The sequence below is a fragment of the Pelodiscus sinensis genome, chromosome 29 (assembly GCF_049634645.1).
Source record: "Pelodiscus sinensis isolate JC-2024 chromosome 29, ASM4963464v1, whole genome shotgun sequence".
In the NCBI taxonomy this organism is placed as follows: Eukaryota; Metazoa; Chordata; order Testudines; family Trionychidae; genus Pelodiscus; species Pelodiscus sinensis.
In genome coordinates this window covers 15,184,397-15,319,940 of record NC_134739.1, presented here as the reverse complement: position 1 = coordinate 15,319,940, position 135,544 = coordinate 15,184,397, and the positions used below count along the sequence as shown (strand labels likewise).

Genomic DNA, 135,544 nt, shown 5'->3' with positions numbered 1-135,544 from the left:
GATTTACTGAGCTGCACACAGAGCAATGCTTTAGAGATGGTCCTCATTGCACGTGTGTGTGCGAGGGTCACAAGCCGGGCGTGCGTGCACTCTGGTGGCCTCCTGCATGTTGCTGATGAGAGGTGTGTGAGGGCACGTCCCAGTCCAGGCGTGTGGAATAAAGGCCGGATTTCTGCTAAGATTTTCTGGGCCTTCTGACAAGTGCCGCCCCACATGCTCCTAGTGCAGACCTTCCATCTCAGCCCCAGCCTCCCTCTGCTGCAGCCCCTGCTGGGTCTGACAGTCCCTGGCCTGTGAGCCAAGGGGCGTGGCTGCATGCTTATTGGGGTGCAACAGGGTCACGCATAAGTGTGCAAACGTCTGGATGTGTCAGGGACTAAGTGTGAGAAGGTGCTAATGGCCACGTTTGCACAATGGCCTGTGCATGATCAACTGGAGTGTCTGGTCTCTCCGTCTGTTCAGCCGAATTGTTTGTCTAAGGACCACGGGCCCAGCCCAATAGCTGTGTGTGGGGGGAATGTTATGAGCAGAGGCTGATACATTGTGGAGCAAGCACACGTTGTTCTCAGGCTGCTCCGGGTGTAACTAGCCAATGTCGCGGCTGTGTCCAGACACCCTCCTTCCCTCTGCGCTGCCTTAGGGGCTGGGTGCAGAAAGCCGGGTGGCAATGCTGTGACCCCTCCAATATGCTGGTGAACTCCTCCTGGGCTGGCCCCCCAGGTTGAGCACTTCTGTGTACTTCTACCCCCGGTATAGGAGAAAATCCTCAAAAGCCCCGGGCCACAGGGGACACGAGATTTCAGCGGCCGTGATGCATTTTTCACAGCCACAGATCTGGTAGACCCCGCTTACTGGAGCGGCTCCTCCCCCGCCCGCAGTGTCTGAGCACTGGGTCTTTCAGGCCTTGGAATCTGGATGCATACTGAGCCACCCTGCTACTGCCAGCCCAAGGCGAGGCCAGAGCCTTGTGTGGGGGGCCTGGGATGCTGGGCACGAGAACGGCTTTTTGCTTGTGTCGTGCCAGTCTCCTGATGCTCTCAGTGTGCCACACGCATTGGGGGGGGAGGCAGCATTGGCTCCATTTCACAGATAGAGAAACTGAGGCACAGAGCAATGTAAGCAACTTGCCCAGGATCGTGTGGAGGGTCCTTGGCAGAGCCGGGAATGCGTCCCAGGAGGCCTGACGCCCCTCCCCCCCACTGGCCCCAACCGCCTCTTTGCGGTGGAGCCTTTCTTCCCTGGAGATGGGGGGCAGGATTCTTGCCAAGTGCTGGGCGTGGGAGATGAGAAAACCTGGAAGGAGAGTGGGTCCCACCTGCTGTCCTGGGCACTGGCCTGTTACTGCTGCTTCCTGACAAGGCAGCGGGGGCCCTGGGGCGGGTCATCAACTCCGCTAGCCCTCCCCCTTCCCCCCAGCTATAGAGCCCCCCCATCCAGTGACTGGCCCCTGCGTTTCTCTCACTGATACAAAATCCAGGAGATCCAGCTCGGGAGCCCTGGGCCGGCAGGAGCCAGGACAGAGGCCGGGCACTTTGCTCTTCCCAGAGGTGAGCTGGCCCCGTGGGGCTTGGCGTGGGGCAGAACGACCAGAGCAAACGGCATCTTGGCCACGGCCCCTCCCTCCGCCCAGTCTCCACGTTCCCCTCGACCTGCCGCCAAGCCGACTCAGCCCCCCGGCGACGCTGCAGCCCCTGTGTCCTTGCGCTCCCCAACGCACCTCTTGTGCCCGTCTCGCTGGAGCCTGGGAGACGGCCCTGCGGGCGCACGAGCGGGACCCTCCGGAGCCAGATGGGTTCCAGGTGGCCCCGACCCCCCGGAGACTGGCTGCATCCTGTAAATCAGCCCCCGGCCCGGCTCGCAGCTCCCTTGCTGGGCGCAGGGCAAAGATTCCTGCTGCGAGCGTGTCATTCCCGCAGCCCCACGGTGCTGGCAGCGCTTGGCCATGCTCTGCCTGTGCCCACCAGGGCAGCCTCTGCATGGAGTTGGCAGTGAAAGGAGCCTTCGGTCAGACTCATGCCAGGGCCTCGGGGGCACTGGGGGTATGTCTACACTACAAAGTTAATTCGAACTAACAGACGTTAGTTTGAATTAACTTTCATAGGCGCTACACTAGCGGAGCGCTTAGTTCGAACTAGGAAAACCTCATTGCACGAGGATTAAGCCTAGTTCGAACTTACTAGTTGGAATTAAGGGGTGTGTAGCCCCTTAATTCGAACTAGTGGGAGGCTAGCCCTCCCCAGGTTTCCCTGGTGGCCACTCTGGCCAACACCAGGGAAACTCTATTGCTCCCCTCCCGGCCCCGGAGCCCTTAAAGGGGCACGGGCTGGCTACAGTGCCCATGCCAGGTGCAAGCCTGCCAGCACCCAGCCAGCAGACCTTGCACCTGGCACGGATCGAGCCACCCACCCGATGCCCCCCAGCCCTTCCCCTCTTCCCGGGACCAGGCTGGCGGCTCCCGGGAGCTTGCCCTGGACCGCAAGAGGCGGGCGCCCGCCTGGGCTAGTGCGGACATCGTGGACCTCGTCCACGATCTCCGCACTAGGCACAGGAAAGTGGCCGGCTAGGGCAGGAGAGCTGCCAGCCTGGCCACCCAGGAGCAGGTTTAAATGAAAATCAAGGGGGTCCACTGAGACCCCCGACCCTGAGCCCTGAGCTTACAACGGCCATACTGGGTCAGCCCAAAGGTCCATCTAGCCCAGTAGCCTGTCTGCCGACAGCGGCCAACCCTAGGGACCCTGGAGGGGATGGACCGAAGACAGTGACCAAGCCATTTGTCTCGTGCCATCCCTTTCCAGCCTTCCACAAACCTTGGGCAGGGACACCACTCCTACCCCCTGGCTAATACCACTCCATGAACCCAACCTCCATCACTTTATCTCACTTCTCTTTAAACTCTGTTCTAGTTTTAGCCTTCACAGCCTCCTGCAGCAAGGAGTTCCACAGGTTGACTCTTTGCTTTGTGAAGAACAACTTTCTGTTACTAGTTTGAAGCCTGCTACCCATTCCTTTCCTTTGGTGTCCTCTAGTCCTTCTTTATGGGAACTAATGAAGAACTTTTCTGTATGCACCCTCTCCACCCCACTCCTGCTTTTAGAGACCTCTATCCTGTCCCCCCTCCGTCTCCTCTTTTCTAAGCTGAAAAGTCCCAGTCTCTTTAGCCTCTCTTCATATGGGACCTGTTCCCAACCCCTGATCATTTTAGTTGCCCTCCCCTCTCCCAGCCTCTCTCTTCCCCTCTCCCACCTCCTTTTCCCAGTCTCCCCCAGTTTTGTTCAATAAAGACAGATTCAATATTGGAAGACACATTATCTTTATTTTGTACATCAAGAAGAGGGGCTAGGGAAGGGTAAGTGGAAGGAGGTGAGGGAGGAATGGGGTACGAGCCCCCGATGGGGAGGACTGGGCTGGCTCTGCGGGCTTCTGGGGGTGGAAGCTCTCCTGCAGCCCCCCAATTGCCCCCTCTCCCCAGATGGCAGCCTGTGGCAAGTGCAGCCGGGCTGATGGCCGAGTGCTGTGATGTGCCCAGTGTGGGTACTCCGGGCACTCCAAGCCAGGACTGCTTTGCAAGTGGGGCACCCCTGAGAACTGTCTGTCCGGGGTGGGGGTCGGGACCCTTTAAGCACAGCCCTCAGCTAACCTGAGACAGCCGCTCCACGCTCTAAGTCCTCCTCTGATGCCCTGCCGGCACTGTTTCCGGCCATCCTTAACCCCGGTTCAGGGTCCACTCAATGTGGACATGCTAGTTCGAATTAGCAAAACACTAATTCGAACTAGTTTTTTAGCCTGGATCTGTTAGTTCGAATTAGCCTAGTGTAGACATACCCTGAGCCACCTGACTCCCGGAGCATCTGGAGGCCGGCTGTGGGTCCTAGGTGTGGGCCAGTGAGTGTGTACGAGTGAGCGTGAGTTGTGCACATTTGTGTGAGTCTGAGGGGGGTGCACGGGAGTGCATTTCTGAGTGCAGTGTGTAATTTCATGTGGGTCTGGGTGTGTGCAAGCGAGTGGACTGACGGGTGTGTGTCCAGGAGTGAATTTGTGTGTGTGTGGGGATGTGTGGGGGGTGTGTGTGTGCATGCATTTTGGTGTATTTACAGGTGTCTGACAGCATTTACGTGCATGAATGCATTTACACGAATGTGCATATGTGCATCTCTGAATAGCCGTGTGCTCGTGTGTGTAAATGTGCATGTGTCTGAGTGTGCAAATGCAGGAAAATGCATGTCCATGCCTAAATCTGTGCAGGTACCAGTGAGAGACCTCAGGCTGCTGTCGCACCAGACAGGGAGGGAGGAAAGATGGGGGGAATCAAGATGGGAATAAGGAGTCCTGGGAGGGGCTGGGTGTGCGCGGGGGGCGTGAAGGCAGGTGGCTACTCCGCCAGCTCTGGTCGATTCCAGCAGGCCTCTGCCCACTGCTCCCCCCTCCCCCCGTGAAGTGCCGTGGGGAGGCGTTTCCTGCACAGGCCCTAGCGCAAGGACGGAGGCAAACTGGCTTTACATGAAAGCGGAAGGTGGGCTGGGGAGCTGCACTGGAACCAGGCCTCTGTGCCCTCCCAGCCCCGCTGTGGTGCATCCAAAGCTGATCTGACTGCTGAAATGCTGGCAGTTCTGCATGGGACTCCTGGGTTCCACAGGTCTGGGAGGGGAGTGTGGTCTAGTGGCTAGATTGGGGGCTGGGAGGCAGGACTCCTGGGTTCCACAGGTCTGGGAGGGGAGTGTGGTCTAGTGGTTAGATTGGGGGCTGGGAGGCAGGACTCCTGGGTTCCACAGGTCTGGGAGGGGAGTGTGGTCTAGTGGTTAGATTGGGGGCTGGGAGGCAGGACTCCTGGGTTCCATAGGTCTGGGAGGGGAGTGTGGTCTAGTGGTTAGATTGGGGGCTGGGAGGCAGGACTCCTGGGTTCCATAGGTCTGGGAGGGGAGTGTGGTCTAGTGGCTAGATTGGGGGCTGGGAGGCAGGACTCCTGGGTTCCACAGGTCTGGGAGGGGAGTGTGGTCTAGTGGTTAGATTGGGGGCTGGGAGGCAGGACTCCTGGGTTCCATAGGTCTGGGAGGGGAGTGTGGTCTAGTGGTTAGATTGGGGGCTGGGAGGCAGGACTCCTGGGTTCCATAGGTCTGGGAGGGGAGTGTGGTCTAGTGGCTAGATTGGGGGCTGGGAGGCAGGACTCCTGGGTTCCATAGGTCTGGGAGGGGAGTGTGGTCTAGTGGCTAGATTGGGGGCTGGGAGGCAGGACTCCTGGGTTCCATAGGTCTGGGAGGCGAGTGTGGTCTAGTGGTTAGATTGGGGGCTGGGAGGCAGGACTCCTGGGTTCCATAGGTCTGGGAGGGGAGTGTGGTCTAGTGGTTAGATTGGGGGCTGGGAGGCAGGACTCCTGGGTTCCATAGGTCTGGGAGGGGAGTGTGGTCTAGTGGCTAGATTGGGGGCTGGGAGGCAGGACTCCTGGGTTCCATAGGTCTGGGAGGGGAGTGTGGTCTAGTGGCTAGATTGGGGGCTGGGAGGCAGGACTCCTGGGTTCCATAGGTCTGGGAGGCGAGTGTGGTCTAGTGGTTAGATTGGGGGCTGGGAGGCAGGACTCCTGGGTTCCATAGGTCTGGGAGGGGAGTGTGGTCTAGTGGTTAGATTGGGGGCTGGGAGGCAGGACTCCTGGGTTCCATAGGTCTGGGAGGGGAGTGTGGTCTAGTGGTTAGATTGGGGGCTGGGAGGCAGGACTCCTGGGTTCCATAGGTCTGGGAGGGGAGTGTGGTCTAGTGGTTAGAACAGGAGCACTGGGAGTCCAGGGCTTTACACCCCATTCTGTCCACACCTCCCTTTGCAAGGAAATCCGAGCAGCCCTGTGGGCTGGGAGGCAGGGGTCAGGGGGGTGGATTTGGTGACAATGAAGGGCTAGTCATTGGGAGCGTCCGTCAGTCACTGGAGGGGCAAATATCCGCGTCCCTGAGACTCTCCGCCTTGGCTGCTGGATTCTGCAGAGCCCTCAGGCCCCAATGCCCCTCCGCTCTGGGGAACCCCCCGCCCCCCATGTCCAGGTGGCTTGGCCCAAGCAGCTCCCAGCCGGTGGCTTTGGGGGGCAGCGGGGCGGGGAAATGGACGCTGTGTCTCTTCTCTGAACCTCTCTCTTTCTTCTCCTGTTCCACCCTCCCCTCCCTCTTTGTCCCCGGCTGGGACTCTGCCCCCCCCTTTGCTTTGTCTTCCCTCCCCTTCTCCATCGCTTCCTCTCTTCCCCTGCTCCGGCCCATTCACTATCTCCTGCTCCCTGCCCGACCTCCCCCGGCTGCATCCCCCCACCAACCCCCACCCCTCCCCCCCGCTGTGTCCCCCTACCCTGCCCCAACGCCTTCTCGCTCTCTCGCTTCCCCTCCTCTGTCCCCCTCCCCCGTTCTCTCCTTCACTCCCAGATTTTAATGATGTGATTCCAGAGACCCAGAGGCTGGACAGCAGTTTGCAGAAGGGCCGTGCCCAGCTGTCGGCCAAGGGCAGGCGGCAGCGCCCCTCCCGGTCCCGCCTGAGGGACAGCGTCAGCTCTGCGGAAGGGGACCCCAGCCTGGAGGGGCAGGTGAGCGTGGGGCAGGCGGTGCGGGCGCGAGTGGCCGGGCGTTCACACTGGAGCCAGCCCCCAGCCCCTGCAGCGGGAATCGCTCCAACGCCCCTGTCTCGGGCACGGATCCTCTGCGGGGGGTGCTCAGCAGCTGCCCTGCAGGACTGGCCCAGCGCCCCGCCGGCTGCAGTGACAGATCCCGTGGGCCTCCTGCCACCGGCTCCGACTCCTCTAGTGCAGGGCGGTGGCCAGTGACTAGCGCTTCCGTGGGGCGACCCGTGGCCCTGCCCGGCCCAGCGCCTGGCAGGGTCGTGGATGGAGGCCACGGTTCAGCAGCGATCCTGGCAGGGGCTGGAAGGGCAGGCGGAGCGGGTCAGGAGGGGGTGGCCCAGAGCCGCCTGCTGCAGGGGGAGGCAGGCGACTGGCTTTGATCAGCCAGAGGCCTGATGCAATGGGGAGGCGAGGGGGATTCCAGACGAGATGGAGCAATGGCCGGATGGAGAGTGGCCGTAGAAGGGGGATACCAGCAATGGCCTGATCCAATGTGGCAGGCAGAGGGGGAGACAAGCAATGGTCTGATCCAATGTAGCAGGCAGAGGGGAGTACCAGCAATGGTCTGATCCAATGTGGCAGGCAGAGGGGGAGACAAGCAATGGTCTGATCCAATGTAGCAGGCAGAGGGGAGTACCAGCAATGGTCTGATCCAATGTGGCAGGCAGAGGGGGAGACAAGCAATGGTCTGATCCAATGTAGCAGGCAGAGGGGAGTACCAGCAATGGTCTGATCCAATGTGGCAGGCAGAGGGGGAGACAAGCAATGGTCTGATCCAATGTAGCAGGCAGAGGGGAGTACCAGTAATGGTCTGATCCAATGTGGCAGGAGGCGGGGGACACCAGTAATGGTCTGATCCACTGGGACAGGCAGAGGGGGCATCAGCATTGGTCCGATCCAATGTGCCAGGCATGGGGGGGGGGGGGGCAGACGAGGTGCTCTGCTCTGTGGTTGCAAGCCCTGTGCACCCTGGTGCTATGGAAGGCTTGGCCGATGGTCCCTGTGGGGCCCTCACCAGTGGGGTGGGGAGCAGCCGGCCATGCCCTGCTCCAGCACTGTAGATACATAGGGGCTGCCCCAGGTAACGAAGCAGCTCCTGGGGCAGGGGGTCGCAGGCTCCTTCCCATTGCTGACCCCCCGTCCCACCCACAGGAGGCCGATAACGTGGGCAGCCCACGGCACCGCCTGAGATCCCCGCTGCACGCCTCCCTGCAGGCCTCGCCCCTCTCCAGCTCCTCCCCCTTCCTCCGCGCCACCGAGTTCTCCTTCGACGCCTCCGTTGTCCGGCGGACGCTGGAGGAGGACGAGCAGCCTTCGTCCCCGCTGACCCGCTACCAGCCCCTGACCAACGCGTCCTCCCAGGAGGCCTTGGGATGCACCCCCACCAGCTCGCCCCCCAAGTCCTGCCACAGCTCGGACAGCTCGCCCATCTACACCCGGAGGGACCGCCGGGCGGAGCGGCACAGCGAAGGTAACAGCGGGAAACCCTCCCCGCAGCGCCTCCTGCTGGGGGAGGCTGGCGCTGTGGGGGCTGGGTTGTGAGCAGCAGGGCCCGAGTCCCAGCTGGTTCCCGGTGGCTTTGCCAGGCTGCACGGAGGTTGGGGGCCTGCCCCTGTCCCGCAGGGCTGGGGGGAGTCAGAGCTGGGCTTCGCCTGTGCTTGGGGGACGAAATCACCTGGCTGAGCAGGCGGACTCCCCCAGGCTTCCCAGCAGACTGTCCTGCCCTGGGGCTGCTGCCAACCTTCCGGGGCCCCCCGGGCCTAGCTCCACCAGACAGGAGCCGTTCTCCCCGGCCCTTTGATCTCTCCCTGCGTGTTCCCTGCTCCAGATGACGCCAGCCCGCCAGAGCCTGCCAGCCCCACCATCGGGCTGGACAAGAAGACCCGCAGGAAGTTCCTGGATTTGGGGTGAGTCCCACGAACGTGGCTCTCTGGGTAGGACCCTTGATACCTTTGGTTCCTCGGCTGCCCTAAGCTCCAGGTCATTGTCCTGAGCAGGCTCCATGAACCCCCAGGGACCACAGGGGCTGGATGGAGAGATAGCGGGTGGGCGTGTATGGGGACGGACACACAGACGAGTGGCTGGCTGGACAGCTAGAAGGGCATGTATGGGGATGGATGGATGGAGGTGTGAGGGGGACAGATGGACGGATAGGCAGAGGTGTGTATAGGGGGATGGATGGATGGATGGATGTGTGGGGATGGACAGAGGGCTGTGTTGGGGACAGGCGGCCGGCCAGAGGGCTGTGTTGGGGACAGGCAGATGGACAGAGGGCTGTGTAGGGGACAGACGGCCAGCCAGAGGGCTTTGTAGGGGACAGGCAGTCGGACAGAGGTGTGTAGGGGACAGACGGCCGGCCAGAGGGCTTTGTAGGGGACAGGCAGATGGACAGAGAGGTGTGTAGGGGACAGACGGCCGGCCAGAGGGCTGTGTAGGGGACAGGCAGTCGGACAGAGGGCTGTGTAGGGGACAGACAGCCGGCCAGAGGGCTGTGTAGGGGACAGACGGCCGGTTAGAGGGCTTTGTAGGGGACAGGCAGATGGACAGAGAGGTGTGTAGGGGACAGGCAGTCGGACAGAGGGCTGTGTAGGGGACAGGCTGTCGGCCAGAGGGCTGTGTAGGGGACAGGCAGTCGGCCAGAGGGCTGTGTAGGGGACAGGCAGTCGGCCAGAGGGCTGTGTAGAGGACAGGCAGGTGGACAGAGAGGTGTGTAGGGGACAGACGGCCGGCCAGAGGGCTTTGTAGGGGACAGGCAGATGGACAGAGAGGTGTGTAGGGGACAGGCAGATGGACAGAGAGGTGTGTAGGGGACAGACGGCCGGCCAGAGGGCTTTGTAGGGGACAGGCAGTCGGACAGAGGGCTGTGTAGGGGACAGACGGCCGGCCAGAGGGCTTTGTAGGGGACAGGCAGTCGGACAGAGGGCTGTGTAGGGGACAGACGGCCGGCCAGAGGGCTGTGTAGGGGACAGATGGCCGGTTAGAGGGCTTTGTAGAGGACAGGCAGATGGACAGAGAGGTGTGTAGGGGACAGGCAGTCGGACAGAGGGCTGTGTAGAGGACAGGCGGTCGGACAGTGGGCTGTGTAGGGGACAGGCAGTCGGACAGAGGGCTGTGTAGGGGACAGGCAGTCGGACAGAGGGCTGTGTAGGGGACAGACGGCCGGCCAGAGGGCTGTGTAGGGGACAGACGGCCAGTTAGAGGGCTTTGTAGAGGACAGGCAGATGGACAGAGAGGTGTGTAGGGGACAGGCAGTCGGACAGAGGGCTGTGTAGAGGACAGGCGGTCGGACAGTGGGCTGTGTAGGGGACAGGCAGTCGGCCAGAGGGCTGTGTAGGGGACAGGCAGTCGGCCAGAGGGCTGTGTAGGGGACAGGCAGATGGACAGAGAGGTGTGTAGGGGACAGGCAGTCGGCCAGAGGGCTGTGTAGGGGACAGGCAGTCGGCCAGAGGGCTGTGTAGGGGACAGGCAGATGGACAGAGAGGTGTGTAGGGGACAGGCAGTCGGCCAGAGGGCTGTGTAGGGGACAGGCAGTCGGCCAGAGGGCTGTGTAGAGGACAGACAGTCGGCCAGAGGGCTGTGTAGGGGACAGGCAGTCGGCCAGGTGTGTGTAGGGATGAAGGGATGGACTTGCTGCAGTTTATATGAATCTTGCTTGTCAGCCCCCACCCGACTGCCCTATGAGTATCGGAGCGCCCGGTGCTGGTCTCCCCCAGCCTGCAGGGGCTCTCGTCCCCCGCGCCTAACGAGCTGCCTCTTGCTCTGCCGCAGGGTGACCCTGAGACGAGCTTCCTCCAGCAAAAGCAGGAAAGAGAAGGGGAGCAGCCGCCTGTCCATGGGTAGCAGGTGAGCGGCCTCCCAAGCCCCTGCCCAGCAACGTCGCCCCGAGCTCCCCGGACTCCCTGCCTCCCTGTGCCCGTCGCCCTCCTGGCTTTTCCATGGCACTTGGGATGCGCCCGCCTTGCCGCTCAGCCTCCTCTCCTGGTGCCTGGTGCAGCGGGGACCCAGAGAGGGGCAGCCAGGAGAGGCAGCGCTGGAGACATGCTCAGTGATGGAGCTGGGGCGCCGGAGCCGTGAGGAGATGTGCAGAGGGGAGGGAGATCAGAGCTCGGGGGATGGTCTGGGTGCCCTGGATGAGCCGGGCCTGGGCCAGGCTGGGTTCAGTGGGGTCAGGGCTGGCCAGGCGGGCCGCTCGGGTGCTCTGGCCGCCTGCTGGGCCTGGGGAGCGAGGGAGCTAACCCGCCTCCGGCTCCTTCCCCAGGGAGCTGGTGGAGGGCGCCAGCCGCTCCGTGTCCCCGTTCATACCCTTCTCCTGGTTCACGGACAGCGGGAAGGGCTCGGCCTCGTCCGGCAGCACCGTCTCCCCAACCCGCTCTCCCCGGAGCGAGGGCTTCAGCCCCAAGAAATCTGCCTCCCAGGTCAGTCCCCGGCCCCGGCCCCCTCTGTACAGCCGGGGCAGCAGCCCTGAGGCAGAGCTGCCCTGGGGGAGGGGCCACGCCATACACAGCGCTGCCCTGGGGGAGGGGCCACGCCGTACACAGCGCTGCCCTGGGGGAGGGGCCACGCCGTACACAGCGCTGCCCTGGGGGAGGGGCCACGCCGTACACAGCGCTGCCCTGGGGGAGGGGCCACGCCATACACCAGCGCTGCCCTGGGGGAGGGGCCACGCCGTACACCAGCGCTGCCCTGGGGGAGGGGCCACGCCGTACACCAGCGCTGCCCTGGGGGAGGGGCCACGCCATACACCAGCGCTGCCCTTGGGGAGGGGCCACGCCATACACCAGCGCTGCCCTTGGGGAGGGGCCACGCCGTACACCAGCGCTGCCCTTGGGGAGGGGCCACGCCATACACAGCGCTGCCCTTGGGGAGGGGCCACGCCATACACAGCGCTTGCCCTTGGGGAGGGGCCACCCCATACACCAACGCTGCTCTGGGGGAGGGGCCACGCCATACACAGCGCTGCCCTGGGGGAGGGGCCACGCCATACACAGCGCTGCCCTTGGGGAGGGGCCACGCCATACACAGCGCTGCCCTGGGGGAGGGGCCACGCCATACACCAGCGCTGCCCTGGGGGAGGGGCCACGCCATACACCAGCGCTGCCCGGGGGGAGGGGCCACGCCGTACACAGCGCTGCCCTGGGGGAGGGGCCACGCCATACACCAGCGCTGCCCTTGGGGAGGGGCCACGCCATACACCAGCGCTGCCCTTGGGGAGGGGCCACGCCATACACCAACGCTGCCCTGGGGGAGGGGCCACGCCGTACACAGCGCTGCCCTGGGGGAGGGGCCACGCCGCACACAGCGCTGTCCTGGGGGAGGGGCCACGCGGTACACAGCGCTGCCCTGGGGGAGGGGCCACGCCGTACACAGCGCTGCCCTGCAGAAGGGGCCACGCCGTACACCAGCGCTGCCCTGGGGGAGGGGCCACGCCGTACACCAGCGCTGCCCTGCGGAAGGGGCCACGCCGTACACAGCGCTGCCCTGGGGGAGGGGCCACGCCGTACACCAGCGCTGCCCTGGGGGAGGGGCCACGCCGTACACAGTGCTGCCCTGGGGGAGGGGCCACGCCGTACACAGAGCTGCCCTGGGGGAGGGGCCACGCCGTACACCAGCGCTGCCCTGGGGGAGGGGCCACGTCGTACACCAGCGCTGCCCTGGGGGAGGGGCCACGCCGTACACAGCGCTGCCCTGGGGGAGGGGCCATGCCGTACACCAGCGCTGCCCTGGGGGAGGGGCCACCCCGTACACCAGCGCTGCCCTGGGGGAGGGGCCACGCCATACACCAGCGCTGCCCTGGGGGAGGGGCCACGCCATACACAGCGCTGCCCTGGGGGAGGGGCCACGCCATACACCAGCGCTGCCCTGGGGGAGGGGCCACGCCGTACACAGCGGTGCCCTGGGGGAGGGGCCACGCCGTACACAGCGCTGCCCTGGGGGAGGGGCCACGCCGTACACAGCGCTGCCCTGGGGGAGGGGCCACGCCATACACCAGCGCTGCTCTGGGGGAGGGGCCACGCCGTACACCAGCGCTGCCCTGGGGGAGGGGCCACGCCGTACACAGCGCTGCCCTGGGGGAGGGGCCACGCCATACACCAGCGCTGCCCTGGGGGAGGGGCCACGTCGTACACCAGCGCTGCCCTGGGGGAGGGGCCACGTCGTACACCAGCGCTGCCCTGGGGGAGGGGCCACGTCGTACACCAGCGCTGCCCTGGGGGAGGGGCCACGCCGTACACAGCGCTGCCCTGGGGGAGGGGCCACGCCATACACCAGCGCTGCCCTGGGGGAGGGGCCACGTCGTACACCAGCGCTGCCCTGGGGGAGGGGCCACGCCGTACACCAGCGCTGCCCTGGGGGAGGGGCCACGCCGTACACAGCGCTGCCCTGGGGGAGGGGCCACGCCATACACCAGCGCTGCCCTGGGGGAGGGGCCACGTCGTACACCAGCGCTGCCCTGGGGGAGGGGCCACGTCGTACACCAGCGCTGCCCTGAGGGAGGGGCCACGCCGTACACAGCACTGCCCTGGGGGAGGGGCCACGCCGTACACAGAGCTGCCCTGGGGGAGGGGCCACGCCGTACACAGCGCTGCCCTGGGGGAGGGGCCACGCCGTACACAGCGCTGCCCTGGGGGAGGGGCCACGCCGTACACAGCGCTGCCCTGGGCGGGGGGTCGTAGCTCTGCCATGGCCCTTCCTTTACACCTTGGGTTATCAGTGTCTGGTTCTGAGCGGCTTTCTTATTGCCAAAATAATAATGGGGAGGGTGCATGACTGTCAATGGCCCCGGGGGGGGGATCATGGGGTGCCTTGGGGGGGTGACTGTCAGTGGTTGTGGGGGGGATCGTGGGGTGCCTTGGGGGGGTGACTGTCAGTAGTTGTGTGGGGAGGATCATGGGGCTGCGTTGGGGGTGCCTTGGGGAGGATGGCTGTCGGGGGGATCATGGGGTGCCTTGGGGGGGTGGCTGTCAGTGGTTGTGGGGGGAGGATCATGGGGCTGCGTTGGGGGGTGCCTTGGGGAGGATGGCTGTCGGGGGGATCGTGGGGTGCCTTGGGGGGGTGACTGTCAGTAGTTGTGGGGGGAGGATCATGGGGCTGCGTTGGGGGTGCCTTGGGGAGGATGGCTGTTGGGGAGATCGTGGGGTGCCTTGGGGGGGTGGCTGTCAGTGGTTGTGGGGGGAGGATCATGGGGCTGCGTTGGGGGGTGCCTTGGGGAGGATGGCTGTCGGGATCGTGGGGTGCCTTGGGGGGGGTGGCTGTCAGTAGTTGTGGGGGAGGATCATGGGGCTGCGTTGGGGGGTGCCTTGGGGAGGATGGCTGTCGGGGGGATCATGGGGTGCCTTGGGGGGGTGGCTGTCTGTGGTTGTGGGGGGAGGATCATGGGGCTGCGTTGGGGGGTGCCTTGGGGAGGATGGCTGTCGGGATCGTGGGGTGCCTTGGGGGGGGTGGCTGTCAGTAGTTGTGGGGGAGGATCATGGGGCTGCGTTGGGGGGTGCCTTGGGGAGGATGGCTGTCGGGGGGATCGTGGGGTGCCTTGGGGGGGTGACTGTCAGTAGTTGTGGGGGGAGGATCATGGGGCTGCGTTGGGGGGTGCCTTGGGGAGGATGGCTGTCAGGGGGATCGTGGGGTGCCTTGGGGGGGTGGCTGTCAGTGGTTGTGGGGGGAGGATCATGGGGCTGCGTTGGGGGGTGCCTTGGGGAGGATGGCTGTCGGGGGGATCGTGGGGTGCCTTGGGGGGGGTGGCTGTCAGTAGTTGTGGGGGGAGGATCATGGGGCTGCGTTGGGGGTGCCTTGGGGAGGATGGCTGTCGGGGGGATCGTGGGGTGCCTTGGGGGGGTGGCTGTCTGTGGTTGTGGGGGGAGGATCATGGGGCTGCGTTGGGGGGTGCCTTGGGGAGGATGGCTGTCGGGATCGTGGGGTGCCTTGGGGGGGGTGGCTGTCAGTAGTTGTGGGGGAGGATCATGGGGCTGCGTTGGGGGGTGCCTTGGGGAGGATGGCTGTCGGGGGGATCATGGGGTGCCTTGGGGGGGTGGCTGTCAGTGGTTGTGGGGGGGATCGTGGGGTGCCTTGGAGGGGTGGCTGTCAGTAGTTGTGGCGGGTCGTGGGGGGGTGTTTAGCCTTTCGAATGTGCTGACCCCCCGGCCTTCCCCGTGGGCAGGACTCCACCCTGAGCGACGACTCCACCCCGCCCAGCACCAGCCCCCGGACGCTGGGCAGCGGCGCCAGCGAGACGAAATGCTCCTACCCCTACCACACCCTGTCGCAGTCCTCCGACGAGGTGAGCCGGCGGGGGCAGGGCCGGCCTGGGGGGGCTGGGTGACCAAGTCCAGGGGGTGGGGGGGGCTTTTCCGTCGGTCCCAGGGCCACAGCCTGCTCAGCTCCCGGGCCCGTGGCAGGGGTGGCTCCGTCTGTGGGCAGGTGGGGGCTGGAGGATCCCTGCCGGGCCCCGCTGCAGCTGCCCCCTTTCCGCCCGGCAGTTCCTGGACGAGCCCCTCAGCGCCGCCACGGGCTGGAGCAGCCAGCAAGTGGGCCAGTGGCTGGGGAGCCTGAACCTGGAGCAGTACGTGGGCGAGTTCGCGGCCCGCGAGGTGGACGGCCAGCAGCTGCTGCACCTGGATGGAGCCAAGCTGAAGGTGCGGGGGGGGGGGGGCGGGGGACAGACCTTGCCCCGGCAGAGCCCCAGCGCCCGCCCCTCAGCACGGTGGACCAGTCCTGATCGGCTTGGCCTGGGGCGGGGGGGGGGCTGGACAGGGCTCCCGATGTGCCAGTGGATTCTGATCCGTTTGGCCCAGCCGGGCATCCCCCCGGGCTGCTCCATGCAGGGGCGGGGGGGGGGTTCATCCCCTTCCCCTTCATCAGGGTCGCCCTTTAGCACGGGCCCCCCAGGGCCTCCCCTGTAGCCCCTCCCCCCAGCTGGGGGCTGCTCCATGCAGGGGCGGGGGGGGGGGTTTCATCCCCTTCCCCTTCATCAGGGTCGCCCTTTAGCACGGGCCCCCCAGGGCCTCCCCTGTAGCCCCTCCCCCCAGCTGGGGGCTGCTCCATGCAGGGGCGGGGGGGGGGTTCATCCCCTTCCCCTTCATCAGGGTCGCCCTTTAGCACGGGCCCCCCAGGGCCTCCCCTGTAGCCCCTCCCCCCAGCTGGGGGCTGCTCTCCGCGTGACCGTGCGCCCCACCCGGCTGCCCCCTCCAGGCGCTCGGCGTGAGCAGCTCCCAGGACCGGGCCCTGCTGAAGCGGCGGCTGAAGGAGCTGGGCGCGGCCGTGGAGAAGGAGCGCAAGGCCCAGGAGAAGCGGGAACGGCAGAAGAAGAAGGAGCAGGAGCGAAGGAGTTAGGGAGGGCGAGTTGGCACGCAGCTCCGCCCAGCCGAGGGGATTCGGGCGCGCAGGGACCACGGCGGAGCCCTGGGCACGGGGCGGCAGAGACACCGGACCCCCGGGGACCAGCCAGTGCGAACGCTGGAGCCGCTGCTGGGCAGCCTTGGTGCCCACCCAGGGGCCGGTCTGTGGGGCGAGGCAGCATCGCCGGGGGGCACGGAGCTGCCAGCAGCCTCCTGGATCCCTGCTGGCGCCCGTAACAAGCAAGCCCCTCTCCTCTCCTGCCCCTCCCCTTCCCCACTCGGGGGCTGCTGGCGCCGCTGGGCCCGGCCCCCGCCTGGCTAGTGGTTGGCCCCGCTGCTGGGCCCGGCCCCCGCCTGGCTAGTGGTTGGCCCCGCCGCTGGGCCCGGCCCCCGCCTGGCTAGTGGTTGGCCCCGCCGCTGGGCCCGGCCCCCGCCTGGCTAGTGGTTGGCCCCGCCGCTGGGCCCGGCCCCCGCCTGGCTAGTGGTTGGCCCCGCCGCTGGGCCCGGCCCCCGCCTGGCTAGTGGTTGGCTCCGCTGCTGGGCCCGGCCCCCGCCTGGCTAGTGGTTGGCCCCCCTGCTGGGCCCGGCCCCCGCCTGGCTAGTGGTTGGCTCCGCTGCTGGGCCCGGCCCCCGCCTGGCTAGTGGTTGGCCCCGCTGCTGGCACATCTTCCCCCTCCCGGCTTCCCTGCTGATCTTCGGCTGCTCCCGATTGGTTCCAGTCACCGAGCTGCTGACCGGCTGGCCTGCCTCACTAACCCCCCTCCCCTCCCCCGCTGAAGGACGGCTCAGCCCCAGTGCGGATGCAGGATGAAGGCAGTGCATGGCAGCACCCCTCCCCCACCCACCACGCCTCCGGGGCCCAGGGTGGCCACAGCCCGGACTCACAGGGCCTGGCCCAGTTGCTGAGAGCACAGACACCGGCCCAGGGAGAGACCAGGAAGGAAATAAAACCAATTGCAACCAGCCCTCCCCCCAGGGTCGCTCTGCGCCATGCCCCCCCCCCCCGCCCCGGCGTGCCAGGCTGGGCCGGAACAGGGGAGGGGTGAGCTGCCCTGGTCCGTCAGGCCCTTGTGTGTGTCTCTAGGGCAGCCTGGGCAGGGGGTGGGGGAGGCCGGAGTCTCAGGGGCAGGCGCAGTCCCTGCCCCTGGGTGTGCTGCCCCGGCGGGGCTCTGCTGGCGGGAAGGTGGGGGGGGGGACGATGCTTGCGCCTGGAATGCACTGGAGCCAAGTCCAGGAAGCCCCAGCAGCTGAGACGGGCTTTCCAGGGCGGCTCTTTGCTCCTGCTGCCCTGCCCTCTAGGGATGCTCACCCCGCACCCTGCGGAGAAAGGCCTTGGGTACCACGGGGGCACTGCTCAGCCCCCCCAGCTCCGGGAGCAGCACTGCTATAGGGGCAGCCCTGCCCTGTCGACCCTTAACCCCCGGCAGTAGCACCCCTCACACCCCGCCCCAGCCAGGAAGCAGCAGCGCCCCGACTCCCCTCCCCCCTCTGGCAGCAGCGCCCCGACTCCCCTCCCCCCTCCGGCAGCAGCGCCCCGACTCCCCTCCCCCCTCCGGCAGCAGCGCCCCGACTCCCCTCCCCCCTCTGGCATCAGCGCTTCAATAGGGGCGGCCCTGCCCTGTCGACCCCCCCCGGCGTGTCAGCTGCTTGCGCGACCAGAGCCCCGCGCTGCCCAGCATGGCCGAGGAGTGCCGGGCCGGGTGCGTGCGGCAGGCTGGGCGCTGGCTGCAGGGCTCGGGGCCCGGGGAGGTGAGGGGGCTGGTGCAGCGTGTGGCACGCTGGGGCTGGATTGACAGTGGCTGGGCAGAGGCAGGGGAGCGAGGGCGAGGCCGTAGGCACAGGGCTGGCGAAGGGGGCGCTGCAGCCAGGCATTGCAGGGGCAGGGAGCTGCTGGGGGAGGGGGTGAGCGTCACCTTGTGCCAGCCCCTCCCATGCAGCGCAGAGTCCTAACTTTCAGCCTCCCCCCCCCCCCCCCGGCGAGGTGGGCCCCTGATGTGGCTTGAGGGGGGGCTAGCCCCCACCCCGTATGACGAGTCCTGGGCCAGCAGGGGGGGTTACAAAGGGCTCCCACCCTGCTTGCCCCTTGGTTGGCCCTGGGGACCCCGCTGCACTTTCCTGGAGCGGGGGGCAGTCCTGGCAGGTTTAATCCTGGCTGGGTGAGAGGGCCATGCCAGAGCTGCCCAGCTGGGTGGGAGGAGGGGGGCTGTGAGCCCGGGGGGAGAGGGGGAGGTCCTGAGCTAGGGGGTGTGTGGGGCAGGGACGAGCCCCTCTGTAGAGCACCCGGAGCCCTGGCTCCTACCAGGGACCTGGCTGGGTTTGCAGGGTGGCCAGCCCTCTAGTCCTGGGCCTGGCACACGCTCGGGTGGGGGGGGGGATGGAGGGCCGGGGCGCTGCATCCAGAGGGCTGCCCGGAGAAGGGCAGAGCGGGCACCCCAGTAGCCTCCCACCCATCTCTGCTGTGGGGGGCCGGGGATCAGCCCTGCAGGGCGTGGCCGTGTGGCAGGCTGGAATAGCGCCCGGCTCGCTAGTGGCCTGCAGTGCCCCCACCCGCCACACGGGGGCAGGGCGCGCTCAGCCACCCAACAGCCCGGTTTCCGGCCATGCACGTGGGAGCTGCCGGGGCCGGACGCCCCCCCAATGGTGCCGGGCGCTGCACGTGCAGCCCAAGGGGCGGCTAGCACCCAGGAAATCAGCTACGCCCCTCCCGCCCCACCACTGCCCGGGGCGGTGTCCTGGCTGGGGGCGGGGCGCAGGGGTCTAAGGGGGGGGCTCTACCGGGCAGGACTCTGGTTTCCTTTGCCGCCGCCTTGCTGTGCACGCGTCCCCCTCCTGGCCAGCGGGCCCCTACTGCCCCAGGTGCGCCCTGCTTGGTGCGCCAGGACCCTGTGGAGGGGCAGGCCTGAGGGCTGAGCGCACGCTGGGTTTCTGGCCACACACCCGCTGACCGGCCATAGCCGGGGGTGGGTGGCTCTTGGCCTTAACCTGCCCGCTGCTCCCCCGGCCTTGCAGCGCCAGGGCTGGCTGGTGCCTCGTGGCAGCTGCACAAAACGTCCCAGGCCAAGCCGGCCCCTTTGCACCCCCTGATGGCCCCCGACAGGAGCAGGCCCTGGCCCTGGAGCCCCAGGTGGCCCGGTGCCAGGCTCCACCGCCCCACGTCTGCTGGGAAATGCTGCCTGGAGATAGCAGGCCCACGCCCTGCCTCGCAAGCAGCCGCCTTCGGCCCAGTGGGCCCTGAGCCAAGCCCCAGCGCCTCGCCCAGCCCAGCCCGTAACCACTGACCCCGGGCAGGGCCACCCCAGACTCAGCCCCCTGCCCAGCCCGGCTTGAAAGGGGGCGGTTAAGTGTTGGAGTGACAATCAGGGCACTGCCCCGCCCCCGCCCCCCACCCGGCAGGCAGCCCAGGCTGCTCCACACACACTGGCACGTCCCCCCCTCCCCGCCTGGCACAGCTCAGCCCTGGCACGGCCGGGACACGCGCTGCTGGGCACGGCCAGCCTGGTCATAGGAACCCCCGCGGGAGCCCAGGGAACCCCAGCATGGCCAATGGGGCTGGGCCCAGGGACGGACTCGCCTTTGCTCCCCCCCAGCAGCTGCCCTGTTGGCTCCTGAGTGAAACCCGACCGGGAGCCTTATTTTTAGAGTTGGAAAAGTCAGCAGGTGGCCTGGGCCTTGTGGCCCCGCCTGCCTTAGCCCGGGGAGGGGGGAGCTAGGCACTGGGGCAGGCAGCTGGGGCCGGGGAGCGACCCAGGGCAGCTCCCTAGTGCAGAGGCCCGATCCAGCGTCCAGGAGGGGCTGGGTTGGGCAGGTCTCTGTCCTCCGCCGCCGCGTGGCCACGGGCCCCTTGTGCTTGATGGCAGGCCCTGGGATAGCAGCTCTCCAGGCCGTGGCTGGGTGGAGCAGCCAGGCTGCAAGGGGGCGGGGGCCACATGCTCCCTGCTGCCCGTGGGCAGGGCTTGACCCCAGGGCCCTGCTGAGGCTGGAGGCGCACAGAGCACGAAGCAGGGGCCAGCACGGGGCTGGCGTGTCCCTGGGGCCTTAGCGCTGGGCAGAGCCCCACCGGTCACGTGCCCTGATCCCGGCCCTGCTGGCGGCCACCCAGTGCCGAGAACCCAGCTCGGGCAGACGCTCCGGCCCCGCCCCCTGGGAGCTCAGGGAAGAGACGAGAAAGCGGCCCAGGCTGGGGGCAGGGCCCTGGGGTGCAGGGACAGGCAGGCCCAGAGCAGCGCCCGCAGCCCTCCTTCGCCCCGGGGCACTGGCCGCTCAAGGACGCAGGAGTCAACAGGGCAGCCGGGCGAGGGGGGCGGGCCCCGAGCGGGAGGGGCTCCGCTGCTCTGGACACAGGCCGGCTCCTGCCCGCTGGGCGCTGCCGGGGCAGGATGAGCACGGCCAGGGAGCGCTGGGCAATCTGACTACAGCTCCCCGGGGAGCAGGACTGCTGCCTTCCAACGCCAGCTCTGCCCCTGGGAACACTGGCCTGGGGATCGCAAAGCACGCTGGGAAGCTGGCATACTGACGGGAAACTGAGGCACAGGTGGGGGCAGAGCTAGGGCCCCAGGACTCCCTCGGAGGCAGGTTTAACACAGCAGCAGGGCGGTGCCGTCGTGCTGAGCTGCAGCCGCGGCCGACGGAGCCTGCTCGGAGGAGCTTCCAGCCACCCTGTGAGGGGACACAGGGCACCAGGCGTGGGCCGGGTTCACCCACCACGCCGAGCGACTCGCCGGACAGGTCTCGGTGGGCTGCAGAGGCTCTTGGGATCGCTCCGAACCCTCCACTTACCAAGCCGCGTGGGCCCGTGCAGGAGGCAGGGCGTGAAATCCAGGGCGGGGTAGTCAGGCCCCGCCCCGCACCACAGGAACGACACCAACGCCCGGCCAGTCTTGGTCAACGGCATCTTTACTGATCAGCAACGCGCTGAACCCTCCGTGTTGGGCAGAAACAGGGCTCTGCCCAGAGCACAAAGCAGTCGCCGGGCAGCCCCTTCCGGAGCACAGACAAGCGTGCCGTGGAAAACAACCACGCGTGGGCGCAGGCAGGCGCGGGGCGGAGACACAGGGGGCAGCAGGTGGGGGGCGAGGGGGCCCCCAGCAAGGACAGAGAAGCTGACGTGTCAGGCAGGGCCGGGAGAGGGGCAGAGGGACCAGGGCCTGCCTGTGCCTTGCAGAGCAAACGGGCCCCGCGGGCGGGGAGGGGACGGGGCCCAAGCTCGGACAGACCCGGCAGCTGCTCTGAGCTAACAGGAGCCACCGGCCCGGCTCGGGCTCCAAACGCAGGGGGAGCGGGGCGGCTGCTGCACCCCGTCGGGGGGACCCCGCTGACACCCCCCGGCAGCAGGGGAGCAGTTCTAATGCCCATCCCCCCCAGCAGGGTAGCGCGGAGGGCAGCCCCCCCTTTCTCTTGGGGCTGTCCCGGGACAGAGACGGGCAGCCAGGGCACCCTCCAGGGTCACACACCTCCCTGCACCGCTCACCACCCACCGACTCCCCCCCGGGGGGCTGGCTCAGGGACCCACTGGGCTATTCCTGTGTCCAAGATGGACCCAGAGACACCCCCTCCTCAGCTCCCAACCCCCTCCGCCACAGGCAGCCTGAGCCCACGGCCTCCTGCCTTTCCAAGCAGGGCCCCATCCAGCCCCCAGCTGCCCCTGCCTCAGTGTCCTCAGGCCTGGGGCTGCTCCCCCAGAACCATAAAAGCGCCTCCCCAGCCTGACTCTCATGGCAAGTGGAGGCCCAGAAGAAAAGGATTGTGGGTAACCCCCCCACCGGGGGCTGCCCAGGGCCCGCCCGGCTCCCCCCAGGGTGCGGCGGGGGGCTCAGCCGACTGCACACTAACACTGTGAAAGGAACGAGCTCCCGCGCCTCCTGGCGGGGCTTAGCCAGACTGGCCAGTGGGGTGGGGTGGTGTGGACAGTCCCTCCCCCACCCCACCTCACCCACTGGCTCCTCCGTCTCTAGGGCGCCCGGTAGGTGGACGTGTTCTTGGGCTCCGTACTGGGCACGCACCAGTCGTCGGCCTCCTGGATGGTCTGGTAGTGGCGCCAGGCCGACTTGTTATACACCGGCAGCCGCTCCACGGACTCTGTCGACAGGGCCTGCCGGACGCAAGGCAGGTCAGCGAACGGGGGCGCCCCCTCCCCAGAGCCCCCGGCCCCCGGCATCCTCAGGGCCCAGCCAGCCTCCAGGAAGTGCCCCGGAGCAGCGTTTCTAGACCAGCCTCTGCCGTCCCCCTCCAGGCCCCGACTCCCGGTAGCTCTCAAGCCAGGCTGGCCTGTGAAGTGCTGGGAGCCCGGGGCGCCTGATGCCTTCCCCCAAGAAACCCAGCGGCCTGGCCCCCAGGGCCCTTCTTGGTATCATCTGCCAGCGAAGCCCCATGGGCCATGTGGAGGGGAAGGGAGGGGCAGGCAGCGGCTGCCGGTCAGACCTTGGCTTGTAACAAGGAATCCGTCCCTGGCCATGGCCACGCGAGAGAGAAAGCGTCAGTGTCTTGTCAAACCGGGACATTGCTCGGGGGGGGGGGGGGGTTCAAAGAAAGAGCCCGTGGGGGGAGGAGAACTGCTCCCCTGCTGGGGGGCGCAGCACCCCATCGGGGGGACCCCACTGACCCCCCCGGCAGCAGGGGAGTGGTTCTAATGCCCTCCCCACCCCCGCAGGGTAGCGCTGAGGGCAGCCCCCCCTTTCTCCTGGGGCCATCCCGCTTGAGGAGTCTGGGGGCGAGCAGGGATGCGAACGCCAGGCCCCCAACCTCCGCCAGATCCCTCCCTCTCCACGGGGTCCCTGCCTCTGGCGGGACAGGTGTCCAGGGCCCGAGCCAGCGGGCTGGAGGAGAGTCACGCACCTTCAGGTAGATGACGGCGTCTGTCCCAAAGCCCTCCATGGAGAAGAGCTGCAGGTCCCCCTGGAAGTACTTGGCATAGAGTCTGGAAATGGGCAGGCCGTAGCCAAAGCCAGCCTGGCGGGCGGGGAGAAGACAGCGGGGGTTCGGTCAAGAGGTCCCTGCCAAGTGCCTGACCAACGAGAGCAGGGCCCGGCTCCCCAACACCCCCCACCCAGCAGGAACCCCCCGGCCCCTCCTCCCCCGCCAGGCCGAGCGGAGCGTGTGCAGGCTGGAGGGGGAGGGTTAGGGAACCCACTCTCCCCCGAAGCCCCCGGCTTGCTCCCGACATACCAGGGGCGTCCCACCCGAGCCGGGCTGGGGGGTCGGCGCCGTGGAGTACATGTAGCTGAAGAGCCGGTCGATCTTCCGCAGCGGAACCCCGCCCCCTCGGTCGCTCATCTGCGCAACGGGAAATCACATCAGCAGCCCCCACGCGCCTGGCTCTCGGCTCCCTGAGCAGCGGCAGGGGAGCCATGCCCACCCGCCACCAACGCGCCCTCTAAGCGTTCCCACCCATGTGCGGGATAATTTTGTTCTATGCACGGAGGCATGGGGGCACGTGCACCACCCAGCTATGGGCGCTCTGCTAATCAGCTGGGTGGCATTGGACTCTCTCCTCGGTGGCCTCCCAAGTGCTCAGCGTACCGGGACCAATGCCCCTCCATGCATTTGGGGAGAAACCCCAGTAGCACCTGCTGCTGGCTGACGTAGAGGAAGCGTCCACAGGCCGTGACGGGGCCTTCTGTGCAGCCTTCCTGGCTGGAGCAAATGCCCTAGTGAGGCCAGGGGGAGCAGGGCGAAAACCCTCAGGGTTCAAGCAAACTCTGGTACGGGCACCCCAGCCAGCCGCAGAGATGAGCCCCATGGGGAAAGGGAAGCCAGACAGCGTGGGGGGGAGGGCAACACGCCTCCCTCCCAGTCCCAGGGTGACGGCAAGTCGGTCAAACAGAATTCAGGCGCGTCCTCCCCTCCCCTAGCGCACACGCCCCCGTGTCCCTGCGGCACTGCCTGGCCCCCAGCATGCAAGCAGCTCTCTGGGCACTTAGCCACGGCCCCTTCTACAGCTGATGCGAAGGGCTCCTTGTTAGCCTCGGGGCCCTCCGCCAGGCCACCTACCTTGATAGAAAGATCCTCTTTACCCAGGGCTACCAGCACTTTGATGGCGGGGAGCCGGAGGCTGGACTCGTGGCTCTCCACAGTGGCTCGCATGGCATTCTACGAGGGAACAGACAGGACGCGGGTCGTGGGGGATTTGGTGATGACAGACCGTCACCCCCTCTGGCCTGGCACCATGCCAGCCGGAATGCCTGAGGACGGCATAAAATCCACCAGTGCACCTCGTTGCAGCAGTATGTGTAAGGGTAGGAAGAGATCTGCAGATGCTCTGAAGCAGAGGCCTGATGGTCGCCTTCTTCCTAACTGGTGCCCCTGGATTTACCATTAGTCAATTCCTTCTCCAAAATGTTTACTAAGCTAGTTCCCTCAGCAAAAAATCCTGCAGAAATGAGTTCCACAGATTAACAATACTGTGGCTGAGAACTGCTTTCCTTTGCCCACCTTGTAACCAGAAGAAAAGACAAGACCAGCCGGGCTCGGTCAGACCACAGGTCCATCTAGCCCAGGATCCCGTCTTCCAACAGTGCCCCAAAGGGAGTGAATAGAAAGGGGATCATCAAGGGATCCCTCCCGTCGCCTATTCCCAGCCTCTGACAAACAGAGACTAGAGACACCCTCCCTACCCAGCCTGGCTCTGTCCTCCATGAATGTCGCTAGCTCTTTTCTGAACCCTGTTAAAATCCTGGCCTTCACAATGTCCTCTGGCAAGGAGTTCCACAGGTTGACTGTGTGCTGTGTGAAGAAATATTTCCTTTTGTTTGTTTTAAACCTGCTGCCCATTAAAAGCTGACACATACTTCCTTGCCTCTACCTCACCCGCCACCAGAGGCAGGAGTGGAAAAGCTACCTCTGGGCAGACCGGACGCCAAATTCCACCATGGCTCCGTCCCCTCCATGCAGAGCAAGGAGTGCTGCAGGGGAAGGCCCCGGGGGCCGGAGCTGTACCTTGAAGAGCTCAAAGAGCATGTGGTAGAGGTGAGACGGGACGTAGACAATGTGGATCGGCTGCTTGAGACTGCCGGCTGCAGGGGAAAGAGCACACGGCGGTAAGTGCCTGACCCCCCAGTCCAAGGGCCGACCCCACAGACCACTGGGGCCCCTCCTGCCTTTGGCCTTCAGCTACCAAGGCCTCAGCAAAGCAGCCGCTGTGCAAAGCGGGCTAGAGGCCCTTCCTCCGCGCCTCTGCCCCGCACTCCAGCCACCCGGAGTCCTGCAGCTGCCTTCCTCAGCCCGGCCCAGGCAGGGCCCGGCTCCCCTTCCAGAGCCAGCTGCCCTGTGACCCGAAAGCTCCTCCGCGGCTGCCGGGTCCCTCTACTCACCGCTGACCTCCTGGATCTCCAGCTCGGGCGAGGCCATGTAGTACTGGTCGCACAGCAGCTTGGCCATGTGGTAGGCGTCTGGAGAAGGGAGGGTGGGGTCAGCCCCGGCTCTGCCCTGGAGAGCAGAGCTCAGCCCTCGGACACGCGCAGGGCTCGGCGAGGGGCAGACCAGCAATTCAGAAGGGGAACTTGCCCCGGGCTGCCCTGCCCGGCAGAGACCTCCCTTAGGGCCCAGAGCTCGGTGTCTGCCTGGCTTCTCTGGCGCCTGCTGGGCGACGATCGTCCATCAGCACCTCAGCCAAGAGCCACCGAACGCCCCACACCAAGGCGTCAGCCCCAGCTGGTCTGGCCCGGAGCAGAACCAGTGACCTGACTGCTGATCCCCTGAGCCAGCTAGCCCCCTCCCCCGAGGCCCCAGTGACACCCCAGGGACCCCACAGACCTTTCACCACCTCCGACACGTCACAGTGGGGGTCGATGCTGCCGATGTGCTTGGGGTGAGCCGGATTGGTGCTGCCGTCGAAGAGCAGGGCTGCATGGAAAGAAACGGAGCAGAAGTCAGTGCTCCCTCTAATTTTTCCCATCCCTGTGTAGAATAGATTTTGTTCTGTGCACAAGGCATGTGCAGCAGTGCACCACCCACAGGAACACAGGCTGCTGGCTATGGGCGCTCTGCTGATCAGCTGGGTGTGAAGGGGAAATCTCGCTCCCCTGGGGTACAGAGACCCCAGAAGGGTCCGAGGCCGGAGGTCAAATCAGTGAGGCAGGAAAGAAACCTAAAAGAGAAAACTTTATGATGCATGCATGCAGGCTGTCACTTCCAAGAGTGAAGCAGCAGCCCTGACAGACAGATTCAGGGAGTCTTTATACAGTATGATCAGATAGCTCAGTTGTGGATTGTTTCTCTTTAACATATCAAAGTCTCAGCAGAAGTACTCTGAGACTTCTGTTCACCCCAGGAGTGCTAGAAGTAAGTTTTTACAGTACACAAAGCCACATGAGAACTTGAGTGGAGGAGTCTACAAGGCAAATTGTGACAAAGATAAGGGTTTACATGACAAATTGTGACAGACTAGGAGTCTCCATGAACTTGAGATGGGAGGCATTGGAAGGGTCTTGATTAGAGCTAATTTGATTTCTCTCTGTTACAGGGAGAGAGGTCTGGAAAACTTTTAACCCTTACAGCAGTTTTCTTTCAGAGAGTTTTGATTTCCTGCACAGCCCCCCCTTTAGACACAATTGGAGTTATTTGATTTTTCTCCCACAGGTGGCACTTGAGTCTCAGCTCCCAGGGAGTGCCGCAGGTGGAGGAGAGGGGAGATGTGCATGGGGGGGGGGTCATCAACCTAGACTGAACTATATGAGTCCAAGGGTGACGGGGACCCCAGGAGGACCAAGAACAGGCATGACAGTTTCGCTTTCTCCTGCCCCATCCGCGGCCCCAGTCCCTTACTGGAATCGCCCGCTCACCGGGTCTGTTCCCCCTCGAGTCCACCCATGTATATCCTCAGTACTGTGCCCATCACCACAGCATCTGACCCCGGCCTCATTCCACAGCCCTGCAGGCCCTCCCTTCCCCGTCTATCCCTGCAGGCTCTCGCCCCTCCCCAGTGCCGGGGCAGCAGGCGGGCGGCCCCTCGCTCACAGTGCTGGTTGATCAGCATGCGGATGGAGATGCGGCTAAGGTAGAAGCGGTCCAGGAAGTACTGGATGTTCTGGTTGGACACGGGGTCGTCCCCGTAGGTCTCCTTGTACTCGATCACCCCCTGTGCCATGGTGGGCACCACGTCATTGTGCCGGTTACGGATGGTGATGAGGGCGTCCGTGAACCTGGCAGGAGGGAGAGCAGGGGGGTTAAGCCACCGGAACGGGGGGAGGGGAGTGAACTTTTTGGCCTGAGGGCCACGTCTCAGTATGGGCGCTGGGTGCAGGCCATGAACGCTCCCCGCATGGGGCGCAGGACGGGAATCGGGGCAGGCTCCAGGCAGCACATGCCCCAGCCGGCTCCTACCCGGTGACAGGGCATTGGCTCCATGTGCCGCCTGTCTGCAGGGGCCGCCCCCGCAGCTCCCAGCCAATGGGAGCTGCAGAGCTGGCCCTTGGGGCGGGGGCTGCACGGAGCCCGATTAAAAGGTCTGATGGGCTGGACACAGCCCGGGGCCCCAGTTCGCCCACCCTGTCCCAGCACGAGCCAAGAGCACAGCCGGCAACCGGAGCCACAGTAAGGGGCACCGAGACCCCCAGTCCATTCCAGGGAGGCACAGGAATCCAGTCCAGGTTCTGGCCCCAATGCTAACCCTAATGCAGCCGGCTGGGAAATCCCGGAGCAGACCCGCTGCACAGCGGACACAGATCTCCAGCATGTAACATCCGAGGTGGGATTCCGCTCTGGACCAATGGAGTTTGTCACTGACATTTTCTCACTCATCTTGAAGATCCAGCTCAGCTCAGCCCAGCCTGGGGCGGGGCTAGAAAAGGGTCCCGCCCCATTCAATGGGGCCATGCAAAAGGACTCCTTGGTCAGGTATCGGCCCGTGGCTAGAGGCAGATGGTAAAATCATCAATAGCGACACAGGGAAGGCAGCAGGGACAGCCCCGCTGTGTGTCTGGAATGGAGCAGGCGCAGGCGCAGGCGCAGGAGCAGGCGCAGGAGCAGGCGCAGGAGCAGGCGCAGGAGCAGGCGCAGGCGCAGGAGCAGGAGCAGGAGCAGGAGCAGGAGCAGGCGCAGGCGCAGGAGCAGGCGCAGGCGCAGGAGCAGGCGCAGGAGCAGGCGCAGGCGCAGGCGCAGGAGCAGGCGCAGGCGCAGGAGCAGGCGCAGGCGCAGGCGCAGGCGCAGGCGCAGGCGCAGGAGCAGGCGCAGGCGCAGGCGCAGGCGCAGGCGCAGGCGCAGGCGCAGGAGCAGGAGCAGGCGCAGGCGCAGGCGCAGGCGCAGGCGCAGGAGCAGGCGCAGGCGCAGGCGCAGGAGCAGGAGCAGGAGCAGGCGCAGGAGCGTGCCTGTCGCACACAGTGTTGTGGATGGAACACAAAGCTCCCATCTGGATGTGAGGGAGCAGCTGGTAAAATGAAACATTTCAAACCAAGAGGCCCACGTCTCTTACACCCAGGGCCTGAACGGAGCCAGCTGAACCACTAACGTTCATTTTTAACCAGCCTTGCAAAGGGGAGACAGTCCAGACTGGAGGCCTGCCACTGCAGCTCCGGTATCGAAAGGGGCGAAGGACCGGTGAGCTGCACAACGCCGTGGCAGACGTGGATTCCAAGGAAAGCCACAGAGACGGTCATCTGAGACTGTCAGATGACTGGAGGCTCACGATGCCCTTCCAGCCACGCAGCGTGGGTTCCTCGGACGTGGGTCTTATCCCACAACCTGTTACCTTTCTGTGACAAGGGTACAGGGCTGGCGGATACACTGCAGGGAGCACACACAGACTTCCCCAAGGCCTTCCCTGAGTGCCCCATGACTAGAGCCCGCACCGATACCCATTTTGTATCTGCAAATCGGCAGGTTCCAGATCCAAAACTTGTCTCTGCATCCATATCTGCAGAAAGGAGCCCGGAGACCTGTGGCTGGAAAGCGGATATCCATGGATCTGCAGGGCTCTACTGATGACACTTTGATTTGAACTTGGGTTTTATGGCGCTGACGCGGCGCCTCAGAGGGACTGCAAGCCTATTCCCACAGCGTCGGTCGTGGGAGGTAGCTCTGGGCCCGGCTGTTTCTAACAGGGCCGCCCAGGGACTGGTGCTTGGTCTGAGGCGATGAGTCGGCCAGCACCGCTCGGGACCCGGGGGACAGCGTCATGCGGGGAGCAAACCGGCGGAGGACACGTTCGTGTTGGGGGGACGCCCGGTTAAACGGCCCCAAGCCCACGAAAGGCAGGAGGCCGTGAACCCAGGTGGGATGGAGAGGGGGCGTGGGAAGCAGCGACTCAGAGGAGCCGGGTTCCCTGGATAACCACCTCAGCGTGGTGCCGTGGCCAGAGCCCGTGTGGCTGGGCCTCACGCCAAGGGACTCTCCAGTGGCTGCGCACAGGCCCGGTGAGGGGCTCCGCGGACCGGGGCGGGGTGAGGGGTGACTCCAGCCGTGGGGCCCGGGCGGTCAGCGGAGAGGGGCCGGCCAGGACCCTGTGCTCCAACCCCGGCAGCCCATGCCCCACTTACTGTCCCAGCGTGGCTTGGTCCTCGGGGTCTTTGTCCAGGAACTCCATAATGTCCAGCAAGCTCTGCACGTACCTGTGGGCGGGAAAGGGACCCTGGCACCGCAGCCACGCGCTCGGAGCCCCGATCCACGCAGAGCGGCCCCTCCCCCCTCCTGGCTCTCGGGACACTGGGAGGGTCATTCCCACCACTGCCCGGGGCCACAGGGCCGAGACGCAGCACGCGGCGCCCAGGCCGGCGGGGGAAGCAGCCGCAGCCCCCCCGGGACCTTCACCAGCCAGGAGCGCCGCTCGGCTCGGCACCTCCAGCAGCACCACCCGCCCGCGTGCGCTGCGGCAGGGCTGGGCTAGCGCTGACCCCCCACAGCTCCCCGCTCAGCTCCCAGCAGCCCCGGGTCTCTCACCCACCCAGCAACCAGCGCGGCCCTGCTTAGCTTCACCTGCCAGGCATTCCCCACCCCCACGGCACGGTCCAGAGGGGCCTGTCGGGGGCCCAGCCCTGCCCCCCCCGGTGCCCAGCCTGACAGGACGTGCTGCGGGCGGACCAGCTGGGGCCAGCGACGCCCTGCCGAGGCCTCAGGACACGCAGCGCCCCGGCTCTCCGCAGCCTGCGCGGCCCAGGCAGCCCCTCAGCACGGTAGCAGCCTGTCCCCTCCCGGGAGGCAGATTCCCTTCAGACACACGGCTCCGTGCCGAGGGCCCTGGCAGGCTGGGCGCAGAACGGTCTCCCAGGCCGGGGCACTGCCCTGGGGATCAGGCTGCAGGGAAGCAGCTGCAAAGGGCCAGCCCTGTGAGCCCAGCAGGGGGACCAGCACCCCGCGGGGACCCAGCGGGCAGGAGGGTGGGCACAGGGGCTGTGCGCCTCGAGATAGGGGCCGCCAGGCAGCTCAGCACGGGGAAGCGAGGCTGCAGTGGCGGGCCCTGGCCAGGCAGACACACGGCTGGTCTGGAACAAGGTTGGGCATCTGGTGCAGAGCGGGGGGAGGGGACGGCTGCAATCGCAGGGGGGCCAGAAGGAAGGACGGACGGACGGACATCCATGGGTCCCAGGGCAGAAACAGCAGGGGAGCCACAGAGCAGGATGGAAGGGGACTGGCACGGCTGCGTGCATGGAGACAGGGCTGGTATAGCCAGAGGGGGGGCGCAGGGAAGCACTGGGGCGCCTGGACAGAGCTGCGCGGGGGCCAGAGCCGGAGGGGGGCGCAGGGAAGCACTGGGGCACCTGGACAGATCTGCGCGGGGGCCAGAGCCAGAGGGGGGTGCAAGGAAGCACTGGGGCACCTGGACAGAGCTGCGCAGGGGCCAGAGCCAGAGGGGGGCGCAGGGAAGCACTGGGGCGCCTGGACAGAGCTGCGCGGGGGCCAGAGCCAGAGGGGGGCGCAGGGAAGCACTGGGGCGCCTGGACAGAGCTGCGCGGGGGCCAGAGCCAGAGGGGGGTGCAAGGAAGCACTGGGGCGCCTGGACAGAGCTGCACGGGGGCCAGAGCCAGAGGGGGGTGCAGGGAAGCACTGGGGCACCTGGACAGAGCTGCGCAGGGGCCAGAGCCAGAGGGGGGCGCAGGGAAGCACTGGGGCGCCTGGACAGAGCTGCGCGGGGGCCAGAGCCAGAGGGGGGTGCAAGGAAGCACTGGGGCGCCTGGACAGAGCTGCGCGGGGGCCAGAGCCGGAGGGGGGTGCAGGGAAGCACTGGGGCGCCTGGACAGGGCTGCGCGGGGGCCAGAGCCAGAGGGGGGCGCAGGGAAGCACTGGGGCGCCTGGACAGAGCTGCGCAGGGGCCAGAGCCAGAGGGGGGCGCAGGGAAGCACTGGGGCGCCTGGACAGAGCTGCACGGGAGCCAGAGCCAGAGGGGGGCGCAGGGAAGCACTGGGGCGCCTGGACAGATCTGCACGGGGGCCAGAGCCAGAGGGGGGTGCAGGGAAGCACTGGGGCGCCTGGACAGATCTGCACGGGGGCCAGAGCCAGAGGGGGGTGCAGGGAAGCACTGGGGCGCCTGGACAGAGCTGCACGGGGGCCAGAGCCAGAGGGGGGTGCAAGGAAGCACTGGGGCGCCTGGACAGATCTGCGCAGGGGCCAGAGCCAGAGGGGGGTGCAGGGAAGCACTGGGGCGCCTGGACAGATCTGCACGGGGGCCAGAGCCAGAGGGGGGTGCAAGGAAGCACTGGGGCGCCTGGACAGATCTGCACGGGGGCCAGAGCCAGAGGGGGGTGCAGGGAAGCACTGGGGCGCCTGGACAGATCTGCACGGGGGCCAGAGCCAGAGGGGGGTGCAGGGAAGCACTGGGGCGCCTGGACAGATCTGCGCAGGGGCCAGAGCCAGAGGGGGGTGCAGGGAAGCACTGGGGCACCTGGACAGAGCTGCGCAGGGGCCAGAGCCAGAGGGGGGGCGCAGGGAAGCACTGGGGCGCCTGGACAGATCTGCACGGGGGCCAGAGCCAGAGGGGGGGCGCAGGGAAGCACTGGGGCACCTGGACAGAGCTGCGCAGGGGCCAGAGCCAGAGGGGGGTGCAAGGAAGCACTGGGGCGCCTGGACAGATCTGCACGGGGGCCAGAGCCAGAGGGGGGTGCAAGGAAGCACTGGGGCGCCTGGACAGATCTGCACGGGGGCCAGAGCCAGAGGGGGGTGCAAGGAAGCACTGGGGCGCCTGGACAGAGCTGCACGGGGGCCAGAGCCAGAGGGGGGTGCAAGGAAGTACTGGGGCGCCTGGACAGATCTGCACGGGGGCCAGAGCCAGAGGGGGGTGCAAGGAAGCACTGGGGCGCCTGGACAGGGCTGCGCGGGGGCCAGAGCCAGAGGGGGGTGCAGGGAAGCACTGGGGCGCCTGGACAGATCTGCGCGGGGGCCAGAGCCAGAGGGGGGTGCAGGGAAGCACTGGGGCGCCTGGACAGAGCTGCGCGGGGGCCAGAGCCAGAGGGGGGGTGCAAGGAAGCACTGGGGCGCCTGGACAGAGCTGCGCGGGGGCCAGAGCCAGAGGGGGGTGCAGGGAAGCACTGGGGCGCCTGGACAGAGCTGCGCGGGGGCCAGAGCCAGAGGGGGGCGCAGGGAAGCACTGGGGCGCCTGGACAGATCTGCGCGGGGGCCAGAGCCAGAGGGGGGCGCAGGGAAGCACTGGGGCGCCTGGACAGATCTGCACGGGGGCCAGAGCCAGAGGGGGGTGCAAGGAAGCACTGGGGCGCCTGGACAGAGCTGCACGGGGGCCAGAGCCAGAGGGGGGCGCAGGGAAGCACTGGGGCGCCTGGACAGATCTGCGCGGGGGCCAGAGCCGGAGGGGGGGCCCAGGGGCCCAGGGCTGGAATAGCTGCTGGGGGCAAGGGCATTGGTGGAGCAATGTGCCTGTCGGGCAAGAGAAGCCGCTCCAGGGCCAACCCCAGCGATGGCTCGAGGGGCACCGTGACGGGGTCTCCCGCGGGCCTCGAGCCACCTGAGCCGACGTGAAGGCTGCGGAGCCTCTCGCTGGACGGGGGGGCAGCCCGGGGACCTGCCAGGGGCTGCGGGGACAGACCTGGGGCAGGGAAGGAGGGAGCAGATGGGAAGGCTGAAGTGGCCCAACCCAGCCCCCCAGCCCTCGCCCCGGGGGTGCTGAGACCCCACAGATTCACCGCACAGGTTACAAGCCCCCCCTTCCTCGCCAGGGGAGCAGGCAGCGCCGGGCTCCCATGTGCACCGGGAGCCGGGGGGGATTGCAGGGGGCAGCCGACCCAGCCGCAGGCAGCCCAGGGCACCGTGAACTCAGGCCCCAGCCCCTCGCGGCGGGTTCAGCTGGTCCGGATGCGGCGGGACGCGGGGGAGGAAATTGCCGCCTGACTGCACAAACAAGCCGTCACGTGGTTCCCAGGCCCAGAAAGTCGGGCAAAGTTCAGCTGCTGCTGCCTGGGGCCTGGTGTGGGGCGGCAGGATCGGAGACAGACGTTCCCCTGCAGGCGGCCTGCCCGTGCCCAGGCTTACAGGGCTCCTGGCTCCCAGCAGCTGGCGCCCAAAGCTTCCGGGGAGCCCACTTAGTCTGTACAGGATAAGAGACTCAGGAACCATGTCGGTGGGGCCATGAGCTTTCGTGGGCACGGCCCCTGCTTCAGACGCCCGGAGTGCTGCCTTCAGGGTGTGCAGACGCAAAATAAACTGGGGAGAAGGGAGTGGGGAGGAGGAGGGGGGGACAAGGAGCCGAGGGCATGGCTATCAGAGGGAACCAGGAGGGCAGAGCTGGGAATCACCTGCAGACTGGGGAGTTACAAATGACCAAGTGAGCCAAGCCAGCACAAGGGGAAGGAAAAATCCACCCGAGGCTTCAGGGCCAGCGGGCTGCCAGGTTAGAGACAGTCGATGCCCCAAACCTGTTGCCTGTGGGGGGCACAGATGCAGCCGCTGGCTTCCCCATGTCCCCCGGCTCCAAGGGCGGCTGGAAATCTCCCTGCCCTTCAGCTGGACCCGGCCGCCTCTGTCCAGGGCAGGTGGAAAAAGCCAAGGGCTGTGAGCTGGGCGGGCCCTCGGCCTGGCTCCCCTGAACGAGCTCCCCGGGGCTGGTCTAGGAAGCCAGGCCACGCTGAGGATCACCAGCTTGCTGGCCTTTCCGGGGCCAAGCCCGGCCTCCTCTGGCGGCCAAGGCCCAAGCTGTGTGCCAGGCCTGCTCTGCACCACGTCGGCTCAGCTAGCCCGAGGGTCGTGGACCAGCCACGGCCGGCCCCACCCTTAAAGGGAGCCACCCCCAGTGCAGAGCGCTAGGGCGAAGGGAGACTTCCTCCCCCGCTTCGCACGGAATATCCACACCGGGGGGGGGGGGACCTCCACGGAAGTGGGACAGCGGCAACTCGGGCCAGTGTAGCATTTCAAGGGTCGACGAGCCCCGGGTCTGGACGTGGGCTCTAGAGACTGAGATGCCTCCCCGCCCCAGCTTTCACTGCAATTTGTCTCCCGCTAGGTGCCTGCACCCGCACGGCCACGGCCAAAGGGATCAGACACGCAAGCCCCCAAAGCACCCAGCACGCCCATTCTAGAGTTCATCTGGCAGGGAACTCGGAGCTGCCACCCTCTTTCTCCTCTCGTGTCTGACAGGTGTAAGCCCAGAGCAGATGAGAGAGAGTTGGTGGGTGCGGTGGGATACAGGGGCACACAGGCAGCCTGGCACACGCCAGCTAGCAGTGCTACCCGCCGCACGCCACTGGCGGTGCCCCCGACTCACCAGCTCTGCACCAGCTGCACCGAGGGCGTGCTGATCACCCGGTCTGGCAGCAGGTTGATCTCCTTCATGATGTTGGCCAGTCGGACGGGCAGCTCCTGACGGAGGAAGGCGAAGGAGGTTTTCTCACAGGCATTGCTGGACCCTAGAGACAGAGGCAGAATCTCAGTGGCCCCCAAGCCTGAGGCATCCATCTCTTCAGGAGACCCCACTTGTCCTGCCCCCGGTATCAGCTCAGCTGGACCCCCAGGTTCTTACTGCTGTGCCCAAGCCAGGGGGTTTACCGGGCTCCTGCAGCCCTCACTGGCTTCTTACCCATGTCCCTTCCACAGCCCCCTCTCAGACATACCCCCTCGCGCCCCGCGGAGTGGAGCTCCCACCAGTCCAACCACAAGGCCACAAGAGGGGACAGCTTTCTGCCCACCCGGCCTTGAGCTGTCCCCCCCCATCGCATCCCATCTGCTGCTCACCCTCTCCCCCTGGAGTCAGCTTAGCCACCTGCTGAGCCCCAGCAGGGTCCAGGGGATGGGAGACCCACCAGGAAGGTCACATGCTGGTAGAGAGCTTCCCCTTCACCCCCTCCCCGGACCTTCTCGTGCAGACCAACAGCAGGAGACCAGGAGGCTGAAGTGCAGGCAACGCACCGTTTATCGGGTTCCTTCCCAGGCAAGCCTATTCCGAAGCCTTTGACACCAGTCAGGCTTAAATCTAAACACCCATCGAGTCTGGTCCCCAGGGGTCTGGTCCCAGCTCCGAGTCCCTGTTCTCCCTCCCTCTTCCTTGTTACCGCCCCCCCCTTAGCAAACATGACGGAAATTTCCTTCCCCTACTTCCCGTCTGACCTCAGCATCTAGCAGCGAGGGGCAACCGAGGCTGGTGCGTGGGCTACATGCGCGGCCTCCATCTCAGTGGGACGCAGGACTGTCGTTACCAAGGCGGGCTCCCGGGCCAGGGCCATTGTGCTCACTGCACTTGCATCCCTACAATGTGGGGGGTGCAGGTCGAACTGGAGCAGCGCTGGGACGGGATGCAGAGGGAGCGCCCGGCTCTCCCCGGCAGTGCTGGGTGCAATTAGCAGACACCCCATTTCACCTGCTCTGGCTTCACGTGTGGGTCACTCTAGCAATACAGCAGGAAACAAACTGAAACCAGCAGAGTCTAGCAACCCCGCACGTGGGAAACAGTAGAGCCACACAGAACCCTGAGGGGCGCAGGCTGCCCACTACTGGCATTTACAGTCCAATGTGAGCTCTGGTCAGCTGTACCCTAACCAATCATTTCACTGAACTGTTACTAACCAATCCGCACATAATTCTCTGGCCAATTATATCCCACCGCCTCAATGACCTGACGCCTTGCAAAATAAATTACACAGCAGGCACAAACAATTCAAAACCAGACAGAGGCCACACAGATCGACAGTAGAGCGAGGGCCATAAAGACAAAACGATAAAGAAAGGAAGGGTTCCTCAGTTGCCGGACAGAGCACTCTCACACTGCGCTCTCTTTCCAGTGCCCGTTATCAGGGGGTGCTAGACTGGATCCCCTTCTCGCCAGCCTGACTCCACCTGATTGCAGTGTGACTGGTGCGGAAGACCAGAGCGGTGGCCACTTCTCAGCGTACGGCCGGCCCTGCTGCTCAGCCAACGAGCAAGGCCTCAGAAGGTCCCAGTGCGAGAAGGCCCGTGCGCAGGCAGACTTGCGAGTTTGGTTATTTTTTATTTCCAGAACTAGCTAAACGATAGGAACGCACCGGAACTCTGAACGTACTGGCCTTCCCGGGCAGGCCTGGCTTGGGGCCGTGAAGGACTAGTCGCAATGCTTCTCGAATAGTCGACACACTAGTCGAGTAGCTGCCCCTCCCCCTCATGCCTCTTTCTGGTTCAGAGGCAGCAGCTAAAAATAGACTGGGGGGCGGGGTACCGGGGTCTGTGGAAATGCGTATAGTCCATAGCATTAACCAAGACGCTTTTGATTATCCGTTAATCGACTCCACTATTACATCCCTAACACTGACCCCAGGCTGCCATGCTGGCTCTGAACAGCCCAACTGCCCGATTTGCCCTGCCCCACGTGGGAGACTGGGAGAATACCCCATCCATTCAAAGGCCTGCACCCGTGAGGAAAGGAGAGGTGGGCTCTGCCACTGAATCACAGAGTGACCTCAAGCATGTCCCCTGACCTCGCTGTGCCTCACATCCCTCCAGCAGCACCCGTCGCTCCAAGGAGGCCTGCCCTGGTGTCTCCCGTCACTGCTTCCCGGGGGATAATCTGCACGTCAGCTGCTTTCCCTGGGCGCAGGAGCCATTTCTCAGGCTCCCTCTGAGAATCAAACCAGGACCCCCCATTACTCGCGGCAGGCCAGAGGTACCATCAGACGGCAGCGTTCCCCGTAAGCTGGGCGCTTGTGCGGCCGCTCAAGAGAGGTTCAAACGCCGCCCAGTTGCTTAGCTGTGGGCGCTCGGCCGGGTTTTCATTGCTGCTGGCGGTGCACGTGCACATGCCCCCGTGCGCATCCTGTCCACAGATGGCAAACATGCACTAGGGATGTGGAATCAAATCAATTAACCGGCGAAGCCTACGGTTTAACCAGTTAACTGATGAAGCGGGATCCCACTCCCCCGAAGTGGGGCCGGCTTCTGTTCCCAGCACCCACCCCACACAAAGCTCTGCTGCTGGTGCCGCCCCCTCTCCCCACCTGGGGCAGCTGGCTCCTGACCCCACAGGACTGCACCAGCCCTCCGCCCGCTGTGAGCTGCTGCCAGACAGAGGTTACAGTCCCCAGTAAGCACCACTGACCTGGCTCCCTGGTCGCATCCCCCATCTGCACCTGGATGGGGGAGACGAGAGGGAAACTGCCGGCAGGTAGGGCAGGTGTCTGCCGCGGGGGCTAGGTGCGCTAGCGCTACAGGGCTGGGGCAGCACAGAGGTGACCCCAGAGAGCAGCGCCTGGCACACGTGGTACGTGCAGCATTCCGCACACGCAGTGCAGAAGCGTCGCTGTGCGTTCCTGAGCTCTGACGTCCTGTCCTTGGCTAAATACAGCACAGCCTGCTTGCGAGAGATCTGTCCCAACACTGGCAGCAGCTCCACGTTCTGCAAGGAACCCAGCCAACAAAACCGCCCCCTGGCCGGTCAAGGTCAGGGCCATGGGCCCCAATCTCCAGGCGGGTCTGGAGGAGGAAAACAATAGGGCGCGATGATCAGAGTCAGAGCAGAGGGCTCTAAGGAGACAGGTGGGAGGCTGGTAAACAAGGCCACAGCTGTGCACCCAACCGTGCAGCCGTAACCCGAGCCACGGCACGTTCCCAGCTGACCACCGGCACAGCCTGTTCCGCGGGCACCGGGTGCCGCTGCAGTGAGACCGGCCGGGAAGGAGAGGAGCGTGCACACCGCGCAGCATGCGTCGGCAGGCGGCCATGCAGCGCGAGCCAGCCAGGCACGGCCGGGGCCTTCTGCTTCCATTGCTGCCCAAAAGAGAAGTCGAGCGAAATGGGCACCAGGGACACTTAGTGGTGGGGGGCTGGGAGCCGCCTCCAGGCTGCAGGAGCCGTGAATGGTTCTAAGAGGCGACAAAGGGCACTGGACACAGTATGAGCACGCCCCCACTGCCAGCACACGCTCAGTCTCACTAACCCCATGCAATGGTGGGGGAAATTGAGGCACGGAGCTGAGAAGGGAGTCAGCAGCAGGGCCAGGAACAGGGCCCAGGAGCCCCATTCTAGCTAGCAGGCTGGGAAGTGCCCGGGAGAGGGGGGCGTTCTACCCCCATCCCAAAGGGATGTGCTCCCGCAAGAGCCGCCCCCCAGCCCCGACCCACTGAGTCGGGGGGGCTCATCCACCTCCCGCAAGAGCCACCCCCCAGCCCCGACCCACTGAGTCGGGGGGGCTCATCCACCTCCCGCAAGAGCCGCCCCCCAGCCCCGACCCACTGAGTCGGGGGGGCTCATCCACCTCCCGCAAGAGCCGCCCCCCAGCCCCGACCCACTGAGTCGGGGGCTCATCCACCTCCCGCAAGAGCCGCCCCCCAGCCCCGACCCACTGAGTCGGGGGGCTCATCCACCTCCCACAAGAGCCGCCCCCCAGCCCCGACCCACTGAGTCGGGGGCTCATCCACCTCCCGCAAGAGCCGCCCCCCAGCCCCGACCCACTGAGTCGGGGGGGCTCATCCACCTCCCGCAAGAGCCGCCCCCCAGCCCCGACCCACTGAGTCGGGGGCTCATCCACCTCCCGAAAGAGCCTCCCCCCAGCCCCAACCCACTGAGTCGGGGGGCTCATCCACCTCCCGCAAGAGCCGCCCCCCAGCCCCGACCCACTGAGTCGGGGGCTCATCCACCTCCCGAAAGAGCCGCCCCCCAGCCCCGACCCACTGAGTCGGGGGGGCTCATCCACCTCCCGCAAGAGCCGCCCCCCAGCCCCGACCCCTTACCCAGGGGGCAGCCTGCCCCACCTGTCTGAGCCCCCAGGACTCAGACCCCAGTCGGGCCACTCGACAGGCCCACCCACCCCACGGGCCCTTCGGGGCTACCCGGCTGGGGGCGGGGCCCTGGGGTATTTTCTTGGGGGTGGGGGCAGATATGGAGAGGGGGCAGGCGGGGCGATTAGTGGAGTTAAGGGGCGTCGTTACCTGGGGGTGGGGTTGGGGGCACATACCCGAGGGGCGGGGCGGAGAGCGGGGGGCGGGGCGCAGAGCGGGGGGCGGGGCGGTCCCGCGGCGGGGGGCGGGGCGCAGGGCGGGGGGCGGGGCGGTCCCGCGGCGGGGGGCGGGGCGCAGGGCGGGGGGCGGGGCGGTCCCGCGGCGGGGGGCGGGGCGGTCCCGCGGCGGGGGGCGGGGCGCAGAGCGGGGGGCGGGGCGGTCCCGCGGCGGGGGGCGGGGCGCAGGGCGGGGGGCGGGGCGGTCCCGCGGCGGGGGGCGGGGCGCAGGGCGGGGGGCGGGGCGGTCCCGCGGCGGGGGGCGGGGCGCAGAGCGGGGGGCGGTCCCGCGGCGGGGGGCGGGGCGGTCCCGGGGCGGGGCGCAGAGCGGGGGGCGGTCCCGCGGCGGGGGGCGGGGCGGTCCCGCGGCGGGGGGCGGGGCGTACCGAAGTCCAGGAACTGCTGGATGGAGAGCGGCGAGGGCGAGAACTTGCTGAAGCGATCGATGTAGGCCCGCGCCGCGCGCCCCAGCAGCGCCCGCAGCAGCCGCATCGCGCCGCGCTCCCACCGACTGACAGCTCGCCCCGCCCCCGGCCCCGCCCCGCCAATGGCAGCGCGCCGGCCCACGTGCCCCGCGCCCGCCCCGCCCCCTCCCTTAGCCCCGCCCCTCACGCTGCCTGCCCGCCCCGCCCCTTGCTCCCCGCGGCCGTAGCGGGGAAGGGCCCTGATCTCGGGGCGTCCGGAGCAGCCTCCCCCCAGCCTGACTGTCCGTGTGTGTGTGTGTGTGTGTGTGTGTGTGTGTGTGGGTCTGGGTGTGTGTGTGTGTGTGTGTGTGTGTGGGTCTGGGTGCGTGTATCTGTCTGGGTGTGTGTGTCTGGGTGTGTGTGTGTGTGTGTGTATCTGTCTGGGTGTGTGTGTGTGTGTGTGTGTCTGTCTGGGTCTGGGTGTGTGTGTGTGTGTCTGGGTGCGTGTATCTGTCCGTGTGTGTGTGTGTGTGTGTGTCTGTCTGGGTCTGGGTGTGTGTGTGTGTCTGTGTGTGTGTGTCTGGGTGCGTGTATCTGTCTGTGTGTGTGTGTCTGGGTGTGTGTGTGTGTGTGTGTGTGTGTGTCTGTGTGTGTGTCTGGGTGCGTGTATCTGTCTGGGTGTGTGTGTGTGTGTCTGTGTGTGTGTGTCTGGGTGCGTGTGTCTGTCTGTGTGTGTGTCTGGGTGTGTGTGTGTGTGTGTGTGTCTGTGTGTGTGTCTGGGTGCGTGTATCTGTCTGGGTGTGTGTGTGTGTCTGTGTGTATCTGTGTGTGTATGTCTGTGTGTGTGTGTGTATCTGTGTGCGTGTGTCTGTCTGTGTGTGTGCATCTGTGTGTGTGTCTGCGTGTGTCTGTGTGTGTCTGTGTGTGTGTGTCTGGGTGTGTGTGTCTGTGTGTGTGTGTCTGGGTGTGTGTGTCTGGGTGCGCGCACATCTGTGTTTCTGTATCTGTCTGTCTCTGTTTGTGCACGTCTCAGCTACAGGACACGTGTCAGCTGCAGGCCAGTAGCTTGTCCGGGTTGGTGCCTGACCCAGCAGGCTGTGGCAGCAGGGACTGCGCTCAGTGACCCTCCTCCTGCAGACCTACAGCCTCGACGGTCGTTAGGTACCTAACTCCCATGGGAAGCAATTAGACTTAGGCACCTAGATAGCTTTGGGGATCTGGACCTTGTGCTCAGGCTCCCTCCCCATGCCCCAGAAGCAGGAACCCTGCCACACGGTCGGGCCACTGGACGAGGCAGGGGCTACAGCAGCATGCCAGGAAGCCAAGGCCCTTGCGGAGAAGCTACAAGCACTTTGTGTCAGTCCTCGCTGCAGAGGATGCGAGGGAGATTTCTGTGCCCAAGCCATTCTCGGTAGGCGGTAAATCTGCAGAACTGTCCCTGATGGAGAAGTGTCAGCAGAGGAGGGGTTAGAACGAATGGATCAAGTTAAACAAGTCACCACACCCACATGGTATTCACCAAGTGTCCTGAAGGAATGACGTGGAGAAAGTAAGGGCTGTTGATGCCTTTAGAGAACACAAGAACCAGGGGTCACCCAAACGAATTAAGAGGGAGTGGATTTAAATGGAACCAAAAGAAGTATTTCTTCACACCATGCACAGCCAACCTGTGGAACTCCTTGCTGGTTAATGTTGTGAAGGCCAAACGATAAGTTTCTGAAGGATAGATCCATCAATAGCTACTTGCCAAGATAGGCAAGGATGGAACCCCCTGCTCGCCTGAACGCCTCCCTACCCAGGATGTCTCACTGCCCCCTATAACCTCCTGAACCCCTCCCTGCCCAGGGTGACCCACTGCCCCCCCACCCCCAGCAGCTTGAACACCTCCCTGGCTGGGTTGCCCTGCATCCCTCCCTCTCCCCGCCCCCACAATGGCCCCTTGAATGCCTCCCTGCCCAAGATACCCTGTGGGCCCCTCCAACTCTTCCCTTAACAGGGCACCGTGCAGCGCCCCTCCCCCGCACCTCTCCCTGCAGCCCCACCCCTTGAGCCTCTCCCCTTTGTTTGCCAGAAGCTGGGAATGGGCGACGGGGTCTGGACCAGTCAGCAGTTGCCTGTTCTGTTGGGTCCCTGTGAAGCCGGGCTACTGGGCTAAATAGACCTTTGCTCTGCCCCTCTGTGCCAGCCAGGCTAGCCCAGCCCCACAGCAGCAACCGTGCACAGCCACTAGGGTCTCATAGCGAAGTACCGCAGCGCCCTCTGGTGGCCACAGACTGTCTGCTCCTGCAGATTCTCCAGTGCTCCAAAACAGTGTGTTATGGCTAATGGTACTGGGGTAGCAGCTAACAGCCGCCCCCCAGACCAGAACCCCTTGCGCTAGGCGCTGTATAAACACAGAGTGAAAAGCTGAGGGGGCAAAGCCAGCAGCCTATAGCTTAATTAGCTAGATTCTTCCTCTTGCTTTGCATCTCTACCCCCCCAGTCCACCCCCACAAAATGCTGCTTTCCTTTCTAGTTTTCAAACGGGCTAACGTCAGCCCTCCCATGGGCCACGTGCGGTTTCCCAGGATGCTGGTGAAGTGTCTGCCACAATTTGGCTGTAACAAATCCAAAGGGGGGTTCCTTATCGAGCTGGTTGGCTGATGACGGACCGTGGCATTCTCTGGATCCCAAGCTCGCCACCAACCCTCTTTGCTAGTGTCACCCCGCAGACCTTAGCCTGGGATGCAATTTCAAACGTAGATGTAAACTGTGCTCTGGCAGAAGTGAAAGAGGAATCAGAGCCACTGCTCTATTTATAGTCCAGGAGGTACTTGCTGAGGGAGGGCAGCGTGACCTAATGGTGAGGACCCTCACTGAGGACTAACCAGCTCCTAGCAATTCACTGTCCACTTCTGTAAAATGAGGCATGTGAAACTGACAGCCCTTGTGAGGCTCTGAGATCTGCGGGTGAGAAGCGCGACGTGAGGTTGGGACCCAGAGGGAGCGTCGGCGGTTCACCGCGTGGGGGGTAGCAGGAAGCTGGGCTGCAGGAAAAGGCATGTTACAAATCAGAGCAATTTTATTTGACGCCATCATAACTGCTCAAGCATATTCACATCCAGGCACAGTGACTCCAGACCTCCAGTACCATAGAAGAAACGAACTCCAGTGATCAACAGCAAAAACCACCCCCCCGTGCACACCTAATAATTTAACTCCCCAGCCGGGGGCACCGAGGGAGTGTGTCAGAGTGGGCAGGGCAGGAAACCATCATCCTTGCAGGTCCCTTTATTGTAAACCAGGGCGGTGCCCCCAATGAAAGCGCTGTGTGATGCCTGCAAGAATGCCCCCCAGCAAGAGTGCGCGAGTGGCTGGCGCCCAGGGAGCGCTGGGAACGGAACACTGCCTGCCAGCCAACAGCAGGGAAACTCAGCTGCATGGTTGGGATGGGACAGGGGGACCTGCTGAGGCCTGCAGCAAACCAAGGGCAGCACAGGGGGGCAGCAGAGGGCTGACAGGGGCAGGTCTCACAGCGACACGGCGGCAGGGTCTGGGGTAATCCGCACCCCCGGCCAGGCCAGGCCAGGTGCAGGGGTAGGCCCTGCGCTGCCCCCAGGAGACGGGGCCCAGCGGCTCCAGGCTTAGGCAGATCCAGCCACGAGGCTGCGGGCAGTGGGGAGGGGCGGAGGCTGGTGCTGCAAACGGCCGCAAGGTCCCCCCGACTCAGCACCTCCATGGGCACGCAGAGCAGAGTCCGGCTTTCCTGTGGCGGCCCCGGCTTGGGGGTGGGGCTGGGTCGGCAGGGGAGGCCTAGTGCCCCACAGGGAGCAAGATCAGCCCCTGCTTTGGAAGTCTCCCGGCTGGGCTGGGGCTTGCAGGGCCCAGGTCTGTGCATCCGGAGGAGTCGGAAAGGGCCAGGCTGCGTGCGACCTGGGCACGGGGCTAGGTCTGCCGCAACGCCCCGGCCGGAAAGGCCTTTTTCCTCCTCCTCGGAGAGCTGAGCTCCACTGAGTGTGTCGCTTTGGGGAGGGGAGCTCCTCCCCCACCATCCACCCTCCCCCAACCACAGGCCCGGCTCTCCACCAGCCAGGCCCCGGCTGCAACCCGCGCCCCTCCCCCACCGGAGACAAGCCGGGAAGGGTACCAGTAGCTCTCACATAAACTCCAGTGGCAAAACATCCAGTGTCCAGGGCGGCGCAGGGGCCGTGAGGCGTTGCCTGGCTTCTTCCTCCTGGCAGGACAGGGGCCGCGTTCCGGGTCCTGGTGCCACTTTCCCCTTCTGTCAAGGGGCAGAACACCCGGGCGGGCCCGGCGTCGGCGTGTGCCAGGGAGACGCAGCGACCGTGAACGTGCATCAGACAGCACGTGGGCAGGGCCCGGCTTCCGTCATCACACGGGTGAATCGGTGCACGAGGAGCCATGTGTGCAGACGGATGGAGGGGCAGGGTGAGCATCCATGTGCAAAGAGTTAAAGCTGGGCACCGTGCACTAGTCACCCATGTGCAAGAACATGACAGTGAGGGGGTGTCACGTGGTCCTGACACAACTCATGCCAATGGGCTGTAGGAATCATGAGCCGTAGCAGCCGAGAGTGTGCGGGGACCTGACAGCACGAGAGATCATCTCCACATGCGTGTGTGCACGGTGAGGAGGCGGAGCTATGCTTTGTGTGCACAAGAGCACTGGGGAAGGTCCAGCTAAGTGTGCACAAGGATGTGGTAGAGACACCGTGGGGTTGTGCAAGATCACATGCTGTCGGTGCGCAAGGAGGCACTTTTCCGTACATGTGAGCATGACAGGAAGCGAGAGAGCCGGGGGGGCTGGGGCACACACAACGCACAGCAATTGTGCCCAGATAGACGAGATTGTGTCAATATGTGGGAAATAACCACTTTGTGCAAAACAAAAAGCTCCTCGTGTTCCCACTGGCAGGATCGTGTTGCACGGCTGCTCCCTGGCATGTGTAGTTCGCTCCCGTGCCACTCCGGAAAGTTCTGGGGCTGCAGGTTAACTTGCCGGCAGGGGCTGGTCCGTGGGCTACTTGCACACAGCAGCGACGTGCGCAGAGAGGCAAGCTGAGGAGACGCTGGCAGGACGACGGGGGCGGGGAGCGGGGGCTCAGTAGTACTTTTCTGACTCCTGCCAGTTTGTTACCCAGTGTTTCTTGTGCTTCCGGGGCAGGAAGCTGTCAGCAGGCTGGCATCGCTCCTCCTGGCGGATCCGCACAGCATGGTACTTGGGCATGATCCGGTAATAGCGGGTCCGCTTGAAGAAGTCGCACTGCAAGGAGTGGAGAGGAGGGGGTGGAGTTAGCGTCAAACTTTGGTGACCAGAGAAAGGGAGAAATCAGAGAAGAGACATCAGGGACAGAAATCAGAGAAACCTCCGAATAAAATGAGAGAGAAAATCAGAGATGAAAAGGAGAAAAGACCAAAGCAGAGAAAGAAAACAAAATCAGAAAAATAGAAACAAACGAAACAGGGCACAAACAAGAAGAGACAGGCGGACAGCCAGACAGCCGGACGCAGGAGACGCAGCTGCTGAGAGAAACACTTGGTCAGTGACGCTGGAAAGGGGGAGACAGACGTTAGCGTTAGTTAAACCGCAGCACAATAGGACAGACGGACAGACAGATGGAAGTCGGCGTGCGTGGAGCTGCTGGTTCTCCTTCCTGTCTGCAGTTCTACCCCTGGGGAGCAATGTTCCCTCATTTTTCCATCCATGTGCAGAATACATTTTGTTCCGTGCACCGAGACATGTGCAAAAGTGCACCACCCACAGGAACACAGGCTGCTGGCTGTGGGCACTCCGCTGATCAGCTGGGCGGCATGTGAAGCTCTCCTGGGCGCCGCCCAAGCGCTCAGCTCCCAAGCAGCGCTGCTGGGCAGTTAGTGGGCAGACCTGGGGGCTGTTTGGTCCTTCGTGGGGCGATCCAGTTTACCTCGTTCTGCATCAGCGCCCCTCTAGTGTCCCGGCCCATTGCTCTACCTGTCAAAGGGGCTCCTCTGACTGCCCACGGGTGCAGCTGTCTCCAGCGCCAGGCTCAGCCCATGCCACTGCGCACATGAGGAGCAGTGATGTGTCAGGCACAAGCATCCCTAATGCAGCCGTGCACAGAGTGCAAACAGTCGCACGCTGCCACAGACCGACCGCGCCTCTCCCTCCTCCAGTGTCTGCCGCTGTATCCCCTGGGCACCCTCCTCTTTCGCCCCGGGGGGCTTCTACTGCAGGGTGCTAAGGGCAGACCCTGAGCTAGCCAAGAAACACCCCCGGGCTGCCCCGGAGCTGGGGGAGCCAGGGAAAAGCAGAGGGCGGTTCGCCCTTAGGGGAGTGTCCACTGAAGTGCCACCCAATGATCTGTTCCCTGAGCACACAGAGGACCCGGCGGGCCCCTTGGCGGAGAGATGCAGCCCAGGCAGAGAAGGGGGGCAGGGGAAGGCGTGACAGAGACAGGGAGGGAGAAGCCAACACCCCACAGGCCCCTCCCTGCCCCGGTCATTACCCAGAGGATGGAGTGGGCTCTCAGGGCAAAGGGGAGCTAGTAGTCGTCGGTCAGCCGCTCCGTTTCAGACGGCTGGATCTTCATCTCCGCTTTCTGGCCCTTGGCCTCGTACATGGCGCGCGTGCTCGCCCTCCGGAAGAAGCCGCACTGCGAGGAAGCAGGTGACACGGGTCAGGGGCGATGGGGGACCCCGGGGGAGGAAATGCTCCAGCCCAGAGGTGGCTGCTTGTCCGTGGCCGAGGGGCTGATCTCTGTGCGTATCCATGTACAGAAGGCGCCGGGCGGGGGTGGGCTAGGGACGTGGCAGTACTTCCCAATCAGCTGGGCCATTTTGGCTTCCTAAAAACTGCTTGGCTCCCCTCATCCCGCCCTGTCGCGGGGCTTGAGCTCCCGTTCGCTCCTGCCCGCCTAGGGGCAGAGCTGCAGCCGTCCGGAGCCTACTCCGGATCACACACCCCACTTCAGGTCCTGCTGTGGAACTAGAGGGGAAAAACCCTCCTGACCCTCGGATCCCCAGGGGGCGCTTGCTGGCTTGGAAGGGGTCCTCCCCAGGGCCCCCTCTGCAGCATCTGGAGCAGCCCAGTGAGTGGAGGCAAAGGCGGCTCTGGGTCTGGTGGATGAGGCAGAGCGGCCGTGGACTGCTCTCCTTTCCACCCAAGGGCCGTCCCGCCGCCCAGGGCTCAGTGGACGCGGCCACACCCCGAGCATCCCTGGGGCATGGACGTGGCCGGCCACAGGGCTGGGCGGAGCGGGGGCAGCAGGTCTGCCAACCCTTTGCCACTGAAGGGTTCCCCGAGTCGGGGGGATACGTGGGGGTCCCAGCTCCTCTAGGATCGGGGCCGCTATCTCGGGAGGCGATCCGCCCTGGGCGCGGGTCCCCGGGAGAGGAGGACACAGAGCCACGTGAGGCTTCGGCGGCCGAGTCGCTTGCCAGGGCAGAACCGTACTGGGCCACGAAAGCCGGAACTGCAGCCGAGCCAGCCCCGGGTATTTCCACAGCTCCTCCAGTCGGGGGCTCGCCGCGTCACCGCTCCATACGCACCACCGGCGAGCCCAGGACAGCCCCAAACCTGCAGGTGGCTAAACTCGGCCACGCTGAGGCTGGGCCACGGACGGGACAGCTCCGAGGAAGAGCGGAGGGGCTGCTCCTGGTGGCTCAGTGGGGGCGCTGTTCCCCCCGAGCCTTGCCCGGTAGGGGGGGCGCTGTTCCCCCCCCGAGCCTTGCCCGGTGGGGGGGGGGGCGCTGTTCTCCCCCCCGAGCCTAGCCCGGTAGGGGGGGGCGCTGTTCCCCCCGAGCCTTGCCCGGTAGGGGGGGCGCTGTTCCCCCGAGCCTTGCCCGGTAGGGGGGGGCGCTGTTCCCCCCGAGCCTTGCCCGGTAGGGGGGGCGCTGTTCCCCCCGAGCCTTGCCCGGTAGGGGGGCGCTGTTCTCCCCGAGCCTTGCCCGGTAGGGGGGGCGCTGTTCCCCCCGAGCCTTGCCCGGTAGGGGGGGCGCTGTTCCCCCGAGCCTTGCCCGGTAGGGGGCGCTGTTCCGCCCGAGTCTGCCCTGGCATGAAGCGGGGGCCCTGACTATTAGCCATTCCAGACTGTTGAATTCGGGCGCTAACCCCATTCCAGCTGTGGCAGTCCCAGCCAGTCTCCCTCAATCCCCGTGATACGCTCGTGCAGCCCCTCTGCCAGCCTCGCTGCGTGTTCAACAGCGGCCGCCGGCCGGCCCAGAGGTGGCTGATCTCTGCGGCAGGGGAAGAGAACTCTGGGTGGAGTCTGCAAAGGACGTGGGGGCCCTTCACCGTGAAAGGCTGTGGGGTCGCCAGCCCGGCCTCAGCCTCCCTGGGCTGGGAAGCTCCGAGACGAGGCTTTGGGAAGGGCCCTCGCGGGGCAGAAAGCGGGGCGGTCGAAATGCAGCTCAGATTTCCTCTCCAGGTCGCAGGGCGCACGATCCCCCCGTGTCTCGAGCACGCCGGGCCTCAGCGCTGCCCTCCGCAGCCCCCACGCCCTCCCCACCGCTCCTGTCCCCGGCTAGCCGGAGGGCAGGGGTCCCTCGGCCCTGCCCTCTGCGCCAAGCAGCCCCCTCACCTTCCACAGCAGCAGGATGATCAGGCCCAGCAGCAGCAGCCCTGCCCCCACCGCCACCAGCACCAGCCACAGCTCGATCTCCGCCGGCTGCTCCTCCACCAGCTCCGAGTCGATGTCCACGAAGAACTGGGAGCCAAATGCAGTGAACAGGGAGGATTGGACGACTGAGCACCTGGCTGGGAGCCCCCAGCTACTGCAGCCTCAGCCTCGCCAGCAGGAGGCGCAGTGGGGAGGGGCAGGAGCTCCGGCTGATTGGAGGGGAAGATCCCAGCTACTCCAGTCCCAGCCAATCCCAGCAGGAGGCGCAGTGGGGAGGGGCAGGAGCTCCGGCTGATTGGAGGGGAAGATCCCACCTACTCCAGTCCCAGCCAATCCCAGCAGGAGGCGCAGTGGGGAGGGGCAGGAGCTCCGGCTGATTGGAGGGGAAGATCCCAGCTACTCCAGGCCCAGCCAATCCCAGCAGGAGGCACAGTGGGGAGGGGCAGGAGCTCCGGCTGATTGGAGGGGAAGATCCCAGCTACTCCAGTCCCAGCCAATCCCAGCAGGAGGCGCAGTGGGGAGGGGCAGGAGCTCTGGCTGATTGGAGGGGAAGATCCCAGCTACTCCAGGCCCAGCCAATCCCAGCAGGAGGCGCAAACACGCCTGCACCCAGGGAAGGCAGCAGTCCAGGCCGACTCACCCGCACCGTGTGGTTCTTCATGCTGATGGTGGGAACGTGTGTCTTGAGGAACAGGGTTGCCTGCCCATCCACCTTGACACGGTCGAAGTCGCGGAACTCCTGTGCAGCCGGGGGTGAAACGGGGCGGCTGTTAGCCTCAGCCAGAAGTGAATCTCTGTTTTAACTCGCCCCCCCCCTCGCACCCGGCCTTCACCCCCACACTGGCCCTGCGGGATCCGCACCGTCCATGGAGCAGCTCCTGCCCGGCCAAACTTCCCCCGGGGCCAGCCCCAGGCAAGAGGCGAACTTGCCCCTGGTGGCTCATTCTGCCCTGGGCCCCGCTACGGAGCTTGTCGGGAGGGGGACGAGCCAGGCCAGCTGGCGGATGGGATGGAGGGATGGCCACTGCCACGAGGAACCCAGCTGAGACCTTCCAACTCATTGCTCAAGCCCAGACAGCTGAGGGTCTGTCCCCCTTCCAATCACGCGTTCGCGCTCTCTGGCTGCTCCCGCCCACGCCGATGGCCGAGCCCTCTCGGAACCTCGCGAAAGGCTCCACGTGCGCAGCGCGTCCCCCACACACGGGGCTTCGTGCGAATCCGCATTTCATGGGCTTTCAGTAGCTCAGCACTGATCCCCTCCCCCGCTGGTAAAAGCCACCCTCCCAGAGCAGCCGCGGGCAGCACTGACCTCGATGAAGGTGCTGTTCCACACCCGCGCCCGGATGCTGATGGTCGTTATGTGCCTGGAGTCCTGGATGGGGCATTCGAACCAGATGCAGCGGGACGTCCCCTTGGAGCAGCTCTGGGGCAGGAAACAAAGAAGCTGGCGGGTTAGCGGGCGGGTCCAGAGAGGAAGGGGAAGGGGCCAGCCAGCCATGTCCCCTCAAGGCCGGGTGAGGACCCCGCCAGGGGGAGACCCTGAAACGAACCCTCAGTTCTTGGTGGTTTTGTCCCAACCACACACGCCGAACATCGGTCAGTTACAGGCCTGGTCAGCTGAGACCCTTTGACACCACATCCCTGTAACCCACCTGAGAGACAACTGCCCTCTGGTGGGCACAATCGGAACTACTTAGCCACGTGTCATAGGCCTCACACCGCCACGAGCTGGCAGAGATTCCCCAGAGATCTTGGGCAGGCGGAGCTGGGCTCTCGCCCCGTCATTGCCTCGAGCTGGGGTGCGTGAGGGACGTGCTCCAGACGGCGCTTCCTGCTTGTGCGGCCACTCAGGAGAGACCCGATGCCACCCCGCTGATCAGCAGAGCGCCTCCAGCTGGGCTTCGCGTCTCCTGGCGGTGCACATTCACACCTGCCCCGGTGCATCCACAATTATTTCGCACGTGGGTGGGAAACATCCTCCCACGGGTGAGAAACATCCTCCCACGGATGAAAGGACTCGAGGGAACACTGGCTGCAGACTGTGCTGGGGATGCAGCAAGCAGGTCGCTGCCCCTGCGAGGCCACCGGGGGCCCCAGCCCTGTGGGGCAGCGCACGAGAACAGCCCTTACCAGCAGAGTCTCCGACATGGCTTTCTTGGAGGTGGCCAGGGTGACGGGGGCATCGGCCGGCAGCTCCGCCTCCAGGTCACGCTTCTGCCGGCTGGAGGAGCCACCGTCCAGGAGCTGGAAGGGAACAGAGCCGGTTACGCTCCAGGGTCTGCGCCAAAGATCCCTCTAAGCTGCGTGGCTGCACAGCTCTACCCTGAGCCCCAAGCAGAGGTTCAAAGCTCCCCATGGGCAGGGAGATCAGCTGATCGGCGAGGATGGGGCCTCTGTGAACAGCTGAATGCTGCCTGCTGCATGCTGGAGGGAGAGACAATCAGCCACGACAGGCAGGGAGCGAGTGGCTGGGAGGGCGGAAGGAATTGGTTTGGGGGAAAGTCCCGTCTGCCGAGGGAGAGAGAGGGGGGCAGAAACCCGGAATACGCTTCAGTCCTCCTGGGCTGGGGAGGGGAGGTAAAGGGGCTGACTGCATGGGCTAGACGAGGGAAAGAGGGAGTGACTGAGCAGGGAGGGAAGGCAGGGGACAGTTCGTTTGCGGTGTCTGACTCACTGCAGCCCTCGGTTGGGCTGGGTTGGGGGGGGCAGGGCCGGACTCACAGTGAGGTTGAGGGGGTTGACGACGTGGCCCGGAGGGAGGGTAAAGGGGGGGGAGCAAGGCCAGGGGGGTTGGGGGAGGGAGCAGGGCCGGGGGGGAGCAGGGCAGGGGGGCAGGGCCGGGGGGTTGGGGGAGGGAGCAGGGCCGGGGGGGAGCAGGGGCGGGGAGGGGGCAGAGCTGAACTCACGGTGAGGTTGAGGGGGTTGACGACGTGGCCGGGGGGGAGCGGTAGAGGAGGGAGCAGGGAGGGGGAGCAGGGCCGGACTCACGGTGAGGTTGAGGGGGTTGACGACGTGGCCGGGGGGAGGGTAAGGGGGGGGCGGTAGAGGGGGGAGCAGGGCGGGGGGCAGGGCCGGACTCACGGTGAGGTTGAGGGGGTTGACGACGTGGCCGGGGGGAGGGTAAGGGGGGGGCGGTAGAGGGGGGAGCAGGGCGGGGGGGCAGGGCCGGACTCACGGTGAGGTTGAGGGGGTTGACGACGTGGCCGGGGGGAGGGTAAGGGGGGGCGGTAGAGGGGGGAGCGGGGCGGGGGGGCAGGGCCAGACTCACGGTGAGGTTGAGGGGGTTGACGACGTGGCCGGGGGGCCGGCAGCGCCCGCTGCGGTTGCCGCTCACGAGGATCTCCGTGGGGTAGAGCAGCCACTTGCCGTTGGGGATCTCGTAGGGCCACTGGAAGCCCAGGACGACGGTGCCCAGCGATCCCAGGGACTCCCCCTTGGTGTTCACCTGCAAGGCAGAGCCCCGTTGGGACGCGGGCGCCACCTCCCTCCCCGGCCCCGCCCGCCCTTCCCCCGCGGGAGCCTCCCTACCTGGAAATCGAACCTGACCGGGCTCCCCACGTCCTCCTCGCCCCTCATGGCCGACTCCCCCATCACCTTCCCGCTGAAGGACGTCTGGAGCAGCAGGGACGTCCTGCCGGGGGAAAGCAGCGGGCATCAGCGGGGAAGGCAGAGCAGCCGGGGGAGGGGATGTGGGGCCGGAGAAGGGGGCACGGGATGGGCAGGGGACACAGGCAGGGGTGCATCGCTGGGCTCAGCACACACTAGGTGCAGGGCTGGGCGTGGGGGGTCCGAGGAGGCTGAGAGAGGCCACGTGGCCCGTGGTGGGCGTGGGGGGTCCGAGGAGGCTGAGAGAGGCCACGTGGCCCGTGGTGGGCGTGGGGGGTCCGGGCAGGGTGGGAGAGGCCACGTGGCCCGCGGTGGGCGTGGGGGTCCGGGCAGGGTGGGAGAGGCCACGTGGGCCTGCACTGGATGGGGGGGAGGTCCTGGACAAGCTGGGAGAGGCCATGTGTCCTGCGCTGGGCGTGGGGGTCCAGGCAGGCTGGGAGAGGCCACGTGGCCTGTGCTGGGTGTGGGCTAGCGGGGAGCAGTGGCTGGGGGTACCCCCCCAACCAGGGACTATCTATCACCCCCCACCCGGTATAGGACCCGCACTCCTGCACCAGGCCGCCCGGCCCTACACAGCCCCGACCCCGCCGGGCTCCTCCCAGGACACCAGCCCGAGCAGGCTGAGCCGTGGGGCCCGGCCCCCCGTCCACGTTCAGGGAGCCGTGCGCCCGGCGATACGCACATGCTGAGAGAGGCCTGGACGGTGTAGTCCACGAGCAGCGCCGCCCACACCGGCTGCAGGTCCTCCTGGGTGCTCTGCCTGCGGGGACAGGGAGACGGCTCGGCCCCGCACAGACACACGGACCCTCTGCCCTGGCCCAGGCTGAGCCCAGAGGGGTGCTGGGGGCTCCGTGCAGCGCAGGGGCGGGGGCACCGCAGGGGCTCTCCAAGCGGGTTCTGACCCTTGCGCTCGTTAAACCTGCAGCATTTCCGGCTGCCCCCGTCCTGGCGCTGCCCGCGGGGCCTTGGGTGGAGATTCGGAAAAGCTGTTTCCCTGGGAGGGGGGGACGCGCCGGGGGGAATCTCCGTCCCTGGAGAGTCCAGACCTGACAGAGCCCCGGCTGGGATGCTGAGTCGGGGCTGGTCCTGCTTTGGGCCAGGGCTGGACTCCAGGACTGCATGGCCTCTGCCCACCCCGGGGCTTTATGATCCGCTTTCCTTTCCGGGACCGTTGCCTGACGTTGCTGTGCACTGTCACTTCGCTGCCACGTTCCGCCCCAGAGGTGGCTGCCTTTTTGCCGCAGCAAAGCCAGCCCTGAGCATCGTCGGCAAAGCGCCGCAGGGGAGGGGTGGGGGGTGGGCCCTTCACGCTGGAGAGGCCTGGCCTGGCTTCCCGGCTGGGTCTCCCCCACCCCCCTCCCAGCCCCACGGGGACTCACGTGGAGAGCTGGAGCTGAGCGCTGACCTCCCGGGTGTCCAGCGTGATGCCGATGGCTTCGAAGGTGACGACCAGCTCCGCCTGGGACGAGGGACAGAGCAGGGGGCTGGTGCGGCTGAGCCTGGCATGGGGTTTGCCCCCCAAGACCCCGGACACAGCCTGGCCCAGCCTCTGAGGTGGGGGAAGGGCAGATCTCACTGGATCGCCAGTGGGCGCCCCCGGGCAGCTCGGACCCTGGTGCCCACAGGCTGCCCTGCTTGGCTGTGCCCCGCTCCCTCCCCCCTCGGGACCCTGCCCTCCGAGCCGGGCGTGTGGGGCCGGGCGCTGCTCACCCTCTGGTTCCTCTTGAAGGGGTTTCCCAGGTCACACAGCACCGTCTCCCCAAAGGTGCAGGCGCCGCTCTGTGGGGGAGGGGTCACCGTCAGCTTGCCCCCGGGCCCATCCCCCGAGAGACCCCCCCCTCCCGCCCAGCCCAGCCCCCGCAGCCGCCCACCTCCACCCCTCGTCCCTCGATACCTGCCGCCCCCAAGGGCCCCGGCAGCAGAGCAAAGGCAGCCCCACATCCCGCCCCCACGCTGGCGGTTGGGCTCCAGGCTGCCCCCCACTGTGGGGGCACAGGCCTGTCGCCTGGGAGCCCCTTACGGGCCCTGTCGGGGCATGGCACCCCCAGCGGCGATGGGGGGCAAGAGCATCCCAGCCGCCCGCCGCCCAGGCTTTCAACGGGCAGAGCCTGCCCTGGGACTCGCACAGACGGACAGACGGACAGGGGGTCCTCCACCCGCAGGGCTGGGGGGCCGCTGGCCACCTCCCCGCCCGACTCTCCCCGGATGCAGGTGGGGGGCGCTTACGGGCCGGACGGAGGAGGGCAGGAGCACGGGGGGCACGGTGATGTTGAGCAGGGCCTCGTGGGCGTCCTCGCCGTCGTTGGTGATGTTGATGCTGAGGTGCAGCTTCCGGACGTCCCGGCTGTACTGCAGCACCTGGGTCCCCTTCAGCCTGCGCGGGGGAACAGGGCTCAGCGTGGGCGGCCCCGGCCCCCACCCCAGGGGGCAGCAGCCACGCAGGCGGGGGTGACCGGCCCCATGCAAGAGGGGAACCCGGGGCCACACAGGAACCCCTTTGCCCCCCGCGGGAGGGCCCACAGGGATCCCCGAGCTGGCAGCTCTGCCGACGCTCACCGGGGCAGCGGCTGGTTCTGCTCGCCGACGAAGGCGCATTGCAGCTGCAGGTTGCTGGTGCACGTGTTGTCCAGGCCGCACTCCTTCTGGAAGTTAATCTGACAAGGGCAGGGGTCACTCACGCCGCTGCCCAGCCCCTTGGCGGCCTGGCCTGTGCCCCGGGAGCTGAGGGAGGTGCTCCGTCAGCCAGGAGCAGCAGTAGGCCGTTATCCAGCAGCTCTCCGGGAGCTAGTGAAACCTCCCTACCGCAGGGCGAGGCCTCGGGATGCTGGAGCAGCTGACGCCTCCCTCCCGGCGGCAGGGGAACATCGTTAAGAGTGAAATCCAGCCCCTTGCTCCGGTCCAGCCCCCGCTGAGGTCAAGAGCAAAGCCCCCGGCTGCAGAGCCAGCTGGGGCGCGGGGAGGCAGCCGGGCCCCCGGGCTTGGGGCCAGCAGCAGAGCCCCCTCCCCCCGCCGGGGAGCCCATGTCAGCGCCAGCAATGGGACCCAGGAGCCCCTGCTCAGCCCCTGTTCCAACAAGCTTCTCCGCCCCACAGCCTGCCAGTCCGGAGCCCTGGCCAGCCCGCCCCCCTCCGCCCGGCCCGGCCCCCTTCGCGGGCGCTCGGGGTGACCCACCTCGGTGCTGTCGTCCTGGGGCTGATCCTCGTTCAGGACGGGGAAGGCGTCGAGGGAGCGGGGCCCCAGCTGGAAGGGCCTGGGCCTCTCCTCCAGGGAGTAGTTCATGTGCAGCGTGACGGGGCGCAGCTTGTCCCGGACGTTCTCCTGCAGCGGGACGGCGGGTCGCATGGCTGGCGAGAACCCGCCCAGACCAGAGCCGGCTCCCTGCGGCTGCCAGAGCCTCCCCCCTCCCCAGAGCCCCCAGCCCCACGGGGCAGCCAGCCCTGGGGACTCAGCTGTCTGTCACCTGCTGCAGCACCAGGGACCCTGCGGCCGCCACGCCCCCTCCCGCGCTCCCGGCCACCACCCCCTTCCCTCCCCGCCCCCCCGCCTCCCGCGCTCCCGGCCACCACCCCCTTCCCTCCCCGCCCCCCTCGCTCCCGGCTACCACCCCCTTCCCTCCCCGCCCCCCCGCCTCCCGCGCTCCCGGCCACCACCCCCTTCCCTCCCCGCCCCCCTCGCTCCCGGCTACCACCCCCTTCCCTCCCCGCCCCCCCCGCCTCCCGCGCTCCCGGCCACCACCCCCCTTCCCTCCCCGCCCCCCTCGCTCCCGGCTACCACCCCCTTCCCTCCCCGCCCCCCCCCGCCTCCCTCGCTCCCGGCCACCACCCCCTTCCCTCCCCGCCCCCGCCCGCCTCCCTCGCTCCCGGCCACCACCCCCTTCCCTCCCCGCCCCCCGCCTCCCTCGCTCCCGGCCACCACCCCCTTCCCTCCCCGCCCCCCCCCCCGCCTCCCTCGCTCCCGGCCACCACCCCCTTCCCTCCCCGCCCCCCCGCCTCCCGCGCTCCCGGCCACCACCCCCTTCCCTCCCCGCCCCCCCGCCTCCCTCGCTCCCGGCTACCACCCCCTTCCCTCCCCCCCCCCCCGCCCGTCTCCCTCGCTCCCGGCCACCACCCCCTCCACCCCCAGCTGCACTGCCCTCTGCTCACCAGCAGGAGGAGCTGCAGGTCCTGGCACTTGGTGTCGGGCATGGGGAAGGTGCCTTTGTAAACAGCCGAGTGCGACCCGGCGAACCTCACCCGTGCCGGGCGCCGGTCCCGGTCGGCCTCCAGGGTGTACAGCAGGGCTGGGGACAGCCGGGGAGAACCCGCTCAGAGACCTGCCCCCATGCACGCCCCACACACACAAACACCCCAGTGCACATGCACCACTGCAGCTCGTGCACCCACACACACGCACCCCAACAGCACCCGACACCACCACGTGCACCATTACAAATACACGTCCACATGTGTAACACACACGCACCGCTGAACACGCCCTCACCACCGCGCGCGCACCCCACCGCATGCATCCGCACACTAGTGCTCGTGCATGGACACACCCACCTCTGCACACAAGGGAGTCACCCGCTGCTGCTGCAGCATCCGCCCCCCAGCCTAAGTTCAGTGCGGTTTGAGGCAGCCTCCTGGATCCCCGAACCTCCCCCCACTTGCCTTCACCCCTGCATCTTGCCCCCCCATTGCTCACACTGGACCTGTGCACACACAGCCCACTACTCCCGTCGCTTCTCGCTCGGTGCACGTGGGTGCACACGCATGTGTACATGCACACACACACACGCACACGCACACGCACACGCACGCACGCCCCTCCCTCTCCAGCTCACTCACTGATTCGCTCCTTGTAGGCGGGGTCCCCGGCGCTCTGGTTGTAGGCGAAGCAGATCTGCACCTGGATGCTGGGGTGGGGGGCAGAGGAGGCCGGGGTGAGAGGCAGCCGGGAGGGGCAGGACCGGCAGCAGGGCCCGTTCGCCCTGCTGGCTCGTCCTCGCCGTGCTCGGCGGAGCGGGCGCCCCCAGGGGCCCAGCCAGTCGGGGGGGATGGGGGGGGCCTTACCAGGAGCTTGGGGTGCACTTGGCCGGGTCCACCACGCTGGGGCTCACCGTGAGGGTTTTGTTCAAGATGTTGATCACAGGCCGAGCTCTGGGCAGGCGGAGAGAGGGGAGAGATCAGCCAAGCCACCTCTGCCCGCCAGCGCCAGGGCCTGCCTGGCCCCTCGCAGCTCCCCAACGGGGGGAGGTCTGGGGGCCCGTGGAGGGTTTGGGGGCGGTTAGGAGCAGCCTCTGCCCCCTGCTCTAGGCCAGGGGCTGGGCTGCTCTCTCATCACCCCGCTCTCGGCTCCCCAGGCAGGGTCCTGCGCAGCGCAGGGGGCACAGGGCAGGGCACTCAGGGCCTCTCGCCTGGTTCCAGGCGGCCCCAGACGCCCGCTGCCTGCTCAGGGTCCCCAGCCTGGCCCCGGCAGCACTGACGGCTGAATGGGCCCAGGAGAGGAGACGCCCCCTCGTGCCTGTAGGGGGCAGCAGTGCTATGCCCTGGCTCACCAGCCCCCATCCCTCCCCTGCTGCTGACTTCTGGCTCATGCAGGTCAGCGGGGCCCCCGCCGAGGGTCCCAAGTTCAATCCCCGCGGATGCCACCAGAGCCCACCCCTCCCCCTGCCCAAAACCTCCTGTTCTTGTGTCCAGAGACAGGACTGGCCCCTCAGAGGCCACCGCACCTGAGCAGAGCTATCCGCTCCGACAAGCTCCCGACCAGCACATCGGGGTAGGAGTTGCCATCCACGTCCAGCCCCCCGCTCAGGGAGTAGCCGAAGGTCTGGATGCCGGACGGGCCCAGCTCTGCCCCGCTGATCACCTGTGGGGCAGGGAGAGGGGGAGTCACCCGCGGCCCCTCCAGCACCACCCGTGGGCCTGCAACTCGTGGGGCAGGACCCTAGAAACCCCTCCCCCCACCCTCTCCCCCGGGGGTGCGCAAGGGGCCGTTACCTGCCGGGGCTTGGCCACCAGCCCCCCCGAGCTGCTGTGGTAGATGTAGACCTTGCCGGGGCCCTCGAAGGGAGCCCCAATGGCGATGTCTGTGGGGAGAAACAAAGGGTCAGCCGGGCTCCTCCAGCCCCCTCAGACAATCCCCACCCCTCACGAGCCCCCAAACTCCGGTCACCTCAGAGCCCCTCTTGTATCTCTGCTCTAGCCCCCCATGCTGTCTCCTGAGAACCCCAAACCCCTGCCCACCCCACCCCCAAACCAGCTCCAGAGCCCCCCACACACTATCCCCTAAAACCCCCATACCAGCCCCACACACTGTTCCCTGGCACCTCCAAACCAGCCCCAGAGCCCCCCAAATTCCTAACCCCACACACTATCCTGACACCCCTAAATCCCACACTATCCCAAGCCCCCCATTCGCCCCAATCCCACACCAGCCCCATACCCCCTTAGCTCCCGAAGCCCAGCCACTGCACCCCTAGGACACCTCCCAGCCACCCCTTCCAAGCCCACCCTTCTACCTCCCTGGCCCCCAGCACTCCATTGCCCCCAACCCACAGGAGCCCCGAGGTCGCCCATGTGACGGCGTGTTGGGGGTCCCCCGTCTCCTGCACCCCGAAATGGCACAAACAGACTCCACCAGCCAGTGGAATTGAGGGTGGTTTATTGCTCCTCCAGGATACAGCATAGCACAGATGTGATCTGGTTACAGGAACTGGGGCTAAGAGGCCTCAGTGCCCCCCTTGAGAAGGGGGAGTCCCAGCCCCCTCCCCAGCTCCTTCTTCCCTGCTTTCCAGACAGGAACTAACTCCCCCTCTCCCAGCCCTGCCCCCCAGCCAGGGCAGCATCCACCTCCCTTTGTTTCTCCCCATGGGGGGTAGGCTGGTTCCACCCTATGGTACCTTTGCATAGTGAGGTTTTCCCTGCTGGGTCTTGCTCCAGACAGCAGGGGTCACCACCGCCCAGCAAGTCCCCCCCACTACGTCACAGCCCATTACGACCCTCACCCTGGAAGCCGTCCTGGTTGACGTCTCCGATGCTGGCCACGGCGAAGCCGAAGCCGGAGCTGCTGGGGCCCTTGAGAGCCAGGCTGGCCCGGCTCCGGAAGCTGCCGGCCTCATTCATGTAGACGTAAACGGCGCCGCCTGCCTCCTGCTTCCGATCGAAGTAGTACGGGGCCCCGACCACCAGGTCCTGCCACCTGCCGGATGGGCCAAGAAGGGCAGGGTCAGGGCCACGGGGCACCGGCGGGGCCGGGGAGCTGCAGACCCGGCGTGTTCCGGAGACCCCCAAAGAGCTGGGCTCAGGAGCTCCCCCCAAAGCTACAGAGACCCCCAGTTCCAAGCTATTGGGCCCCCCAAGCCGAGCTATGGAAATCCCCCAAGCTCTGGGTCACAGACACCCCCGGCCAATGCGCCCTCCAATCTTTTCCCAGCCATGTGCGGGATAATTGTTCTGTGCGCACTGAGGCAGCGTGTCTGTGCACCACCAACAGCGACAAAACCCAGGCGGGGCGCCCTGCCCATGAGCCGCTCGAGCGCCCGGCTCCCAGGGAACGCTGCCCCCCGCTAAGGGCCATGGAGCTCGGGGGTTCCCGGCCCCCGTCAGGCGGAGGCTCCCGGCTCCGGGCTCACCCGTCGCTATCCAGGTCAGCCAGGGCGATGGCGCTCCCGAAGTAGGAGCCCACCTGCTCCCCGGGCAGCACCAGGCTCGGCTCCAGGGTGCTTTGGGAGCCGTTGCTCAGCAGGTACACGGCGCCCGCGTGCTGGTGGCGGGGCGCGCCGGAGACGAGGGTCACCTGGCTCCGGTGCAGGACGGCGCTGGCGGCTTGGACCGTGTAGCCTGGAGAGCGGGGGAGGGGTGTCAGGCCGGGAGGTGCAGGGTAACGGGGACCCCAGGCAACGGCACCGCTGGGTCAGCCCCGGATGCCTGAGTGGCCCAGAGCTGGTGCCAAGCCTGGCCCCAAACTGGACAGAGCTGGGGGAGTCTTACGCAGGCCCGATGCTTGGCAGAGGTGCCAGCTCAGCACCTGGCCGGCTGATGCCCTTTCTGGGGTCCCAGGGCCCACGGAGGCTGCTTGGCAGCCGGGCACCCCGCCTCACCCTGACCTAGAGGGACCCGCGCTGGGCACCGGCTGGCTCTGGGCCAGGCAGCCATGCGGGCAAAGCAGCAGCGGGTTCGGGGGGACGGAGGCCCAGCTAGCCCCGGGCACAGAGGATACCGACCCCCACGAGACCCCCTTGCCAGCCTCCCCATGGAATTAAAGGTGCTTCCCCTGCTCCAGTTCGCACCTGCCTGTGGGGGGGGAGGGGGGGTGTCAGGCTGCCCACCTGCTAGCAGCAATGGACGACACTCCCGGCCAGGCTGAACCCGACTGGCACGGCGCAGGTGCAGGGAGCATCTGGGCTGGGCAGCAGGTCAGCCGGGCCCACAGACCCACCTGGCACGGAGGCACAGAGCAGCTGTGGGAGTTGCCCGAGGATCCTATAGGGAGGCAGTGGCAGAGCGGGGACGAGACCCCTATTCTGTTGGATCCCTGAGCCCTTCTCTACCCCCCTGCCCTGCACTGTTAGATGGGGCGGCCGGTCCCACAGACCCACCTGGCACGGAGGCACAGAGCAGCTGTGGGAGTTGCCCGAGGACCCTATAGGGAGGCAGTGGCAGAGCGGGGACGAGACCCCTATTCTGTTGGATCCCTGAGCCCTTCTCTACCCCCCTGCCCCGCACTGTTAGATGGGGCGGCCGGTCCCCTCCGGGCGCAGAGGGAGCAGCGGAAGGTACCTATGTAGAGGTTGCCGTTGTCGTGGTCAGCGTAGGAGAAATCGACCAGGTCCCAGCTCTCTCGCTGAAGCACGTAGCTCGTCCCTGCAGCAGGGGAGGGAGATACAGAGCAGCTCAAGCCACAGCAGGGACCAGCAGCAGGCAAAGGAATCTCTCCCCATCTCCCTCCCCAGAGCCAGCCGCCTCCCGGCCAGTGCTCCTCCTCCTGTCCCCCCATCCAGCGGCACTGCACCTGCCCCTCCTTCTCCCCCAGCCTGGGGCTCCAGGACTCCCCCATGTGCATCCAAGCCCTTCCCGATGCAGGGACCCGGCTCTGGGACCCCCCCCCCCCTTGCAACGTGACAGCCCCATGGGAGGAGCCCGCTGCCCCGGGCCGGCCGTGCTGCAGGGTCTCCAGGCAAACCCAGGCGGCTGGGGACCCCGGCGGCCGCACAGACCTTGCCAGTTGTAGGCGCCGGGTGCCCCGAAGTAGACGGTGCTGGCGGTGAAGCCACCGCTGGCGCCCAGCTGGCACATGCCCGTCTCCTCGGCGTCGGTGTTGGAGTTGCACATCTCGTTGTGGTAGGTCTGCCAGTCGTCGCTCAGCTGCTGCTGCAGGTCGTTGCCGCGGACGTAGCATTTCCCCACCATACGCCGCTGGTCCTCAGTGCCGGCCCACAGCACCCGGGTGTAGCGGTGGGCGCAGGCCTGGGGGTGGAGTGGCAGGGTCAGTGCTGAGAGTACTGCTGTCCGGGGCTCGTGGGGCTGGGTGTCCTGGGCCAGAGCCACCCACCTACAGCTACACTGGTCCATATAGCCCAGGGGAGAGCCTCAGAGCCGCGGTCCCTATAGCCCCGTAGCGCAGGGCAGAGCCGCGGTCCCTATAGCCCCATAGCGCAGGGGAGAGCCTCAGAGCCACGGTCCATATAGCCCCGTAGCCCAGGGGAGAGCCTCAGAGCCACGGTCCATATAGCCCCGTAGCGCAGGGCAGAGCCGTGGTCCCTATAGCCCCATAGCGCAGGGGAGAGCCTCAGAGCCACGGTCCAATAGCCCCGTAGCGCAGGGCAGAGCCGCGGTCCATATAGCCCCGTAGCGCAGGGGAGAGCCTCAGAGCCACGGTCCAATAGCCCCGTAGCGCAGGGGAGAGCCTCAGAGCCACGGTCCATATAGCCCCGTAGCCCAGGGGAGAGCCTCAGAGCCACGGTCCATATAGCCCCGTAGCCCAGGGGAGAGCCTCAGAGCCACGGTCCATATAGCCCCGTAGCCCAGGGGAGAGCCTCAGAGCCACGGTCCATATAGCCCCGTAGCCCAGGGGAGAGCCTCAGAGCCACGGTCCATATAGCCCCGTAGCGCAGGGGAGAGCCGCGGTCCCTATAGCCCCATAGCGCAGGGGAGAGCCGTGGTCCATATAACCCCGTAGCCCAGGGCAGAGCCGCAGTCCGTATAGCCCCAAAGCGCAGGGCACAGCCGCAGTCTATATAGCCCCAAAGCGCAGGGGAGAGCCGCGGTCCGTATAGCCCCGTATCGCAGGGCAGAGCCGCAGTCTGTATAGCCCCGTAGCGCAGGGGAGAGCCTCCCCATGGGCGTGAGTGCATGCCCAAAGAGGGTACATGCCCAGCGAGGCATGCCACCGGCTGGGGAGCTGTGAGGGTGGCAGCCGCAGCAGGACAGCTGGGAATGGGAGGATCGTGGCAGGGAGGCTGGCACGGAGCCAGGGGCAAGCCAGTCGCTCCGCTCTCTCTGCTCTGGGTCAGAGCGCTCTCCGGGCTCTGGGGGCGCACGCCGGAGGGGACATGGCCTGCTTGGACACTGGGTCTGGGGGGCGGGGAGCTGGCTGCACATGGGGCAGGGGCAGAGGGCTAGGAGTCAGGGGACTCCACTGCGGAGTCACTAGCCTCCTCCGGCCCCTCGGCACGAACGCCTGAGCTCCGGCGCAGCGCAGAACCTACCAGCGAAGGGCCGGCGAGCAGACGAGGGAGCCGCAGCCCAGCGCTGAGCTCACTCGGCTCCGTCACCCTGCGCCTCGGAGGCAGAGCAGGAGCCAGACACCCCCAGACGGGGAACCCTTGGCCGGGGTCAGCCACAGAGACCAGAGACGCCTGCCGCCCCCACAGCCGGCCAGGGTTAAGCCGCTCGGCCCCGACTCCCCGTGGGCCGCGTTCCCGTTAGCTCTGGATGGTTTCACGTTCTTTCCCACGCACTCGGCTGCCGCTCCGAGGCTATTGCCCTTGTTTGGGTCCCTCCTGGCTGGAGACCAGACTCCGCGCCTGGCGGCAGGGGCCGGCTGGAACCCACAGGCCAGCAGGGGAGCAAAGGCAACAGAGCAGCAGAGAGGAGAAGGCAGCAGCATGGTTTCAAGTCCCACAGTTTTGCAGCTCCAGGGTAAATGACCACACAGCCTACAGATCCCAGCATGCCATGCTCCATGCACATGGCCCTCCACAGGAAGTTGGAGCACTGCATGCTGGGACTTGTAGTCTCCACCAGCTGCACCACCATACTAAGTCGAATTCCAACTGCACCATTAAATTGCTCTTGTGCAGCCCCTGCTCATCCTTTCATTAATTCAACCTCACGTCCTCCCACCCCGGAGGAATAGTCAGTATCACCAGTCCCATTTTACAGACAGGTAAACTGAGGCATGTGATTTGTCTGGGTCAGGGCAGGAATAGAACCCAGGAGTCCTAAGGCCCAAGGGGTTGATTTCGCACCACCGTGTGCCCTCTCTTGCCACTTACACACCTGTGAAAAATGCCACAAGCGAGTGACCTGGGGGTACATCAGACTCACTTTGCATGGGCGTGAAGGCTAACACGCTGGAGAAGCAGGCCTGGTGTCCTCCGCTCTAAACACTAGGCCATGCTGCCTTCCCTCTCACTTCGGGTTTGCTCTGCACTGGTGTAAATGTCGTGCAAGGCACGTCCTAGGTGTGATGCTCAGGCTACTGACAAGGTATCCCAGCAGGCCCCCACTCACCAGCACTCTCCCCGCAGGCTGTCTCTGGCTAGCGATGGTCACCCCGAGCCACATGCCCTCAACGATGTTTGTCTGTGGGTCACCTGGGCAGAGAGCGGAGGAGACGTGACACAAGGGCAGTGACCCCACAAGGATGCACAGCCACCCTCTCCACCCGTGCACGCACGAGGATGCACGGCCACCCTCTCCACCCGTGCACGCACGAGGATGCACGGCCACCCTCTCCACCCGTGCACGCACGAGGATGCACGGCCACCCTCCCCACCCAAGCACACGCCCTGCAACAGTGCAAGGCTCCCTCTAGCAAGAGACTCTCCTGGGCAGGACACGGAGCCCCCCAGCCCTCTGCAGCGTGTTGCTGACATGAGGGAGTGGGCGACACTCCCCTATCTCCCTACAGTGGTAGGACAATGCGTGCGGGAAGCCCGGGGCCGGGAACACAGGGCTGCCTGCCCAGGAGAGCGTGGAGGGGCGGAGTGGTGGCTGGAGAAGGGGAGATAAGGGGTTGCTCTTGCCCCCTTCCGGAAGCCCTACCCCAGGAAACCAACTCTCCAGAGGGGGCTTAGCTCTTAGATGGTTCACAGGAGCCTCCCAGGACCCGGGGCTCCCCCGTCTGCCCGCTGAGACCCGGCGCCTGGACTCCAGAGTCTGAAGCCAGCAAAGCCGGGCTGGGTGCGATTTACCCCCCTCGGGGGGTGCCCACGTACTCTTCTCCTCTATGGCCACTCGCTCGCAGTCGTTCACGGAGGCGCTCAGGGGGCAGGAGTACACGGCGCCCGTCCGCATGGCGTTCCCCGGCCCAGCCGCCACATCCTGGGGCGCGCCCGCCAGCAGCCTGCCAAAGACACAACGAGGCAAAGTCGCTCAGGGGCCCGGCTCAGCATCTACGGCTGTGACCATGGTGCGTCGCACCCCCACACACACACGCGGCCCTGCGCCCACAGAGCTTCGCAGGTGTCCAATGCTCCTTGCAACCCCCCACAGCGAGGCAGCTAGAAGAGAATCAACATCACCAGCAAAACGCAGCCACCTCTGGGGTGGAGCATGGCCAGTACTTAGCAGCATACAGCAATGCCACATGACCGGCAAGGAGCTTCGGGGGGCCTTGGACCCCGCTATCATTGTTACAGGGGTGAGGGAAGGCCCTTCCTCCGACTGCACTGGGAGTACACACACCTACAGGCCCTGGGCTGCTACACGGTATCGACGGGTTTCCCAGCAGGTTGGACAGACATCGATCAGGGATGATCTAGAGGGGGCTTGGTCCTGCCGTGAGGGCAGGGGACTGGACTTGATGTCCTGTCGAGGGCCCTTCCAGTTCTAGCCTCAGGATCAGCCGGCCTTCAGTCAGACCAACTGAGTGTTCGCCCCCTGAGCCCCATTGCTCTCGCGTCAGTCGGACTGTCTGTTGCCGAGGGCTCATCCCCCAAACTCCACTGCCCCAGTGTCAGTCGGATTGCCCGTCACCAAGGGCTTGTCCTCCAAACTCCCTTGCCAGTTGGACTGTCACCGAGGGCTCGTCCCTGGAACTCCATTCATCCAGTGTCAGTCGGACTGTCACCAAAAGGTTATCGCCCAAACTCCACTGCCCCAGTGTCAGTCGGACTGTCCGTCACCAACAGCTCATCCCCTGCTCTCATTGCCAGTCACACTGTATGTCACCAAGCATTTGTGACTTGACCCCATTGCTCTCGCGTCAGTCGGACTGTCTGTTGCCGAGGGCTCATCCCCCAAACTCCACTGCCCCAGTGTCAGTCGGATTGTCTGTCACCAACAGCAGATCTGACACTCACGATTCGTTTACATAATTTCACTCGTTCCCTGTTTTGGCAGGAAGAGCAGCGGGAAGCTAGGTTGCCATGGATACATATTATTTACGTGTGCGCGCGGGGGGGCTGACAAGCCCGTCTCACTATTAACTCACCACAGCCATGGGCTCCTTCCCCGCGGCCTGCCAGCCGTGCGCCTTGCCCGCTCGTGGGGCACATCGGGCAACGCTTCGGCTGGCCCCTCGTCACCTCGCCCAGATGCCTTTGTGCGGCACAGGGAGCTACGCCCCAAAACGCCGACCTTCCTCGCACCACCCTCCCGCGCGAGGGTCCGAACGGAGCAAGAGCTTCCTGGCAGCTACCGCTCCCGGCGGGAAGTGGGGACGGGCCCCGCTGGGGCATGGCTGTGACATCACGGAAACCTCCCCCCCTACGTCCCTCCCTGCATGGGGCTTAGAGGGGCGAGGCATCGGGGCAGGAACAAACTGAAATTTTGCCCCCCTGGATTCAGGCCTCCACCCACCCGCAGCCACAGAACACGAGCCAAGGGGGCACCCGGGCAGTGCCCAGGGCAGGTCCTCGCCAAGCTCCCAGCCGGCGTCGCCCCCTGGCACCGTGTACCCCCTGGCCTCGGGGTGCTGCCGGGGGCCGGGCCCCGTGGGGCCGACAGACAGCTGGGAACCCAGAGCGCGAATGGCGGGGGGCCCAAAATGCCACTGAGCGACGCAGCGAGTCTGGGAAGGGGGAACTTGGATCCCCCAAGCCCTGGGCTGGGACCCTGGCCCATCCGGCCTCTCCCTGCAGATACCCGCCGGGGGGCCAGCCCTCTGGGCAGGGGGGGAAGGGGCCTGGGTGCCAGCCCACCAGGCATTCATAGCCCAGAGAGGGGCCAGCTTCCTGCTGATGCCGTAGCCAGCAGGTTTCTGCTCCATCAGGCCTTTTGCCCGCCAACCACTTGCCTCCGCAGCGCTCTGGGAGCGTGTGGGGTGGGGTCTGTGGGGTGGCAGAGAGAGAGAGAGCGCCCACGTGTGTGTGCCCGTGCCTGTGTCAGCTGAACAGCGACCCCTTCCCTCTGCTAGGCTCTACGATTTGGCCCTCTGTACCACACAGCTGGGATTTCTCCAGCGCCCCCCCCCCCCGCGAGCCATCTCTCACTTCGCCTGAGCCCAACGGGAGGCTTGCTGCTGTGTGGGAGGGAAAAACGAAAGAGGAACATGTTTCCAGCTGCGATGGGGAGGCACCAGGGCGGAGAGACAACGGGACGGCCGGAGCTGCAGCAAAGAAAGTTCTCAGAGCCACCAGGCTGGAGGAACGGGCAAGACGCCAGCGAGATTAAGTGACATGCCCAAGGTTGTGCAGGAAGACGGGGCGGAGCCTGAAACGGAAGCACACGCACACAGCCCGGGCTGTGGTATAGACGTAAATCTTCCCAGGCAGCGGGAAGCGGCCGAGCTAACCTGGATTTCCCAGGAGCAGCAGGGGGTGCGGCCGCGCTCTGAGTCGGAGCCGGTCGCCTGCCCCACAAGAGGTGAACCCCTCCCCCCTCCGCCGTTCCGAGGCGGCGGCTGCTTCCTCGCCTGACTCAGGTGCCCACGGCTCAGGAGGGGAAATACTTTTGTGACACGTCACTTCACTTCCAGCTCCAGGCACACAGGATGCCGGGGTCAGGGGGGAGTGAGTCAGCTTTCCCGTGCCAGTGCCAGGGCAAGGCGGCGGGGGGGCCGGGGGGGTCCAGGGGCTTCGGGCTCTTGTCAGATCAGCAGCCCAGAGCTACGGCAGGAGGGTGCCTGGGGAAACTGACCCTTGTGGGAGACAACCTGAGGGCACCGGGGCGCCCTGCCACTGTGGCGGGTCTGGGGGCAAGTCCATGTGCGGCGTCACAGACTTTCTAGCGCCTGGCGGGGTCTGGGGAGGGCAGGGCTGGCACCAGGCCAGTCCCGTAGCAGGGAGATGTTACCTACCAGCCCTGGGCTCTTGGGGAGCCAGGGAGCGACACTCATGGAAAACCCAGGCCTCTGCTAGAATCAAAGACAAAGCAAGGAAAAGGCCGGGGGAGACCCCCCAGCCCCTCCAGACAAAGGGACAGAATTAAGGACACGCCCCAGCCTCAGCTGCATGGAAGACAGAACAGAGACCAGCTCTTCCAACGCGGGAACCGCACTGAACTCTGGGATACCGAAAGCAGAGACGCACGGCCTGATGGGAAATCTCTGCTCCAGATGCTAACGAACCCAAGCTGCTCACCCCCAAATTAGTCATGATCAGACCGATTCTAGTAACGAGCCTATTGACAGCCACATGCTGACACTGCCCAGTTGCACTGTGAGCTCCTTCAAGGAACATCCCCCATCGCCAGGGGTGACCAGTCCCGCTGTCTCGCCTCTGGTTACCCAGAAACAAATCCAGGGCCCTCCTCGAGCTATTGTCCTGTCCCTTTAAAAACTCCTCCCTTGCCTAAGAAAGACTGTGCTGATACCTGGATTGAAACGCATCCGTTCCACTGCGAGTTCAGCTCCTGGCTGATCCTGCTGGTGGCTCTGCTCTGCTGTCTCCTGCCCCCGGCCCCCCGGCCCCCATCCCCATCTGGGAACCCCGATCAGTGCAAGCTCCACGGAGTGGTGAGGTCTCCCCCCCGCACTACCTCTCTAAGCAGCCTCCTGACGCTGCCCTATGTCAACTGTTCTAGGGTCAGCTACCCCTCATGTGTAATCAGTCTCCATTTAGATTGACTATTGTAACAGGTTTGGGTGTTTGGCTCCCTGTGGATCTACGTTCACTCCCCAGGAATAAATCCCTTGCGTTGTTAAGCTGGTTGCTTCTCTCTCTTTCGGTTACTCTTCCTCAGGAGCTGTTATTTTGGCTTCCCCGTTCGCTCTGCAACGCTTCTTGTACCAAGCTACAGATCCCTGCAGTGCCCAAAATCCCGCGGGGTTTGCTCATCGGGTGGTTTCCCAGGGAATGACTGTGGGGTGAGAGCGGGGATGGGGGGCTGAGCCAGGGGGCGTATGAGGATGGCAGCTTAAAGTGCTGTTCAATCCAGCCCATTGAGTCCAAAGGCTCACGAGGGGGCCGTGGGGCATCGCGGTGAGCCCAGCCTGCTGAGTCCAGGGACGTAGGAGGGGTCAGCGTGCGAGTGCTGATTCCCCAGCCTCTGGGCCGTGCTCTGGCTGGGGGGTGAGTGTCTGGGTGTTGCGAAGGCGGGAAGAACCCGGCCTGAGGAGCCCAGTTGTACAGGAGAGCTCCAGCGGGAGGGGAATCGGCAGCAGGGAGAATCCGGCTCCACAGGAAGCACAAGCAGCACCCGGACAGAACTGGAACCTCCCCCCAGCCCCATAAGAGTAACCCTGAGAAATGAGCAGACCCCAGGGTATTGGGCACGTCTGGTAGCAGAGAGGGCCCCCAGCTCGGGCCCAGGACAGAAACCCTCGCAGCAGCCTGGCAGGGGCACTGCACCCTCCGGCCCCCGCCCTGGTGTTGGCAGCAGCTGGTGTGGCCAAGAGAAGTTGGAGGGTCCTGAGTCCAACCTGTGCTGGGCAAGCATCCACGTGCCCCCTCCCCTCTGCCACTGCAGCCGGGACTGACGGAGCCAGGCTCGGGGAGAGGAGCAAAGGGGGGCCAGGACAGAGCCTCCCCAGGGGTTCTGCTGGAGCAAGGCAGGGGGTTCAGCTTCCCCAGCCCCTCAAGCAAGCCCCCCGGGCGAAAGCGCGGCAGAGGGCGGCTGCTAGCGCCACCGCGGGGCCTGACAGGAGGCAGCGTGCGGGGCTGGGCTGGCGGAGCAGAGAGGGGTCGGCGGGGTCTATAAACACACCGGGCAGGGAGAGGGGCTGGCGCAGTCGAGGCCACGGCAGCAGCTGGCACGCGAGCCAAGGGAGGCAGCTGGCCATTGGCAATTAGACAAAGGGCTCTCGGCAGCGCCGGTGCGCAGGGCTGGGGCTCCAAAGGGGCAGAGGGGCTAAGCCCCGGCTTGCTGTGCGCTTGCGGGGGATGGATGCCAGGGCTGCAGCAGCATCTGGCCCAGCCCCCTCGCGGCGGGCAGCAGACGGGCCATCCCCAGCCGCGGGAGAGTCGCTCGGCTCCGCGCACGCAGGGCAGCCGGGGGACTCTGCATACAGCCCCAGCCCACAGGCCGACTGCAGCTCCCATTGGCTGGAAGCATTGGCCAATGGGAGTGGAGGAGCCGGTGCCTGTGGACAGGGCAGTGTGCAGAGCCGCATGGTCCCACCTCTGCGTGGGAGCCGGAGGGGGATGCTCCACCTGGCTCCTGCATCCCTGAGCACCCGCCCAGCTGATTCCCCCTCTCAACCCTTCCATCCCAGCCTCCTGCATCCCAAACCCCTCCTCCCCAGCCCCAGCCCAGCCCCTGCCTCACCCCTCCGGCCGGGATGATCCTGCTGCGCCCCAGGCAAAGGGGAACGCGGGCAGGGACCCCGCCTGCCCCACATGCAGCGGCCTCGGAGCACCGAGCAGAGGGCACAGGCCTGGAAAAAGCTCCTGGGGGGAATCCTGCCCCACGAGGCCGGGGCCAACCCCAAGGACAGCCGGCTCTGGGACCCTGTGGCAGGGAGCCCTGGAACACCCAGGCCCTGGCTACTGGTGGGCAGTGGGGAGCTGCCAGAGCCAGGGCCTGCCCCCTCAGACTGGTCCCAGGTTAGCAGCAGGGGCTTGGCCCCCCTCGGGATCCAGAAACCAGGCTCCCCTGCCTGGCGGGAAACAGCGCCAGGCCAGCCAGCAAGGAAGGGGGCCAGAGTCCCTGGGCCGGGGGCCCCGCAGCATCATCTCCCCTGCCATCCCCGGGAGCAGGAGACACGGGTGGCGCAGGAATCGCCGGGCCCCCTGGGCGCAGCTAGGGGGAAAGGCTGGTACCTGGCACCCGCCAGCGGAGCCAGGCTGAGAACGTTGCCCGGTACCAGCTACGGCAGGAGCGAGCGGTTCAAATCCCTGGAGTCTGGCCAGGCCTCGGCACGCAGAGAGGAGCCGGGCCGCGGCCTCACACCAGCTGCTGTTCCTTACCAGAACGTACCCCCCTCTGCGGGGGGCAGCTCCCGATTATCCTCACTTTGCAGAAGGGGAAACCGAGGCACATAGCAGGGCTAGGACTCTCCCAAGGTCACACAGCCAGTCAAGGGCAGAGCTGGGACTAGAGTCCAGGGCCCGGGAGTCCCTTGCTCTAACCACTAGACACCAGCCCCTCCCAGAGCCAGAAAGCAGGCAGGGACGCAGCCCCTTGCTCTAACCACAAGTCCACCCTGGCGTGTTGAGGACACGCACGTCCTGCCCACGAACGTCACCGCAAGCCGATGGCAGCAGGCGAGAGCAGAGGCCGGGACGGCAGAGGAGACGGGGCGTCCTCTGCACCGGAACTTGTGGGCACACGTCTGGCCGGGCACGATAAAGCAGGATCCCTCCGCCCGCATGCCCCCGCCAGCGACTCCCCCGGCAGCGGAGAGGCCAGTGCAGGATCCCAGGGGGAGCAAAGGGGAAAGGGCCTGAGCCGAGCAGGGTTGGAGCCACTAGGAAAATGGCCAGTCTCGCCTGGGTGTGCGAGGACCGCTTCTCGGCCTAGCCACGCTAGACCTGGTGGGGGCGGGGGGGGCAGAAACAGGGATTCAACCGACCCTCCACAGAAAGCTACTGAAGAGGGAAGGATGGTCCAGTGGTTAGAGCATTAATTCAATTCCCAGCTCTGCCACAGCCTCCCTGTTTGACCTTGGGCAAGTTCCTCGGTTTCTAGGCCCTCATCCCCCAGCTGTGCCATGGGGGGTGGGGCCAGCTCTGCCCTGCCCCACCGGGGGGGGCGGCTGGGGGTAACTGCATGAAGCTGGAGGGAGGCCCCAGAGGCAGAGCAGATAGAAAAGCCTCTCCCCGGGCCTGTGGCATCCAACGGCTGGGGAAGGAGCGACTGGCCCCAGGGAGCAGGGAGGGGGCCCGCGGAGGGTGGGGCAGGGCCAGACTGAAGGCCCCTGGTGCCTCCCAGCCCTACAGGGGCAGCCTTGCAGGCCAGGCCGCAGGCTGAGCAGAGGCTGCTGCCCACCCCAGGCCAGCTGGGTGGAGCCGGGGTCCTCGGGCAGGGCCGACTGCCGCGGGAGGGAAGGGCAGCGCAGGACGGGGGCTCCCACAGGCTCAAAGGTCGCCGAGAGCAAATTCTTCCCTCCCAGCTGGCGGAGGGGGCGGGGAGGAACCTCCAGGCTGTGCGGGGCCGAGTGGGTGGTCCAGGCTCGGCGGGACCCTGGAGAGCAGGGGGGCACGCTTCTCCCGCGCCAGGACCCCTCGCAAGACACCAGCCGGCTCCGGAGGGGAGCAGGACAAGGGGCAAAGCCCTGCAAGGCGGGGCCGGGGCTCTGCTCAGCCAGGCGGGGCGCACTGGGGGTACAGACGGGGCCCCGCCTCGCGCTGCTCAGGGGACGCTCCTCCCAGACACGGCGGAGAATCCGGCTACCTCGCTGTAGGGCAGGGGGTTGCAGCCCCGCCCCCAGCAGGTGGAGGGAGACGCCCCAACTGCAGAGTGGGGGTGCAGGGAAACACCCCGACAACAGGCCACGAGCCCCCGCGACCCGCTCAGAGCTAGGGGGTTAGTTTGATTTGTTCTCGGATGAGGAGCACGAGGCAGGAGACCCTGGGTCTGTTCCTGGCTCAGGCAGGGCAGTGGGGACTAGTGGCTAGAGCTGTAGCGCCAGAGCCAGGATGCCGGGTTCTACTCTGGCAGGGCAGAGGGACGTTTAAGGTCAAACCATGCCCAAATATCAGGGGCTTTTTAGGTGGGGGGAGTGTGTTTTGGGGGGGCCATGCCCCTCGCTGGATCCCAGCTCCCCAAGAACAAACAGCCCCCCTAAGGCGGGCAGACGGCTGGGGGCTGGGTCAGGGAAGCGCAGCTCCCGGGTCAAGGATCGTCCCTGGGGGAGGGGGATGGTGCAGAAGGATTTGCAGCTCTGCGGGGGAGGGGGAGCATTGCTCAGACCCTGAAGCAGGCAGGGCTGCAGGAAGGGTGGGGGAGGGAGCAGCAGGAATGCAACAGGTTGCCCCCCCCCCACGCCAGCCCCTCCCTAGCACACATCCAGTGGCGGCTGGTGTGGCAGGGACCGGTGGCAACACCCCCACAGGCCCTGGCAGGGGGACAAGGCAGGGAGGGGACGTGGGCAGAAAGGCCCCCCCTCTGGAATTCCCCCCCGGCAGCCCGGGCTAGGCGCTGCCCCAGCATGCCTGGCAGGCCAGCGCACGCTTCTGCCGCTGCCGTTCCCCACCACTCCCGGCTACAACAAAATCCCAGCTACCTGATAGCGGCTGCAGCGTCAGACAAGCCAGGCGCACGTGGGCAGCCAAAGGGGCGTGGATCCTGGCGGCTGCGCCAGCCCCGCGCCTGCAGGACACGTGCCCTGGGCATGCAGCTGAGCCAGCCGGGGACAGCCCCGGGACCGTGGGCTCCCTGCAAATGCTACGACAGCCCCAGAGCACCGGTCGCCCCCAGGGCCTTTACAAACAGCAGCCCCGCCACCAAGATGCAGCCACCTCTGGGGTGGGACGTGGCAGCTTCCTTAGGCAGCCTGCAGCCAGGCCCCGCTGCGGTCTGGGCTGATGCTGTGCTCACTCGGAATGACTGGGAAGTGGGGGGAGGCTGATCGGTTACTGGCCTACGAACAAGGTAACCAGTTAACCAGCCTCTCCTCATCTCCCGGCCCTCGGCGGCTCGCCCAGTGTTTGCCTTCCCCTGGCACAAGCCCTGGTGTCCTGGCAGCCCAGCCCCAGCACAGCCCGAGCCCCGTGCGTGCAGACCGGCAGGAGCCACGGGGCCCCAGGGACCCTGCTATCCCCAGGCAATAGCCCCAAAGCCCCTGCCCCAGCAGCCGTCTCGGCCACTTTGCAGCTTCTCCGGACTCTGCACCATGGCCCGGGGCCACGGACGACAGGGCCACGGACGACAGGGCCACGGACGACAGGGCCACGGGGCACGTCTCAGCAGCTCCCCTTTGCCAGGGACACCGAGCAGCCCTGGCCTGAGCCTCCCAGGTCTTTCCTGCCCTCCAGCCAGTGGCCCCCAGCTTCCCGGACGGGACAGGCCTGGCCGCATAGGGCCGGGTGAGGCCGAGGGTGCCGGCTGCGCCAGGACTCCCCCCCAGCGGCTGCTCCTCAGCTGCCAGCCTCCCGGGCGCCGCGAGTGACTCCCTGGCCAACGGGAAGGGAAGGAAAGTGCCGGGCAGGAGGGAGAAAACTGTTCTCCAGGACGAGACGGGCCCCGACCAGCGGGGATCCAGCCTCCCCCTCCCCAGCCTGGGATCAGACGCAGGAGGGGAGCTGGCTCGGGCCCCGAGTGACTTAGGGAAGTCGCTGGCCCAGGGAGCGGCCGCAGGGAGAGCGAGAAGGGGCAGCGAGCGACTGGCAGCTGCCTGGAGTCTGGCGATTTGCAAAAGGGCCGTAAAAGCATTTCCTGAATTAGCGAAGTTCTCGTGGGGCGGGGGGAGGGGGCAGTTCTGGAGAAATCCGGCCACTGCTGCCACGGAGGCAAGAACCCGCCTGCAACCACCAGACGCTGCATCCCCGGGCGGCCAGGCCCCAGCGAGCGAGGAGTCTGCAGAGCCAGGGCCAGAGCCGGCCCCAAGCGCTCGCCCTCGGGTGGCTCCACTTCTGGGTGTCCGCTCGTGGGCAAGGCCAAAGGGGGCCGGCGGGGGGAGGGGAGGAACAGGCACAGAGGGGCTCAATGGGCAGCCCGATGTCTCTCAGCAGAGCCAGGTCTCCGCCACCCCACTGCTCTACCCACTGAGCCACACTGTCTCAGAAGGAGCTGAACTCGAAGAGCTTAGCGACTGGACTGGACCAGAGAACTCTACAGCCACCAAGCGCCGGTCCTCACGCTTCAGGCCAGGGGGCCCGGCAGCAACCCCCAATCCTCACACTGGAGTGGGAGACGGTTCCCCCTCGGGGGAGGGGCCAGGCTCCCCCCTTGTGCTCATTGGCCAGAGGAGCTGCCGGGGCAGGAATTCTCCGCCCCTCCGGCCGAGGGGGGGATGGAGACTTTGGCTGCGTCCCCAGCGGGTTCTTACCCGACTGGGCAACCCGGCTCTTGACTCAGGTCTGTGGCTCCGCTTCCAGCAGGCCGGGGCTGCGCCGTGAGCCCAAGTTCACCACCCCCCCAAGCGCCAATTCTATGATCCTGCCTGGGGCCGGAGGCCCCCGACTCCCTCGGACACTCAGGGTTGAGCCTCTGGCCCAGGGGTGCAGGAGCTATTTCTGGGGTGGGGCTGCTGAGTGGCAGCCCCCTCCTCTAGGCCCGCCGGGATCTGGCTCCCAACTCCCCCAGGCTGGACTCCATGGCTGCAAACGGCCTCCGGCCTGTCATGTCCCAAGCGAGGCCCAGACTGGGCCCTGGGCCGGCGGCGGGACCCTGGGGCTGGCGGGCTGCAGAGCCCATGGCAGAGCCAGCCTGCCGGTCTGAGGAAGCCAAACCTGGGGGTGCTGCAGCTCCTCCCGCACCCCAACATCCTGCACCCCCGCTCCGCTGGCACAGCCCCTTGCTTAAAAGTGACAAGTCCAGAATGGGGCTGGCCATGCCCATAAAGCAATGGGAGCGGGAGCCGCAGAGATGGGGGGGGAGCAGGCGCAGCAGAGACAGGGAGGAGAGAAGGGAGGCAGGAGCAGGCGCAGCAGAGACGGGGGGGGGGGGGAAGAGGCAGGAGCGGATGCAGCAGAGACCAGGGAGGGGGGAAGAGGCAGGAGCAGGTGCAGCAGAGACCGGGGGGGAGGGGGAAGAGGCAGGAGGGGGCGCAGCAGAAACCGGGGGGGAAGGGGAAGAGGCAGGAGGGGGCGCAGCAGAGACCGGGGGGGAGGGGCAAGAGGCAGGAGCAGGCGCAGCAGAGACCGGGGGGAGGGGGAAGAGGCAGGAGGGGGCACAGCAGAGACGGGGGGGGAGGGGGAAGAGGCAGGAGGGGGCGCAGCAGAGACCGGGGAGGGGGGGAAGAGGCAGGAGCAGGCGCAGCAGAGACCGGGGGGGGAGGGGGAAGAGGCAGGAGGGGGCGCAGCAGAGACCGGGGTGGGGGGGAAGAGGCAGGAGCAGGCGCAGCAGAGACCAGGGAGGGGGGAAGAGGCAGGAGCAGGCGCAGCAGAGACGGGGGGGGAGGGGGAAGAGGCAGGAGGGGGCGCAGCAGAGACCGGGGGGGAGGGGGAAGAGGCAGGAGGGGGCGCAGCAGAGACCGGGGGGGGAGGGGGAAGAGGCAGGAGGGGGCGCAGCAGAGACCGGGGGGGAGGGGGAAGAGGCAGGAGGGGGCGCAGCAGAGACCGGGGGGAGGGGGGAAGAGGCAGGAGGGGGCGCAGCAGAGACCGGGGGGAGGGGGAAGAGGCAGGAGGGGGCGCAGCAGAGACCGGGGGGAGGGGGAAGAGGCAGGAGGGGGCGCAGCAGAGACCGGGGGGGGAGGGGGATGCTTTCCAGGGAGCCGAGAGTGACCGAGCCCCTGGGGAACGGCCATTTAACGACAGCCTGCGCAGCCCAGTCGCGGAAGCGACAACGCACCCGGCGGCGAGCGAGACAAATCCCAGTGGGAAATGAGGCGGAAGCGAGAGCGATTCCCCACTGGAGCCATTTACTCCCGGCCAGCCAGGGGAGATCCACCCCACTGGCCCCTTTGAGTCCAGCCTGGAGGTTTTCCTAAGAGCTCAGCCGGAGGCATCGTGAGCCGTTCTCTGGCTGCCCTCCCCAGGCGGACACACAGCGAGCACAAAGGTTCCTCCTGCCCGCCAACGTCTCCTTCCAAGGGAGCTTACGCCACACGTAGGCCGGCAATAAAAACCAGGCGGCGAAATGCCAACATCACTTTGCAGATTAGCCCCCAAGCCACTGAGGTTCTGTGGAAAATTTTCCCCAGGAGCTATTTAATCTGGGAACAGGAGAGACTCGGCAGCCGCGTGGAAAGTAGCGGCTGGTGCAGAGAACACCTGTCAGTTTTACTTTCCCTCTTCTCCCGCCGACAGATGGAATTAAAAGATAAAGCGCAAGCGGATGAAAGCACGTCTTAGCGTAGGCCCCAACCCAGCAAGCCACTTAGAGCTGCGAAACGTTAAGGAAGGCGAGTTGTCTCGCTGACATGAATTGGGCTGGGAAGCAGGCGCGTGTTTAAGTGTTCTGCTGGCTCAGAGCCCGAATGCTCATGCTTCAAGGCACGAGAGGAGAGCAAACTGACAGGGGTCAGGCAGAAACAGCCCTAGGAGCAGGCTGTTCTGTAATTAGCCAATCCAACTTTTCATCCTCTGAAGCAGCAGGGGCTCCCCGTGGTCAGTGACAGGTCACTGCTTGGAACTGGCCTGGCAAGCACCTGAGGAGCTGTCCTGGACATCCAGCGCCTTACTGGTCCAAAGAGCCAGGCCTCCCTCCCTGCGGAGCCGGAGACCTGCTGCCCCTCCTGTGCCTGCCGAGTCCAAACCAGGATTCGGGGAGACTGGGCAGCGCCGGGAGACCCACCAGGCCCGCCTGAGCCCGACACCGGCTCCGACAGGAAAGCAGCCTGTGCTCACGTCCACCCACAAGCCGCACCGGCAGGCGAGGCACGAACAGCCCTGCGGGCCCTTTCTGCCGCCAGGGGTGTCCCTTTGCACCGTTTGCTCGACTCGTTATCTCAAAGCTAACACAGGAAAGCCCCTGGCCAGGCAGGCTTGCAAACGCAGCTGCTGCCCTACGGACTTTTCCTCGCCGCTTTTCTCTGGCGAGCCGGGCCCAGCGGCCCCCTCCCGACAACTCCGTCCCTCCCCAGGACTCAGCGCCCACTCCCCGGGCATGGAGACGGCTCCAGGACACCTCTCCCGGGGGCCGTCGTGCCAAGGGGGCTGCTTTGGAGTGGCACTCGCCTGCAGAAAGGCCCGAGTCACCCGTGTTTGGGTGCGGACATGGGTCTTGGGGCCTGGGCTGTTGGAATGGAGGGTGGCGTATGGACGTCCCTGGCTCTGACCTTTGCCTCTCTGCCCGAAGAGCCTCGCCCGAGTCTGGATTTTAGTGATTGTCAGTGTCCACCTGCCCCCCCTCCCCCAGTCTTCCATGGATTTCGCCTCCCAGCAAGAGCCACAACACAGCGAGGTTACCAAACACCCGCAGGATCCAGGCTTTGGTGACTCGCCCAGGGTCACTTGGGAAAATCTGTGACAGGGGAAAACTGAACCAACCTCTCCCAAGTCACAGGCTACCGCTCTGACCACTGAGCCACCCTTCCCAAGCAACCTCCTGGCTTTACAGACTCCCTTTCCGTGCCAGCATTTCCCAGCACAGAGCCCCCCGTCCAGACCCAGCTCCGCCCCAGCAGCTGTTCCGGAGAGGGGGGAGACACGGAACATTTCACTCCCCCTCCAACAGAACAAAATCCCACACTTCATCAGGAGCCTTTCCAATGCCTCTCTGGAATGCGCAGCCGATGCCGATGCCGCAGCCCGTGCAGCTGTTGCAGGGAGAGCTCTCCCAGGGCTCGGGGCAATGGAAACAGGCCCTCTGCTCGGGGCCGGCTGGAGGAGCCGTTTGCACCGGTGTCAACGCCAGCGCCAGGCTGCTGGCAGATGCCAGGGCAGGAGGGACCCAGCCTGGTCACGCGGCTTGATCTCCCGTCTGTCGCAGGCACCCACCACCCAGGCGCCGAACCTGTCGCCCTCCTCTCCTCCCCTCCCCCCGTGGGAACCTAGACTAGCATGTGCCACAAGCAGAAAATGGAGGGAGGGGGGCGAGGGGCACCAGCGCCCGAGGCCCCCACAATGGCAGGGAGCTGAGTGAGATACCCCCTTGATAGTCCCAGCTAGACCCTCACCCAAGCACCGGAGGACTGGACGCGCCCCAACGTGCTGGCAGGGGGCCTGGCACAATGTGGGGGGAAGGGGGATGAAAGCCACTGAACCAAACTGTAACCCCCCCCCTATGATGGAAGCCACTTCAAGCCAGGGGGCGTTGCACCCCCTCCCCCCAGTTCCAGCCTCTGTGGGTGCAGGGCAATCAAGCCGCCTCGACCCGACGACGAGGATACTCCAGCTGGATTCTCCCCACACCCAGATCTAAAGGTGGCTCCGGGAACCAGGCCTCTGGGAGATGAACTCAAGCTCTGGCACAGAGCTGGGGACCCGGGCAAGCCGGGGGCAGCTGTTAATCCAGAGAGAATCCAGGGACCGAAAAGTTCTTTTGCAACAGTTTCGCCTGTTGGAGAACGGCAGGAAAGTTCAACAGGTCCCCGGGAATTTTCCTCCCCTGGCCACAGGAAAACCAGCCAGCGGCCTCGCCCCAGTCAAACAGCCCGGGGGCAGCTGGATGTTTCAGGGTTCCCGGCTCATCAGCTGAGCTCCAGCACCAGCGCCGCTCAGGACACCGCGAACAAGCAAGGCCCAGGGCCGCAGGCAGCGCGAAGATGATGACAAGCCAAGATTAGCCGGGGAGATCGGATTCATCCCCCGCGGCCAGGAGGCTCCGGGCGCAGCCGGCACTTCGGCGCTGAGGCATCGCCTTGCCCCGGCCAATCGGACTGTCCCAGAAGGGCCGGACAGCCCCATGCCCAGCCGGCCAGCGGGGGCCTGATCCTGCAACCCTCACTCACGGGAGCAAACTTGGCCCGTACGCCCCGGGGAGTCACGTTATTCCCCCGAGGGCGCAGGATCGGGCCCGAGGGCAGCCCCATTCGCGCGGAGAGGTGGGGAAGGGCGTAAGCTGCACAATGCGCTCCAGGAGCGCGTGACGTCTCCAGGCACCTCGGCCCCCAGCGCCCCGGAGCGCCCCTTTCGGCAGAGATCCCCCCCGATGCCCCTCGAAGCCGGGGGGGCTGGAGCGAGGGGCACCCGGGCAGCGCGGACCCCCGGCGGGGGGGGGGGGCGGTACTCACAGGTGCCGGTCCAGCCCCTCGGTCTGGTGGTGCAGGGCCACGGAGAAGCCGAACAAGCCGCCCGGGGTCGCTCCCTCCTTCAGCACCACGAAGCGGGTGTCCAGGTTGAAGGCGGCGCAGCCCCCGCAGCCCAGAGCCCCCCAGGCCAGGCAGAGCAGCGGCAGCCGCCCGCGATCCATGGCGGGTCCTGCCCGGGGCCAGGTGCGTCCTGCCGGGCGCGCGAGCCAGGGCCGGGGAGGGGCCAGCAGCGTCCTCCCCACCTTTGCGCTTTTCTTCCGGGCAACGGGAACAATCGCAGCAGCAAAGGAGTCTCCGCCTTAAAGGGGCCGCGGCGCTGCGGGGAGGGGCGCGGGGGCTGGTCCCCCCCCCCCCGGCTCAGGGCGCGTTACGCGCCGCTGCGCGCTTCTGCAGCGATTTCCAAAGTTGGGCAAAGTTGCGCCCTGGCGTGGCCCCCATGCCGGCGCCCGCGCTGGGTCTCTCTGCTTCCCACCTCCTGGCTGCCCGGTCCTAGCTGCCGCCCTCTGGGCCTGGGAGCAAGCCCGCAGGCCGGAGCGGGGACAGGCCGGCAGGATCGGGGCCCAGGGGAGAGAGAGGCCTCGTGCGGTGAGTTCGGCTCCGGGCTGTGGCTGGGTGCTTGGCCAAAGCTGCAGTGAATGACTGTAACACTGGACGTTTTCCCTTGCCCGCCCATGGCCCCCATGGCCTCCAGAGGCCCCTTCCAGCCCTCTGATCGGAGCCCAGCTCCCCACTCGCCATTCCCTCGCCCGCCCCAGGGCAGGAAGGGAGCTTTGGTGCCAGCCAGGCAGCCTGCTGGGGGTGGGGGAATCAGAGCCAGATGTAGGCTGTGGGAGAAGGCTGAATCGCCAAGTCTCTCTCCCCAACCCCATGGGACTCGGCTGGCAACAAGTTTACAAAGGGCCAAGTTGCTGGAGCATCCGACCCTCAATGGCTCTTAGCCAGGATGGGCAGGGATGGGTCCCCGGCCCGTGTGCCAGAGGCTGGGAATGGGCCACGGGGGAGGCATCACGTGAGGATTCTCTGTTCAGTTCCCTCCCTCCGGGGCACCTGGCGTTGGCCACTGTCGGCCGACAGGACCTGGGCTGCATCTTAATGAAGCAGAGGGGAGGGGGAAGGAACAGGGATAGGAAGAGGCAGGTGCATGGACATTAAGACCCAGCTGTGCCCCAGATTTTGGGTACCTCTCCTAGCTGCCTATTCTACTTATGGGTACGGACAGTTCCAGTGGGCAACCTGTTGCCCGAGGGCTGCTTGCAGCCCATTGGGGTTTTGCGTGCGGCCCACGAGATGCTCCCTGATCCCACTGGCTTCCAACAGTGTCACTTTTTTCCTTCCAGTATTGCTGAAGTGACGTGCACATGCTGCCAGGGCAGGTGACGTGAGGTGCTGGCTGCTGGCACCCCGCACTGACTGGGAGAGCCAGGCGCTCCCTCCTCAGCCAGTCACAGTGCTGCTCCAGTTCAACCCACGCCCCCACACAGTCTAGGGATGCAAGCACAGTGAGCAAAACTGCCCTGTCCCGGGAGAGCGGCTTGGTGACAGCTTTCCTGCGGCCCACTCGCTAGCCTCGGTTCCCAGCGCTGCTGCAGGGCAAGAATATGTTCCACACCCGCCTTGCGGGCCAGGTCTGTTGTTTTGCCAGCTTACTGGAAGCACATGGGGAACAATTGAGTGTGGGGTTTGCCTAGAGACTGTAACAGCACTCGCATCACCCCAGCGCCCTCCGAGCGGAGATGTGACGGCCTGTCCTCCACTACCCAGCAGCTGCCTTGAGCCTCCGGCATTCAGACACGACTCCGGCCCCGCTAGTCCCTTCGCGTGCAGTGGCGTCCTCGCCCGTTTTCTTCGCTAGAACAGCACCTGGTCACAGGGTGCCGGGCTCCAGCAATGCCTGCAGCGTGACTGTGCAAGTCAATGCATGTTGTGTCAGTGACTGGGATGAAAGGGGAAGGCTACGTTCCTGTTTAGTTTGTCGGCTCTGCGTCTTCCTGCCCTCGCCCTGTGGCCTGGCTCTCGGAAGCGTTAAATAACCACAAGAGCAGCAACTGCCTGGAACAGGCCCCATGAGGGTCTGCTGCTCACATGCCCCATTCCTGGTCACTTCACTCTCAGCATCCCACAAAGCACTGCTGCAAGGCAGTTTGTCCATGACCTAGAAGGACCCCAGATCCAGTTTGTACAACACTTAGCACCATGGCAACAGAACTGCTCTGCTGTGTGTCATATGCCCTATATTGGTAGGAGTTGGTGGAGATTCTCCTTTAGCTCCAGTGGCAGAGGCTCATGTTTTTGGAGCTGAGTTCTGTTTCCACTGAGGTCTGAATGGACTCAGAATGCCACACCATGACACGTGTCAAGTCCTAGAAGGCCAGCACTCTGACCCATTTCATGGAAAGATGTTAAAGCATTTTGCATATACCAGTCATGTGTCACAATGTCCTGAATTGCAAGTGGGGAAACTGAGGCATGGAAGTTAGTCTGAAGCCAGTGGTGGTGGAGGTAGCACCAAACTGCAGACTCCACGCCCCAGCCTTTCCTTCTCTCTTATCTGTTTCTCCTTTCAGCCACGTGTTTTACACACCCTTACTCTCACGTCGCAAGGGCCCTTTCAGGCTAGGGCTTTAGGAGCTCTGCCCACTTTCCAAATGTTTGAGCATGCCCGTGGTTGTGGGAGGCCGGCTGGCGGGCCCCACCTTGGTGGATTTGAAATGCTGCCCTTGCTGGAATTCTGGAGCAGTGAGGGGGCGAACGTGAGGCTGGATTCTCAGAGGCCCCGCGCTTGTGGAGTGCGACTGGACTTTGGGCTCGTCCCGGTGGAGACACAGGCCGGTGGAACGACTCCCCATTGCCCTGGTCATCTTCACACCTACCACGGGCTCCTGGCCTTGCACCCCTGGCCTTACATGCGGCGCGGGCCAGGGAGAAGCCGCTCCTGCCTGCACGCCGCGCTGCTCCGCCTTCCCACGCCGGGCGCTGCGTGGAGGGCATCAGAGCGGCCAGACCAAAGGTCTGTCCGGCCCAGTGTCCTGTCTGCCGACAGTGGCAGCCACAGGCCTGGTCCCCCAGCCCCCCGAGCCCCGCACTGCAAAAGGTCGCAGGCAGGGACACACATCCCCCTCCAGCCTTTGGATCCTTGCAGGGCTCTGGCAGGAGGGTTACTGGCCAATCAGAGCCAGCTGCCCGCGCGGGCCAGCACCAGTGGGCACCCTGCCACCTGCATATCCTGCCGCTACCTCGCTGCCCTGCCCTGGCTCCCGTCCCATTTCCTCTCCCTGCGCCAGCCGACCCCCAGCACTCCCGGGCCTGTAGCAAAGTGACTCACTTCCCCTCCCCCCGCAATGGATCCAGCCTCAATCCCTCCACACCCCCTTTGGGCCTGGAACCGCCTGGCAGTGCCCCCCAAGCACCCCACCTTTTCGCCCCCCCCCCAGCAAACTCCTCCATGACCTCATTCCCCGGGAAAGAGACGCCCTTCCTGAAGTGCGTGAGCACCGTGCCTGGAGGCCAGGGCTGCCAAGGGGCGCGGCTGTGGGGGGGCTCAGATTACAGTGCGGGGGTCCTGGAACAGGGGGGCCTGCATGGTGGGAGGGGCTTGGGTTCCTGGTCCTGCACGGGGGGGCGGGGGGGCAGGGGAGGGAGGAGACTGTCCTGGTTTCCCTCTGGGGACGCAGCCCAGACCTGGCTGGATTTGCCATGCAGGGGCTTGGCTGTAGCCCTCCCTGGAGTTTCCAGCTCAGGTGCACCCCACATCTTGGGCGGGAGAGGCGACCCCACTCATGAGAGCAGCTGGGAAAAGGCTAAAGCATCCCCAGCCAAGCTCAGCCGGCAGGCCCTGGGGCGCGGAACACGCAGGGATTTGCTTTGAGGTGGAGGGGCAAGATCAGCAGCTCTTGGGGGCTGAGGGCCAAGACTCCCTTCACGCCGGCTGGCGGGAGGTCACAGGCGTGTCCCGGTTCTGGCCTGTGCTTTCCGGGTCACCCGAGAGGGTCCCCTTGGGCCTCAAGCCAGAGCTGAGTTCCCATGGCTTGTTCATGTCGTCGTGAAGGACAGACACCAGGCCGGGCCCCACGGGAAGGACAGACACCAGGCCGGGCCCCACGGGAAGGACAGACACCAGGCCGGGTCCCACAGGAAGGACAGACAGCAGGCTGGGCCCCACGGGAAGGACAGACACCAGGCCGGCTCCATGGGAAGGACAGACACCAGGCCGGGTCCCACGGGAAGGACAGACACCAGGCCAGGCCCCAAGGGAAGGACAGACACCAGGCCGGCTCCATGGGAAGGACAGACACCAGGCCGGGTCCCACGGGAAGGACAGACACCAGGCTGGGTCCCACGGGAAGGACAGACACCAGGCCAGGCCCCAAGGGAAGGACAGACACCAGGCCGAGCTCCATGAGAAGGACAGACACCAGGCCGGGCCCCACGGGAAGGACAGACACCAGGCCGGGTCCCACGGGAAGGACAGACACCAGGCCAGGCCCCACGGGAAGAACAGACACCAGGCCAGGCCCCACGGGAAGGACAGACACCAGGCCAGGCCCCACATGGCAAAGGCTGTAGCCAAACTGGTGACAAGATGGTTTTCTGTCCTGTCCGACGGGAGATATTTTTTCCATGTGCCCCTCTGTTGGGTGTAAATGACACATTGTGTGTCACGCCAGCGGGTGTCCATTTACCCACCAGGGCACATGGTCCTAACGGGGCGAGAGCTCGACAAGGGAGCAGCACGGGGGGGAGGGGGCAGTTGAGCTGACACAACAACGGGGAGGAGGGGTCCCCTAGGTAGAAGACAAAGAAGACCCCCCCCCCCCCGCTTGGAGGGAAATGGGCCGCCTGTTTACATCCATGAGAACAAAATCTTAGGCGGAGCCGCGGCCGAGAGAAGCCCGTTGTCCTGGCCAGCCTGGGCCGGGGCGGGTGGCGTCCCGGCGATGTTGGGTTCCAGGGAAGGACCCTTTGGCTTTCCAAAGGCCTCACTCGCTCCTACTGCGATCAGCTGCGGGAGGCGGGTGGAAGCCGGGCACGCAGGGACCAAGGCCTGGGCAGAACTAGGGTCAGGTGATGCCATCCGTGAAGCGGGCCCCGGGGGAAGCGTCTGCAGGACCCCGCCTCCTTCATGCACTCGCTGGCTAGCGGAAGCAGGTGGTGGCTTGTGGCCCCCTCCCCCTCCTTTGCCCGAGGACCGACGGGCCTGCTAGGCCTGCTGGCACTCGCGGGGAGCCCAGGCACGTTCTGCTCCCGGCAGGAGGAGCCCAGCGGCCCCGAAGCGCTGCGGAAGCCCCGGCTGCAGGGGGATTTAGTTCTAGCGAATGGAGCTTTGCTTGTTTTTCAGCAGCCCTGTGGGCCCGCCGAGCAAACAGCCCGGCAGCGATCCCACGGGGGAGATCCGGGTCCCACTCGCTTCCCTGGCACGGGAGCTGGGAACGGAGAGACCTTCCCAGCCTGTGGGAATCCTGCCCCAGTGCCCCTCCTGGCATCGCTCCCAGCTCCTCTTCCTTATCCCGGCTCATCTGCAGAGGATATTTCCAGCGGCAGCCTCTCTGGGCTGTGTTCCTGGGGAGAGACCAGCTCCTTTCCCTTGGGGGAGGGGGTGCCGGATGCGAGGAAGACGGGGATGGGCGACGGGAAGCACCGAGGGGAGCAGGCAGTGAAACCAGAGCCACGGCGCTGCTGCTGCATTAACTAGCGACCTGCCAGAGCCCTCCTGAGGCGAGCCTGTGGTGCTGTGATCCCTGCACCCCCCGCAGCAGCGGGTGTGTGGCATGGGGCAGAGTTAAGGTCGCGCCGAGGTTCTGCTGATTTTGACCCCTCCTGGGAGGGGAAAGGCCAGAAAGCCCGTCCCAGGCCAGGGCTGGTTTGAGCACCTCCGGGGGGCGTGCGGCGAGTTTGCTGAGATTCAGGGCCCAAGTCTCACCTGCGCAGCTGCTGCCCTGGGAGAGGGCTGGAGGGGGCAGCTTTGTGCTCCCTGGTGCCGAGGCATCGCAGACCCTGCAGAGAACAGCCAGTGAGGGGCGTCCCGGCCACACCCTGGCCTCCAGCCGGGCCCCTCCAGCCCTTTTACCGGCCTGAGAGGGTGAAAACGGCCCCCGGATCGCTCTGCTAGGGGAGCGCGCGTCCCCCTCCCCCCTCCCCTGCCCCAGAGGATAACGAGCGGCTCATCGCTGAACTGTCACCTCCAGGTCTCCTGCCCCTCGCCCCTGGGGCCCTCGGCTGCAACGGGGGGCAAGAAAGCTCCCGCTGAGCGCGTGCCGGGGTCCGTCCTGCTCAGCAAGCAGGCGGCTGGGCCCAGCCCGGGGGGTGTAGGAAGCAGGCTGGATGGCACCGGGAGGAGGCAAGAAGCCGAGAGGAGCGCCTGGGGTCCCCCCTTCCGAGACGGGGAGAGCCAGGGACACGGCGGGGACAGTGACTGCCCCAGCTTTCCCCTCGCTCTTGCCAGCATCCTCGCCACGCTGGCTCCAAGCTGCCAGCCGGCTGCCTGTGCGCTTGGTCCGTCCCAGCCTGGAGCCTACGAGGGACCCAGAGGGGATCCCTGAGGCGGGGGCAGAACCGAGATGCCAGGGAGCCGGAAGCCCTGGCTACTGAGTAGCTAGGCCCCAGCTGAGTCAACCAGGCTCCCTGCAGGAAGGACCTCGGGCCCCTGAGTCAGCCAGGGCCAGGTCTGGGTTTACCTGCGGCCCCACAGTGACTCAGAGCGAGGCTGGGGCGGGGCGAGGGCCCTGCATTTCCCGGGCCACTGGAGCCAGGCAGCAGCCGGCTCCCTCCGCTCTGTCCCGCTTGCCTGGCCTCTTGCCTGTGCTCCCAGCCTGACGGATCAGCCGTGGGCCCCGTGCTGCCCGAGGGGGACTCAGCGGGACTCTGGCACTGGCGCCAGGGGGCTTTGGAGCCAGCCCGAGGGAGAACAGAATCAGGCCCACGGGGCCCAACGCAGCTAGTTGGTGGCAGTTTGGTCCACCTCCCTGTGCTCTCCCCTCCCCCCCAGGGAGTAGCTCCCGCCCCAGCCCCAGACGTGTCGGGGCAGGAGGGAGCTGGCAGGCCCCGTCCTGTCAAAGAAGCCTGGAGCGCAGAGATCTCTGGCAAGGGGGTTGGAGGGAAATGTAGCTCCTGCAAGAGCAGCGCTGAGAGCTGCCCCGTCCCATCGTCCCAGCTGAGCGGGTCGGTGATCCTGGCCTCGCCCTTGCCGCGCGGGTCCCTCCAACCCTAGGGCCCTAGGGCACGCTGCCGCCTTCTCTCGCGCCCTGAGCTTTCCCATCCACTTGCGGAATAAATTTTGTCCTGTGCACCGAGGCAGGTGCAAATGGGCACCACCCGCAAAAACAAAATCCAGCTGTGGGCCCTCTGCTGATCAGCTGGGTGGCCTTTGCCTCTCTCCTGAGCGGCTGCTGAAACACCCGGCTTCCAGGGCACACGGCTGTTGTCTCCTCCAGTCTCAGGGGCTGAAAGCACTTTTCAAATAAGCCTCTCCTGTGCCCCCTTTGTGCACCAGGTCTGCACGGCCCGGGTCCCTGCTGGGCAAAGGGACGACAGCCGCAGTCAAGTGACTCAGTACTGAAGCCAAATGGGCGGGGGACATGGCTCCCCCCAGGGCCTCATGGCAAGTCAGTGGCGGAGCTGGAACTATCTTTTTGCTACGTGGGCGCCCGGCGCCTGGCACTACAGGGTCCTGAGCCCCAACCTGGGCCGTGAGGCAACTGAAAATCAGCCCCCAGCAGGTGGTCCAGCCGAGACGCTTGGGAAGGCCCCATCCCGTGGCAAAGGCCTGGGACGGTCAGTGGGATTTGAGAGCGCAGATGACTAACCGCCGGTTTGCACCCTGCTTAGGGGGCATTTCCCATTGCAATCTCCCACGGCCTGCAAGGCAGACGCGCGGCAGCCCCGGCCAGGGCAGGCAGTGGGTAGTAAGGGCTTCTCCTCTCCAGTCTAGCCAGTGAGACTCCAGCTTTTGACACGGGCCAAATGAAGACCCAGGATGCTGTTCCCAGGCAGTTAGGAAGTCACCACGATTTTCAGAAGCAATGAATGTCTCAGGTGGGCCCACGCATTGGTGCCTTCAAAGGGCCCTGCCCTGCTTTTCAGGGAGCAGGTGCTCAGAGCTTGCTAAGAATCAGCCCCCTTTAAGAGCCTCTCCCTAGCCCTGCCCCCCAGAACTGAGTCACCCCCAGCTCGTGGCAGGCACCAGTGCAGGGTGCTGGCGGCAGCGTGCCGGGCTCCTGTGTGCGCCGAGGGCTGCGTGGCACGGCCTGGCGGGGCCGGAGAGCCGCCAGCAGACAGCACAGGATATTAAAGAGCATTTAAAAATACGCCTGAAGCGGGTGCCTCCCCTCCCCCGCACGGGGAGGCACGCCAGGAATGCGATGGGCTGATAAGCGGCCCACTCCCACCGAGCCCGTCGGAGGCCGTGCAGCTGCCCGTCCCACCTGATGCCACTGCCCAGGCAAGGGGGGACGTCCCCCCAGCGCCGGCTCAAGGGGCTGGTCCACACAGCAGCAAAGGGGCCCGGCCGGAATACCCAGCCTCTCCCGGCCTGCTGGACCCCAGCTGTGATTGAGCAGAGAGCCGGTCAGACCCAGGCTTATTCCAGGGACAGACACACCAAAGGGCCCGATCCGGCAGCCCCGGGCCCTGGCTGCTGTCAAATCCAGGGATGCTCCCAGAACAGGTGAAGGCTGCAGGCTCCGGCCCGCATGCTGCTGGAGAGCCAGTGCACTGCTTCCACCCGCCGGGGAACGCGCCTGGGCAGGGCAGGCCAGCGTCAGACCCCCCTGCCCCATGTGCTGCCCTCAGTGGGGGGCGCAGCGTCAGACCCCCCTGCCCCTCAGCTGCATGTGCTGCCCTCAGTGGGGGGCGTGGCGGGGCGAGAGCGCAGTAACCTGGAGCAGCCTGGGGGTGGCTCTACGTGGCGCCCTGGGCTGCTGGAGAGGCTACACAGGGCAGGCCAGGGGCTGTGAGCCGCAGCTGGCCAGACTAGACTCTCTTCCAGCCTCTACATCTCTGAGCCACCCTGGAGCACCCTGGTGATTTATAGCCCCCGCCCCAGCTGTGGGTTCTGCGCAGCATTGCCGGGGAAAGCCCGGCCCAGGGATTCCCAGCTTCAGGGCTGGGAATGCATCTGGCTGCAGAAATCTGGAGCCAGCACCTGGATCCCTCTCGGGTAGTTACGCTACCGGCGCCAGGAGCAGCCAGCAACGCCAAGAGCTGAGCAGCTGCAGCCTGGTACGGCTAAACCTTGTAAATCCATCAGCAGGCGAGCACTGAGCTGCAGGGCCCGGCCCACGCCAGGGTCACCGCACGTGCGCTATCGTTCCATGTGCACCCTGGATCCTGGGGGGGGGGGGGAGCCCCGAGACAGCCCCTGCCCAAGGGCAGGTCGGCCAGGCTGCAAACAGCACCGCAGGGACCTGGCCTGGGAGAGAAGCCGACAGCCGGCTCGGGAGCTGCACTGGAGGAGCCAGACTCCGTTCTCGTCACCGTGAGGCAGGGTGTGTCAGGGTCCTGTGTTACGGCTCCTTAGTGCCAAGTGTCCAGCTGGCAGACACACTCACGCTAGCTCTGGGGGGTCAAATGGTCCCCCCGCTGGGGACTGGAGGGCACCCGTCAGATCAGCAGTCTGGTATTGTGAAGATACCTGGACTAAACTCGTTGTCCTGCGAGTTGTGGGGTGGGAACAGCCCTGGCCCCCAAGATTTCAGCTCTGATTCCCTGCTCTAGAGAGCGGCCAAGTAGGTGCAGATGATACCGAACTGCTCCAGGCAGGTAAGAACAAAGCAGCCTGCGAAGGCTTCAAAAGGACCTTGCAAATGAGGTGAGTGGCAACACAATGGTGGGTAAAAATCAGTGCTGATAAATGCCAAGTAACGCCCGTTGGAAAACAGCCTCCCAGCTCTACCTACTAAATGATGGGAGGCTGCAACTACTCAAGGGAGATCTCGGCGTCCTTGTGGGTAGTTCTCTGAAAACATCCACTCACTGTGCAGCGGCAGGCAAAAGAGCAAAGAGAATGTTAGAAATCGCTAGGAAAGGGATAGAGAATAAGACAGAAAATATCTTACTGCTTCTGTATAAATCCGTGGTTTGCCCACATCTTGAATACCGTGTACAACTGTGCCTACCTCATCTCAAAAAAGATGTGTTGGCATCGGAAAAAGTTCAGAAAATGGCAACAAAAATAATGAGAGGTTTGGAACAGTTGCCATATGACGAGAGATTAAAAATACTGGGACTTTTCAGCCTAGAAAAGTGGAGACAAAGGGGGGATATGATAGAGGTCTATAAAATCATGACTGGAGTGGAGAAAGCAAATAAGGAAAAGTTGTTTACTTGTTCCCATAGGAATTAGGGGTCACCAAATGAAATTCATAGGTAGCAGGTTTAAAACAAAGTTTTCCTTCATACAGCGCATAATCAACCTGTGGAACTCCTTGCCAGAGGATGTTGTGAAGGCCAGGACTTTAAGGGTACATCTAAACTACATGCCTCTGTTGGCAGAGGCATGTAGATTTGTTTGTTCAGCAAAGGCAAATGAAGCCGCGATTTAAATGATCGCGGCTTCATTTACATTTACATGGCTACCGCGCTGAGCCGACAAACAGCTGATCATCTGTTTGTCCGCTCAGCGCGCTAGTCTGGATGTTCCCCCTGTCGACATCAAAGCCCTTTGTCGGCAGCCCCGTTATTCCTCGTGGAATGAGGTTTACCGGGGCTGCCGACAAAGGGCTTTGATGTCGGCAGGGGAGTGTCCAGACTAGCGCGCTGAGCGGACAAACACCTGATCAGCTGTTTGTCGGCTCAGCGCGGCAGCCATGTAAATGTAAATGAAGCCGCGATCATTTAAATCGCGGCTTCATTTGCCTTTGCTGATCTGTCTAATCTACATGGCTCTGCCGACAGAGGCATGTAGTCTAGACACAGCCTAACAGAGTTAAAAAACGAGCTAGATAAATTCATGGAGGACAGGCCCATCAGTGGCGATTAGCCAGGGTGGGTAGAGATGGTGTCTCTAGCCTGTTTGTAGAGGCTGGGAATGGGCTAAAGGGGAGGGATCGCTTGATGATTCCCTGTTCTGTTCCCTCCCTCTGGGGCACCTGGCCTTGGCCGCTGTGGGCAGACAGGACACTGGGCGAGGTGGGCCTTTGGTCTGACCCCGCCTGGCCGCTCTTATGCTCTTATGTTAGTAGCAGCCTCTACCTCCCTGTGACCCCAGCCAGCCTCAGGAAACCCATCCCATGAGGGACGTTCTGTGCCCCGGCCCCGGCTGAGGAGCCATTCACTGCACGGCGGATCCGCCGAGTACATGCTGTTCTGCTTGGCTGCTGAGGTCACCTCATAGCCTAGGAGGCTGCGCTGTCCTCCCCCCGCCCCGGGCAGGAAGTCTTTGTAAGACGCATTGACCACAATGCAGCTTTTTGTCACACCTGCAATCGATAACTCCAGGGGACAAAGTGCGTGAGCGCCTGAGACAGCAACAGCAACAGCAACAGCAACCGCAACCACAACAGACAGGGCCTGGAGCCCTTCCCTGCCTGGCAGCCGAAGCTGCCCCAGCCTGTCCACACGACACGCTCCTCCAAAGCGTTCCCACAGCCCATCTTCGCGCTCTGCTCTGCAGCCAGGAAGGAGCTGGTCCCCGCAGCGTCCCCCCACCCCAGCCAAGCCATCCGGAGCTGTCCTGAGCCAGGCCGGCCTGAGTCATTTCCTCCAAGACAAGCAGGGCTATATTCAGGCTCCCTTTTGGCTCCGTGCCGCTCCCACTGGCTTGGCCAGTCTTGCCTGGGACTGGCTCTTACAGGTGCCAGGAGCCACTGCTGTGAATGCAGGTGTAAAAGGGAGAAATCGAGTCAACCAAACACTCCTTAAAATTCAGCAACAGGATCCTCAAGGTGGCTGAGCCTTCCCCTGTGTTTGTGCTCTACCTGATACAAGCAACCCCAGAACCTCTGTAAGGCCAGAACTGCAACTCCAATGCAAATAAACATAATTAACGACCACTCTGCCTGCCTTTTACAGAGCACTTCTCCACAGTAGATATCACAGGTTTTACCCAGAAGGGCAATATCATTCTCCCAGTTATACAGACGGGGAAACTGAGGCATGGGGCGGTGAAGCAGTTTGCCTGAGGTCTTCCAGTAGGCCAGTGGCAGAATCAGGGTTAGGGTTAGAATCCAGACCCCCAGTCTCCTGCTTCATTCATTAAGTCATGTTGCCTCTATCACATAAATCTACCTGACACTTTCCCTTGAACTTTCTGTCTGAAGCAACTGTCTAGGAAGGAGCACAGCAGAAAGGGATCTAGGGGTCATAGTGGACCACAAGCTGAATATGAGTCAACAGTGTGATGCTGCTGCAAAGAAAGCAAACATGATTCTGGGCTGCATTAACAGGAGTGTTGTGAGCAAGACACGAGAAGTCATTCTTTCGCTCTGCTCTGTGCTGGTTAGTCCTCAGCTGGAGTCTTGTGTCCAGTTCTGGGCACCGCATTTCAAGAAAGATGTGGAGAAATTGGAGAGGGTCCAGAGAAGAGCAACGAGAATGATGAAAGGTCTAGAGAACATGAGCTCTGAGGGGAGACTGAAAGAACTGGGCTTGTTTAGTTTAGAAAAGAGAAGACTGAGAGGGGACGTGAGAGGGGTTTTCAAGTATCTAAAAGGGTGTTACAAGGAGGAGGGGGGGAAATTGTTGTTCCTGGGCCTCTGAGGGCAGGACAAGAAGCAATGGGGCTTAAACTGCAGCCAGGGAGGTTCAAGTTGGACATTAGAAAAACTTCCTAACGGACAGGGTGGTGAAACATGGATGAGTTGCCCAGCGGGGTTGTGGAATCTCCATCCCTGGAGATATTGAAGGGCAGGGTAGATGGGCATCTACCAGGGATGATCTAGATCAGTGGTCACCAACCGCTAGATCAGGATCTACCAGTAGATTTCGGAGCCTCTGCCAGGTGATCCCGACTGGTTTGGCCAGGAAAGCTACCAAGTGCGGGCACTTCAGTCACCCTCCACCCTCTGGCATTCTGCTCCCTCCCTCTGCCTTGGGGCTGCCCCCCGGGAGCCTCCTGCTTGCTGTGCAGGGTGGGGGGAGAGGAGGGCGCTGATGTCAGGGTGTCCTTCTCCCCCCCCCCCCGTACCCCGGCTCCACACAGACAAGGGGATGGAGGGGGCTTGTCAATGCAAATCTCTGTCACTCTCACACTGTGTCTCTGTCACTCTCCCAAACACACACTGTCCTTCCCTCTCATCTCCCGACCCAATGCACCCGGGGGCGGGGGGGGGGAGGGTTGCTGTTACTACTTTTACTGCTTGCAAAGTGGGTTAGTTTGGGGGTCTGACTGGCCTGTGCATTTCATCCTTTTCATTCCTCTCTCACTTGCATTTCGTTCTTTGAGTGGTGGGTTCTAACGTGCCTAACCTGGCGTGGCTGCAGTAATCATCCCCGTGGTAACCGCTGCTCCTGGCCGTGGCTGGCGTGTCCCTGCAGCCCCTGAGAGAGGCGGAGCAGGGGCTCTCCACACGCTGTCCTTGCCTGCAGATACCGCTCCTGCAGCTCCCATTGTCAGTAATGGGGAACCGTGGCCAGTAGAACTGTGGGCTCAGTGCCTGTAGATGTGGTGCCATGGAGCCACTGCTGAAAGCAGGTACAGTAGCATATACAGGAGCGGTGCAGGGCCAGGGCAGCGGTGAGCTGCCTTAACTCCACTGCTCCAGCACCCGGAAGCCATCTCAGTTCAATGATGCCCAGCCAGAGCCTGCTTCCTGAACCCGTCCCAGCCCTGAACCCCCTCCGGCACCCAGCCCCTTGCCCCAGCCTGGTGCAAGTGAGCGAGCGTGGGGAAGGAAGGGAGATGGATTGAGCAGGGCGAGGCCTCGGAGAAGGGGTGGGAAGGAAGTGGGGCCAGGGGATTTCGGTTTGAGGGAGATCTTACATTGCACTCACATTGAAAAAGTGACCTGGGGGTTAAAAAGGTTGGAGACCCCTGGTCTAGGTGGTGCTGGGCCCGGCCGTGAGGGCAGGGGATTGGACACGATGACTCTCGAGGTCCCTTCCAGTTCCAGTGTTCAGGATTCTACGATTTTCTCTCCTCCAATCCTGCCACTAAGGGACTTTTCTTGAACCTTTGGCTCCATTCATCCTCCCCTTGTCAATTCACAGGTTTTCTTTGCCGTTGAGGAAGGATGATTTTGTGATTAAATTAGGAGCCAGGATTCCTCGCTTCTAATCCCTGGTTTGCTGCGAACTTGCTGTGGGCAAGCTACCTCCTCTCTCTGGGCTGCCCCCACTGTGCCATTCAGACCCACTGCAAGGGGGCAGCTGGAGGATTCAAGTCTGTAAATCTTTCAGATGAGGCGATTTATGGAAGTGCAAAGCGTTCTTTTTACTGCCACCCCGTGGTTGCTGTGGCTTCCTACTGATAGATGCAGGACGGCTCCCTAAAGACAGTGCCGTAGTCAATTAATTTAGCCCCAGAGGGGCTGCGGTTCCCTGGTGGGATAACAGACCGAGTGTGTGAACTTTGAGTTCCGTCCCACTCTTAGAGCTGACGGGAAAATGGGTAAATGCCTGGGGAGAGGGTTGCTACGTTGCTATGTTGGCAAGTTTATGTGGCAGAGTTTGAAGTGACGGATGGTTTGTCCCTCTCCAAGACAATTCTCATTTATTTTCCCCTTTCTTTTCCTTTTTTCTTGTTCTTTGCTCTCCCATCCTCCGCTTTTCAGTTTCAAAGGGAAAAGGACGATGTGCAAAGGACGACTAAGAAAAGCGCAACCCTAGAAATGGAAAAAACCTCCTTGAAAATCACACATGCTTGGTTGTGGGACTGGATCGTTTTTCATTTGTTTTTTAAAAGTTCTTCCCCCCACAAATCACACGATTGAAACCTGCTCTTCCCACCATAATCCTCTGACACATCCCTCCCTCCCTCCTCTGTTTGCGCCAGTTGCTTGGATCGCCCAGTGCATCTCAGGCTGTGTCTACATTATGGGGGGTTTCCGGGATACCAGAGGTATCCCAGCAAAACTGCGCCGCATCCAGGGAACGCGTCTGTTCTTCTGGTATTTTGGGGGAAGAGCAGACGTGCTCTTTCGGAAGCCCCTGTATTCCACAAGGAAGAAGGGATCTTCCGAAAGAGGAGTTTTTCCGAAATTTGAACCAGTGTAGACAGGCCAAATTTCAGGAAAGCCTCTTCCAACAAAACTGTCAGAAAAAGGTAGAATTGCGGAGCACAATCTGCGTTCCTCTTTCCGATAAAACCTCGTCATCCAGACATCGCTTCACTCGTTTCCAGCTCCGCATCCCCTTTTCTGTACCCCAAACTGCCCCTCTTCAATACACTCGCCCCTAAGGCCAAGTCTTTGTCCTGTCAGTGGCTCTTAGCACCCCACATTTTTCCAGAACCTTTGGGCCTGGAGGGCACTCAGCACCATGCATGACCTGGCCCTTTGCTTGTACCTTGTATTCGCTCCCCTTCCCCTGCCCCCCGCAACCTTTGTCTGTTTAGACCAGGGGTCTCCAACCTTCCTAAGCACAGGGTCACGTTTTCAAGGTCAGTCAGTCCAGGATCTCTCTTAAACCCAAATATCCTTGCCCCACCTCCAGCCCCCCGTTCTGCAAGGCCCCGCCCTGCTCCCTCGCTGGAGATGGGGTACAGGGGTACTTGCTGACATCAGCATTCCCCTCTTCTGCCTCCCCACCCTGCACAGCCAGCAGGAGACTCCGGGGGGGAGGCAGAGGGCAGGAGCAGCACAGCAGTGGGGAGAGGGGAGCTGAAGGGTGGGCACTTGATGGTCTCCCAGCCAAACCAGTCAGGATCCTGTCAGAGGCTCCAGGATCTCCTGCTGGGGGCACTGGTTTAGCCCATGAGCCGGTGGCGGGAGGTCTGTCTCTTTCCCCAGCCTGGGACGATGGAGCCCAGGCTGTCACAGAGACACCCATTCCTGTAGCCACCGGGTGCCCAGACACCACAATGATGGGCGCAGCTGGGAGATGGAGCGGGGCAGACGAGAACGGCTGGGGCCTTTGAGGCCTCTAAAAGCAGTGGCTGAGCCAGGCCTTCTGGGGACATTAAAACCTAGCCTGGCCCTGGGGCCGATTCTCAAACCAGAGCCCCCCCACCTGGGCAGCCTGGTGGGTTTGAAAGCCCGTCTCTCTCCCCACCCCCACCTGACAGCTCCTCACTCACGGGGCTTCTGAACCCCCCGCGCCCGCCCTCGGCCTGGAGCAGCCAGACCTCGGGGAAAGGCGACTGCGTGGGAACGGCCCTGCTGGCGAGACAGTCCAGGCCTGGAGGCTCGGAGCAGGGAGGTGGCAGCTGGGCCGTCCCGCCAGGCCGGTGGCTTGTTTGGCACCAAGAGGACACTAGATGGAGCTGGCTCCCCGAGCAAGGCCCAGAAAAAAGTCAGGCAGACGGATGCCTGCCCCGGCCTGCCCATCCCCAGGGATCCCCCCATCCCCACTGCCAGGCAGCACACGTGGCAGAAGGCAGGGACCCAGCCAGGCAGGCCCGTGCCTGGGGTTCTTGCGGGCAGCCCCTCAGCCCTGCCCCACCCCGGGACTTCCCTGGTGCCTGGCAGCTGGGGCACGGGAGGGAGAGTCTCCCAGCCCAGAGATCCCTGTCCCCAGCAGGAACAGAGGAATAGCAGCAGCAGCGGCTTGGAGAGAGGAATTCAGGGGGCGTCGTGGGCCAGATCCCCAGGCGGAGAGAACGGCTGCACGCCAGTGAACTCAGTGGGACGGGGCCCCACTGAAGTCCATGGGGCCAGACCCCTCCCAGCTGGTGGGAATCGGCCGTGGCTCCAGTGGTCACAGAGCCCTGCGGGTTACAGCAGCGGAGGCAGGATCAGGCTGCTGGTCCTTGCCCAGGGCTCGGGCCCTGCTGGGGTTGTTCGTCCTCTCACCGTGCAAACCCTGGCACGGGGGAAGCTGCATCACACTCCCATTGTGTCGCTGAGTCGGGCGTCCGCGAGCAGTCCCGGGTGGGATCAGGCCAGGCGTCCGGGGCCACCGGGGCCCTTCTGTGCTGCATCCCAGGGCCCTGCCTGGCACGTGGCTTTCCTGCCCCACGCCCTGCTGCTTGGCCTTTCCGCTCTGGCCCAGGTGAGGAAGGGCCTTCCCAGTTTTAATTGCGCCTGTGGTGGGTGGCACACGCCAGCCCTGCCCATGGCCCCAGGGCTCCTGCCTTCCACCCTGGCACAGCCCAGAGGCATTGCTCCACCCACAGCCCCTGCCGGAGGCAGACGCGGACAGAGAGCGGAGACGGATGCAGAGACCCAACCCCCACACCGCACCTAGGTCCAGGGAGAGGGTGCGGCTCAGCGGAGCGACCCGCGAGGGATTGTCCCTGACGGAGAACACTTCGTGGCAAAGACACGAGTTCCAAGAAGCTTGGACTTCTCTGTCCATCTCGGGCGCGGTGTCTCATCCCTCCCCCCAGCCACGCTCATGGCTTGTGAGCTTGTGCCAGGCACCGAGTTTGCCCGGGCTCATTTCTTCCTCCTGTCTCAGCCCCGGGCGCTTGGCACTTTTAGCCTCTGCCAGCCCAGGGCTGGGTACTGTGCCACTCAGTGCATGTGTGCCCATGCCCACCGCCTGCCCCGGTCTCTGCACGCAGGCCTACGCCGCCCGCCCTCCACTGCCCACCCCCTCTCAGCACTGCGGGCCTGGGCCGCACCCCCCCCTTTGGAACTGGGTCCACCTGGTCCCTTTCTCGGCCTGACCAGTCCATTGTTCCGAGGGGGGGTCCCTTTCATCACACGTTAAGAGACTCGTGTCTTAGGCCTGTGAGGCCCTTCGGCATCTCTAGGTGGGGACAGGTACCTGCAGGGTTGCCACTTGGCCTGGCTGGGGTTTGTTACTACCTTGCTGTAGTAATAAAAGATGTGATATGCGGTGGGGGGGAGAGGGGGCAGCTGTCGATGCCGCCGCCGGCCGCACACACAGGCCTGCGAGCCTGGAAAACTGAACGGCCGCTGTCCTGAGAGAAAGTCGGACGGTGGTAGAAGCTGGAATACAAAGGAAAGTGTTTCCGGTCCAACCAGGCCTATTTGTACGGGAACCGTGCGACCCGTTAGCATCACAGGCCCTGGAATTCCGGCATCAAGATCCTAGCAGCCCTTCGACCTATGGCACATTGCTGGCCAGGAGGCACTCGGGCTGCGTCCCTCACTGTATCCACACGGACTGAAGATGCTAATGGATTGCAATGTACAGCAGGCAAAGTAAGAAAAACTCTGCTGAGAACTTACTCGGGATGTAAGGGTATTCACTTTGTATATTTCGATGCTGGTTTAATGGTGACAAAGCTTTAACTTTCCGAATTGCACTGTCTCCCCCCACCTTGTTTGACCCCCGCCTTTGGTAATTACCTGCGACTGTGAACATTTAAATTGACCAGAAAAATGATTAAACCCTGTAATTTCTCCCAGCTGTGAAAATGTAAATAGATCGGATTTTTTAAAATGCTTAAAAACAAACATTGGTATTAGCCGTCGAAGTTATCAAAAGGAAAAATTGCATTCTGCCAGGCCCCCGCGTTGTTTAGAAAGAGAGCCAGGCTCCATTTAAACACGGAAAACCCACCGTGTTCCGAGACAAGTTGTTCCAAATGGTCAATGACACCGTTAATGGGACCCGCTTTATCTCTAGTCCAAGGCTGGCTCGCTCCAACTTCCAGCCGGAGGTTCTCCTTATGCCTCTGTCCGCTGCTCTCCGTCATCTCTTCTCCATGGGGGTAGCCGTATACCAGTGCTTCTTAATCAGGGGCCACAAGCAGAGCGTGGCCAGCCTTAAATTCACTGGGGCCCAGGGCAGAAAGTCAAAACCTGAGTCTCCCCATGAAGGGCCCTAATGCCACTGGATACGCAGAAGAACAGTTGTTGAGGCGTGGGGGAGCCATGGGATTTTTAGTGTGTTGTGGAGTAGAGGGCTCGGAAGGAAAATGGTTGAGGGCCCCTCCTCTAGATCATAACGCAGACACCTCCTCACTTCCACGCCACGCCCAGGTTGCCATCTTCATCTGGAGTCTTTTCTATTCCCATCTCCCCGCTTGTTCAATACCAACCTGGAACCTGGGAGTATGCCGATTTACGGTGGGAGGGAGAACAAAATCCTACCCCCGTAGGACCCCTCCTCTGTTGCTTTCTGGTGGGATGCATCCCTCACTTGTAGCGCCTTGCGCGGATACAGAATTTGTATCTGCAAAAAGGAGGTGTGGGTATCGGCACTGACACCCACGGAGAGAGAGCAGACAGCTGCAAGTCTGCAGGGTTCTAGATACAAACTTTGTATCTGCATCCGCAAACATGAGCCGCAGCTACCCGCATCGTCCGCGGAGATCCACCGATCTGCAGGCTTCTACTCACTGGGGGCCTGTGCCACATGTTTAGCTTTTAAAAGCCAGGCTGAGGCACGGGTGAGTTTGAATCCAGCACAAATACACTGGCCCGCCTCCCAGGAGAACGACCACAGATCCTGCAGTGCCTCAGACTGCCCGGCAGGCGGCGAAATTGCACTTTGCATCCCAGGCCTCGGTGTCTTTTTGCAGCCTCCGATCCCAGGACCGGGAAGGGCGGGCAGGCTGGCGCAGGAAGAGGGGAGCTTGGCTCTTGGGAAAACCCAGGTAGAGACTTAGGAAAGAGGCGAAAGGAGCTGTCCCCTGCACCGCTGTGCGATCAGACGGACGAGGGAAGAGAACAAAGGACGTGGAAGAGAAAATGGGGAGAGAAATAAAAGCTGAGTTTCCTAATCCGTCTTTCTCCCCCTCCCCCCTTTCGGAGGGGGGAGGCACATGACAAAACAAAGACATGAATTCACAGAGAAACACATTCATTACACCCCTCCCCTTTTCCAGAGGGGGTGTGCAAGGGCTCCCCCAGGAGTTCAGACTGCAAAACGAGTGTGCCCCTGGCTGGCCAGGGCGTTATAGGAGGAATATGGCCCATTCAAAGCAGGGCCCAGTGGCGGCTTTAGTGATGCTCACTGGTTGCTCTCCCTTTGGAGGGGGAAAATGAACATTCAGATGCCAAATTAGGGAGACCAAATGATCACAAACCTAGGAGCAGCAGGAGAGGGGGAGGCAGAGTTCCTGCCAATCACACACGCTACAGGCTAGTGGCAGGGCCTGGCCGGCCTGGGCGAAAGAACTCCAGGGGCAGAGGGTTTCGTGAGAGCAGCAAACCAGAGCCGGGGGCGAACGCAGCGCCGGAGCCGGGGGCGAACGCAGCGCCGGAGCCGGGGACGAACGCAGCGCCGGAGCCGGGGGCGAACGCAGCACCGGAGCCGGGGACGAACGCAGCGCCGGAGCCGGGGGCGAACGCAGCGCCGGAGCCGGGGGCGAATGCACCCAGAGTGACACAGGGCCACTTGGCCAGGCTTGCGCTATTAGAAACACAGACGTGTTGGGGTGGGGGGAACGAAGACTCCCATGGAGTTAACTAAGGACACCTCGGGCAGAGAGTTACTCTTAGCAACCCTGGCACAACACCCCCCAAACCTGTGCGAGACACCCCAGAGCTACCCAGGCCCTTACAGGTGACTTCAGACAGCCTCTCCTCCCACAGACCTACCCCAAGCCTTAGCCACAAACACCCCACAGCCACCCCCGGGCACAAGCACACACAGGCTCTTACACACGCTCCGAGAACCCTCCCCCCCGCTCACACCCCTCCGTGGACCCCCAGGCACTTACACCCCTATAAACACTCTCCCCAGGGCCCCCGCCTAAGATCTGGGGCTGGGCCTGGCAGCTGCCCCTCTCCCTGCAGGGGTGCGGAGCAGGCGGGGGCCTGGGAGCTCCCTCACTTTCTGTCTTTTCCCCCACTCTTTGTTGTTCAAAAAGAAGAAGGGGGAAGCGAAGAGGAGTCGGTTTTGCCTCCCAGGCAATATTTCTGGAGCCAATCGGCTTGCAGCAGCCACCCTGCCCTGCACCATAATTAAAGGCTTGAAGCAGCCTGGCTGGGCAGGGGAGTTTTGCTCAGTCGCCTCCTGGCAGCAAAGCAGCAGCCGCCGCCGCCGCCGCCCGCCCAGCGCCAGTGGCCCGGCGGAGGGGGGAGCAGGGAGCGCCCGGCCCCCTCGGGGAGGACGAGAGACCCACCGCCAGCCCCAGCGGCTCCAGCCGGGAAGGGAGCGGGGTCCCGCGGCCCCTGCCAGCGGCACCATGAGCGGCTCCTACGACAAGAAGCTCAGCAGCATCCTGACCGACCTGTCGGGCTCGCTGAGCTGCCATGCCGCCTCCAAGGACTCCCCCACCTTGCCCGAGTCCTCGCTCACCGACCTGGGCTACTACAGCCAGCCCGACTACTACTCCGGCCAGCCCTACGGCCAGCCGGCCGGCCCCTACTCCTACCACCCCCAGTTCGGCCTCGGCGGGATGGCGGGGGCCGGGACGTACCCCCCCAAGGCCGAGTACCCCTACAGCGCCTCCTACCGGCCCTACGGGCACTTCAGGGAGCAGCAGCTGCCGGCCCAGGACGCAGGTAAGGAGCCCCCCAGCCTGGGGGTCTGGAGATGGGGGGCTGCTATGGAAAGAGCCACTCGGAGTGAGCCGCACGCCCCGCGGGCTGAACGAGAGGAGAGGTGTCGCCAGTCTCACACACGCACCTCCGCGGACTGCATCACACACACACGGATCGCACCCAAGCGGGGTGGGAGGCAGGGAGTTGCGGGGGGGGGGGGGAGGGGAAGCTGGCTCGCTCCATCTGAGTTGAGACACAAAACTTCCTGCTCCCATTTAAACTGTTCCCCACACAGACACACACACACACACACACACACAGACACACACACACACACACACACAGGCGCACCCCCACCCCCCACCCCCAGCTCCCTGCCACCCACCTGTGTCCCTGAAATCCCCAGCGGCTGCAGGGCAGCTCAGGTTGGCTGATGGGGGGCGGGGGAGTTGTTTGTTTGTTTGTTTCTCTGCTGGGGCAGAGGCTGGCCTAGGCTGGGCCTGGACAGGAAGAGGGTGGTTTTGTGGTAGTGCTGGGGGAGGGGGGTGTAGTGGGAATAATGGTGGGTTTAAAGCCGGGCGGGGGTGCTGGGAGATGCCAGGGCAGCCGGAAGATCAGGGAACCCTAGAATCTGCCCCCTACTACAATTAGAGGGGGGAGGGGGAAAGAGAGGACTGAGCCCTGCCATGCTTGTCACTGGGGAACAATTCTACCGCCCGTGGAGCCTGGGAGCCAGCCAAGCAGCTGGGACCGGAGGCTGCTTTGGAGACAGGCTTGTCAAACCCACCGGACCGGCTGGGAGAGGGAGCGAGGGGCCAGCCCCAAGAACTCAGGTTTCCGGGTGGGCAGAGCAGGCTCGGCAGAGATGGGAGTTTGGGGAGCGAGTGAATTGGGGCCGTCACAAAACAGTGGCAAGGGACGGGCGAGGGAAAGGGGGAGAAAACCTCACTAAGGAGCGAGGGAAACCGCAGCGGGAGGGAGAAAAACAAAAGCCCTCGTGTGCCAACAAGCGACCCGCAAGGCTCCACTCGGCTTGTTTCCGAAACCTGTCGCCTTGCCCGAGAGATCAGCCCGTAGCTCCCTCGGGGCTACGATTCTTCGCACCACTCACACATAAAAGTCCAGTTGGTGGCTCATGCCTGGCTCCCCTTCCTCGGGCGTCTCTAGCTGAGCCCAGGTTTTCTAGAGGGAGGTTTAAAGTCCATCTCTGTCTGCCTGGGGCAGTGAAAGGGGTCAGACAGTCCCTCTGACTGGGGGGGACAATTCCACTTCGGAGAGTCCGACCTGTTCCCTTGTCCCCTCCAGTGTCAGTGAAGGAAGAGCCGGAACCGGAGGTGAGGATGGTCAACGGGAAACCCAAAAAGATCCGAAAGCCCAGAACCATTTACTCCAGCTACCAGCTGGCGGCCCTGCAGCGGCGGTTCCAAAAGGCGCAGTACCTGGCGTTGCCGGAACGAGCAGAGCTGGCAGCCCAGCTGGGGCTGACTCAGACCCAGGTAACTTCCAAAAGCACAAACAACAACCCTGGTTCCCTGGCCCTCTGTGCGGGGGCGGGGGGAGGGGGGAGCTGTTGCCAGGCCGGGGCTCACTGAGGAGGAGACGCTGTCTGAGACGGGGCAGCAGCAAGGGGGGTTTGCTCCAGGCTTTCCGGACACGTTGCCTGCTGCCGTGCTCAACCGCCGGGCAAACCCAGAGAGGCCTGAGCCTCTGGGCTGCCCAGTGTCCACCAGTGACTTGAGGGTTACTCCTGATTTGCACCAGCCATTCCCACAGGGCCCAGCTCAATGAAAACGGACCGGCTTTGTGTCCCGGTACGGGAGATGTCTCCCTCTCCCCAAAGAGGATCAGCTTTGCCAGCTTTCAGGCCCGACCCACAGCCCTAGAGCCTTGGGCACTGGGCAGTTCCCCTCCCTCTCACTCTTCTCACCGCAAGCACGGGGCTGCCAGGCTGGGGTGGCCAGACAGCCTAGGTCTTAACCTCTGTGGCCCCCGCGACGTTCCGAACGGGAGGGTGGAAATTTCCATGCTCGTCGGAGGACCCCTGGGAGCTACACACCACTGGCCTCGCTGGCCTAGAAAACCAGGACCCCCCCCCGTGACCATTGGCTCCCCCCCCGTGACCATTGGCTCCCCCCCCCCCCCCCCCCCGTGACCATTGGCTCCTTTCTACACGTTGTTTTATGTCTCTTCAGAACTCCACAGCTGGTTTACACAGGAGCAGCCTTTGGGCTGGGGGGGGAGGGTCTGTGTCTGGCCCCTGACAGCACTTGAGTCGGGGGGGTTTTCGCAAGGGGTGCGCGGGGAGTCCCAGAACTCCCCTTGCCCTTGTTCACGTGCTCCAGCTCTTGCAGGCGCTCGGGGGCTTGTAAAGAGTCTTTAATCCGTTAGGCCCAGAACCTCAACAGTATTTCGGCTCCTGCATTCCACTGCTAGAAAGCCTCCAGCCGTGGAGTCTGAAAGAGATTCCAGGCGCCTGACCCGCGGGGCTTGGGGTGTGAACGCAGGGCAATATTCTCCTCCCCGACGGCCCTCTCCGAACAGCCTGCTACGGAACTGGGGGGGGGGGGGGCGATGATCCCAGCGCCTGCTGCTTCTAAAGGGAAAGATGAATAGAAACGAGTCTGCACCACCGCCCCTCGCCTCTAGGTCCGAGATGAGTGAATCCCCCTTGTCCTTCACCCCCAAGCTCGGGAGGGTCACGGCCCCACCAAACGGTGACCGGGGCTGTTTCCCTTCCAGGCTGAGCATCCGCCGGTGGCAACAGGCGCGTCACGGGAGTTAGGAACGCAGGGAGGGTCCGCGATGGCGACGTTGCTTTGTAATTGCACAGATCTATATAAAGTTCCAGGTCAGCGTGTGTCCGTGGGCTACTCGCCCAAGCGTAGGCATTGGGGCTTTCCACCCTGGCATGACTGACGTGGGGGGAGCCGGTCCTTGGGCTCCCCTTGTGCAATAGGGGTTGGTTTGTTAGGGGATTGTGTTGTCAGCGGTTGGGCTGGTTCCACACTGCAAGCAGCTTTTAGTCTCTGCAAGCAAAGGACACTCTGGCTTGGCACAACACGAGACCCGGACGGGGCCTGGCCTGGGAACGTGGTGCGTGTCAGGGGCATTACACCCCACTGTGGGGTGCGCCCGGGGCTCACTTCAGGTTTCTCTGCTTTTCTCGTGGGGGTGGATGAAAGAGCCCCTTGCACTGAGGATGGGCGCCCCATTTGTGGCACAAGGCAGTGCTGTGCATGCAGAGTGGTGCCAACCCCGAGTGCTCAAAACGCATGAGTCAGACCTCCCCCCAAACCCTCTTAAAACTCTTCTTGGAAACATTAATTTGGGCCTGGCGTGCCCACGCAGGCCGCGCGTCAAGCTGTCCTCAGCCGCCGGCAGGGCCAGCAGCTTTATTTGCAGCCAGATCTGAGCGTCTCCTCTCGTCACGGGAGGGGAGGAGCTGGGGCTTCCCCAAACCACCAGATCTTACGAGATTTGCAACTTAAAAATCACAAGCGTTGGCAACACCAAGACGACGCTTCTCTGGGTCTTTGTTGGCTGCTCTGCCTTCTCCCTCCTGTTCCCCCGTCACACTGGGGCCATCGCACCCACCATCTCCCTCCTGTTCCCCCGTCACACTGGGGCCATCGCACCCACCATCTCCCTCCTGTTCCCCCATCACACTGGGGCCATCGCACCCACCTTCTCCCTCCTGTTCTCCCATCACACTGGGGCCATCTCACCCACCTTCTCCCTCCTGTTCCCCCGTCACACTGGGGCCATCTCACCCACCTTCTCCCTCCTGTTCCCCCATCACACTGGGGCCATCACACCCACCTTCTCCCTCCTGTTCCCCCATCACACTGGGGCCATCACACCCACCATCTCCCTCCTGTTCCCCCGTCACACTGGGGCCATCGCACCCGCCTTCTCCCTCCTGTTCCCCCGTCACACTGGGGCCATCGCACCCACCTTCTCCCTCCTGTTCTCCCCATCACACTGGGGCCATCGCACCCACCTTCTCCCTCCTGTTCCCCCCATCACACTGGGGCCATCGCACCCACCTTCTCCCTCCTGTTCCCCCGTCACACTGGGGCCATCGCACCCACCTTCTCCCTCCTGTTCTCCCCATCACACTGGGGCCATCGCACCCGCCTTCTCCCTCCTGTTCCCCCATCATACTGGGGCCATCTCACCCACCTTCTCCCTCCTGTTCCCCCATCATACTGGGGCCATCTCACCCACCTTCTCCCTCCTGTTCTCCCCGTCACACTGGGGCCATCGCACCCACCTTCTCCCTCCTGTTCCCCCATCATACTGGGGCCATCGCACCCGCCTTCTCCCTCCTGTTCCCCCATCATACTGGGGCCATCTCACCCACCTTCTCCCTCCTGTTCCCCCATCATACTGGGGCCATCTCACCCACCTTCTCCCTCCTGTTCTCCCCATCACACTGGGGCCATCGCACCCGCCTTCTCCCTCCTGTTCCCCCATCACACTGGGGCCATCTCACCCACCTTCTCCCTCCTGTTCTCCCCATCACACTGGGGCCATCGCACCCGCCTTCTCCCTCCTGTTCCCCCGTCACACTGGGGCCATCTCACCCGCCTTCTCCCTCCTGTTCTCCCCGTCACACTGGGGCCATCGCACCCGCCTTCTCCCTCCTGTTCCCGCATCACACTGGGGCCATCGCACCCACCTTCTCCCTCCTGTTCCCCCATCACACTGGGGCCATCGCACCCACCTTCTCCCTCCTGTTCCCCCATCACACTGGGGCCATCTCACCCACCTTCTCCCTCCTGTTCCCCCATCACACTGGGGCCATCTCACCCACCTTCTCCCTGGCTGCCCCCCGATTTCTCCCCCTCTCCTCTCCCAGCAGCTCTTTAAAGTGGAGCCGGAAGTGCACTCAGATGCCCAGCTGTTTTCATTTGGAATGACCCACACTGGGTTTGCCCTAGTTTCATCAGGCCCGGCGACTCCTGTAGCAACAGGGCCACGCATGCATGTCTGAGGGAACTGGTCATCAGCTCGCCCAGCAACAGCCTGTTCTGGGGACAAACCCCTCCCTGTAACGCAGACTAACCGAGCAGCAAATCCGCCCCCGCTGACCGTTTCTGCTTCCCCCGCCTCCCCATGATGATGCACTAGAGACTCACGCCTCCCTTCCTTCCCCAGGTGAAAATCTGGTTCCAGAACCGGAGATCCAAGTTCAAGAAGCTCTACAAAAACGGCGAGGTGCCGCTGGAACACAGCCCCAACAACAGCGACTCCATGGCCTGCAATTCGCCTCCCTCGCCGGCCGTCTGGGACAGTAACTCTCACAGCAACCCCCCGGGCAGGAACCCGCTCTCCCAGCCGCTCCCCTACAGCCCCTCCCCAAGCTACATGGAGGAGCACAACTCCTGGTACCACCAGAACCTCAGCGGGTCACATCTGCAGCATCAAGCGCTGCCCACGAACGCCATGCACCACGCCTCGCCCGGGCCACCGCCCACCCCGGGGGCCGTGTACTGACCTCCAGCCCCCTCGCACCCGGGGAGCAAGAAAGGAAAGGGCCGCCGCCGTGGCCAGGGGGCTTGTTCCCAGGACAAAGGCAGACACGCACCAACACTGCAGCCTGTCTCTGGAGCAGCAGGGCAGCAGCAGGTTCAAATGCCCGGCGGACGATCCCCAAGTGAGGGAACCGTGGTGGCAGGTTGTGGGGGAGGGCTGGGGAAGATGGCCTGGATTTTCGTTTTTTCGGTGAAGATTCAGAATGGGCAATTCCTTTTCACCTGACCCCACCTCCCACGAGGTCCCCCACACCTGCTGCACCCCCAGCCCCCCACGGCCGCCCAGGACCGTGCCTGGGAAGACTCTTCCGTGTGGAGCTCTCTGGCAGGGACTCGCCTCTCGCCTGGACAGAGGCCAAGACACTGCACATCTCCAGCGTCCAAGAACAGCACAACTGGTTTTTTCACCTTCCTGGGCGAGCTGTTTGTGGGGTGTCTCCCTGAGGACTCTGGAAGCACATCTCAGCTGGCAGGACTTCAAAAAAACCACTTGGCTCCCGCCGCATCAGGGTGGGTTGTGTCTCTCCGCCCAAGGGAGCAAGAAGGAAACAAATATAATTCTGCGTCTGCGTCCTCCCTCTCCTCCACCCTTGCGAGGGTCTGGCTGGAGCTGAAAGCACAATTTAAGCTAAAAAAACCTCAGTGAGAGGTGCCACACTTTGTAGTGTTTTAAAGTCTCTCTGCTCGAAATCATTCAAGACAAATCTTAGCTCTGTCTCTTGTACAGGACTGGACAGTCTATAGACGGGACCATTGTTAGAGAGGCCCAAGAGACTCATAGTGGGGAAAGGCTAAATTCTGATCTCATGTGCACCAGTTTAAATCTCGCACTACACCAGATCAACACCAGTGTTACTCCAGGTCTACAGAGGAGAATTTTGGCTCTCTGTGTTCGAACATCCGCTGGTGTAAACAGGAGTTCAACACTCTCAGTAGTGGCTGAGGGCCAGATTCTGACCTGGGTCACACTGGTGTAAATTCAGAGTTATTCCAAGCTGAGAGGCAAATTTTGCCCCTCCAGGCCAGACCGTCACCTGGGGTAACTCTTCATTGGCATTGGTGGGGGCCACACAGCTTTCTGCAAGTTGAGGTCTGACCTTCTGTTAAGAGTCTCAGAAAATAAATCGTGGTTATTTTTTAAAAAATGCAAAAAAATATTTAAAGTGTTTCGGGAATGATTTAAGTTATTTTGAAAAAGAAAATGACACTATTAATGGCTTAAGTTTTCTAACCGTGCTCTCCACATGCCAGTTAAGCTAATGTCAAAGTAGATGCCTATTTTTTGACAAAACAACCATCAAAAGAAGAAAAAAAAGTTCTCAATTTTTTAAAATAGTATTTTTTTAAAGCTGCAGTTTTAAGAAGTGTTCTCATGTGCTGTACAGTCCCAAGATTCCTATTTATGTTGCCTTGTACAAATAAGGGGAGACGGGGGAAAGCGAATTGTACATAAGGTCTGTGTGTATAAAGCGGATCAAAGCAGAGTTTTCTTTAACCTGGCTGGGGGGGGGGGGGAGAGTTCCCTTCAGCATCAGGGCTTTGCTCCAACTTCCTTTCTGTTTTGTTAGGGGAGAAAACTGTATATAGAGTGTTAATAAAAGTACTTTGAATTGAAGCTGGTCCAATTTGATTTTTGAATCTCTGTGGAAAGGATAGTGATAGAAATGTAGCCGTGTTAGTCTGGGGTAGCTGAAGCAAAATGCAGGACTATGTAGCACTTTAAAGACTAACAAGATGGTTTATTAGATGATGAGCTTTCGTGGGCCAGACCCTGGCCTCCGGAAAGATTTTGTGTGGCAGTGATGCATCGATTTGGATGACACCTTGTTTGCTGTTGGAATCGTCTCCGGGAGGGTCCTTAAGAGACTTGGATTTAGAAGGAGGCGAGGGGTGGGAATGCCGTGGAAGGTCTATCGACCGTGATTAGGCTCAATCCAGGAGCAACTGAGAAACTCTGTGGCACACGAGAAGTCAGACGGGAGGGTTTCATGGTCTCCTTCTTGGCTTTTAAAACTCTAGGAATCCACTGGATGCGACCCCGACCCTGCAGACACTGAAATTCATGCTTAACTCTATGCATGTGCCTGGTCTTATTGACTTGCATGAGCTTCATCTATGTTTATAGTGAAGCTAAGCATGTGTGCCAGATCGGGGCCTTTAACAACGCTGGAGCACATCCTCAATGAACAGGCCTCTCTCCCGGAGAAGGTGACCCCTTCAGAGCCCAGATGCAGTCAGACAAAAAATTAGCAGGAGCAAGGAAGAGTTCAGGTGCGAATGAACATTGAACATCCCCCTGTCTCTCCCCGCCTTCCCCCCCCCCCACCCCACACACACACATACACGTCTCCTGTCCCTATAGCTACCTCCCAGCAGGCAGAGCTGCATGGCTTTCAGCATGGCAGTAGCAGATGAAAGCCAGGATGGAATAACCCTACACAGACAAACTGAGAGCTGGATAATGTCACTGCACCTCATTCCACCAGGCCCAAATTTGCACAGAGTGTTCTAAGCCATCTTGAATTCTGTTCTGTCTTCCCCTGGGAGCTCGTGGCCTGGTCTGGCCACGGGAAGGGTGGACCGGTTGCTAAATAAACATTGGTGTTTGAGTAACTTCTACTGATCGGACTGGCCAGGAGCGTCAAAAGATTCCAGCACCTGTGGCTTTCCCAAGCTCACCGTACCCCGATGTGCTGGACTCTTTGGACAATTGACAGGTAAGAGCTCAGCTCTCAGGCTGTCTCCAGCTGGGGGTGAGGTGCCACTGAGCTTTTGTAAAAGTTTGGCCCATTGTGTCCATGAAGAAACTCCTTGGAGACCACAAGTTTCTCTGAAGCCATTTTGGGGGGAGAAGGGGGAGAGCCAGGAGTGCATGTAAAGTAATCCGAGTAGAGCCCATTAAACAGGATCTGCAGAAAAGCAGCTACATTTTCTTGTGTTCGAAATCAGACTCACAGAACACAAGAACTGGAAGGGAACCTGAGAGGCCATCAAGTCCAGTCCCCTGCCCTCAAGGCAGGACCAAGCACCGTCTAGACCATCCCTGACAGGTGTCTGTCTAACCTCCTCTTCAATATCTCCAGTGACGGAGATTCCACAACCTCCCTAGGCAATTTATTCCAGTGTTGAACCACCCTGACCAGTAGGAAGTTTCTCCTAATGTCCAACCCATTGCTTCTCATCCTGTCCTCAGAGTTTACGGAGAACATTTTTTCCCCTCCTCCTTGTAACACCCTTTTAGGTACTTGAAATCGCTTGGTTCTCCTTGTACTTCCTTCACAGTGCATTCCAGTCGGGAGAGATGCTCCAACCCCACAGCAAGCGGGCACATGGCTGGAATCAGGGAGGCAGAAATCCTGCCCCATTAAGAGACGTCTTTGATAAGATCTGTGGCTGTTGAGTAACAACTTTAGAAGGGGCTGTGGTCCTGGTGATTGGCGGGAGGGAGCTGGGAAGCCCAAACGTCTAATTGCAGCTCTGCCAGCGCCAAACTGTCTCCTGGGTTAAGTCATTTCACCTCTCTGTGCGTCAGTCCTCACAGCTGTGCAATGGGGGAGCACCGTGTGTGTCCCGGGGGGCATTAGACGAGGGTCTCCCCATGGCAAGCCTGTGTGTCTAACATCACATGTGCGGCTGCAGCGAGAACATCTGTGCGTCCAAAGGCACGGAAGCGTTTGCAGGACCAGGGCTCTACGTTGTAAAGCCCCTGAGGAATTAGCAGGCCTGGCACCGTAGCATTCGGGGAAGATGCATTACGAAAAGGCACCCAAGGAGTTAACAACCCGTCAGGGGCTCTGAGCCTCGGATCCCGAGCAAGAGGCAAACTAAAAGGTTTCATAAGCACCTAGGAATGGCCCGACCGGGTCAGACCAAAGGCCCATCCAGCCCCAGCGGGAACGAGCAGAACAGAACAGGGAATCGTCAATGATCAGTCCCCTGTCGCCCATTCCCAGCCTCTGACAAACAGGCTAGAGACACCCTCCCTGGCTAATCGCCATTGGATGGACCTGTCCTCCATGCATTTATCTAGCTCTCTTCTAGAGCCTTGTGAGCTGTAGCGGGGGGTGTCTGCTCTGCAACTGGGGTTCCCCTGCGCTGGGCTGTGAGATTCCCACTGACTCACCCACACGTGGATTGGCCCAGCCTGAGCAGTGAGCAAAGCTCTTCCCAGGGGGAGAGGAAGGGAGGGAGGTGGAGACGGCCACCTGGCTGGGAGCAGGGTCTGGGAGCGAGGCAGTTTCTGGCTGGGAAACATGAAGGGAACAGACTAAGCTGAGTGCTGAGGGGGTGATGGACCCCCTAACCCAACGGGTCTGAGGCATCCTGGCCCTGACTCCTGTAGCCACATCACGTCTGTGCTGGGCTGTATCCTGGAGACGCAATAAACCCCCCTGTTCTACTGGCTGGCAGAGTCTGTTCGGGCTGCTATGGGAGTGCAGGATGGGGGGGAACCCCAATGTGCCGTCACACTTTGGCCTACATACCATCCTCTGGCAAGGAGTTCCACAGGTTGGCAGTGTGTTGTATGAAGAAATATGTCCTTGTGTTTGTTTTAAACCTGCTACCTGCTAATTTCATTTGGTGACCCCTAGTCCTTGTGTTATGAGACGTAATTAACACTTCATTATTGTTGCTGTAACGATTATACCGCTGTCTTTCTAATGTCTTGCTTCCAAAAACACAGACACACTTTGCAAGAGAGGGTCTTTGATTTACAAAGGTGGAGTCAGAAGCAGTTTTCTGCATTTTTATGTCCCCACCCAGCCACCTACTGCCTGCTCCTCGGAGGTGCTGAGCACCCTGGATGCCAAGACAAGCTCTGGCTACTGTGCTTGGCCCATCCAGAAAGGCCAGCAGTGCCCCACCTTGTAAGCAGTGAAGGACATTTTTAAAGTGATATTCCTTGATTACAGTGTTGCCTTTGGGTTTGACACGGGGCTGGGGAAAAGCCAGAAAGCAGAGATTCTGTTTTGCTTGTCTCGCTTCCCCCAGACCCAGGCGTCATACTGGCCATATTTTGTGGCTTGGAGTCCTATTGCGACGTGTCTCTTAATGGACACGCTCGTGTACTACCCAAACCTCTGGCAGTTAGCCCGAGTCAGTGGCACTCGGCTGATGAAAGGGTTCCTGCCCCGTCCCCCCAGGTGGGTGGGCCTGAATGTGCACGTGACAAGTCACGCAGAGCAGAGCTCCCCTGGTGCCGTTTCCAGGGGGAAGGCTGGGATGCGTCACCCTTCCCTGCGAAGGCATTTGCATTGAGTAACCGCTCTGGAGTACTCCGAGCCAGCATCGGGATTGGAACCTGGCACTTTCCGTCAGTGGCGTGCAAAGTGCTTTCAGCGAGAGGAGAGGGTCATAACTGAAAATGATCTGGACAAACTGGAGAAATGGTCAGAGGTCACGAGGATGAAGTTTAATAAAGACAAATGCAAAGTGCTCCGCTTAGGAAGGAACAATCAGTTTCACACATACAGGATGGGAAGCGACTGTCTAGGAAGGAGCACGGCAGAAAGGGATCTAGGGGTCATAGTGGAGCACAAGCTGAATATGAGTCAACAGTGTGATGCTGTTGCAAAAAAAGCAAATATGATTCTGGGATGTATTAACAGGAGTGTTGTGAGCAAGACACGAGAAGTCATTCTTCTGCTCTACTCTGTGCTGGTTAGGCCTCAGCTGGAGTCTTGTGTCCAGTTCTGGGCACCGCATTTCAAGAAAGATGTGGAGAAATTGGAGAAGGTCTAAAGAAGAGCAACAAGAATGATTAAAGATCTAGAGAACATGACCTATGAAGGAAGACTGAAGGAACTGGGCTTGTTTAATTTGGAAGAGAGAAGACTGAGAGGGGACATGATAGCGGTTTTTAGGTATCTAAAAGGGTGTCATAAGAAGGAGGGAGAAAAATTGTTCTTCCTTGGCCTCTGAGGATAGAACAAGAAGCAATGGGCTTAAACAGCAGCCAGGGAGGTTTAGGTTGGACATTAGGAAAAAGTTCCTAACCGTCAGGGTGGTTAAACACTGGAATAAATTGCCCAGGGAGGTTGTGGAATCCCCATCTCTGGAGATAGACATTTATCTAACCTGCTCTTCACTATCAGGGATGGTGTAGACAGTATTTGGTCCTGCCATGAGGGCAGGGGACTGAACTCAATGACTCTTGAGGTCCCTTCCAGTCCTAGTGGTCTATAATTTTATGATTCTATAAGATGGGGAAACTGAGGCACTGCGCTGCAATGTGACTCCTAGCCTCTGTTTGTCTGGAGGTGGGTGACAGGGGAGGGATCATGGGAGGATTCTGTTCCCTCCCTCTGGGGCATCTGGCACTGACCACTGTGGGCAGACCGGACCCTGGGTTGGATGGACAGTTGGTCTCTGCCGCTTTTACGTTCTCATGCAACATTACCCAGTAGGCCAGGAGCAGAAGCCAGGTCCCAGGCCAGGCCCCCTGCCCAGGAGGCCTTGCTGCATGTCCGTGCAGCGCTTTGCACGGCGGGGCCTGATTTCTCACTAGCATCTCAGAGTGCCGCTCCCCCCCATCCACGCACACGGCAGCGCAGGCCTCGGGCCCCACGCCCGCTGCTTTCCTGGGCTCCTCCGGCTCCCTCTCGATAGCAGCAGGCCTCCAGCCAGAGGCAGAGCCAGGCTTGCATGCCACAGTCTCCCTTGCTAGTGCTGCGGCTGGGAGCCAGTCTACCCGGAGACCCTGAATCCCCCCCAAGCAGTTGGGTGGCCCCGGCGGCTGGGAGGTCCCTGCGGCTGGGTGGTCCCGGAGGCTGTGAGGTCCCTGCGGCTGGGAGGTCCCTGCGGCTGGGTGGTCCCGGAGGCTGTGAGGTCCCGGCGGCTGGGTAGTCCCGGCGGCTGGGTGGTCCCTGCGGCTGTGAGGTCCCTGCAGCTGTGAGGTCCCGGCGGCTGGGTAGTCCCGGCGGCTGGGTGGTCCCTGCGGCTGTGAGGTCCCGGCGGCTGGGTGGTCCCGGCGGCTGTGAGGTCCCGGTGGCTGGGTGGTCCCTGCAGCTGTGAGGTCCCTGCTGCTGGGTGGTCCCTGCGGCTGTGAGGTCCCGGTGGCTGGGTGGTCCCAGAGGCTGGGTGGTCCCTGCGGCTGCAAGGTCCCGGCGGCTGGGTGGTGCGACTCGCCCCCTGGGCTCAAGCCAGCCCTGGTCTAGGAGAAGCGTTTTTTACAAAGCTGATGATGGCATCGGAGACAGGCTGGCGTCTCTCTCCGGTCGGCCCCCAGCCCCCGGTCTGATTTAGGGCAGTGCTGAGCGAGGGGCCCGTGCCAGGTCCCATCCTGCCCCGGCTGAAGCCAGTGGGATCTTGCTGCACAGTCAGGCCCGCAGCAGAGTAGTCGGGGGAAGAGGCAGCCCCACCTGCAAACGCAGGGCGAGGGCGAGGGCGAGGGTGAAGGGGCACCGCGGGGGTGCGCGAGAGGTGCCCCAGGGGACGAGGGACACACAAGCACAGCCGGGCGGCCGTGAGGCTCAGTCCTGCCCTCCCCCCTTCAGCCCGTTCCCCGGCTCGGAGTGGCCGCTGCACTGGGCAGCTCACCAGGCGGGGTGGGAGAGGAACGGCGGTGCTCCAGCTCTGCCTGTCAACCTCCCTGCCCACTAGGCCTCATAGCCTTGGTGCCTCCCTGCTCACCTTGGCCTGTCCTCACAGCCCCGACAGAGCCAACCCTCTGCTTTTGGCCCCTTCTTCCCAACTTGCTGCCTGGCTGGGACTGCCCAGGCCCTTTGCTTTGAGACGCCAGCCGAGTCAGAGCCCGGCTCCTTTGCTGCCGAGTGTCTGTGTCTCCCCTGGACCCCACTTCTATCCCACCCGTCCTGTGGCTTGCCCATGGCTGGGGGCCCTCCAGTGCAATGCCACCCACTTCTTGGTTGGGTGAGTCATTCCGGCCTCGCGCCTCCAGGGCACTAGGTACCTAACTCCCCTGCAATCCCTGTGGCTGCTGCGTTTACACCAGAGTAAATCCGCAGGAAACCCTTTGCCCTCAGGAGAAACATTCTGCAGGTACTTGGGGGGAAAGAGCAGATGTTGGCTGCCTAGTGCATCCACACTGCATAGTTACTTCGGTATAAGCTATTCCGGAGGAGTTATTCCAGAATAGCACGTCTACACTGCGGGGAAGTCTCAACATTAGTCTGAGGCAGGCTTCCCTAATGTAGGTGTACTCTCTCGATTTAGAGCCCCAGGGGAATAACTTAGAACGGCCCTGGTGAAGGGCTATTTCAGAACAGCAGGGCTATGTCTACACTGGTGGGCTCTTGCTCAAGACGGTCGTTCTTCCCCAGAGCGTCCACTCTGCCCGCCCACTCTTGCGCAAGATTTACAGTCGGGTGTGGGAAGAGAGGGCTTCTTGTGCAAGAGCAACGCTCTTTTCTAACAGGTGGAAGCTCTCTTTGCGCAGGAGCTCTTCCGCAAGAAGGCAGCGTGGACCCACAGCAGGGGTTTCTTGTGCAAGAAAGCCCTATGGCTATCTGAGCTTCCTTGCACAAGAGAGCACCTACGCCGCCATGGATGCTCTTGCACAAACGCATATAGCCATGTGGATGTGTTCTTGCACAAGAGTTCGTGCACAAGAACCCTTGCACGAGATGTTCTTGCACAAGAAGCCACATAGCGTCTACACACACCTTATTTCAAAATAGCTCTTTCAGGAGAGGCATTATTCTTCAGAGAATGAGGTTTACAGAAGTCGGAATAAGCCCTCCATTATTTCAAAATTATTTCAAAATAACGGAATTGCTGTGTAGACGCTCGCATAGTTATTTCGGAATAACTTTGCTGTGTAGACACACCCGAAATGAACCTTCCTCCATGACTTTAGTCTGAGTCTTTGCAGAATTACCGGGGTTGCTTATGTTTGCCCCGAAGGCATGTGTCCAAATCTCGGGTTGTTGTGCATGTGCACCCCTACATCCCGTTCCGTTCCATGCCAGATCGCTCCATCTGCGCACGCGAGAGGAGAGGCACCAGGAACACCCTCTGATCCCGGGTTTACAGCCATGTGGTCTACGCTGCTGGGTGAAAGGCCCAAAGTATCCGGGGCCCATCTTCTACAGACACTGACACCAACCAGTAATTCTATTCAGACTCCCTCCCTGCGCATGGCCATGTCTGCACCGGGCTTCCGTTCAGAATGACCCTGTCCCCGAGGGGTGTGCTTTTTTCACACCCCTGGATGAGCCAAGTCGGCAGGTAAACTAGACCTTAATGTCAACTGGAGCAACGTTCCTGAGCAAGGAAGGTTTCAGGCGTCGCTCCGAAGTTCCCTCCTGCTCACACCTGCCCTTAACACAACGTCACTTGCAACAGCGATGAGCCTCCCAGCACCTTTAAACCGAGGTAAGAGGATCCACCAGGGATATAGGGGTAGAGCGAGCCTCAGTTTGAAGAACTCAGCCCCCCCCCCGGCTCTATCAACACAAACCCGGGCCTTGCGGACGTGTCGGCGGGAAAGATGCTGGAGCACAAAGGGGCTGAGAGAACTGGGGGAGGTGGGATCATCATGAAGAAAGGGATCGCTCCCTGGTGTTAGGCTCCCACTGCTGCTTGGTGGCATCTAGAGGATCCGGAGCAGGAAACCCTCCAGGGGTTACTGCAGTTAGAAATCAGAATCTGGAGACTGGTTTTCTGACATCTCAGATGCAGACTGGTCACCAGGCCCTGGGATCGGGGTACAGATCTTGCGGGGGGGGGGGACACTCAAAAGCAGGGACAGGTAAAGATCTTGCGGGGGGGACACTCAAAAGCAGGGACAGGTAAAGATCTTGCGGGGGGGACACTCAAAAGCAGGGACAGGCGGGGTTTCGCTTTTCCTCCTGACAGTAAAACCCGAGCGCGCTCGGGAAGCTGGATTTTCAATGGCCACATTAAAGAGAAACCTGGGGATTCCCTGCCCATTGATCATAGAATCATAGAATAATAGGACTGGAAGGGACCTCGAGAGGTCGAGTCCAGCCCCCCACCCTCAAGGCAGGACCAAGCTCCGTCTACACCATCCCTGACAGATGTCTATCTAACCTGTTCTTAAATACCTCCAGAGAGGGAGATTCCACCACCTCCCTTGGCAATTTATTCCAATATTTGACCACCCTGACAGTTAGGAATTTTTTCCTAATGTCCAATCTAAACCTCCCCTGCTGCACTTTAAGCCCATTACTCCTTGTCCTGTCCTCAGAAACCAAGAGGAACAAATTTTCTCCTTCCTCCTTGTGACACCCTTTTAGATATTTGAAAACCGCTATCATGTCCCCCCTTAATCTTCTTTTTTCCAAACTAAACAAGCCCAGTTCATGAAGCCTGGCTTCATAGGTCATGTTCTCTAGACCTTTAATCATTCTTGTCGCTCTTCTCTGTACCCTTTCCAATTTCTCCACATCTTTCTTGAAATGTGGCGCCCAGAACTGGACACAGTACTCCAGCTGAGGCCTAACTAGTGCAGAGTAGAGCGGCAGAATGACTTCACGAGTTTTGCTTACAACACACCTGTTGATACAACCTAGAATCATATTTGCTTTTTTTGCAACAGCATCACACTGCTGACTCATATTCAACTTGTGGTCCACTATGACCCCTAGATCCCTTTCCGCCGTGCTCCTTCCTAGACAGTCGCTTCCCATCTTGTATGTATGGAACTGATTGTTCCTTCCTAAGTGGAGCACTTTGCATTTCTCTTTATTAAACCTCATCCTGTTTACCTCTGACCATTTCTCTAACTTGCTAAGGTCATTTTGAATTATGCCCCTATCCTCCAAAGAAGTCGCAACCCCACCCAGTTTGGTGTCATCTGCAAACTTAATAAGCGTACTCTCTATCCCAATATCTACATCATTGATGAAGAATGATCTCGGGATGGGGGCCCAATAAACAATCCCCCCCCCCCCCCCCCCGCCGGCAGAGAGCAAATTAATTTTCATTGAGCAAGGGGGGCGGGGAAGAGGATCAAATTAATTAACTGAGAATTTCTCCCTGCCCGTTGTAAGCCCATCGGAAAACTAATCAGCAAATAACGGGGGGGGGGGGGGGGGAATTCACCCTAGGGCAGGGAGCGGCTCTCGGCCCTACAGGCAGGCGGAGGAAGCCGACGCGCGTCTTTCCCACATGCAAACACACGTGGGTCTTTTATTGCGTTTTATTCTGGCCAGCGAGAGTCCCGCGGGGTCAGCGCAAAGGGCCGGGCCTTTCCCAGGGGAACCGGCAGCGCGAGATGGGGGAGACTCCCCGACGCTGCCTGGCGAGTTCCCCGCGCTCCCCGGCCCTGCGACGTCGCAAGCTCCTGGCTCGCTGGGCGGGCAGTTTGGTTTTCCCACCGGCCCCGGCCCTGGAGTTTCAGCCCGGCGAGCTCCGCCGGCTCCAGGGGTCCCTCGGGCTGTTATTGCGCCGGGAACAAGCAAGACACTAAATGCGGGGAAGGGGCGTTTCCAGACACCGCCCGGCCCCCTCTGTGCCCGGCCGCTCCCTCGCAAACCGGCGTCTCCGAAGGCACAGCCCGGGGGCGCGCCGGGGGGGGGCTGGTTCCTTAGCACAGAAACCCCCCGCTCGGAACAGCTCCCGCCATTTTAAAGTGCCCCCCCCCCCCGCCTGGCCTAATGCGAGGGCGACCGAGCCCCCGCCCCGGAATTACCCTGCCGGGAGAGGGGGCCTAGAGGGGGCGGGCGGGACTTGAGCGTCTGCGCGCCGATTTCCCAAGCCGCGTGTGAACGCGGGCCGCCTCCCGGCAGGCGCGCCGCCGTGGGTTGCGACCCTACATAAACACGGCGCTAGATCGAGCAGGGATTGTTTCGTTTCCTTCGCTCGCTCGCGTTCTCCCAGCGCCGCTGGAGCTGAGCGGAGCAAGATCCGCGCCCTCGGCCGTTACCCCCCGGGCAGAAGAGAGACGCCCCCTGCCCCCCAAGCCAGGCGCTTCCTTTCGCCTCCTTCCGCGTCGCGCTTTTCAATCTCTGCAAAGCCCCACCCGGTACGAGCCGCCCAGTTCAGGGGCTGGAGACCCGGGTTTGATCTGTTCCTACGGGGGTTATTGTCGCGGGTTGGGTTTCGAACCGCCCGGGTCTCCGGAAAGGCGTCGGGAGTCCCCAGGGGGCAGGCGAAGTGGGTGCCACTGGCTTCTCTTAAATTGGGGTGCGGAACCTAAGGCCCCGGGCTCCCCGGCCGCGTTGGGAGGGGCTGGGCTGCTTCTCACTCCCCCCCCCCCCCATGTTTCTGTGGATCGCGCCTCCCCTCCCCACTTTCCACGAAAGGGAGCGAGCCAAGGCCGGCTCCCTGGGCTCAGTCACAGGGCGGGCCTGCCCTGGCGGAGAAGGGGATTTTACCGCCCCCGCCCAGTAGCGCTTTCCAAGGCGGCAGTTGGGGGTGTTCCGCGCGCCTAGCACCGACAGCCGCAGGGCGAGCTCCAGGAAGGCCGGAGGCTCGAGCCGCGCCGCTGTCGTAGTTGAGCCACACGGAAAAGAGCCGGTTTAAGGAAGCCGGTGTAGACCCGCAGCACAAAACGGTTTGCGGGTCCCCTGGCGAGGCCGTGCCCGCAGAGTCCCGCGTTAGCGCCTCGCTGCTAAGTCCGAGGATCGGGCCCTCGGAAGAAGAAGCGGAGGAGCCATTCGCAGCGATGGCAAAGGGCCCCGATCCGGACACGCGCCGCCAGGAGTCATCGCTTCGAAGCGTTCAGCTCCCCCGGGTTTGCTCCCAACGGCCGCCGAGCGCACTGGGGGGGGGGACCCGCTGCCCTTTGCACTTTCCCGCCTCCGGTTTCGTATTTTGTGTTTCCCGGTCACCTGATTTCCATTTGCTCTGAGGCCCCCGCCCCCATCTTCCCACCTGCAAGTCATTTACCCAACGGGCAACGCGCCTCGAAATGCAAATTCCCCAGGGGAGGCACCTGCCCCGCGTTGAACCCCCCCCCCCGTGTCTAACCCCACCCCGTTTTCCTTCCCCCATTGACCGAGACGTTTCCCGCGGCTGCAGCTTGCTGGCAATTCCCCAATTGGGGGGGCGGGGAAGCCTCGCTCGGCAGCGCCGGCTGCAATCGCTGCGGCGAGGACCCGGACGCTCCGGTGTCTGGAAGCGGCCGCGCAGTTTGTTTGTGCAGCTGTGGAGGGGGGGGTCGCGGCTTTCACCCACCACGGCGGCCCGCTGCTCTCGGCTCCGGAGCCCTTCGAGCGGCGCTCGGGGAGCACAGGGGGGTGCGCGGGCAGGAGAGGGGAGGCCGGGCCCAGGCCGCCGGGCTGGGCGGGGCGGAGACTGGCGGCTAAGGCGCCGGTGTTGGGCGTTTCCCTCTGGCTCGGGGGCTGGGGATGGAGCACGTGCCCCGCCACTCACCGGCCAGCCGGTGTGTCCCCCTTTGCAAACCGCCTGGAGCCCGCCTGGAGCCTCTCCCCGCCGCCAGGCCTTAGGGACCCCGAGCGCAGCCTGTTTTTCCGCGGTAGAGGAACCGGTGATCCCCGCTCAGCCTCTAAATCCTGCTCTAACTACTGAGCCTCACGACCAATTAATGCGTCTCCTCCCCCTCGCATTTTGCACGAGCCATTGCTGTCAACTCGGGGCCAAACCGCGCGCGGGAGGCTCCCAGGATCCCTGGGCGGCTCCCCCCGCTAATGAAGCAATAAATCAGCCGCTGGGTTCGTAGCTGGGGGTGGGGGGGCTGTAACCATCGGCGCGTTTAACTTTTGTCGAGGGTTTGGAGAGTCAGATTCTTCCCCGCCCCTCCCCCTCTCTGGTTATAACCCGGAGCCAAGAATCCCCCTGAACGAGGTTCCCTCCAGCACCGCTGTATGGGCGCCCCAGAGTCGCTGCAGCGGAACTCCCCGGGAAATCGCCCGGCCTGGTCCCGGCATCCCTGCTCTACACAGCGGCCCTATTTGGATCACGCGCATTGTTTTGAAATACATTGGAAATACCGGGCTGCTTATTCTACCTCATCGCAGGAGGATGAAGGGAGACGCTGGGACAGCCCTTTACTTCAAACTCAGAGCAGTGTGAAAGGTGCCAGATTTCAAAATACGCGGTGCAACTTGCCCAGCTCCAATTCTGTAGCTTAGGTTGAGGCCAGTCCAAGAGGGATGCTCGTAAGTAGAAGTCAGAGGGTGCATCTACACTGCGCCTTAACTCGAAATAAGAGAGGCGATGTGAGCTAAGCCTATTTCATCACCGCACCAAGTGTTGAAACAAAGCGCTATTCCAAAACGTCCCTTACTCCTGGGAGAAGGAGGCTTAGGGGATGTGAGAACAGTGAGCCGGAATATCGATCTTGCTGTGAAGACGTGGGGTAGCTATTTCGGGATACTCTGGTATCCCAAAATAGCATTGCAGTATAGAGGCACCCAGAATGGGGGATGGGGAGGGACAGGCCGTTTTTGCAGGGCGCAGACTCAATGGAACAGATCCACGAGGCTGTGTCTACACAGTAATATTATTTTATCTGCAGAGACACAGTTATTTCAACATACTGTCAAGCTGGAGGACTTCTGACTCTTGACTCCTGTAACCCTCTTTGTATGAGTAAGGGAAGTCGGAGGAAGAGCGCTCAATTTCAAAATAAACGCTGAGTAGACAGCACCAAAACTAGAAAAGCTATTTCGAAATGAGCTACGCATGGCTGATTTCCAGCTAAGCCCTGCTGTGTAGACCCAGTCACAAAGGAAGGAAGATCTGCGTGTGCGCAGGGCCAGGTCCCTCTCCGGCTCCTGCTAGGAGCGATTAGTGGTGATCCCGGCAGCGCAGCCTGGATAAAAGGCAACCCTCCCCGTTTTGAGCGGAGGTGTGCGCCGGGAGGCCCGAATCCGGCTTCGCCTCTGGTCCCCACCTGTTTAAATGATCCAGCAAGGTGCAAACCCCTGAGAACACCGCACCACCGGTGTATGGTGTCCAACGTTCCCCTTTCATCTCACAAGTTCTCCCAACACCGGGAAAGGCGGGTAGGCGGTAGCGCCTGTCCGTCCGTCTGTCTGTCTGCCTGCCTGCCTGCCTGCCTGTCTGCCTGCCGCGCCCCACAGCCAGTGAGGTTCTGGGTTCTTTTAAAACCAGGAAATTCTGCCCCAGCGTGTGAAAGGAACGAATTGTTCGGTGCGTCCTCAGGCTCCCTCTCACCTCCCCCCCCCCCCCCCCTGCGCCTTGGGAATAGCTCGTGTGTCCTTGTCGGTGCGTCTTTGTCTTTGCGGGCTAATGTCCAACCGAATGTGAGGACCGGGGGCTCCTGTTCTTGCGACCCAGCTCGGTAATTGCGAGGCATGAAAGAGAAATCTGAACCGAGCCGGGAGGAGAAAGGTTCTTTTTATTCCTGGAGGGTATAACGGGGGGGGGGGGGCTAATGGCCAGGGCGAGAATGAATGGGCGCTAATTCCACACCCGCGATGGTTTGGAGGGTTTACACCGACCCCTGAACTGCAAAGGGAGCAGAGACCTAGGTCAGCCCCACCCCACCCGCCAGACATCTGGCAAATTGAAGCCCCTCCTCCAATGTGAGCCCTGCTCGGAGACCCCTCCAGCTGGAAGCGGGGTCGCACCGTCAGTTTCCGCCCCACCCCAAGGGAAGTGCCCCCCCCCCCAGCAGGAAGGTGCGAAAACCAGCCCGGGGTAGCGCAGTCGGGATCGGGGGAGGGGCTTTCAACGCGGCTCCAGAGGCGCTTGTGTCGGGCCGCGACCTGGGATACAAACCAACGTTTTAGAAATCCACCTGCCCCCTTCCCTGGGCATCCCCGCCCCGCCTTGCACTGAGGGGTCGATCCTGCGCCCGCTCGGGGTCCGCTGCTGCGCCGAGCGCCGCCCGCGATAAATCCGGAGCCACTCCAGTGGGGTTACTCCGGATTTATCCCTCCTTTTAACTCGGAGCAGACCCTGGATCCGCCCGAGCACGCGGCGGGATCCGGCTCCTAGAGCCGGCTGGGCGGCCCTGTAAGAATCGACGCGAGGCTCGTTTGCCACGACTCGCTGGCGGACAGGCCCGCTCTTCCAGGGGGCAGCCCGTCTGCAAACCAGCCCTTAAAGACTCCAGTCGTGGAAGCCCGGAGCTCCGACGCCCCGCGCCTCACTTTAGGCCGGGGCAGCCTTTCCCCTCCCGGAGGCAAGTCCGCGCCAGGGGCAGGGCCCTGCTCCCGTGGGCCCCTTCCGAAGCCAGCAGGAGGCGAGGGACCCGGAGCGGGAGCGGGGGTTTTAAACGGCTCTGTGTGGGCGGCAGGGATCCGGTTTTCTTAAGAACGGATTAAATGTTAAAAAAAAAAAAATCCCTGCCGCTCCCGACGGAAATTCGCTGCTCACCGGGGCTTGTCCGCGGGCAAGGGTTTTCTAGGCCGTGCGGGCCTCCGATGCAGCCGCAGAGCTAAATAACAAACCACACTCCCCTAAGCTCGAAGCGCGCCGCATTGGTCGCCGCTGAAATTCGAACCTGGGCCCAGGCGCGTTGGGCCGGCCCCGAGAGACACAAGGGCGCAGTCCACGAGGGGGGGTCGCTAGTGGGGTAAGCAGCCTCGGAGACCTCGGTCCAGTCCTGCAAATGCGGATGCGCTTTACTATCGCGCTTAATTTTCGCCGCCGGGAGTAAAGTTAAGCACCCGCGCAAAGGTTTCCAGGAACAAAAACTGCTCCGCAGCACGGTTTCGACTCACGGATCTCTTTGTCCTGGGCCACTAGGACAACACAGAGGTTTGCCAATGTCTTTTGTACACAGTTGTTGTTAAGAAAACAATTCTCCTCCCCCGACCCCAGTGACAAGAGGGAAGCATCCCTTGCCGGAGGTCACATCCAAGTTTTCCCTCCTTAGATCAGCGTCCGCAAATCGCGTTGGAAATGTCTGTTTTGGGCAGGAAAGGCCTTTCCTCGGCAGTTGCGCAGCCTATTTATAAAGCGAAACAACGTCGTAACCAAATGTTGTTTATAAATAAGTGGTTGCAAACGGGGGGGGGGGGGACCAGATGGCTTCGCGGGGGGGGGGGGGGGGTTCGAGAGCGGCGGACGGGAGTTAAACAGAATCAGACATCCTTGCGGAACGAACCCGCCAGCGTCGGGTGGCTAAAACCGGGCGCGCTGGAGTTCGCTTCCTGCCTTGCAACCAGACAGAAATAATGCTTTGTGAAGGGCCGGGGGAGGGGACATTCCTAAGACGCTTTTGAATCAGTCTGTAAACAGCATCCCGGCCTTGGAGCACCGGGCACCTACGCGCGGCAGGACACCCAGGGGAGCAGAGGGCTGCGGTAGGCGGGGGGCCAACAGCTACTTATAGACACACGGGTCGTTTTCCAGCTAGACATTTGTCGGTGTGTACGAAAATGACTTACAGGAAAAAGGGGGGAGGGTAAAGTTGCTAAAGTCCGGGGGGAGGGGGCTCTTCAGATGATGCAAACGCTTCTAGTTCCTTGGACTTGTCACTACTCAGCGCCCACGGAGACTCACCTCCCCGCCTTTACCCCTGCAGAGGAGGGGAACGCCAGCCTTTCTTCCTCCCTGGCCGGGATAACATCAGTGCCTTTGCCCTCCTCTGCTCTGGGCGAGCGTCTGCCTCAGTTCCTCACAGGAGTTCCTTTCTCGGCCTTCCACCTTGTCCGCTGAGGACCCGGAGACTTTTCCCGTGCGACCGGCGGAACTCCCGGAGGCATGATGCTTTCATACATTCCCCAAGGAGCTGAGGGCTTGCGTGTCTTTTTCTGCGGGGGTGGGTGGGTGAGTGAGGAGGAATTAAGGCAGAGCCCGCTGTCACATCGGATGCGGCCTTGGCATGGCGTCTTGATGGTGTGGTTGATACCAAGGTCCAAAACTGTTGATGTAGCTGTTGGGAGGGAGCGGGGCTACTTTGCCCGCCATGGACACGTCCCAGAGCGGGGGCAGGCTGGGTGAGCAGGGGGACAAGGAGGAGGAGCTGTGGAGGGGTTCCCCTTCCTGAACGCTGGGGCCCTGCTTCATGATCTTCTTGTACTTGGAGCGTTTGTTCTGGAACCAGATCTTGACCTGCAACAAGGAGAGGAAAGAGTCACCGATCCACAGAGGGCGTGTGTCGCGGGGGGGGGGGGGGGGGCTGTAGGGTATGGCGGGGGAGGGACGTTGCATAAGAGGGGGCTGGGGTAGGAGGAGTCCCGGCCCGAATCGCTCCCGCTTGTCACCCCCCAAACACGGCAGCGAATAATGAGACATTGCAGGGAAAACGCCCCCAACTTTTCCGGGCTGGTCTTGAAACCCGGGAGCGGGGGGGAGGGGGTAGCCCCGACGGGACGGATCGGGCCCCGTGCAAAGCGCTACCTGCCCCGTGTCTCACTGGGGCTCCAAAAGCGAGCCGCGGAGAGCGGCCCTGGCTCCCGCCTTCAACAGGCGCAGGATGGGGTGGGGGGTAATTGCAAGATTCCTCCACCCCCGGGTTTCTGCGCTGGCGGGGAGGGTCGCCCCCCTGGCAGAGCCGGGGAGGGTAGACAAGGCCGGGGGGGGGCCTCCCTTCTGGCTACGGGGAGGGGGGTTGCGTAACGCCTCAGCTGACTGCCTCTCCTCCCGGGGCGCTGCGCTGCAGGTTCGCACTCGCCTCGGCTGCTAGCAGGATTATTAACCCCCCGTGGGCTGTAGCTGCGGAGCGATCCCTCGCGCCCGCCTGTCTGGCTCTAGCTCTTCAAAGCGATTCCCCAGCTGGCTCTGCCCCCGCGAGGCGCTGCCGCTCGCTCCCCTGCATTCCGATCCCGCCGTGGCTCGACGCCCGTTTACACCGGCTTGGAGTCTAGCCCCGACATGGGGGCAAAACAAATTCCCGTATTTAATCATCCCGCTGCTTCCCCCGAGCCCGCGTTTGCACGTTTCTCCGGATCTTCGTCCCCACTGTCTTGCGATTCCGTTCTCAGTTTGCACCCCTGTGAATCCGGAGTGACTCCCACCGCAGAGGAGTGACTCCGAATTCACACGGCCAAGAGCCGCTCCAATTTCTCGTTAGCCCTCGCTGTTGGTGCTGGGTTTTCTGGGTTTGTTGACGGGGGCCGGGAATACTTGGGGCTTCCCTAGCGCGGCGTCCCCAATTGATCCCGGATTGAAATCGAAACGAATCCAGGCGAGCTCAGTTTCCCGGGGGACCGAGCAGCATCTGCCCTCCCCCCTCTTCCGCCCACCCTGCCGAAGAGTTTGTCAATTCCCAGCAGGCAAACTTCCCCTCGGCTCGGCTCCCTGCGCAGGGAAAGGGAATGCGGGGAAGACAGAGAGAGGGCGAATGGGAACCACATGCGGCAGAAAAGGGGGGGGTCTGGAATGAGGGACCAATCATCACCCACGTGAGAGAGGGGGCAGACCCCAACTCAGCCCAGGGAACTGTGGGGGTGGGGCTGAGCTCCATCCATCCGAATTGAGCTTTGCGTCCGAGCTGGATCGGATCGAATCTGCTTTGCCCCCTGCCCTAGTGTCTCCGTGTGAATGTGCCCTAGGGCTGGGAAAGCGAGGTAGCTGCGCCCCCCTGGTGGCAGGGGTGACTCACCCTGGACCCAGATCACTGCGGCGTGTGCACGGGTCGGGTTCGAACTGTTCTACTTCCGAGCAGTAGCTGCAGAACCAAGAATACACGCAGCTTCCCTTGGGCCAGATTGGGCTGGAAATCCGGAATAAGGGGCGATGCCGAGCCCTGCATTGGGCATGTCTACACTAGGGAGCGATTTCAAAATGACTCCCCTTATTTCGAAATCAAGGGTTTGTTATTTCAAAAGAATGCCCCGAAATAGCGCAGCAGAGTAGACAAAGGGGAGCTGAGTTGGCCCAGTCATTGCAGGAACAGCTGTGGGTGATGGAAGTTTCTGTTTCTGTAGCTACTAGAGAGTCCGAGAGACGGAAAGGCTGGATTCTGTTCTAAACACGTAGGAATCGGAAATAACATTCATTTACAGAGATGGCGCAGAGGCAGGGTGTGGCCCAATGAAAGTCAAGGGAACAGAGTGCACGTCCAGGGAGATGGAGCCGCATTCTGCTTTACACTGGGTTAAATCTGGATTAGCTCTGAATTTGTATGTCTGTAACTGACAGCGGAATGTGGCTTAATGAGAGCAAACGCAGCTCCGTGTACTATTGTTATGCGCTAGGGAGACAGGGCCGGGTCCTGTTTCCAGTCACACGTCTGCAAATTTGGAGTCAGTCCGGATTCACTCCAGCATGGAGCAAAACTTGGCCCTGTGTCTAATGCCCAGCAGCTGACTCTTGGCCCCGGCTAGGGTTGCCAGGTGTCCGGTTTTCACCCGGACAGTCCAGTATTTTCCGGCTCCACGGGTAAAAAAACCAGAAAATACCAGACATGTGCAATGTCCCCTATTTCCTGTTTCTCTGGGCCGGAAGCCGGGTGGGGACAATTTTCCTCTGGTGGGGGTGGGGGAGTGAGGAGTGCAGCAGATTCACAGCGAAGGGAGGCAGGAGGGGATACTTGCTAGGGAGGTGCTGTGCTGTGCTGGGAGCAGAGCCTGCGCGGCTCTAGCCGGTGTGACCAGTCCCCTACAAGCTGTGAGCTGAGGCAGCCTGGCCGGCAGCAGGAGCAGCCACTTTAAAAGTAAGATGAACTTATCTGGCCATCCCATTCCTCCGGTGCCTGGCGGCTAAGGGGGATGCCTGGCTGGGGGCAGAGGGAGTGCACTGGGATGGGGGGGCACTAGGGAGACTGGGTGTGAGGCAGGGGTGAGTGCATTGGGATGGGGGCACTGGGGGGACTGGGTGTGAGGCAGGGGTGAGTGCATTGGGATGGGGGCACTGGGGAGACTGGGTGTGAGGCAGGGGTGAGTGCATTGGGATGGGGTGCACTGGGGGGACTGGGTGTGAGGCAGGGGTGAGTGCATTGGGATGGGGGACACTGGGGGGGACTGGGTGTGAGGCAGGGGTGAGTGCATTGGGATGGGGTGCACTGGGGGGACTGGGTGTGAGGCAGGGGTGAGTGCACTGGGATGGGGGGCACTGGGGGGGACTGGGTGTGAGGCAGGGGTGAGTGCATTGGGATGGGGTGCACTGGGGGGACTGGGTGTGAGGCAGGGGTGAGTGCACTGGGATGGGGGGCACTGGGGGGGACTGGGTGTGAGGCAGGGGTGAGTGCATTGGGATGGGGGACACTGGGGGGACTGGGTGTGAGGCAGGGGTGAGTGCATTGGGATGGGGGGCACTGGGGGGACTGGGTGTGAGGCAGGGGTGAGTGCATTGGGATGGGGTGCACTGGGGGGACTGGGTGTGAGGCAGGGGTGAGTGCATTGGGATGGGGGGCACTGGGGGACTGGGTGTGAGGCAGGGGTGAGTGCATTGGGATGAGGGGCACTGGGGGGACTGGGTGTGAGGCAGGGGTGAGTGCATTGGGATGGGGGACACTGGGGGGACTGGGTGTGAGGCAGGGGTGAGTGCATTGGGATGGGGGGCACTGGGGGGACTGGGTGTGAGGCAGGGGTGAGTGCACTGGGATGGGGGCACTGGGGGGACTGGGTGTGAGGCAGGGGTGAGTGCATTGGGATGGGGGACGCTGCGGGAGGCCTGGCTCAGAGGGAGGGGTGGGTGCATTTTCGGTTAGTGTGTGGTCCCAAACTGGAGGGAGTGGTGCACCTTTTGCTTAATAACTTTGGTCTCCCCCCTTTTTTTCCTCAACAGAATTTTTCCCAGCATCTTTTTTTTGGGGGGGGGTGGGGGGTGGAGGTGTTCGGTATTTTTTGTTAAACCATCTGGCAACCCTAGCCCAGGCTGTACCTGTGTCTGGGTCAGCCCCAGCTGCGCCGCCAGTTCCGCTCTTTCCGGGAGGGCCAGGTACTGGGTTTGCTGGAAGCGCTGGTTGAGTGCCTGGAGCTGCAGACTGGAGTAGATGGTGCGGGGCTTGCGCATTTTCTTCCCTTTGCCGTTGATGCGGATCTCACCATTCTCGATTACGGTGACTTTCTCCTGCTCTGGGATCAAAGGGCTCGGTTAGGCGTCTGCAGCCGGAGTCTGGAGACTGGCGGCCCCAGCACTAGGGGGCGGTCTGGAGCGGCCAGGTGAGCAGGGAGACATGGAATAGGGGGTACCCAGCGATCCAGCCTCCCCCCATCCACAGGGCAGCACCCCGGAGCTGGCAGCTTGGCTGTGTAGAAGCAGAGGTTCGTTCACACGCTCCGCCTGGACAGAGGCTCTTTGCCCAGGGATCGGGTCCCCTGGAAGCGCTGCCAAGTGACTTTCAGGCACGGAAAGCGGCTCCTCTCTCTGGCATGGGGCGGGGAGGGGGTGTTGGGAGTTGCTGGCTTGTTTTTCCTTCTCAGCCTGGCCGTGGGCTGGGAGGGGGGTGGGGAGCGTAACGACACAGCGTTCAATTCTCACAGCCCTTTGGATTTTTCAATAAAATGGATCGACAGGGCAGGAAAACAGAGAAAGCAACAGCTAGGACCCTGGACCTCCCCCGACAGCTGTAAGAGCCCTGCTAGCCCTGGGTCTCCAGATAACAAGCAGAGGGCCACACTTCCAAGCCCTTTATTTTGAAAGGATAACTCCTGCCTTCCACAGGGAATAGCGCTTATTTCGACAGGGGGCAGTGTGGCGCTCGACTGCCCCTGTTTCGAAACAGCTGCTTCCCACGGTCATTTGTAGTAACTCTCCCCCTGCTTTCTGGGGGGAGCACATCCACATAGGCTACGCCTGCGGCGCTATTTTGAATAGCGTCTTTTGAGTGCACCCATTACTGCTAAATAGAGTTTGAAATAACAGGCCGCTATCCCAGCTCTTCCTGTGACCTTTGTCCCATGAGGGTTAAGGGGCGTTTCGGAACAGCAGTGTATTTCAAAATGAGATCAAAATAAGGTACGCAATTTGTGTAGTGCAAATGGCCTGGCTTATTTCTATGTAAGGGTGCAGGGTAGAGGCACCCATGGAAGGCAGCTCTACACAGCAACATATTCCAAAAAACCTAGTCGTCTACACAGCAGGCAGTTATTTTGAAATAATGTCAAAATACTATCCCCTTGGAGGACTTCTTATTCTGACTCCTGCAACCCTCCTTGTAGGCGGAGTCTGAGGAAGAGAGCTCTTCCTTTGACTTCCTGCTGTGGAGACAGCGCCAAAAGCCGAATTAAGCTATTTGGACTTCAGCTACACAATCGGGCTGGTCTTCACTGCAGTGTTCTAGCGCAAGACGTCTGGAGTGCTGGTTTTTTGGCGCAAAGGCTTCTTAAGCAAGACCACGTCCACATATCAAAGCACCCAGCTTTTGCGAGGCTCTTTTGCACAAGAGAGTGTCCACACTGCTGGACACTATTGCACAAGAAAGCTCTCGTGGCCATTCACACCTGTGCTTTTTCCTTCTGGACAGTCCACACTGGCCTTCTTGTGCAGTAGCTGTAGCGCTAAAAGCAATGATGCCTCAGAAAAGGAAGTTTACCTCGGGTGGAAAAACCCCTGTTCTGCCCTTTAACTGCCCATTTCATAGTGCTGGAGCTCATTTGAGGGGTGACCCTCCTCAGGTTTTTGTGCAAAAACACTGTAGTGTAGCGGTAACCCTGAGGTGTCTGAAGTTGTGCATCTTAATTCCACGTCTGCCCTCCCGTGTTCGCTGGGGGGCCTCCCTGTAGTGTTGACTAGCGATTTCGAAATAGTTTATTTCAGGGGTTATTACATCGAAATATTTCCTAGTGTAGACATGTGTGATCCAATACATGGCCCACTGGAGCAAACATCCCTGGGAAACAGAAGGTCGCGTGTTCCTGCCCGGATCGCCCCCCCCGCCAGACCCCGTTACTTAGCAGAGTCAATGCGCGTTGTTTCCGCACAAAGGACACGCGCCCCGATTGGGACGTGGCGACTTTTCATTTTCAGGGGGTCACTTCCTCTCCCCCTCCCCCTTCGGGCGGGGGGGGGATATTTCAAGCGGCGCTGCGCTTCCTCCGTTGGGTTTGAGGCCGCGGAACTGGTGCCGAGCCTGCAAAATCTTGTCAGGCCGCGCGTGACTGTAAAGCCCGGGCCGGCCCGAGCCAAACTCCCTGGGGATTCGGTCCCGTCTCCCGCCGGTCGCTGCCCCCTTTCGGGACCCGGTTCCGTCTCTCCACAGGCGGGGCGCTTTACAGCCGGGTGGTTTTGGCGCCTCGCCTGCACAAGTCGCTTCGCTCTTTTCCCTGCGCTGCGCGCTGGACTAGGGCCTGCGCAACGTAGCGCCAGGCTCGCAGCGGCGCCCCTCACCGTGTTCACAGTCTGGAGGTGACATCAAAGCCGGACAGAACTTCGCTAGAAGGAAACGGGCTACAGCCACCCACCTCCCCAGCAGCTTCGAACCGCTGCCGCCTCGTTCCTTGGCCTGGCAATTCCCCCCATCGACGAGATCTCTGTGAGCTCGGCAATTGCAAACGTAGCGTGCGAGGGCGCGTGGAGGCAGAAGTGGGACGTATAATTTAAAAACCCCTTAAGGAATCATTTAATTGCAAACCCCAAACCCTGCCGTAAGACCGCCTAGAAAATCTCGGCGCTAAGGAGCGAAGTCCTGTTAGGCCGCCCCACAATTGCTCCCCCTTTATCCAGCGCCTTTGTTACCGTTCTCTTGACTTAATTTTGAAACCGTTTTGTCGCGGGCTGGCTTGGAGAGCTCGGTTCACCAGCCTGGTTCGTTCGGTAATCAGGGAATAAGTGGATTGCAGGGTAGAAATCAAACGTGAGCCTGACTTGAAAATCGGGCCTTTGGGAAAGGGCCGGATTCTGGTCTAAATGACATTGGTCTAGACGCCGGAGAATTCACCTGGATTCCTTGCAGGCTGCAAAGGGTGGATCCGGATTCGCGCTACAACGATTTAGATCCGAAAACGTTCAGCCAGTCGATGTGTGTTCTGTCTCTCGTTGGACCAATGAATCGGAATTTAAAATCCGGACTCGTTTCCCCGCCATGTAAACTAACCTTTTCAAACTGGATTCAGTGTTTTAAGAGGAGTCAGTTTAATAAATCAGTTAAACTAGGAGTTCGGGAAATTAACGGGGGATACTGCCAGGGCTCGCCCCCCCCCCCCCATGCCTAGGACCCGTTCTGAGTATCTCCTGGATATTCCGGGAAGCCGGCAGCCCCCGTCAGAGGGACTCAAATGGGAAACCACGCGCCGCAGAAGCCGAGGAGACAGAATTTGCAGAGCGCGGAGTCTGGGCTTTGCGGTGTCAGGCGCGTGAGAAATAACAACAGATGGGGAAGTCGCGCTTCCTTTGTCCTCCGCATGCGGCCTGACCCCGCCAGCAACCCCCGGTCACAGCTCCACGGCGGCGGAGGGGAGCTTTCGGGGTGCAAAGTTCGCGTCCATTCGGCTCCCAGAAATGCCCGGGCGATCGAGTCATCTAATTTGCTGTTCTCCTCCATTGCAAAGCGATGCCAAGTCTGTAATTGGTTTAGATTAGTTTAATGTTCATCCACCTCGGGAGAACTACCGCTACTACTGATTGATAATTAAGCCGGTCAATAATTACCCCCCTCGGGTTTCCATTCCGCAGACACTCGCTGCGGCGTGGGGGCTGGCGATACGGGTGAGGGGAGAGGAGGTGTCTCTAAGCAAAAGATTCAGTCTCGCGCATTGGCCCAAATGTTGCCCTCAGTCCAGTGGGTGCGAATCCGGAGTAACGCCGCTGATTTCAGCCGAGGGGAGCAGCATGGGCCCGCCGAGAGCCCCAAGTTGCGCGCAGTTCGGACCCTACCCTGCTGCGGACAACTTCGCCGAAGACAATTTTGCAGCGGGCAGCCGGGATCGGGACCGGTCCCCTTAGAGCTGCGACCCGCGCCCTTTGGAAAGACGCGAGAGAGCTCGTTCCTGGGGGCCGGGGGTCCTGCTTTCCTAACCCCTCCAATGACTCACTTTGCTCCGGAACTTCTTACAGCGATCGGGAAACTCGGGAAAGCGACTCGCCAGCCGAATAATCCGCGCAGAGTCGCTCCGGAATCTTCGGGTTTCCTTCCACAAGTCAGGCTCCAAAAAGCCACTTTCCCCCTCACATGGGCCGCTCCTTGCAGCTTCGGTCGCCCCGTTCTAGCCTCTGGCCCCGAATTAAATACTTGGGCATTTTCCCTCCTGTGACGAGCTCCTCAAACCACCCCGCGAGCGCTCCTCCAGCTTCCCCGCTTCGGGCTGAGAAGCGCCGCGACCCCAGAAAGATTTCTTGATGGCACTTTTCCTAATGTGCTTGCTGCGCCATTAGCGCGTTTTGGCTCTTGCCCCGGAATCCGGACAGGTGCCAATGAAAGGCCATTGGCGTGAAATAACAGAGCCAGGAGCTGGAAGTTGCTGGTTGTACATGCCCGCCCCGAACAGCCGGCGAGCGGTGCGTTACAACGAAACATCGCCACGTCTCTGTTATGGCTGAGGTAGGCCTCGCCCTTGCGTCCAGGCGATGAAAGACCTTAGCCGGGTGGCGTGCAGTCTAATTGTTACCCAACAAACAAGAGCGTTCGTCTTGCTGTGTGTCAGCCCTCAGTTCTGGGCCTTTGTAGATCGGGCGGACAGACACAGCAGGGGAAGTGGCGGGTTCCTCTGGGTGTGTGCAAAATTCTGCCGTGAAGTCCTGGCTCCATTAAAACCAATGACTCTCATTTACACCAACAGGGCCAGGCTTTTAGCCCTGGGAGGCACAGAAAAACTGCCCTGACTTTTCCTCCCTGCTAAACGGGCTGGCTCGGATTGCTCAGAGGTCGTTTCCAGCGCCGACGGAGAGTAAAACGCAGAAACAAATAAGAGATGTTTTCCGTTAAAACTTGCATGTGTTTCCAATCTCGCAGCTAGGAGAAGGCTTCGGATATTTTATCCAGCGCGTATTTCTGTTAAAAAAATGTTAGCATGTCCCAAAGTAAACAGCACAACGCAGAACCCTTCTGAAGCCAGAATCTCAGGAGAGATGCCTATTCCAGTCCCGGTTTCTTTGCGGCAGAGAACCCGTTTTTCACGGCATTCGGGCGGGGGACAAGCCCCAGACGTTGCCCTAAAAGCTCTTGTTTGCGTTGCAAATGTACCAAGGGAAAACAATGATGATGTTTTTCATAAAGGAAGAAACCAAATAAGACAGTTTCCTATTAGGGATTCCCATGGGGCTTGTAATTCTTTTTTTTTTTGGGGGGGGGGGGGTAACATCTGGGTTTGGTCAAAATGACTGTTGTGTTCCCCTTTAGAAGGTCCCTTAACTAGAGGGGGCCCTTTAATTTCAAATAGCAGCAGGCAGCTAGAGCAGGTTTGCCGTAAAGGGCGCCGTTAAAGAGACAGCGAAGTTCTAGCGGCACAAGCCAAGCGGCAGGGGAGGCGTCTCTCAGGGTCAGGCAGGGACCCCTTCGGCTCAGACCTCGCGGCTCTGGGACTGGCTGCTCCGGTGCTGGCCGGGGGATTTGCCAGATCTCGGTTTGTTTGACTGGGGGGAGGGGGCTTTTCCTGTGCAGGGCCGGTTTCCGGAGAGACCGGTCTCACGGGGATGGACAGCGGGGCTAGGGGGCACCCAGCGGCAGTCAGGACCCCCAAAGACCGGGCTGGAACAGGGAGAAAGGGGCGCTCCCTTACCTGTCTCCTCTAGCCCGGCCTCGTGCCCCGGGGCGCTGTGCTCCTGGTAGGGCAGGTACTGGCTGCAGTGCAGATGGTGAGGCAGGGGCGGGCCGCCCGCCGAGCTGGGGTACGGGTAAGCCACGGACCGTCCGTAGGGGGCAAAGGGGCCCCCCTCCTGGCTGGGGGCGTGCAAGCCGGGCAGGGGGTAGCGGCGGGGCGCCAGGCTGGGGGAGGGTGGCGGCTGGGGCGAGGGCGGGCGGCTGTGCCCGAACTCCAGGAAGGCGGATTTGGAGGGGTCCGGCCCCAGCAGGCTCTCGGCCAGGGCGCTCATCGTCATCATGGCCCGGGCGTTCGACCCGACCGGGACAGGGCTAGCAGCCCGCGGGCTGGCGGCCGCTGCGAGCCATCGCTGGGCCCGGGCAGAGCCCCGCTGGTGCCCGGCCGCTGCTGCGGTGCGTTGCCCCTCGCCTGCCCCGGCCCGGGCTGCAGGCAGTCCGTCCGCGCAGACCACCCGCCGCCCCCTCCCCGCAGCCACATCCAGGCGGGACGAGTCCTCCTGCAGCCAGCTGGCCCCGGGGTTCCCTCCGCGCCCCGCCCCTCGCCTCCCCATTGGCCCGGGCGGCCAGTGACGTTACGGAACCCTAAGGGCAGCCCCCCATCCCGGGAATTAACAATCCCGGACTGTGTGTGTATGGGGGGGGATCAGAGCAACAGGTTTGGAGCCATGGGGGGGGGGGGCGTTTGGCATCGATGTTTGTGAACAGGCGCAAAACCAACCCCCGGGGGGCAGAGAGAAGGAGCCAGATGACTGACCCCCCCCCCCGGGGAGAGCGCGGGTTTGAGGGGGGTCAACGCACCCAGGGGCGCCCTTCTGAGCCCAGGCCGGTTCCCACGCGGGTCGCGTCCCCACGGACTTTCCTGGATGGACTCCGGGGGCTGGGGAGGGGGCGGCGGCGCCTTTGTGCCAAGGCGGTTCGTGGGGATTAAACGAGACCCGCTTTGGAAAGGGTCGGACTTTGCCGGGTCTTGAGCTTCCATTGCAATCTGGGGGAGCCCCATGCCTGGCAGCAACCCAGCCCGAGCGGGGCGCACGGAGGGAACCCCGGGGCCAGCTTCTCCTTCCAGCCGGGGTCTGGGTCCCAACCCAGCGCTCGGGTCCAGGCCTGCTCCAGCCACGCGCCATAGACAAAGTGACCTGAGCTGACAAGGGGAGGCTTGAGGGGGGGTTCCTAGGAGAGTTGGGCGCCCCGCTGGTTCCTAGGAGAGTTGGGCGCCCCGCTGATCAAGGCACCCCGCTGTTCACGTGAATTTTACTCACGCCAGGCTGCTCAGATTCTCCTTGAGCCTCAGTTATTGAGGGACAATCTAGATTTGCGGTCCACAGGCTACTCTGAGCATGTCCCCTTTGATGCGTGATGTACCTGAGTAGCCATGCTTCGTCTACACTGTACATCTATTTTGGAATAAACTACTCGGAATAGTTCTTCTGAAATAGCTTATTTCAAAATAGCAGGTCTGCACTGCCGGGAAGTTTCAAAATTAGTCCAGAGCATGTTTGTCTAAGGTAGATTTGCTGTTTCCTTTCCGAGCCCCAGGAGGCACTGGGGAGGAAGAAGTCATAATGGCCGTGGCAAAATTGGAGCGTCTACACAGCCCCTATTCTGAAATAACTCTTTCGGAATAGGTGTTATTGTTCTAGAATGAGGTTTACAGAAGTCAGAATAAACCTCCCCTTATTTTGAAATAATAAGGTCATTATAATATTTCAGAATAAGGCTGTTGCTGTGTAGACTGTGTAGATGCTCACAGTTACTCCAAAATAACTTTGCTGTGTAGACGCACCCTAAGCTCTGTGGTTACATTTCCTGACCTAACTTGGGGATAGGCAGATTCTGCGCTAGGGGTGATTTTCAGACCCAGCTTTGCACTCGAGTGACAGCGCCCTGTGGATCCAGACAGGCCTCCCTTCGCCTGTGTGTTGGGTGAGGAGGACTCTAGCCTTAACACACCAGTTACAGCTGTTCTGAA

The 135,544-nt window shown here is 63.0% G+C and overlaps 5 protein-coding genes across 11 annotated transcripts in view; 2 read left to right on the top strand and 3 right to left on the bottom strand.

The window, feature by feature from the left end:
- SAMD14 (sterile alpha motif domain containing 14) overlaps positions 1 to 16,874 on the top strand; it is a 32,568-nt gene extending 15,694 nt beyond the window's left edge. For 2 of the 6 annotated variants that reach the window (XM_075911356.1, XM_075911358.1), the window contains exons 3-11: positions 1,478 to 1,547; positions 6,414 to 6,550; positions 7,736 to 8,054; positions 8,412 to 8,490; positions 10,352 to 10,426; positions 10,842 to 10,998; positions 14,733 to 14,852; positions 15,052 to 15,207; positions 15,764 to 16,874. In XM_075911356.1, the coding sequence (XP_075767471.1) occupies positions 1,478 to 1,547; positions 6,414 to 6,550; positions 7,736 to 8,054; positions 8,412 to 8,490; positions 10,352 to 10,426; positions 10,842 to 10,998; positions 14,733 to 14,852; positions 15,052 to 15,207; positions 15,764 to 15,904 (1,254 nt within the window). In that variant the 3' untranslated portion in view covers positions 15,905 to 16,874. Of the gene's footprint in view, positions 1 to 1,477; positions 1,548 to 6,392; positions 6,551 to 7,735; positions 8,055 to 8,411; positions 8,491 to 10,351; positions 10,427 to 10,841; positions 10,999 to 14,732; positions 14,853 to 15,051; positions 15,208 to 15,763 lie in introns of all 6 variants that reach the window. The other 4 variants (XM_075911360.1, XM_075911357.1, XM_075911361.1 and 1 more) reach the window with 2 other exon arrangements.
- A 3,910-nt stretch (positions 16,875 to 20,784) lies between these two features.
- Positions 20,785 to 39,774, bottom strand: PDK2 (pyruvate dehydrogenase kinase 2). Of its 2 annotated transcripts, XM_075911747.1 has the most exons (11): positions 39,616 to 39,774; positions 34,541 to 34,682; positions 29,376 to 29,447; positions 26,860 to 27,044; positions 25,657 to 25,746; positions 25,215 to 25,292; positions 24,841 to 24,917; positions 23,896 to 23,994; positions 23,071 to 23,178; positions 22,741 to 22,854; positions 20,785 to 21,997 (listed from the first exon to the last, which is right to left on the bottom strand). In XM_075911747.1, the coding sequence occupies exons 1-11, from the start codon at positions 39,719 to 39,721 to the stop codon at positions 21,857 to 21,859; spliced, it is 1,212 nt and encodes a 403-aa protein (XP_075767862.1). In that variant the 5' UTR covers positions 39,722 to 39,774; the 3' UTR covers positions 20,785 to 21,856. The 2 variants fall into 2 exon arrangements, with proteins under 2 accessions (XP_075767862.1, XP_075767863.1); XM_075911748.1 differs by lacking the exon at positions 29,376 to 29,447.
- A 4,981-nt stretch (positions 39,775 to 44,755) lies between these two features.
- Positions 44,756 to 79,491, bottom strand: ITGA3 (integrin subunit alpha 3). The gene is made up of 26 exons (XM_075911687.1): positions 79,139 to 79,491; positions 64,257 to 64,384; positions 63,550 to 63,632; positions 61,032 to 61,281; positions 60,595 to 60,678; positions 59,448 to 59,655; positions 58,821 to 59,014; positions 57,814 to 57,902; positions 57,546 to 57,682; positions 56,887 to 56,973; positions 56,662 to 56,729; positions 55,978 to 56,114; positions 55,007 to 55,153; positions 54,392 to 54,489; positions 54,062 to 54,209; positions 53,546 to 53,614; positions 53,215 to 53,294; positions 52,518 to 52,595; positions 51,758 to 51,860; positions 51,498 to 51,674; positions 50,360 to 50,473; positions 49,539 to 49,652; positions 48,870 to 48,968; positions 48,191 to 48,316; positions 46,118 to 46,264; positions 44,756 to 44,895 (listed from the first exon to the last, which is right to left on the bottom strand). The coding sequence occupies exons 1-25, from the start codon at positions 79,315 to 79,317 to the stop codon at positions 46,154 to 46,156; spliced, it is 3,108 nt and encodes a 1,035-aa protein (XP_075767802.1). The 5' UTR covers positions 79,318 to 79,491; the 3' UTR covers positions 44,756 to 44,895; positions 46,118 to 46,153.
- A 20,583-nt stretch (positions 79,492 to 100,074) lies between these two features.
- DLX3 (distal-less homeobox 3) lies at positions 100,075 to 107,727 on the top strand. The gene is made up of 3 exons (XM_075911316.1): positions 100,075 to 100,611; positions 101,896 to 102,086; positions 105,751 to 107,727. Exons 1-3 carry the CDS (start codon positions 100,293 to 100,295, stop codon positions 106,087 to 106,089), a joined length of 849 nt encoding a protein of 282 aa, XP_075767431.1. The 5' UTR covers positions 100,075 to 100,292; the 3' UTR covers positions 106,090 to 107,727.
- A 14,972-nt stretch (positions 107,728 to 122,699) lies between these two features.
- DLX4 (distal-less homeobox 4) lies at positions 122,700 to 134,081 on the bottom strand. The gene is made up of 3 exons (XM_075911305.1): positions 133,535 to 134,081; positions 127,761 to 127,954; positions 122,700 to 124,046 (listed from the first exon to the last, which is right to left on the bottom strand). The coding sequence occupies exons 1-3, from the start codon at positions 133,854 to 133,856 to the stop codon at positions 123,795 to 123,797; spliced, it is 768 nt and encodes a 255-aa protein (XP_075767420.1). The 5' UTR covers positions 133,857 to 134,081; the 3' UTR covers positions 122,700 to 123,794.
- Between the last annotated feature and the right edge of the window lie 1,463 nt (positions 134,082 to 135,544).

Coding starts and splice junctions, on each gene's coding strand:
- ITGA3 (XM_075911687.1), bottom strand. CDS start 79,317: ATGGATCGCGGGCGGCTGCCGCTGCTCTGCCTGGCCTGGGGGGCTCTG. Junction 54,490..55,006: donor CCCAGGACGACAGCACCGAG/GTGGGTCACCCC, acceptor TGCCCTTGTCAG/ATTAACTTCCAGAAGGAGTG. Junction 53,615..54,061: donor TGCCCTCCTCCGTCCGGCCC/GTAAGCGCCCCC, acceptor CCTCCCCCACAG/AGCGGCGCCTGCACCTTTGG.
- PDK2 (XM_075911747.1), bottom strand. CDS start 39,721: ATGCGGCTGCTGCGGGCGCTGCTGGGGCGCGCGGCGCGGGCCTACATC. Junction 34,683..39,615: donor CCAGCAGTTCCTGGACTTCG/GTACGCCCCGCC, acceptor CTCTGTCTCTAG/GGTCCAGCAATGCCTGTGAG. Junction 27,045..29,375: donor GACCAAGCCACGCTGGGACA/GTAAGTGGGGCA, acceptor CCCTCCTGCCAG/GTTCACGGACGCCCTCATCA.
- DLX3 (XM_075911316.1), top strand. CDS start 100,293: ATGAGCGGCTCCTACGACAAGAAGCTCAGCAGCATCCTGACCGACCTG. Junction 100,612..101,895: donor GCTGCCGGCCCAGGACGCAG/GTAAGGAGCCCC, acceptor TGTCCCCTCCAG/TGTCAGTGAAGGAAGAGCCG. Junction 102,087..105,750: donor TGGGGCTGACTCAGACCCAG/GTAACTTCCAAA, acceptor TTCCTTCCCCAG/GTGAAAATCTGGTTCCAGAA.
- DLX4 (XM_075911305.1), bottom strand. CDS start 133,856: ATGATGACGATGAGCGCCCTGGCCGAGAGCCTGCTGGGGCCGGACCCC. Junction 127,955..133,534: donor GGCCGGGCTAGAGGAGACAG/GTAAGGGAGCGC, acceptor CTTTGATCCCAG/AGCAGGAGAAAGTCACCGTA. Junction 124,047..127,760: donor TGGGGCTGACCCAGACACAG/GTACAGCCTGGG, acceptor TCCTTGTTGCAG/GTCAAGATCTGGTTCCAGAA.